Below are 141,231 nucleotides of genomic sequence, written 5' to 3' on the forward strand. Positions count from 1 at the left end.
TGATTAACCTTTCTCTTGGTGACAAAGCTCCTCAGATCAAATGACTGCAGGGATCATATCTAACTTTGTGAACGCTTCATGCTCAGAGTTCACACTGACTTAATCTGTTAGAAAACATGTTTCTGCTTGTATGTTTGCAATCTGCTTTAATGTTTACTCATAGTGTCTGATTGAGCCTTTAAAATGAAACCCACTTCTACCATCTAAAATGAGAACAAAGCACAGATCTTCACATGAGAACTCCTCTGCATGCAATGATCCTGTAGATTTGATCTGCATGTGTTTACAGAGGTGAAGTTAACCCTTGTGCTATATTAGATGCTATCTAATGCCCTGCTTGCGCACTGTCCAGGGTTTAGAAGAGTTGAAAAAGTTGGGCATCACCCACTTCCCTCTTACTTACCCTTACATGTTGTATCCCTTGTGCTATCTTAGATGACCCCACCCTTACATTGACGTGTTCTCCCTACCATGACAAAGGTGGATAAAGGTGGAACGATATCATGTAATCCATGAAAACCAGTGAAGATCACAAATCATTGAAGAAAAAAGGTTCAGCGCACTGTCTAGTGGTGGGTCTGGATGACCCCACTCCCAATGTTAAAGTGCTTAGGATAGCACAAGGGTTACAGTGTGCAGCTGACAAACACTTGGTAGTCAGCTCATCTGTCATAGCTGTCCTCACTTACCCATGCTCATCTCCTGCAGCATAAATGTTTTAGACAGATAGGGAATCAAGCCACGCCTCTTCAGACCTTGCTGCAGGATGTGTGTGAAAGGAAAAACTCCTGATGGGGTATACGTCCTCCCCTGTAGAATGTTTAATGCAACAAACAGTAAAATGCGTAAGTAAGTTACCTCTTTAGAGTCTGAACTGGTGTTTGGAGCTTCCTGTTGGGTTCCCATTCTCAGGTCTGCCTTTTTAACCCAAAGGACACACATTTGTTCCAACATGTGCATGACTCTGAACATCTCATGTTTCTGATGGGGGGGGGGGGGGGGGGGGGGGGGGGGCAACATCTGGTACTTCAGTAAATGAAATTCCTGACTGTGGTTTGGGTGGCGACATGAACAAACGGCAGAAAAGTGAAGCCAGACACACACAGCAGCTGCATTGAGTGTGTGGAGAGGAGTGAGGCGTCAGGGTGAGGAGCATCACTGAAGCTGTGGCTCTGCAGCAGATTCCTGAGCGCCCCCTCCCCGCCAGAGAGCCTGCCATCCCTGAGTCAAGCATCTCCAGCTTTCTGGATCTGAACAAGCTGTTTCTTAGATCTGTAAATCTCATCGCTGACGATGGTGAGGTCACGCTGATAGGAAAACTTGAATGAAAGTTCAGTGAAAGCTGAAGTCTGAGATAAATCCTACCTGTCACCATCTGTGCTGGAGCGGCGGAGGTGAAGGGATTCTCCCTGAAAGTACACTTTATTTAAGGTGAAGTCCATCAGAGACATCACAGCCTTAAACGGGCGACCACAGGGACAGGAGGGGACTATGACAGGGAGGGGGGCTCAGAGTCTCACAAGACCTTCAGGAGGATGAAGCTGGAAGGTCTGCTGTGGAGCTCCAATATCTTACTAGGTCCATGAATACATGGATCATTGCTTACTGGGGGCCTGCACAATAAATTGCCATTTATCAGGCTGAGCTGTGAAGTGTGCAGTGTGCTGTGTGCTGTGTCCAGGCTAAAATAGCTCACAGTCCAGTCCTGACTCCCACCTGACCTCTCACCCCAGACAGTCTGTCATTTGGGTTTGGCTACTTTCTTCTGGTCTGATTCTGTTTACATCAAAGCTCTATTCTAGATCATCTTAGTGCCTGCTGCCGTCTCTGACTTTACTGTCTGCTTGTCTTCAACTTATGATATCAAATCCACCCTTAAATTTCTGGTTCTGTATGAATTAGGAAACTGAGTCTACAACATTACAAAAGGAGCGTAAGCCGACATGCAGGAGGAGAGCAGGGAATGTGTCTGTTCTCCACCTGCAAGTCATTCAGACACTTTTCACAGATGCATGAAATAACAAAGGTGGCAAAATGAGGGGAGCCACAGAAAGGAATTCAGTTCAGAAGGCAGCAGCGAAGGAGAAGCTGTTCTCCTCACGCGTCCATCCATCTCCCAGAAGCAGTCAAGTAATTCTGACGGATTGATCTGAACTTTTATTGGAATATTTTATTTACTAATCACTCATTTAATTTTTTTCCCAAAGGTTGAAACTTTCACATGGAATTGTCAGCACACATTACACGGGAGAGTTTTTCAGTGAATTAAAGTCATGCTCCTGCTCCAGATCAATTAATCACCCAAACAATAGGATGACATACATATCATTGGTCAATAAAGCAGAAACAATCTAATTCTATTTTCTTTTTTTGACTGTGCAGCTTAGGAACTCAGAGTTCTACAGAAACCCCTAAAATACTTAAAGGGACCCCACAAGGATCAGTTCTTTGATCACTGACTTTTTACTTATTTATTCATTTTTGCATTAACAAATTTCTAAAAATTAGTAATGCCGTGTCATGTGAAATACACAGCAATCTGCCGCTTTTCAGATCTGTTGTCAAAGGTCTGTAACCAGTTAAAGTCATCGCTTTTCACTGTTCAAAATAGCCTTTTTGATTTGAATCTATCGAAATCTAAAACTGTCCTGTTTGCTGTTCAAAGTTTTAGACAAGGTTAGTTCTTGCAAATCTCAGAATATTTAGACCGTCAATCAACTGTTTTTTTCACAGTCCATATTTAAACCTGACATGAGACTTGAGTTTTAGTTTGAATTCCTTTAAGGCAGAGACTGTCTATCTTGAAGCTGTGATGTTTACATCAGAGCTCTGATGCACTGTGAGTTGCAGGTTGGTCCTCTCTGGCATCTAACTGGCTCAATCTGTCTAATACAAATGAACGTTCGCATATTCTTCAAAAAAGTGCAGACTCCCAAAGAGCTAAAGGCATTAGTCACTGTTGACTCTTTAACTAATGGGCAGACTAGCAAACAAGATGTAAAGCTTTCTCTAGCTTTATTTCCTTTGAATTGGATCGCAGCACGCATGTAATTGTTTTATGTGATTGGCATTGCTATATTTGTGCTGCTAGGAATCTTCAGCAGGACACGTTTGTCAACGACAGTTCAAAAGTTTTTTCCCTTTTCTGGTTAAATAAAGTTTTAAAAATGAATTAATAAACTCTGTTTGTCTGCTAATCTGCAGATTTTTTGCAGTGTGCAGACCCAGCCGGTGAATCGGCTTTGCATAATGATGGCTGCGTGTGATGGAGTGTAAGGAAACTGTAATAGGATAAGAAAAAATCCACCTCAGCACTGGACTCTGAACACCCCCCCCCCACCCACCCCCCCAGCTCTAAATCTGTAAGGATCCAGAAGTGACAGAATCCAGCTGAAGAAAAACACTTCAGCTGTCTTTTGATGTGGGGGTGTCAGTTTTATCTCTCTGCCACAGACAGATGGGCTCTCGTTTAAAAGGTGCGATCGCATGAATACCTGCACCACTTCTTTAAAGAATCAAGCTTAGGAGATCAGAAACTCCTTTTTAAGTCAGAAGTTTCACTTCATGATTTCATTTCTGCCTGGACTTAACCCTTTCAAATGCAGCCTTCTCCTCTGGGGGGCTTAAATGAGCTAAAGTGAGGAGCTGACACTTTGCCTGCGGACCGTTTCTCCAGGTTTTGGTCTTCAATCTTTTTGAAAGAGCTCATGGTGAAGTAACCTAAAACTTGTTAGAAGTTCCTGAAGGTTCAAAGAAATACTGGAGGAGCAGGACGGGGGCGCCATCCTGCTCCTCAGTTAGTTAATAAAGTTCTATCAGTGCATCCAAGTCTCTGCAGTATCTGCAACTGAGGCAAATGCTTCACACGTGATACATAAGTGTCTCTAGATGATCCCTAGGATTCCCACATAAGCTACACTCTGATTGTCCAATTTCCTCATTTCCAACAATCAGACTGGAGCCAAGGAGCACACACTTATCGCATGAATAGCACTAATGCGCTGCTTGCACACTGTCCAGGGTTTAGAAGAGTTTAAAAAGTTGGGCATCACCCACTTCCCTCTTACTTACCTTTACATGTTGTATACGTGTTCGTTACAACCTGTTTCCTGCAGCATGTCTGTATAAAAAATGCTAATGAACTTTTTCTTACTACAGGTGTAGAGAGTGGTGTACAGACACCCGTAAAGATAGTTGTGACAAAGGCAGAAGTTTGTGACACAACTTATATTTTTAAAAACTGAGTATATGAAATGAAATATTTGAAACGTGAAAGGGAAGACCCGTGTGACACTTAAAGGTAAATGTTCACGTTTGGAATTGCAAAGAATTAAATAGTGTCTTAAGCTGAAAATAAAATGACAACCTGAGCATTTAAACAACATTCAGCTTAGTGTTTTTCCATAAGTTTGCTGGACACTCCTAGAGGCTCAAGGCAGGAGATGGTTCTAGATCACATGTGTCAAACTCAAGGCCCACGGGCCAAATGTGGCCCTCCATGTCATTTTATGTGGCCCACGATGGCATAAAAATTTTAATTTCTTAGAATAAAAAATAAAAATTGGTGTGTATTTATTTATATCTACGGGGAATCTGATTTGAAATATGGGATTGGGCAACTAAACATTAGGACTTAAACACGGTCCATATAACCTTACCTGACAGAATCAAATGTAAAAGGATTTATGCTAGAATAACAAGCAAATATATGTTTTCTATGCAACTGGAATTGTCACTTTAAAAAGTTATAGTAAGAAATAATGAGTTATTTAACAATAAGGAGTAGGTATATTTATTTTTCATTACATTTAGTTACATGTATAAGTCATATCTGGCCCTTTGAGGACAGCAGCTATGCTGATGTGGCCCTCAGTGAAAATGAGTTTGACACCCCTGTTCCAGATTGAAGACAAGAAGAAGAGTGTTGAGCTGCAAAGCTACACTGGCTATAAACTCAAAAAAGTGTATCGTTTCACACAGCAACTACGCATTTTCATGCATTTTCCATGTATGAAATTCAACCTTTTGTGATCCATGCGTGACATAAGTCATTCACAAGTGTTTCTTGCATTCGTCATTCCTTGATGGGATCAGATGTCCATCGAGGGTTTCGGCTGAAGGGTCATTACGTGAATTCGGTTTGAGCTGTTTAAAATTCTGGTCGGTTGAGAACCACACAGTCTACGCATATTTTACGTCGTTTTTACACATTTTTTAGGTAACTCTGACCCAATTCTGTGTGGATTTTCAGGAGATTCACAGGAGTTCCACATATATCTAACTGACTTTTCACCCATGTACCACCGATGCATAACATTTATATGAATCACTAGTGAATCACTAATGAATTGGATGTAAACAGCGCTATGGTCACGCACGGTTCATGTTTTACATTCATATACGTGTACTTTGGTTTATTCATACTTTTTCCATGATTTTAATGTGTTCATTTGCGACACATTTGTGAAAATTTCACGTAAAGAAACACAACTTTTCTGAATTTTTCCACATATATTCATGTTATCACCAATTTTTATCTGTGCAAGATACAGAAAATGTATGTAGTGGCTGTGTGACACTGTCTTGACCCTTGTGCTATCTTGTGACTCCCCCTCATTGACGTGTTCTTCCTACCATGACAAAGGTGGAAAGATTTCATGTAATCCATGGACACCAGTGAAGATCACAAATCATTGAAAAAAAAAGGTTCAGAGCACTGTCTAGTGGGTCTAGATGACCCAACTCCCAATATTAAAGTGCCTAGGATAGCACAAGGGTTAAAGATATAATGACGAAGGATACATTTTTTTAGCCTCATGACATATTTATAAGGAACAAAACTAAATGTTTGACTGTGATGACATCCCAGCCAGCTTCTCATAGTGGCGATAAGCTAAAATTACATTTTAGTCAGACTCATGCAGTAAAGAAGATTTATTTCCATGTTTCTTTTAGTTTGGAATAAGGCTCCTTTCAGATACATAAAACAAAGATCTCCATAGAAAACCTAGGGTATTAAACTACCGCTGACGTAGCTCACGGGTGGAAGCTGGGTAGGAGGGTTGGGTGATGAACCCAGAGCTCGCGGAAATGGAAGAAGAGGATTGGACCGCACCTGGACTTAAGTAGGATGATGAACAGGTGAGTTAATTAGACTGAACCGGAGTAACCAGGTAAACACACTGCTCGAATTGCCTGCCTGAAATTACTCCCAGGGTCGTTCATTTCATTTGCATTTGCCAACGATGTACAAACACAAATACAACTTGAGCAAAAAAAAAAATATCAACAAGTAAGACAAAGAAAAAAAAACATAAGTGATGAAGCTTATGAATTATTCACAAGCAAGGTTAAAGACGCAGATGATGGAGTCCACTGGTCTTGCTCCAGGTCCGAATGGGCCATAGGGTAGACTCACATATCATTCCATATTAATACACAGCCACTCACAGCAACAGGTATTAAATAATGTGTGAAGTTGGTGGCTGTTTTCTGTATTTCTGTGGATCATGATGTTTGCAGACGACTTTGTAATCTGTAGTAAGAGCAGGAAGCAGGTGGAGGAACATCTAAAGAGATGGAGGTTTGCTCTTTACAAGAGAGAAATGAAAGTCAGCTACAAAAAGACAGATTATCTGTGTGGAAGTGAGAGGAACTGAAGTAGAACAGTGAGGTTGCAGGGAGCAGAGGTGAAGAAGGAGGATGACTTTAACCCTTGTGCTATCCTAGGCACTTTAACATTGGGAGTTGGGTCATCTAGACCCACTAGACAGTGCGCTGAACCTTTTTTCTTCAATGATTTGTGATCTTCACTGGTGTCCATGGATTACATGAAATCTTTCCACCTTTGTCATGGTAGGGAGAACACGTCAATGTAAGGGTGGAGTCATCTAAGATAGCACAAGGGTTAAGTTCTTAGGGTCAACAGGCCAGAACAATACAGAGTATAGGAAAGAAGAGGAGATCTGTCTGCTAGCAGGTTGGAACAGGTGGAGGACGATTTCAGGCGAGATGTGTGACTAAAAACTGTCATCAAGAATGAAAGAAAATCTGTAGAAGAGTGTGGTGAGAGCGGCCATGTTATTAGTTTAGAACTTTAGACTAAGACTCAGAAACAGACAGGAGGCAGAGCTGGAGGAAGAAAATAAGAAGATGTTGAGGTTCTCAATTCTCTGACAAGAACCTCAACATCTTCTGGCAAGGAGATTCTGTCCTCAGACCATGAGCTAAAACATGAAGCCAGAACATCTGCAGAAGATGCTGTAATGTTCAGGTCAGAGTCTAAACAGCATCACCCTGCTGCAGGCTCTCATCCATGAACCCTGTCATCTGCTTTTGCGCAGTGAGGGAAAGAACAACTTTCAGATTGAGCTCCAGATGTTGAGTTTACGGATGCTGCTTCCCGGGTTTAACTCTTTAGGGAAAAAAAGAGTTAAACGATCAAAAAAGATTTGGTTAAAAAAACGTGTGAAATTTAAGCTCAGAAGATTTTGCATGAAAAGAAATCACAGAAAACCCATTAACTCCACCTTCACCTATTCACACAGCATCATCTAAAACACTGAAAGCATCCTCCATCATCCTCTGTCATGTTCACATTTGTCATGTTTTACATTTGTGCAGATCTCTAAGTGTTTACAGAAAGCTCTAGAAGCATGATTCTTTTTGCATGTCAGAGCTGCAGTTCAGCTGAAGATGAGGAGGCTCAAATGTCCTCTGCATTTATCCACAAAAGAAGACCGAAGGACGATCAAAACGTTATCTGAATCAATTCATTCACACTCCAACATCTCCACAGATCAACTGCAGCAGATTCTTCACTTTTTGAATTCCTCACTCGTTACTCTTGTGAATAGCAGAGCGTGAACCTGAAGATGAATGTTTGTCTTGGATCACCTTCACAGCAAAGAGAGCAAAAAGCAGACATGAAAATATTATCAAAAGACTCCAGTATATCCGTGTTTGATGATATAATAAGGTATTAATGGAATTTCAGAGCAGAGAAGAGTCGTTACCATTCCTGAGAAGAGCTTCTTCCTCATTAATGTAGTTGTTTATTTTAGTCAGATGTATTTTCTCAAAAAGATGCTGTCAAAACAAACATGGAGATGGATTCTCATTTCATGTTGCTGTTTTTCAATTTCAATTCAATTCAATTTGATTTGTATAGCCCAAATTCACAGCAACAGTCATCTCAATGGGCTTCGTACTGGTATTTGTAAGGTAAACATACAATCATAAAGGATCATAAATGCATAGAATTCAATAGGATAATACTAAAACTAAACAGACTAAACTAAACTGGACATCTCTGCCCTTCGGGGTAAGGAAAAACTCCTAAAAAACAGATTCAGGAAAAAACGAAGAAACCTCAGGGGTGTCCACATTAAGGAGGGATCCTCCCCCAGGACGGACAGGCGATGTACCAGAACTCATAGAGAAGAATTAACTTATCTAACCCTACAACTACATATTTAAAGTCTAGCAGACGAGCTTCATCCAGATGTAGTTGGGGGACGGCTGGGGGCGCGAGACGAGCCGAAGACAGGATCCACAGCCAGGTGTAGGAGCAGTGGTATATACAAGCCAGAGACGAAAAAAACGTCGTAACAAATGCATGGATGAGTTTTTCAGCATCACTCTTAGAAAGTATATTTCTGATCTTAGCAATATTCCGCAGCTGAAAAAAGGCAGTTTTACATGCCTGAAATATTTGAGCCTTAAATGATAAATCTTGGTCAAATACAATGTTTCCTAGGGGTAGCATAAAGCATAAACAGGAAGGGTCCTAAAACTGAGCCCTGTGGGACTCCGTAGTTAACTCGAGGGCAATGAGAGGAATGTCCATTTACATTAACGAACTGATACCTATCGGATAAATAGAATTCAAACCACTGGAGGGCAGATCCTCTGATCCCTATGTCATGCTCCAATCTATGGAGTAGAATACTGTGGTCAATGGTGTCAAAGGCTGCACTGAGGTCTGACAAGACCAGACTAGAGAGTAGTCCCTTTTCTGAGGCCAATAATAAGTCATTAGAGACTCTAACAAGTACAGTTTCCGTACTGTGGTGAGGTCTAAACCCCGACTGAAAGTCTTCGAAGTGGCTATTGTCCTGTAGGTGGCAGTAAAGCTGCTTAACTACAACTCTTTCTAGGATTTTAGAAATAAAGGGCAGGTTTGATATTGGTCTATAGTTGGCCAAGATGCTAGGATCCAAACTGTGCTTTTTCAGAAGAGGTTTAACAACTGCATATTTAAAAAACTGTGGCACGTAACCCGTTTCCAGAGAAGCATTTATCATTGTTAATATGGGATCATTAATTAGGGGAAAAGTTTCTTTAAAAAGTCTAGTGGGAATTGGGTCTAACAGACACGTTGAGGATTTGGAGGACGTAATAATTGATGTTATTTCCGCTTGATCCACAGCAGTGAAGCAGTCTAATGTTACAGAGGTTTCTATGGATGCCTCCACTTCTACCGCTTCAGCCTGCTCTGGGCTGATAGTAGGAATAACTTGATTTAACTTATGTCTAATATTTGAGATTTTACTATCGAAAAATGTAAGAAAATCATCAGAGCTGAGAGAAACAGGAACATGTGGTTCTAAGGAGCTCTGACTGCGAGTTAATTTAGCAATAGTGCTAAAAAGAAATCTTTTTTTTCTTTTTTTTTCTTTTTTCTTTTAACTTGTCCTGTCCAACAGCTAGGCAGGCAGATGAGAGCTGAGGGCCTCTTGTGTTGGACATATTTTACTTTAACAAGAGGGGTTATTAATCTTCAGACAAACCAAAGGCATGCCTGAATAAACCCCTTTTGTAATAGAGGCCAAACTTTATTAATTTCAACCATGTTTGAAAATCTTTGGTGTTGGACCGGACGGAAAAGGAAAGAAGGGAAGAAGAGAGAAAGATGTTAGAGAGGGGGGGGGGTGATAGTGAGAGGGGGGGTAAGACCATGAAGCAGCAAAGAGCAGACAGATTTACTGGTTGTTTATCATTACGGTACGGTTCAAATGTAGTACAAAAAGGGCGGGGCCTGTCCGCACACACTCAAATGTTATCAACACACCTGCTAGCTGCAAAAAATGTCCACATGTCAACATGTACACAAAACAGATAGTGTTCACGAACGCATACCTATGCCTTTAAACCAACTAGTGTGAAATCTTTCGTTCATTCAATCATGCAAACTATTAGTGCAAAGGTGAGCTAACACCTGTGCTCAGGTGAGTGTTTATGTTCTTCTAAAATGGATGGTGGAATGTGAAAAGAAGGAGGAGGAGCGCCCAGCCACCCCCACACCCAGACCCCCGCCGCAGCAGCAGCGGCAGCCGGAATCCCCCCAACGCCACACGGGAACAGGCAGGGAACAACCGCCCCCCGAGCGACCAAGACCGCCACCCAGGCCAGGGCCAGCAGGACCGCCGCGAGGCCCCCAGAGCCAGAGAGCAAGGAGGCGCGGAGGGAAAGAGAGCGCCGCCCCAGCCCAACCAGGAAAGCAGCCCCCCCGCCGCGCTGGAAGAGCCCAACGCAGGGCCCCACCGGAGAAGGACGCCCACAGCCCCAGACGAGCACCCTACCACCACCCAGGAGTTCCGGGCATCCCCCCGCCCCAACCCCAGGTACAAGCCAGGACCCCCCAAGGGAGACCCGCTCCGCACTCCAGGCAGCCACCCACCCGGCCCACGGTTGGTCCAGGGAGGAGCAAGGCAGGAGCCCGCCGCCCCCGCCCAGGAGGGGGGAACCCCGGGGAAAAAAGGGCGGCCCACAAGGGGTGTTGTAAATATGGCCAGACTAGGCTCGGCCAATGTTGGAAGTTTGGCGGGGCCCAGCGCTCAGGGGCAAGGACCAGGACCCATCCCCCAGGGACACGAACACCCCCGGCTCAGGTGTAATGTGAACCCCCCCACCGGGCGGAGAGAGCACCGCCGGGCCCAGGGGACACGGCCGCCGTCGCCAAGGGGCCTGCACCCCCCACCAGGGAAGGTGTAGGGGACAGATGGACCTAGGTCCCACCTTCCTTGCAAAATGTGTGTGCGTGTATGTGTGTCTAAAAAGAAATCTTTGATTATTTCCATTCTCTGATATTAAGGTAGAATAGTACTGGCTTCTAGCTCTATGCAGAGCTTTTTTGTAATTTAATAGGCTATGTTTCCAGGTATCCAGAGACTGCTCTGAACCGGAGCGGCGCCATTCTCTTTCCAACTTATGGGTTTCTTGTTTAAGAAAACGTGTTTCAGCGTTAAACCATGGTGCTACTCGGTTTTGTCTGACAAGCTTAGGTTTCAGGGGGGCAACAACATGGATTGTACTCCTGAGGGCTTGTAAGGCATCATTAACAAAGTGGTCATTTATATACAAGGACTGATACTATGGGAGCTGGTCTCAGAGTATTTTCTCAGAATATCACTAAGTACTGGCTGAACTGTGAGTTTAAACTCAGACACAGAACGATAAGTTAAGGTTCTTCTAAGCTGTTTCTTATTCGCTGGGGCAGCAGCATGTTCTAATGAAAACTGGAATGTAATCAGAAAGTGATCAGAAATTATGGGGTTAAGAGGAATGACACTCAGCTGGCTGATCTCTATACCATGGGTTAGAACAAGGTCCAGGGTGTGCTTATGACAGTGAGTGGGTTCATTTACACTCTGTGTGAACCCAACATGATCTAATAAAGCTACAAATGCATTTCCTAAACAGTCATTAGGGTCATCAACATAAATATCAAAATCCCCTATTATTATAATTTGATCAGAACCTAAAATAGTAGTTGATAGGAAGTCTGAAAACTCAGTTGAAAATTCTGAATATGGGCCGGGGAGGCGATAAATAATTATGAATAAAGCAGGTTTTTGAGTCTTCTTGTTTGGGGGATTTATAGACAACATGATGCTTTCAAAGGAATTATAAACATGTTTAACTTTAGGGCTGAGAAGTAAGCTAGACTGTGATATTACTGCCAAACCACCTCCTTTCCCTGAGATCCTGGATTTCTGAAAGTTAGCATAATTGGGGGGGTTGCTTCATTCAATCTAACATAGTCATCCTGTTGGAGCCAAGTTTCTGTTAAGGCTAGAAGACTGAGGTTGTTAGCAGTGATTAACTCATTGACTAAGAGGGACTTGGAGGAAATGGATCGAATGTTTAATAAACCACATTTTATTACATCATAATTCTGCTTGTTGTTATTGAGAGGACTGATGTCTGTCACTGTAAGATGTCTGTGTCTCACTCCTTTCACTTGCCTTTCAGCTCATAAGCTAAAGCTAGCTAAAGCTAAAGCTGTTTTAAAGTACTGTTGTAATCTACAAAAGGAAAAAGACCCCCTTGTTGGTCCCTCTTCACCTGCAGCTGCTGTTACAGGTGATTCAGAAGAGCTCCAATTGGATCCAAAGAAAACAGCCTTATTGGTAACGCTTTATATGGTCTCCAACAGCAGGGTGGACAGAATAGTCACACACACTCTGGGAACTCCTACCAGACACAAACAGAGGGTCATTTACCTCGCCAGGCACCAGGAGAGGAAGCCTGAAGGACGTTTTAAGGCCACAAAGGGGAAGACCTCTTTCTGTCCTGGAGGGAAGGAGAGTATCCAACGGTATGATTAGTTTCTAGAAGTCTTTTCCTTACTTTGAAATCTAATTCATTTTTTCACGCTTTTCTTTCTTTCACATAACATCAACATCCCTGGTCTTGGGGGACCATGTTTCGCTACTTCACGGATTTGCATCGTGCATTGTGTTCTGCATTCTGATTGGCTAAAAAGTCCCTCCGCTTCTTCCATACCTGTGCGTCAATAATGTTGCAGTTTAAGGTGTACATGTACGTAAAACAGCTTTCCAAATTTACATTACGTACGTGCAAATTCTCTTGCAATTTCGAGTTTCTCTAAAACCCATAGAAAAAAGAGCGACAACAACTGCTTATCACTATGTTCTTCTCCAGAACAAACACAGCTGCACCGCGGGCTTCAGAAGAAGAAAACACTGCAGAGTGGAGTCAGGATGCAGCGGCTCAGTCTGAAGAGCAATGAAGAACACCTGAATCACTATTTGTCCAACTGTACTTTTTATTTTTTTCATAATCATTTTAAATTTTATCCCGTTTAATACAATTACTCGGGTCGCGGTGGGCGGGGCTAATCTCAGTAATTTGAAGTTTTTTGTTCACATTGATAATTAAAATATTATTTTACAGTACAGAAGTTATTTGTTGAAAAAAACGTTTCTAAAGTACTTTGATTTGGGAAACAAATGCTTGAGCCTGTAAAATAGTTTGTTCTTTCTTTTCAATGTATAATAGAGTTTTTAATTGTATAATAATTGTAAAAAAAAACAAGAGGTTTCTACTTCACGGATTTTGCCTATCACGGGTTCTTTTTGGAACGTAACCCCCGCGAAAAACAAGGGTTTACTGTAATAGGAGTAAAATCAATTTTCTTTTTTTTTAGAAACAGTTTTTATAAGTTTTTGTCACATGAAAATAAAACACAAACAAAATTAAAACAGAGGTCAATTCTGGGTGTTTCTTGTGTCTATTTGTTGTAAAGTGAGTTTTTTTCCACTTTCGGTGTAATTGTGCCTCTTGCAATCTCAGTCTGTATGTTATCGTTTCAGTCGAATAGACGTGATTAACCCTTGTGCTATCCTAGGCACTTTGAGAGTTGGGTCATCTAGACCCACTAGACAGTGCTCTGAACCTTTTTTCTTCAATGATTTGTGATCTTCAGTGGTGTCCATGGATTACATGAAATCTTTCCACCTTTATCCACCTTTGTTATGGTAGGGAGAACACGTCAATGGAAGGGTGGGGTCATCTAGGACAGCACAAAGGGTTAAGGTAGTTGAAATGAATCCTTCCCTTCTCACAGAATCATCATGTGTTTGAATGTACGCAGCTCTCTGTAAAGAGGGACTTTCTCCTCCCCGTTGTCCCACTGAGGCTCGCTGAGGACAAAAGCTGTGAAGGAACATTTTTGTACAACTTTAATTCAGTGAAAATGACAATCATAATGTTATGAATGGTTGCAGCCTTGTTTGTCCTCAGTTCCTGTCTGCTGAAGCTCTCTCAGCTGTTTGGCAGTGTTGCACTCGCATGTTTTCATGTGAAACAGCCCCTGTGTTGACAGGCCTGCAGCTCCAGCTGATGATGGGACACATTTTCATCACAGAGTTTGCAGCTGCTGCGTCTCTCCTCTGTTCACTGGTTCAGGAAGCTTTCGGGTAACTGAACTTTCTTGAAGTTGGTTATTGTTGCTACTGTCTTGTTATCTGCTGATCTGGTAAAAACCCCACTTCATAGAGTTTCCTTTTTTACTCAGATTTTAGGATTAGTTTGTGCTGTTTTACCTCGGCCCGTCCACTGGATGAATTATCTCACAAAAAAGGAAATGCAAATGTTTGATCATGAAAAGAAATTCCAGTGAAATCTCCAACACATTCAAGAAGAAGATTCAGGTGTTATAGCCAGATCTACCACAATGAAAGACACATCCTCCCCACTCAGAACCAAACCACTCACTTAGTCGCTCTGATCACTTGGAGCAATAGACAAACATGTCCTCCATCCATCCTCAGCTCCCCCTTTGACCTGTGCAGAAGAAGTGTCCTTGGGCCACATTGCTCCTGGAGGCCCCAGTGTTCTGCAATGGAGCTGTGAATGGGTGCATCCATGGGCGAATGGGACTGTGACTGTAAAAGCACTTTGGGCCGTCAAAGAAGGCAGTAAACTGCTAAGTATACATCCTTTACCATTCTCCTATAAAGAACTGATTTAAAAAAAATAGAGTTTTTAGAGACACGTGTATTCTGTTTATTTTCTTAACAAACTGGACTTTATTGTTTAAGATTAGAAGCATATCTGTGAAGACTAACGTCTTCAACCTAAAAATTAAGTCCAGATGATTATTTGTAAAAAATGATGATGTCATAAAAGCATAAAAAGTATGAAGCATAAAAATAAGTAGTATTTATGAATTACTTTACTGTGAAAATAGTAAAAGAGAAAAGAGAATAAAATAAGTGATTTATTAAGATGAATAAAGTGATGGGAAGAAGCCTGTTTGCAGCATGAACTGGTTTCATTTATTGCTTTATCCACAGAAGCCCCTCCCCCTTTTCCTAAAGGCTGACAATTCGTCCTTGTTGGTGGATTTTGTTTTTAGGTTGTTTAAGGGGGTTTTGTGAACCTGTTTGGTACTTTTTCTGTTCACTTCTTGGAGTTTTTTTTAATGAAGTAGAATTCTAGACTTCTTACCTGGAGTTTTTTTTTCATTGTCGTTTTCATCAGGGGGTGAACGGTTCCTCCCATCACGAGCTTTTACTGCATTCACCTTTAACTCTGAGGGCTCATTATAATGAATGTGCGTCTGTCTGAGGCTGTGACAGAGCGTCTGCTGGCTTTTGCTGTTTTTCTGCTTCCTTTCTGTTTAAGACGCCCCCCCACACACACATGCCGTCGTACTCACTCCGGAAGCGGTCATGGAAAACTGCCCCCCTGCTTCTCCTGAGCAGACATAACTCAGGTACTGACTTCGGGGGGGGGGGGTCAGAGGAATGTGAGAAACTGTAAACGTAATGGGTCTGAAATAGCCTCTAATTGTGTAGGTGGGGCCCCTCACCTCGCTGTTGCACCCCCTCCCTGACTGTGGACGGGAGGCTGCTCCCGTCTGTTCGTCTCTCTGCTGGGAGCAAACCCCAGCTCAGCGTCTGCCAGGACCAAACACCAGGAACTGTGGACCCCTTCACACCTCAAAACCATGAAGTCAGCTCGGAAAAACAAAGAAGTCTGAGATTTAGGGGCAAGACGCGACATTGCTGGAGGCTGAAAGGAAATATGATTCCTGCAGGCCCTCAGCCTGGTTCCAATATAGGGAGGAGATCTGAGAACGTCACAGCATCCCCTCATCTCCTCAGGATTAAAGGTTCAGTTTGCTTGAGTCCAAGAAGAATCAGATAGAAGACAAGCTGGTCTGTAGATGAATGACTGCGCAGACCACGTGATGGTGTTCTGTCTGACAGATCCTGTCACAAGAAGCTCCCAGCATGAGTTCTCTATCATCCTTCTGTTCTTGAAGCTGCTTTCACCGACCCTCACTGGCATCTGTCAGCTGATGGTGAAACAGTTCTGCCTTTCCTGTTCCGGTGTTTCCACGAAATGATTCTGATCTCCGAGAAAAGTGTTTTTCATATAGATATGACTGTCCTGAAGAAATGGCTCAAACCTGACGAACAACCGCTTTCATGCTTGCGCTTACTACTAGATATAGGGTGAAAATGGGCAAACCTGTACGGGGCAATCAGGTGGCCCATTAGAAATATCAAGGCCTTAGACGCAAGGCAACCTGTAGAGTGACGGCCATTCTCAGTGTCTACCATGCATTGACGAACACATCGCTCCATGCAGCGATCAGACCAGAACTTCAGCTGGTGGCTCCTCCCAACGCGACCGCGGTATCATCCTTTAAAGAACACAATGTGCATTTGCAGCGACGTATGCTTCAGACGATGTCCGATTGGCCAATCTACATGTCAATCAAGTCCCGTACTTCTCAGTGAGGATTTTGATTGGCTGGTGGATTTTTACGAAGTACTTTCTTTTTTTTTAATCTTTTCTGGCCCGGGACCTACACTCAGGTCCTTGAAGATCGACGTAATGAGCACCCTTGATATAATATATACATGCATAATATATATAATGATGTCAAAACGGGTTGTGGCTCCGGGTGCTTTCTTTTCATTAGGGGCGGTCCCAAATGGCTCTTTGAGTAAAAAAGGTTGCCGACCCCTGTTCTAGTTTGTGTGGAAAACTTACTGGTGTCCTACACATCACCTGCACATCACGTGCACGTGCAAGCATTTATGTGTGGCCAATAAGGGGCCGGTACTTGTGCCTTACTATCAACTACATTGCTGGGTAAAGGACACTCCATGACGTCTGTATATGTAGTTCCATAATCATTTTTATGATGTCCCTCAACATGGCAGTACAAGCTTTAACTCTTGTGCTACCAAAGACCCAACTCCCAACGTTAAGTTTGGAGTTGGTCACCCACTAGACAGTCTGCGGAACCTTTTTTCTTCAATGACTTATGATCTTCACTGGTTTCCATGGATTACATGAAATCCTCTCCACCTTTATCCACCTTTGTAATGGTAGGAATAAGACGTCAATGTAAGGGTGGGGTCATCTGGACCCCATAAGATAGCACAAGGGTTAAAGGAGCTGAAAGACAGTCCTGTACTCCCTTTGAGATGCAGCCGCTCCTCTCTACGATTCTCAACAGGCTCTGACAAACCAAAAACCTTCAGAACCCCTTCGGGTCAACCCCTTTATGGGTGCACATGACTAAGACTTTAACCTGTAAGCCAAATGCCTCAGATGTTTGAGACAACCTTTTTTTTAGCCTGAATTCAGATGTGTTTTCAAGTTTACCAACATGACTGTCTGTTTAAGAGAATGAAAGGAACCTCAACCCATTTTTAGATCTAGATTTTGGTCAGAACCCTCTTGAACATCCACTTAGTCACATTCAAAGATGGACCCTCTGAAGTGACCAGATCTTCCCTCTGCTGTAGTACATAATAGAACTGATGAAGAACAATTTTCTACAGGAGATTTCCTGTTTTCATCAGTGAAGGTGCCAGGAGCCCCACACCATAATACTCCCACCACCATGTCTGACTGTTTCTCTAAAGTTTTTTCTAAAAAAAAAGAACCTTAACTCCAAATGTAAAAGACCTTTCAGATAGCTCCTTTTTGGTCTCACCAGTCCACAGATTGTTTACCTGGAGAAACTCCAGATCTTGTCTTTGTGTTCTTCCTGTCGTTCTGATGCTAATGATGTTCAGGTTAGACCAGGGGTGTCAAACTCATTTTGGTTCGGGGGCCACATTCAGCCCGTCTGATCTCAAGTAAGCCGGACCATAACATAAAAGCAAAATAACAGCTTTGTTTTAGTTTTTTTACTCAATTTGAAAAAATGCCTCAACCAACATAGTAGCCTAATCACTTAGGGCCAATGGATCTTGAATAAAATTAATTTAAATTTAAAAAAAGTTGGTCTATTTAATTTTATACAGACTGAATATTTTACATCTGACACTGAAGCAATCCTGAAACCTTTCTTTATGGTGAGTCTCTTAGTGGTGCTGAATGTCATATTCTTTGAACACTGCAACCTGCTGATGACATACCAAGCATGGGGGTTTTGCATTCAGCTTCGTGAAAGAAAAAAAAACTGTCCATTTTTCTTGGAAAGCTTTTCACTCCACTTCACTTTTTTACAACATTTTGGTCATTAGGGTCTTGCTACTGATCATCCTCATAGCAAGATAACAGCGGTGAGGCTCATGGGGAACCAAAGTGCGTCCTACCCAGACGCAGAGCTGTTAGGTTTCACTTTTGGCACATGCAGAGATATGCTGTTTCACCTGTTTTGCTTTTCCTTTGCTCTCCCTAGTGGCGGAATTGCACATTTTGGTTATTTCTTTAAAAAATTATAGCTCGCCACAGGAATGGACTAGAAACTTGCTTTCTTTTTTAGCCATCCTTGTGATTTTTACTCTTCATGTGTGGGCCGGACTTAACCACCTGGCGGGCCGGACACGGCCCGCGGGCCGTATGTTTGACACCCCTGGGTTAGACACAAGGAGCTAAGCTTTGTTGTATTGCTTCAAGGCTTCAAACTTAAGATGCTGTTTGTGAAATGGGCCCCCCACCGCCAAAGTTGTCTTCAACACTAAACCAGACCAATCAGATTTCAAACGGAGGAGACCTTAAGGAACAACATTTAGATTGTTGTGATGATGGTGGATAGAGAAATGGAGAAGAAAGAGCTGTGGATGGACCAGCTGACCTTCTGCACCCACAACTTATTTTATCCTTTACCCTTTTACACCACCTACATTCATTAGCACCACCAGCACCACCCCAGGTAGCATCTCACGTTATTGAGATAAAGTCCACTCCAGGCCAAACCACAACTTGAGTCTGGAGATGAAGGTTTTGCTGAGTCTGACCAACTCTTTTTGCCTTTATACCTCATAAAAAGCGAGTCCAGACTCCAGAGCCACCTCCCTAACACATGTCTGCTGTTCCAACTGCGCAGGCTTGGTTTCTACAGTGATCTCTTATCTGTGTTAGACTTTTATGAAGATCTTTGATTAACTATTAAGGATTTGGAGCGTAAAATAAATGTGTCATCCTCCAAGGATGACTCTGAGAGTCATACAGGTGAAGTTTGTTGTCACATATTTTGTATGGATGTAGAGAAAGTTCAAATGCAGAGATCCATTTCCTAAGTCAAGAAGATGGTCCAATGAAACCAGGACAGAGCACACAAAAGCTTCTTCCTTGGGGAGGTCGCCCCCATTACAGCCTCCTCTCATACATGCAGACATCTACAGGTCAGAGAAAAACCAAGGATAATTTTTGTATGTGTATGTAGCTTCTGTACTTTGTTGTTCCAGAGATCTGATTTGTTCACTTGACTTTTTTTAAGCGTCTTTTCTTCTGGTGCTGCATGCAGATGGAGAAACACAACTCCTATGTTTATATCTCCACAAATCAAGTTTCTTAACCTAAAACGTGCTTGTGCTAATCAATGGTTTCTTCCATAGCTGGTGGGCTGAACCATTGAGCTCAAGCTGAGGGGAGCGGGGGTGATCTGGAGGGTGGGAGTATGCATGGTCATGGAAAGACCTGAAGACAAGGGCAAGAAGTTCAAGGAGAGCTGGATCCAACCATTAGTCCTCCTGCAGAAACAGCTGACCTGAAACAATCAGGCTTTGACCAACCTTCACCAAAGCAGAAACACCCACCCCCAGCACCCCCACCCCCAACACAGCCAGTACCCAGAAAACTGTTAAGAATATCCAAGCACGTTCCACGTTCCCCTCTAACCCTTGTCTGAAAGCTGTTTTGGAGAAAAGTCTGCCAAATGAACACAACCCCAGAAGGTGCTGGTGTGTGAGGACTTATTCTCTGAGACCTGGGATGGACCGACTCCTGAAGGACCCACATACTAGACTTGACAGTTATGCTGTCAAAACCAACATCTCTGATGGTCCCCAGATGTTCTGATGGTGTTCTCACCATGATGATGGAGGAAAAATGCAGCTATAATAACCACAGATATGTTACAGTAATGGAGGCAGAAATTATAACACTTCCTGTCCGGGACTACCCTCAGAGATGTTATTGTTGGCGCTACTTCGCTGCCGCTTCGCCAACATCATTGCTGTGTGTTCTGCCGATCCACACCTCATCCTTCGTGATTGTGTAGGTCTGATTTTAATCATTCTATTGAACTGATTGTTCTTACATTTTAAATGAAAAAGATTTGTGTTTGGCTGGAAAGAGTCAGGTTGCTGTGTCTGAAGATGACGTGTTTTACTCTTTGGAACAGAGTTTCTTCACCTGTGGCGGGACACCAGCCATTTGTCTGGAAGAGAACAGCCGCTCCTGCACAGCCCACACTGCCATGTCATAGTAGACGTTCAGTCATTTCTTCTGAAAACACATGAGTGTAAATTATTTACACTTTCATTAATTTACAGTGGAGGACAAAATTGTTGGTACCCCTCAGTTAAAGAAAGAAAGTCCATAATGCTCACTGAAATGACTTGAAACATTCAAAAGTAACAATCGATTAAAATGTATTGAAAATTAAATATCAAAATCAGCCATTACTTTTGAGTTGTTGATTAACAGAATTATTTAAAAAACAAACTAATGAAATAGGGCTGGACAAAGATGATGGTACCTCCATGAAAGACTGAAAACTCATTGCCCAGGGGGTCATGATGAACTCAGGTATTTCCTTTAATTGACATCACAGCTGTTTTCAAACCCATTATCAGTCAGTCTGCCTATTTAACCCTTGTGCTATCTTAGATGACCCACCCTTCCATTGACGTGTTCTCCCTACCATGACAAAGGTGGATAAAGGTGGAAAGATTTCTTGTAATCCATGGACACCAGTGAAGATCACAAATCATTGAAGAAAAAAGGTTCAGAGCACTGTCTAGTGCACGAGTCGGCAACCTTTTTTACTCAAAGAGCCATTTGGGACCGCCCCTAATAAAGAAGAAAGCACCCGGAGCCACAACCCGTTTTGACATCATCATACATATTATGCATGTATATATTATTCAAAGGTGCTATGGAATGGAAGAAGGCGGCCCGCTGAAGAAAGTGTACACATTTTATTATTAGTCTGAACTATCTTTTATTTAGAAAAATCTTTTATTTTATCAGTCCAGTGCGAAAAAAAAACATCAACAAAAGCTGTGTTGGGCAGTTTTTGGCTGGGTCTGGCGGGTTTCAGATGACTTTTGGGCTGGAAAACTGTGACTCTATCTGGCAACACTGGCGCAAACTCTCTGTCATCAGCGAGTTGGTCTCTGCCCCGCGGCATGTCAAGTTCCCGGCAGAAGATCGGAGTGTTTATTGAATCCGCCCCGCCTATCAGCTCTGCAGGTCACGCCCGATAAATACAAGCTCATTAAGGAAGCTGTTTTTTACGTGGCTCGCGCTACGTACGGAGCCACCAGCGCCTTTGAAATGCCATGAAAAATGAACAAACTAAAATAAAATTTAATTATTATAAAATACTCATTATTTTCCAAAGTCACAGGGAGCCACAACAGATGGATGAAAGAGCCACATGTGGCTCCGGAGCCATTGGTTGCCGACCCCTGGTCTAGTGGGTCTAGATGACCCAACTCCCAATGGTAAAGTGCCTAGGATAGCACAAGGGTTACAGGGAGACAAATAGTCATGCATGCAATACAGTGGTGGAAAGCACACCGCCACTGGACTCTAGAGCAGTGGAGATGCCTTCTCTGCAGTGGGGAATCATACTTTTTCTATTTGACAATATTTGGTTGCAGGAGAACAAGACGGATTCAGACTGCATTGTGCCGAGTGTGAAATTTAGTGGAGGACGAATTATGGTGAGAGGTGCTTTTCAGGACTTGGGCTTGTCCCCTTAGTTCCAGTGAAAGGAACTCTTAATGATTCAAAAGACCAAAAAAATTTTGAGAATTCCATGTTCCCAACTTTTTGGGAACAGTTTGGAGTGGGCCCATTACTCTTCCAATATGACTGTGCACAAAGCAAGGTCCATAAAGACATGGATGACAGAGTCTGGTGTGGATGAACTTGACTGGCCTGCACACAGTCCTGACCTTTACCTGATAGAACATCTTTATGATGAATTAGAGTGGAGACTGAGATCCAGGCCTTCTCCACCAATGTCAGTGTGTGACCTCACCAATGCAGTTTTGGAAGAATGGTCAAAAATTCCTATAAACACTCCTCAACCTTGTGGACAGCCTTCCCAGAAGAGTTCAAGCTGTAATAGCTGCAAAAGGTGGACCCATATCATATTAAACTCAAGGGGTTAGGAATGGGATGACACTCCAGGTCATATGTGATTCAAGGTAGGTGAGCAAATACTTTTGGTAATGTAATGTACTTCAAATGTAGGTAGCCACCTGCTAATTAAACCTAAAGGGACAAAAAAATAAAAGCTTCCGGACCTGGGCAATTGCTAGAAGGGAGCAGGGAGGATTCTGAGAGAATGCTGAGAATATGCTGGGAGAATGTTGGAAGATTGCTGCAAGGATACTGGAAGAAAGATGAGTGGTTTCTAGGAGGAACCTAAGAAGATGCTAGGAGGATGCTGGGAGGATGCTGGGAGGATGCTAGGAGGATGCTGGGAGGAATCTGGTTCTGCTGAAGTTCTGGAGCTGTGAGGTCAAAAGAGGTCATCCAGGAAGGTAAGCCTTTATATTCACCAGTCAGGTAGTTGGACAGAAACCATCAACACAAGTTTTCAAAAGAAGAAACAACAGAGTAATTTAAGTTTTATTTGCTTTGGTTCTGTTGGGTTGTCACACATTTGTGTAAAATACATTTGTGTACTCTTTTCTTTCCATAGAAAAATGAAGACTGGCCCTTCGTGTTGTCTGTAGTCTTTATTAAATGTTTTAAGTTTCCCAATGTTAGTGAACTGGTCTGATCAGCAACGACAAATGTTCCACATTGTGCTGATGGATCAGATTGTTCAGCTGGTTTGATTGAATTCCGGTTAATAAACTGAGTTGATTCTGTTTGTGTAGACTTCTTTGAAGGGCACAGTTTTTATGTTTCTTTTTTTTATAAATCAATTTGGTTATTTTCTGTTGTCCACATTTTGCTGCTTGGTTCTTACAAAAATAAAATAAACATCTTGTGTCCTGAGCATTTGATGGATGACAGAGGAGGAGAAACCCAGAGCAGAACCAGAAGTTATACCGTCATACAAGAGAGAAAAAGAAAAAAACAGCAATTTACAAACAAAACAGCCAGTAAAGCAGCAGAGGTGCATTGTGGGACGTCCCACAGCAGTCCAGGTTTATAGCAGCACAATGAACCACAATCTTCTGACCAAAAGCAGGCAGTTGTTTCCACCAGAGAGGAACGCTGAAAGCTCCGCCTCCATTCTAGTTTTGGAAATTGTTAGAATAACCAGGAATCCTGCAGACACAGAGACAAGAACTACTTGTGAAAATAAGATCTCTTTGAAAAAAGACATTCTGCTTTTTCCAGGCCACCAAAGTTAAAGCTTCGGAAATATGATCTTCTCTCCATTATTCATCAGAATTTGAAGCATCAAAGAAGCCAAGAAGATTATCTCCAACTTGGTTCTCCTCCCAACTGACAGAATTGGAGGTAGGGTCTGTCTGACCCGCTGCCCTGGAGTCCCACTGACCTCTAGTGGTGTATTGTGGAACTACACTGATAGTTCTGAACAGGCTGTGTGGTTGGTGTCCAGCACAGCTGGTCCTGATGGGCCTTTTCTCCAGGTGTGTTTTCCAGCAGCTAAAAACATGCGTGGAGATTCTCAGCCGTCCCTTCAGAAGACACACAGGCTTCTCTTGTGCAGCTCCAACATCAGAGCTGCTGACCTACACATTCACCAACCGTCCCTGACCTCTGTCTTCTCCAACCTCTTGGCCTTTAGGTAGCAAAATGATGGACCATGAAAAAAGAAAAGAATATATGAATAAACATAAAAGGCCTGAACTCCAGGACTAAACGGTTTTCCTCACACTTTACTTCAATGTATTTTAAGATTGCTGAAAATTGTCCCAGAAGAATGGGACGCATAGGTTAGGAATTAAATAAAATGTGTGTTCTTGCAAATCAAACACAAGTTGGATCAGGAAGACTTGTTGTTAGGTGTCTGCAGGATCAAACTTTGAACCAAAACCAAAATTCTGTTTTTTGGTAGAAGCCGACTCAGATTTTCTGAAGCTGTTGGCTTTACAAGTTAAATCTGGCCATCGCAAATAAAACAAATACTGAAAGTGTCCAATCACATCCCTCATGTAGCACAGAATAAATACAAAAACTGAGAAAAAGAAGGAAAGTGTTTGATGCTGTCTGGTCTGGTCCTGCCTCATCATCTGATCCTCCTGATATGTCATAGTCTTCTCTTGCAAAGAGGTTTTATTTAGATTGATGCACAATTGACAAAACTAAATTAAAGTCTTAAAAATCATGACTTTTTGCCAGGAGAAACCAGTTCAAACACTGGTAAATTCAGGAGAGATTTCAACTACCGTAATTTATTGATGATTTCTTTCCTGGCTTTCATCTTTATTAGAAGAAACATATTTTTTTAAGGTTCCATAATTTTAGTCACAAGGATTTTGAAGCTTCTTTTTTTTTTAAATGTTGTTTTATTCAAATTCACATGGGGAAAGATATCATCAGTCAACCTGAACTCTTCGTTCAGAGAGAAGAACTTCAACTGTCTTAGAAACTATCTCCACTTCCATAAACAACACAAAGGCTCCAAAGAATATTAACATCGGTAAATCTTTACAGCTGTTTAAATGAATCGTACTCTCACACATTTATTTGTGCATTTTCCTTTTCTTCTGTGTGGATTTTTTTTCTATATCCAAGTTTGTAATAATGGCTTGCTGTGCATTTTTCTAAAAATGCAATAAAGTTCTTTTGAGAAATCTGCTAGATCAGGAAGTGATGGAGGCTGGAGAGAAGAGAAGAACTCTAAAAACATTCATGCTTAAAACACAGTTCCGTATATAGAATAATGATATGAGCTCTTTTCAGGTTTTATCATTAAGCAAAGAGAGCTTCGAACAAGCAGCGTTGTTAATGACATTCATAAAAATGCATTTAATTTAGATTTTTCTTTACCAAAGAATACTAAACAACTAAAATCCCAAAACAGCAAAAAGATTATTTTTAAAACAAGTGGAGCTGAAAGGAGGACAATATGAGACTAAACAGATGAGTTCATTCTCTGAGTCTGAACAAAGACAGACGCCACTTCAGATCACACAGAGATGCTCTGATGTTTAGTTAAACTTTCACAATTAAAAACCAATCTAAGGAAATCATCGCTTGAACCTTCACCAGAACTGAAACACATCCTTAGTTTATAGATTAGATCTCAAATGTAGAAAATCGCTTTTGACCAAAACCTCCTGACAGAACAGAGCCTGGAGTTTGAGCTGCTCTGATGAAGACCTTCATGGTGATATCTCTGATGAAGACCTTCATGATGCTCTCTCTGATGAAGACCTTCATGATGCTCTCTCTGATGAAGACCTTCATGGTGATGTCTCTGATGAAGACCTTCATGATGCTCTCTCTGATGAAGACCTTCATAATGCTCTCTCTGATGAAGACCTTCATGATGCTCTCTCTGATGAAGACCTTCATGGTGATGTCTCTGATGAAGACCTTCATGATGCTCTCTCTGATGAAAACCTTCATGATGCTCTCTCTGATGAAGACCTTCATGGTGATGTCTCTGAGGAAGACCTTCATGATGCTGTCTCTGATGAAGACCTTCATGATGCTCTCTCTGATGAAGACCTTCATGATGCTCTCTCTGATGAAGACCTTCATGATGCTCTCTCTGATGAAGACCTTCATGATGCTCTCTCTGATGAAAACCTTCATGATGCTCTCTCTGATGAAGACCTTCATGGTGATGTCTCTGATGAAGACCTTCATGGTGATGTCTCTGATGAAGACCTTCATGATGCTGTCTCTGATGAAGACCTTCATGATGCTGTCTCTGATGAAGACCTTCATGATGCTCTCTCTGATGAAGACCTTCATGATGCTCTCTCTGATGAAGACCTTCATGATGCTCTCTCTGATGAAAACCTTCATGATGCTCTCTCTGATGAAGACCTTCATGGTGATGTCTCTGATGAAGACCTTCATGATGCTCTCTCTGATGAAGACCTTCATAATGCTCTCTCTGATGAAGACCTTCATGGTGATGTCTCTGATGAAGACCTTCATGATGCTCTCTCTGATGAAGACCTTCATGGTGATGTCTCTGATGAAGACCTTCATGATGCTCTCTCTGATGAAAACCTTCATGATGCTGTCTCTGATGAAGACCTTCATGATGCTCTCTCTGATGAAGACCTTCATGGTGATGTCTCTGATGAAGACCTTCATGATGCTCTCTCTGATGAAAACCTTCATGATGCTGTCTCTGATGAAAACCTTCATGATGCTCTCTCTGATGAAGACCTTCATGGTGATGTCTCTGATGAAGACCTTCATGGTGATGTCTCTGATGAAAACCTTCATGATGCTCTCTCTGATGAAGACCTTCATGGTGATGTCTCTGATGAAGACCTTCATGGTGATGTCTCTGATGAAGACCTTCATGATGCTGTCTCTGATGAAGACCTTCATGATGCTGTCTCTGATGAAGACCTTCATGATGCTGTCTCTGATGAAGACCTTCATGATGCTCTCTCTGATGAAGACCTTCATGATGCTCTCTCTGATGAAGACCTTCATGATGCTCTCTCTGATGAAGACCTTCATGATGCTGTCTCTGATGAAGACCTTCATGATGCTGTCTCTGATGAAGACCTTCATGATGCTCTCTCTGATGAAGACCTTCATGATGCTGTCTCTGATGAAGACCTTCATGATGCTCTCTCTGATGAAGACCTTCATGATGCTGTCTCTGATGAAAACCTTCATGATGCTCTCTCTGATGAAGACCTTCATGGTGATGTCTCTGATGAAGACCTTCATGGTGATGTCTCTGATGAAGACCTTCATGATGCTGTCTCTGATGAAAACCTTCATGATGCTCTCTCTGATGAAGACCTTCATGGTGATGTCTCTGATGAAGACCTTCATGGTGATGTCTCTGATGAAGACCTTCATGATGCTGTCTCTGATGAAGACCTTCATGATGCTGTCTCTGATGAAGACCTTCATGATGCTGTCTCTGATGAAGACCTTCATGATGCTCTCTCTGATGAAGACCTTCATGATGCTCTCTCTGATGAAGACCTTCATGATGCTCTCTCTGATGAAGACCTTCATGATGCTGTCTCTGATGAAGACCTTCATGATGCTGTCTCTGATGAAGACCTTCATGATGCTCTCTCTGATGAAGACCTTCATGATGCTGTCTCTGATGAAGACCTTCATGATGCTCTCTCTGATGAAGACCTTCATGATGCTGTCTCTGATGAAGACCTTCATGATGCTCTCTCTGATGAAGACCTTCATGATGCTCTCTCTGATGAAAACCTTCATGATGCTCTCTCTGATGAAGACCTTCATGATGCTCTCTCTGATGAAGACCTTCATGATGCTCTCTCTGATGAAGACCTTCATGGTGATGTCTCTGATGAAGACCTTCATGATGCTCTCTCTGATGAAGACCTTCATGATGCTGTCTCTGATGAAGACCTTCATGATGCTCTCTCTGATGAAGACCTTCATGATGCTCTCTCTGATGAAGACCTTCATGGTGATGTCTCTAATGAAGACCTTCATGGTGATGTCTCTGATGAAGACCTTCATGATGCTGTCTCTGATGAAGACCTTCATGATGCTCTCTCTGATGAAGACCTTCATGGTGATGTCTCTGATGAAGACCTTCATGGTGATGTCTCTGATGAAGACCTTCATGATGCTGTCTCTGATGAAGACCTTCATGATGCTGTCTCTGATGAAGACCTTCATGGTGATGTCTCTGATGAAGACCTTCATGATGCTGTCTCTGATGAAGACCTTCATGATGCTGTCTCTGATGAAGACCTTCATGGTGATGTCTCTGATGAAGACCTTCTTGATGCTCTCTCTGATGAAGACCTTCATGGTGATGTCTCTGATGAAGACCTTCATGATGCTCTCTCTGATGAAGACCTTCATGATGCTCTCTCTGATGAAGACCTTCATGGTGATGTCTCTGATGAAGACCTTCATGATGCTCTCTCTGATGAAGACCTTCATGATGCTCTCTCTGATGAAGACCTTCATGGTGATGTCTCTGATGAAGACCTTCATGGTGATGTCTCTGATGAAGACCTTCATGATGCTGTCTCTGATGAAGACCTTCATGATGCTGTCTCTGATGAAGACCTTCATGGTGATGTCTCTGATGAAGACCTTCATGATGCTGTCTCTGATGAAGACCTTCATGATGCTCTCTCTGATGAAGACCTTCATGATGCTCTCTCTGATGAAGACCTTCATGGTGATGTCTCTGATGAAGACCTTCATGGTGATGTCTCTGATGAAGACCTTCATGATGCTGTCTCTGATGAAGACCTTCATGATGCTGTCTCTGATGAAGACCTTCATGATGCTGTCTCTGATGAAGACCTTCATGATGCTGTCTCTGATGAAGACCTTCATGATGCTCTCTCTGATGAAGACCTTCATGATGCTCTCTCTGATGAAGACCTTCATGGTGATGTCTCTGATGAAGACCTTCATGGTGATGTCTCTGATGAAGACCTTCATGATGCTGTCTCTGATGAAGACCTTCATGATGCTGTCTCTGATGAAGACCTTCATGGTGATGTCTCTGATGAAGACCTTCATGGTGATGTCTCTGATGAAGACCTTCATGATGCTCTCTCTGATGAAGACCTTCATGATGCTGTCTCTGATGAAGACCTTCATGATGCTCTCTCTGATGAAGACCTTCATGGTGATGTCTCTGATGAAGACCTTCATGGTGATGTCTCTGATGAAGACCTTCATGATGCTGTCTCTGATGAAGACCTTCATGATGCTCTCTCTGATGAAGACCTTCATGATGCTGTCTCTGATGAAGACCTTCATGATGCTCTCTCTGATGAAGACCTTCATGATGCTGTCTCTGATGAAGACCTTCATGATGCTCTCTCTGATGAAGACCTTCATGGTGATGTCTCTGATGAAGACCTTCATGGTGATGTCTCTGATGAAGACCTTCATGATGCTGTCTCTGATGAAGACCTTCATGATGCTCTCTCTGATGAAGACCTTCATGATGCTCTCTCTGATGAAGACCTTCATGGTGATGTCTCTGATGAAGACCTGGCTTCTCCGTCTTTAGGCCACTTTCTGCGTTCAGATCCAAGTTCAGGTTGGTTGAATCTGTAGTGAAAATACGAACAGCTGTCATCTATTCCCTACAGAATCACACATAAAAAGATTTAATTTTTTAGAGACAGAGATTGAAATGTTTGGATTGTGTTCGACATTGACTGAAAGAGATGTTTACTAGTCCATCTACTGAAGATAAACCAGGGGGGCGTAAATGGATAGAAGACAGAGAAAAGGTTCTGTTCTGGTCAGGTTCTGATGGAGAACCTAAGTGACCCCTCACTCAGAACTTTTTTGTCCTACCTCAACAGCTGTCTTTGAACTCAACACTGTTAACAAAGACATTTCACAGACATTTACAGCTGAAGGATACAAAAATAAGATGATTGCACCTGCTCTGACCAGAACCAACTCAGTCAGTCTGCCTCCTCAAGCAGCTTCTCATGCATCATGTCAGCCTCTGCACCTGAGACCCATGACCAGCTGTTGGAAGACAAAACAGGTGAACATGTTAGCTAAGGTAAACCAGGTTAACATGTTAGCTAAGACAAACCAGGTGAACATGCAGAGGCAGGATTGCATCAAAGAGGAGACAGAGGATGCTCAGTCTGCTGCAGAGACAGACAGAACTGCCTTTCTTCTGTAAATTACTTTGAGTGTCGTTCTGCATGAATGTGCTTTAAACAGACCTGCCTTGGTTTACATGTTTGTTTTATGTAAAACGGAGGGCATGCACCTGTTACAGCTGTCCTGCACAGGCCAGGAGAGGCTCTGTGTTGCATCATGGGAACTCTTCCTGGAAGTCTCCGCCTCCTCCTCCAGCTTGCAGATGTGACGCAGTAGAGTTTGTCTGTCCTCCACTAGAGATTCCTTCCACCTGTGGAGTAAACACTTGCTTTAGCACACTCACATTTTTTCTTATTTTATGTTAAAACTCACCACAGAGACTAAAAAGAAGCCTCCTGAAACAGCTTTGGATTCAATCATAAGTCACAGTTATCAAGGAAAGCGTTCACTTACATGTTCATGATTCAAGCATGCTTTGGGATAAAAACAGCTCATGCTGGCCCCCACCTCTTCACATAGCTCATCCAGCATCTCTGCTGCTGGCAGAGCCACTCGAACTGTTCTGCAGTCTCCTGCAGCTGCAGCTCTGTCACCTGCAGGAACAAGCACACAGGTCAGCTCAGGTCCAGTCACAAACGCAGGTCACAGAACAACAGAGGCTTCCAGAGTCCAGCTCCTGAGCTGCTGGCTTCGTTACTTTAGTTTAGTAAAATAAACGACACTCTGATTGTCCAATTTCCCCTATTTCAAACAGGCTGCAAACGAGGAGAGCACACTTATCACTTTAAAAGCACTAACAGGCACTAACAGCATGGCGCAGGGTTTGAGTGTTTGAAAAAAATGGGGGGGAAACACACAATGTGCCTGCATCTCACTTACTTTCCCTTATGTGTTCTTTAAGTGTTTTCTACAACCTTTCACTCGCAGATTGCCCATAGAAAAAATGTGCATGAACATTTTCTAAATCCTCCTGCTAACCTGTAAGGCCTTACGTGGTCTGATCCCATCCTATTTTAACCCTTGTGCTATCTTAGATGACCCCACCCTTACATTGACGTGTTCTCCCTACCATGACAAAGGTGGATAAAGGTGGAAAGATTTCATGTAATCCATGGACACCAGTGAAGATCACAAATCATTGAAGAAAAAAGGTTCAGAGCACTGCCTAGTGGGTCTAGATGACCCAACTCCCAACGTTAAAGTGCCTAAGACAGCATAAGGGTTAAAGATCTCATAGTGCCTTACCATCCAAATAGAACACTTCACTCCCAAAATGGAGGACTGCTTGTGGTTCCCAGAATTTCTAAAAGTACAGTTGGAGGTAGAGCGTTTAGCCACCAAGCCCTTGTTTTATGGAATAAACTCCCAGCTCATGGAAGAGAGGCAGACAGTTTCTACATTCAAAGTTAGACTGAAAACATTCCTCTTTGGACAGGCTTATTGTCAGACTAGCTACAAATCAGAGATTATACCATGGTCCAGATGAATTCTCGATTCTGATTGGCGACTGGGTGTGCATTCAAAAGCGATATACTGTTTTGATAACCGTCCGCCTAAAAAAGTAGTTCCGGTCACATTGCTTAAGTGTTCGATTTCATTGTGCTGGCTTTTTTAAAACAAACTTTAGCTTCATCATCTGGACAAAAACAAGCAATAAGAGGTGAACTTTCTCTGTGAACTGATGCTTTATTTAACCAATCGATCAGCATGTCGCTTTCCTTTGCCGCTGCAGTCGAGGTCGGTGCCCGCTCAGTGGTGCATTTTCATTTTACCGTGACATTGCACCACGTAACAAGTAGTTTGTGTCTTTTGAAAAAAGCTATCTAAACTGAAAAATAACAAGAGTAAATTACTAAAAACTGATGAAATATTTCTCTCTTTTGTAAGTGACCATGGTATAAGCGTGTTAATGGCCTTCATAGTGTGCATTATCAGAAAGTAATGCGGACTGTGGAAGTCTGAACCATCCAATGCAAAGTGGAGGGCGGTTGCTTCCACTAAGTACAGTACTTTCTGATAATGCACACTTCTTGCTGCTAGAATTGAGAAGCTGGGTAAACTATGGTGCACTGGGGTTCTGTCCTCCATTCTCATCTACTTCTCTTCTCCTCTATTCTTGATCATTTATTTATTATTTAGTTCTCCATGCCTCTGTTTAGTACAGTGCGATTCATGCATTGTCCCTCTTTCCCACTCCAGACTCCAGTTAGCTTGTCTGTGCTCCTGTACCTGGTCTCTGGCTCGTCTCTACTACTGCTCCTACACTTGGTTGTGGCCCCTACCTATGGCTTGTTTTGCGCCCCCAGCCGTCCCCCAACTCCATCTGGATGAAGTTCATCTGCTGGACTATTTAAACATGTATGGCAGTTTTAGTGATAATTCTTCTGTAAAGAATTTAGAAAGGTGTATCGCCTGTCCGTCCTGGGAGAGGATTCCTCTTTCATGTGGACACCCCTGAGGTTTCTCCTTTTTTTTCTTTACTGAGAAGGAAGGTCTAAGAACAGGGATGCCCAGTTTATTTGATCCTTTATTTATCTCTGGGGGAGCAGTGAGCTGCAGGCTGGCTGCGCTCGGGGGGGCGACAGCTGGCTGGAGGGAGCGGGCATTGACCCACCAACCCATCGGTTGTTGGACGACCTGCTCTACCGCCTGAGCTGAACTGCCGCCCAATGCTTAGTTTAGTCTGTTTAGCTTAGTTTAGCCATTACCAATTGTATTTTATGACTGATTTCATGTTCCTATACAATTGAGATGACTATTGTTGTAATATTGGGCTATCCAAATAAAATTGATTGAATTTTCTATGTACTGACTTAGAGTGGTCTACAATCTTAAAACTTTGTGTGGTCCACCTGCGTGCACCACACAGATTTGCCTCTTTTTCACTTGTAGACAGTCCTATCCCACCAGTAAGGGCAGTTGTGACTAATGCCTAGTAGTGTGTGTGTTTTCACAGGTTACATTGTGTGTCTGTTGGCTGTGCAGAAAGACACTGAACATTTACTTGTGTCCTTTGATCTCTGGTTTCCTCCTGATGCGTTCTGTGAAGCTCCTTCAGCTCCTCTGTCAGACCTTTGTTTGTGTCATGCAGCTCCTCCAGCTCCTCCTTCCTCCTATGTATGACAATAGAGAAATGTCGAGCAAACAACAAAAACACACAATGTTGGAACTGGAAAGTGTTTAGTGGAGTTTCATTTAGAAATGTAGTCATTTTCAGGTTCAGTCTCAGATAAACCTTTTTGTTAGGGCCTTGTTTTAGAAAGCAGGATTAATTAAAGCTGAACTCTGAGTTGATCAACTCCGGGAGGCAGTACTTTGGGAACTGTAAAAATCTTCTGGCAGGAAGGTTTGTTGAGTCCAAAAAGACAAAGTTTCTCTTCAACCTTTGAGGTTTCATGAAAACTTCCTTTTCCCTTTAGCCAATTTCGTGGTATTTAGCATGCGAGCTCAGCCATACAAAACCATGCAGGGTTTTTTGAGCTAAGACAATGGGTAATCTCCTCATTAACCACGCCCACCACCACAACAAGGCTGAAAATGGACAAAGGGGCGAGACTAGGTTTTGGGAGTTTCTTTCAGCAAAAAGTCAGAACAGCTAAAAAGTTGTCTACACTCCAGGTGTCATGAATACAAAGTAACACAATAAACTTTTTGACCCCAGACTGGACACACGTTTATTCTTGCGTTGTTTTGTGCGTTGTTTCCAGATGGAGTGTGGGGCTTTAAACTGAGGACAGCATGGATGTCACCCAACAGACTTCAGATTTGAGGGATTGACATTTGTCTCTGTTCTCAGAACTTGAATAAATAATCAATCTCACCAACACAGGGATGGGAGCTTCTCTGGATGAATGCAGACCCCATACAGAGATGAAGTGAAGAGGACGACAGGACAGAAGCCCGCTTCCTCCTCAACAACCAAAAAAGCAAAGAAGCCCCTTAACTATAGCACTATGTGGAGGGGGGGGGGGGGGGGTCTGATTCCAGGGAGTCCACATTGAGGAGGACCCACAGTGTCATAACCTCTGAGCTCCTCAAAAAGACCAAGCAGACTACACTTCCTAAGGATGCTCCAGACAAAAAAGCTCCCTAGAAACTGCAGGTCTGCTGAGAGGTGCTCCATAAAGGTCATTCTGGTGTGGTCCATGTGTGCCTGCCCCCCCAGCTGCACAGAGGTCAGGGGAAATCCCTCCACAGAGTCATAAACTGTGCACGGCTGCACTCTCCAAACACTGGGGAAGCTACACCGGGCACACACTCCCAGTCTGTCTGAACTCCCTCTGTCAGGCAGATGGTTCGGGGGCATCAGGTCGAGGACAAATCGACTGAAAAACGCCTTCCACCCGACTGCATTATCCACAATAAAAACATCCCATCGGTGAACGTTTGCACAGTTCCAGTCTACCTCAAAGTGCGATGTGGACATGTCTCTTTGTTTTAGAACTGTTTTCATTGTTTTGCTTCTTATTGTGAGCCTATGTCTTTTTTATGAGGAAGTATTGAATGATGCCCTCACTAGGCGGCTGAGAGCTTCATTGTACGTTTTTTGTCATTTCAGTTCTTCACTGTGAGTGTCTGCAGTCGGCAGATGCAGAGAATGTAGGAGCCAAACTGTATATGTATTGTTTGTCCTTTGGGTGTCACTATCTTGGGCAGTAAACTGTAATTAACAGCGTACGTTGGTCAGAAGGGCAAATCGTTTTTGACCATTACTACAAAGTTAAATAAAATGTCCATGTACGTTTTTGATTGCATTTACAGCAGAACGCGTCAACTATCCAAGACCAACACCACCACAACAATCGTTCAAACACTGAGCAGAGCTACTACAGAGGAGCATCAGGGAACGTACTGGAGCAGCTCTGCCTGCAGCTTCTCTGACTGAGACGCTTGCTGTTGCAGCTCCACAAACAGCTCCTCCACCAGGGCCTGCAGCTCCACCTCAGAGCTCTGCAGATGGTGCAGCTCTGCACCGACCTCCTGTAGCAGCGCCACGTCTCGGCGGCTCTCCTCCTCAAGCTGGAGCACATGCTGCTGCAGCAGGTTCAGCAGTTCCTGTAAGAGGGGGTCAGAGCATAAAAAACATGCAAAAACGACTAAATGTTCACTATGCCAAATATTCCGCTCAAGGCCCTGAGGATGTCTGCATGTCTCTGTGAAGATGCCCTGATCACAGAACAGAAAGCCGGGGCAGACAAAATCCTGTGAGAGTCAAGCTGTTCTGTGCGAGCCCAAACCCGTCTGAGTCCTACCTGTGAGTCAAACCTACAGATTGAATAACTGAGATTTAAAAAGTTTTATGTTTGGGAACAGGGAGCTACACTAAAAAAAAAGACAAACACATTATAGTATTTTAAACAGTTTTAAGATCAAGTTTTGTGTTAAATACCAAAATGAATCTAAAACATCAGCCTAAAATATACAAATGTAAACAATCCTAAAACAAAAAACAGATTAGAATTTTCAATGCCACAGCTTTTCATTTTTTGAATTTCTAAATTGTAAATCTGGACATTAAAGTGGTTTGAATGATAAAATCCAAATTAACTTCAGTTCCACATAGAACTGCAGCAGTTTCTCTCCCTCTATTCATCTTTTTTTCCCTTGCATCTGTTTGGCATGTTTCTTCTGGGAGGACGTTCAGTACTTCTGATCTCATTATTCTTGGCTTGTGTAAGTCATGGAGGCCTAAGGGGTGGTGCAGTAGTCAACCTTTTTTCCCTGACCTGGCTCTTCTCAATGTGGAAGTGTGATGGCCCTACTCTGGATTTCTCTCAGACAGCTAAGTTTCTCTTTTCTCTAAAGGAGACACCAGCAACCCTGTATCCCTGATCTCACTCACGACCCACTGCCATGAAGTAGAAGCAAACTTTGATCAGGAAGTTGTCTTCTAAATCAGCTCTTTTTTCATCACTCTGATGCTAATTCTGCAATACTGCAGGCCTGATGGCCTTCATTTTACTCTTTATTCTGAATACATAAACTTTCAACAGTAGAAAAGTCCTGGCAAAGAAAGCCAAAAGAACCAGTTCATCTGCAAGTAGCAGTCCTTTAAAGTCCTACTCCGATCATCTTTAAATGTGTTATTAAATTGTTCGGAGTGTTTTTTTTTTTAAATTGTGATTATACCGTTTTTGGCCTAAATAAAAAAATAAGTGTTGTTTTCTAGGACATAATTTCTGCAGAGCAGTAGCAGTTTGTTCCTCAGGCGAGGAAAACAAAGACTTTTATGGATCTATTTGTCCGCAAGTGGATGAATCAGAATGGACCAGAGTACGGAGCCTCTGGCCCACCCAGCATATTTTCTACTAGCGTGTAACGATGCGCTAAAATCTCAATTCGGTTCGATTCAAAATTTCATAGGGCTCGGTACATTTCGGTTCGGTACTGCTATTTAACAAATCTGCCTGATATGAACTGCTATTTTATAAACTATAATTTTATTGTTATATATTGTGTTGTGTGTGTTTTCCTGAATTTTTCCTTTGAGAGATTAATAAAGTTTTTATCTATCAAGAAAAAAAGCAGCTAAGCACAGAAAAACAAGTGGCCATCATTACTTTAAGAAATGGAGGTCAGTCAGTCCGAAAAATTGGGAAAACTCTGAAAGTGTCCCCAAGTGCAGTCACAAAAACAATCAAGCACTACAAAGAAACTGGCTCACATGCAGACCGCCCCAGGATAGGAAGACCAAGAGTCACCTCTGCTCCGGAGGACAAGTTCATCCGAGTCACCAGCCTCAGAAATGGCAGGTTACCAGCAGCTCAGATTAGAGAGCAGGTCAATGGCACACAGAGTTCTAGCAGCAGACAAATCTCTACAACAATTGTTAAAAGGAGACTGTGTGAATCAGGCCTTCATGGTAGAATATCTGCTAGGAAACCACTGCTAAAGAAAGGCAACAAGCAGAAGAGACTTGTTTGGGCTAAAGAACACAAGGAATGGACATTGGACCAGTGAAAATCTGTGCTTTGGTCTTATGAGTCCAAATAGGAGATTTTTGGTTCCAACCACCGAGTCTTTGTGCGACGCAGAAAAGGTGAACGGATGGACTCTACATGCCTGGTTCCCACCGTGAAGCATAGAGGAGGAGGTGTGATGGTGTGGGGGTGCTTTGCTGGTGACACCGTTGGGGATTTATTCCAAATTGAAGACGTACTGAACCAGCATGGCTACCACAGCATCTTGCAGCAGCATGCTAGTCCATCCGGTTTGCGTTTAGTTGGACCATCATTTATTTTTCAACAGGACAATGAACCGAAACACACCTCCAGGCTGTGTAAGGGCTATTTGACCAAGAAGGAGAGTGATGGGGGGGTGCGCCAGATAACCTGGCCTCCACAGTCACTGGACCTGAACCAAATCAAGATAGTTTGGGGTGAGCTGGACCGCAGAGTGAAGGCAAAAGGGCCAACAAGAGCTAAGCATTCTGGGAACTCCTTCAAGACTGTTGGAAGACCATTTCAGGTGACTACCTCTGGAAGCTCATCAAGAGAATGCCAAGAGTGTGCAAAGCAGTAATTAAAGCAAAACGTAGCTACTTTGAAGAACCTACAATATGGCATATTTTGTTTTACACTTTTTTGTCATGTATATAATTCCACATGTGTTAATTAATAGTTTTGATGCCTTCAGTGTGAACCTACAATTTTCATAGTCATGAAAATAAAGAAAACTCTTTGAATGAGAAGTTGTGTCCAAACTTTTGGTCTGTACTGTATGTCCTCTATTATCAGAAAATGCTACAAGAACATGTTAAAAACATGTTTTACCCACTCTGATGAAATGGTGTTTGGTGCACCAAAGCGCCATTTCATCAGAGTGGGTCTTTAAAGCTTCCAAAGCCAATTTCTTCTTTCATGTAGCTGCACCAAAAAGGGCTGTCCATAAAAGAAAGAAAGAACGTCTTAAAAGCAAACAGCGTCAAATTCTGAATGAAAACAAGTCCAACTTACTGCATTAAAGAATCAGACTTCACCAAGAAAAAAGGCCCCCTTTTCCCAGAGCACCCCCATAAAAGATCCAGCGGGAGTCAGTCAGATGTCTTTTCCATAACCACGAAACACATGTCAATGTGGTTTATAGCAAAAACAGCCACAACATTCAAATCCTGTTGGATCTAACCAACATCTGAGGCTTTGCTGCTATGGAGGTTTTCACCACATGCATCGACCTCAACTTTGACAGTCGGTGGTCCTGCCCTTCAGTCTTCAACCTGTCTCTCAGATGGAGAGCCATGGCTTTGCCCTGAAGTCATGAAGTTGGGATCCGTGCATTAGTCCAAGGTGGAAACTAAAAAAAATTAAAAAGTAAAGATCTTTTTTATTATTTCCTTGATGCAAAATATTAAGTTCAAGCGAAGAAGGATCAGCTTCTCCTTCATGTTGTTTTTGAACTCCCCCCACTGATCTCATCATTGAACACGTCACTGACCAGAGCTATGTTTCTGATTGGTTGACACGACACATTTTCTTAGCCAACGTTCTGATATTTTGACTCTGGATGCGCCGCCCAAATCGTGCTACGACCCTCAAATCGTGCTGCTGGCAGACTGACACTCAAATCACACTGTAGAACCTCAGATCACGTCTGTACTAGAGGGCTGCATTGGGATTGGGACCCGCCGGGTTCCACGGGACCCAACACAAATCTCGCGGGAGCGGGCGGTTTGAATTTTGCTGCAGGCGGGAATGGGCGGCTAAAAACAAACACCGCGGGATAGGGAGGTTGCCTTGCGACATGATGGAGAAGATTTCAATAGATGATGTAGAAAAGAACCTCAAACGAGGTATTTACAGCAGCAGTCACCAAACCCCCTGGGCCCGGACTGGTACCGGTCCGTGGGTCATTTGGTACCGGGCCTCACAGTAAGAATAAATAACTTGCATTACTGCCGTTTTATTTATTTTGGAATCTGAAAGATGTTTTATTTGGAAAGTTGCCCGATTCTCTGTTACATCCATCTATGTTACTCTTGACGCAGGCCAATTCGCTCGTCTCGGTCACGTGATAGGATACTGCTAAAATAAAAGCCAGGAGCTAGCAAAATGACTAAAAAACAAACGTCTTTGGAACGTTTCTTTGGCAAGTGGAAAGAGCCTAGCCAGAAGACAAAGAGGAGCCTTCCACTCCCAAAAAAAGAAAGCTACATTTAATAGACAGTATCAGGAGTCCTGCTTAAAATACGCATTTATCCCAATGGGAGATTCCCTCCAACCATTCAGCATTGTGGTAAGTTGGATTTTCCATACACTTATTTTTGTTGGAATAATAGCGACCAGGGAGTGTTGCGGACAGAGAGGACGTTGCTCATGTCATAATTCGTGTTTATTGTTATGTTTAGAAAATACCACAGTTTTCATGCAGGTCATATCATATTACTTTGTTGTACTGTAGTGTCGGTCACGTGCACGTTTGGTCTGCTGTCGGAGTTCCTCAGGGTGCAGCCAGGGGTTACTCTCGGAGCTGGTAGCACAGGGAATTATAGAAATCAATCCACTTTGCCTGCTTTGGTCAAGATAGGGTTAAGCACGGGTGTTTCTTTTTGGTTGAATGCTGTAAAGCATTCAACCCTTTGTTTTCCTCTTATGCTATCTTCCGCTGTTTTTCGGCACTTAACTCCTTCTACAATTTTCAACCTATTTTAACCATTCAACTATTAAACTGTTCAGCTCTTTCAGATTATTACTGCTATGACTTTTGGTTTTTCAAATCCTTGAACTTTTTAAGATATTCCAGGATTTTCCAGGATTTTTTCTCCATTGAAATACATGGAGAATTTTTCGTGCAGAAGTTCACAGTTAAATTACTTCTACAATTTTTCACCTATTTTAACCATTCAACTATTAAAATGTTCAGCTCTTTCATCTTATTCCAGCTATTACATTTTGTCCTTCAAATCCTTGAACTTTTCCAGATATTCCCGGATATTCCCAGATTTTCCAAAATTTTTGCTCCATTGGCCACACCTTTGCTTCTTTAAACAATTGTAACTTTAACATTCTTTTGGCTACAGACACTATTCAAACATTGAAATGTTCACAAGGCTTTGGACTTTAATATAAGGCTCAAAATTATTATGGGATGGCAACACCACCTACAGTTTGGCGGCCATTTTGTGCCAAAATGTGAGGCAATTTTAAACTTCTTCAAACTTTCACCTATTTTAACCATTCTACTATTACAATGTTCAACCCTTTCAGCTTATTCCTTTCAACTACGACTTTTGGTCTTTCAAATCTTTGAACTTTTCAAGATATTCCAAGATTTTCCAGGATTTTCCAAGATTTTTGCTTCATTTAAATACAAGGATAATCCTTGAAAACCTTTGTTTCTTTTAACCATTGTAACTTCAACATGCTTTTGGCTAGAGACACCGTTCAAACATTTAAATGTTCACAAGGCTTTGGACTTCAACATAGGTTTTGAAATTATTATGGGATGGCAACACTACCTACGGTTTGAAGGCCATTTTGTGCCAAAATGTGAGGCAATTTTGAACTCCTTCAAACCTATTTCAACCATTCTACTATTTCAATGTTCAACTCCTTCAGCTTATTCCTTTCAGCTATTACTTTTGGTCCTTTAAATCCTTGAACCTTTTAAGATATTCCAGGATTTTCCAAGATTTTCGCTCCATTTAAATACATTGAGAATCCTTGAAAACCTTTGGTTCTTTCAACCATTGTAACTTCAACATGTCTTTAGCTAGAGACACCGTTCAAACGTTAAATTGATCACAAGGCTTTGGACTATAAAATAGGTTTAGAAATCGTTATGGGATGTCGACACAACCTACTGTTTGGTGGCCATTTTTTGACCAAATCTGAAGCAAATATTGCTTATTGATTAAACTTCATCCATGGCTGGAACTGAACATATTGAAATTCACTGGATCTGTACTTATAAGGAATGTGGGAGTGGTTAGCAAACAAACTTCGTTGCTAAGGACGTCCAAAGGTTTAATTTTTCCGATTTGTCTGAAACTGACGTCGATTGGTTCGTCATCCCCAGGCGACCCAAACATAAAATAGTTGCTATGGAGATAAAATCAATAGAAAAGCCGCCATTTTGAAAAAAGTGGATTTTCTATCAACTCAGAACATGTAGCTTTTACCAATATGATACTCTCAAACAATGTGTTTCTTTGAGTCAGTTGATGATGCTGATTCAAATGCTAGCACTTTATCCATTTTAGCAACATCTTCAAATTTTCAACAGTTCAACCATTTTTTCAACAATTTCAGCTTTAATGCTTAACTCCTTCTACAAATTTTGACCTATTTTAGCCATTCTACTGTTACAATGTTCAACTTTTTCAGCTTATTCCTGCTATTATTTTTTTCCCAAATCTTTGAACTTTTAAAGACATTCCAGGACTTTTGCTTCATTAAAATACATAGGACATCCTATCGCTTAAGTTCTTTTACAGTTTTTTGCCCACTTTGACCTTTCTACTTTTAAAATTTTGAGCTCTTTCAGCTCTGTTCAGCCATTTCTTTAGGAAATTCAGCTTTCATTCAGCAATACAGCATTCAACCCTGCATTTTCTTCTGGAAATGCAGCTCCTTCTAGTTTCCTGTTGTGTTTACTTCTTTTTAGCACCATGAGTGTGGGAAGGGGAGGATGACACGGAATTTTACTCCAAAGAGCATGACATAGGGATCAGAGGATCTGCCCTCCAGTGGTTTAAATCCTATTTATCTGATAGGTATCAGCTCGTTAATGTAAATTGACATTCTTCTCAGTGCACTCGAGTTAACTATGGGGTCCCACAGGGCTCAGTTTTAGGACGAATCCTGTTTATGCTTGATATACTACCCTTAGGAAACATAATCAGGAAACACAGCATTAATTTTCATTGTTATGCCGATGATACGCAGTTTTATTTATCCATGAAACCTGACCAGAATGAGGATATAGAGAAACTGAATGCCTGCATCATAGACGTCAAGACCTGGATGACAGTTAATTACCTCCTCTTGAACCCAGGAAAAACTGAGGTCATTATACTAGGTCCTAAAAACCTCAGAGATACTCTGTCTGCTCAGATAGTCTCCCTGGATGGCATAAGTATAGCCTCCAATTCCACAGTTAGAAACCTTGGGGTTTTATTTAACCAGGATTTATCATTTAAGGCTCACATATCTCAGGAGTGTAGAACTGCCTTTTTTCACCTGCGGAATATTGCTAAGATCAGAAATATACTTTCTAAAAGTGATGCTGAAAAACTCATCCATGCATTTGTTACGTCGAGGCTTGATTACTGTAACTCTTTGTTAGCAGCGTGTCCTAAGAGTTCCTTAAGAAGTCTCCAGCTGGTTCAGAACGCAGCAGCTAGATTGTTAGCTGGAACTAGCAGAAGAGATCACATCACTCCTGTGTTAGTTTCACTTCACTGGCTCCCAGTTGATTCTAGAATCAAGTTCAAGATCCTCCTGTTAACCTATAAGGCCTTACATGGAATGGCCCCGTCCTATATTAAGGACCTCATAGTCCCTTACCACCCAAACAGAACACTTCACTCGCAAAATGCAGCAACTGCTCCAACTGCTCCAACACCTGGCTGTGGATCCTGTCTTTGGCTTAACTCGCGCCCCCGACTGTCTCCCCCCAACTCCATCTGGATGAAGCTCGTCTGCTGGACTTTAAATATGTAGTTGTAGCGTTTGATAAGTTAATTCTTCTCTAAGAGTTCTGGTACATCGCCTGCCCGTCCTGGGGGAGGATCCCTCCTTCATGTGGACACCCCTGAGGTTTCTTCGTTTTTTCCGGAATCCGTTTTTTTAGGAGTTTTTCCTTACCGCGAAGGGGGGGTCTAAGGGCAGGGATGCCAGATTAGGTTTGTCATTTTGTTAGTTCAATTTAGTATATTCCTATTGAATTCTATGTATTCATGATCCTTTTGATTTTATTTTTAACTTTTTCAATTACCGACACGGAGCCCATTTGGGGTGTACAAATAAAATTGAATTGAATTGAAATTGAATTGAATTGATCCTGTGTGATGTACAATGTGGGATTACAGCAATGTTGTTGTTATAAGACATCAAACCGGTCCGTGGCGCAATAAAGGTTGGGGACTGCTGATTTACAGCACAAAAGCTAAGCAAGGAAAGTCTGACGTTTAGAGAAGTTTCTTAATTTTTTTTTTTTTTTACATGCAGGCCAGGGAAACAAAACAAACAACTCAATAAATCTCTTTAATAATATCAATACAAATACGTTTTTTTTTTCCTGCAGGACGGGAGAAGACACAAAATCAATGCATCTCTATCATTGTGCTGGAAAAAATTCTCTGAGTTTTGCGGGAGCGGGCGGGGGTGTAACACATACGTTGCTGGAGCGGGCGGTAATGGTCAGAAATTCGGCGGGTAGGAGCGGGATGAAGAAAACAGTCCCGCGCAGGGCTCTAGTCTGTACATTGACGTGACATTGAAACTGGACAAATCGCGTTCAGTGTGAATGCAGAGTTAGTATTAGCTGGCCCCTTACTGGCCGCATGCAAATACTGCAAGCATTTGCCTATGATATGTGAGGGCTCATAGGACACCCGTAGAATCTCCACACAAACTACACTTCGATTTGGTGGGGGGGTGGAAAAAAAAGAAAAATCTGTACCACACACGTGCGTCCAGACCAGTGTTTTTCAACCTTTTTTGAGCCACGGCACACTTTAACCTTGACAAAAATCCCGCGGCACACCAGCATCCAAAAATTCAAAAAAGGAGAAACTCATAGTCTCTATTGATCTACAGCCCCTCCACAATCTCAAATGCATTTTTGTGATAATTGTGGTAGAAAAAGCTGGAAGTTGCAGCTGTTTTTTCTAAAAGATGAAATAAAAGTTAAGTTAAAAGATTTAAAAACTGTTTGATGTGTGTTTGTTGTGGTTGCAAGACGTTTAACAACAAAGATTCATTGTGCGCTGAGCTGTGTCACGTTAACCCAATGCATCATGGGAGATGTAGTGCAAAAAGCCACCGAACGCAGAGAGACTAGCGTCTTTGAGCTTCATTATTTTGTTCACTAGTTCCACCGTCTGATACTCGATTCTGTGGAAAGCTACACCGCTAAAGACGAGCTTTAGCTGGAGTTTTTGTTGGAACTGAGAGACTTTATGAGCAGAATAAGAACAAGGAAGTGAAGACTTTAACCACTTCTGATTGGTCAGACTGATGACGTGTGATTAAGCCTCCAAGAATTATTGGTGGAGACAGTTAAAGGGGCGGGACTTTTCTGAAAACAGAGCTGAAGCTGCGGCTAAATCGTGGTACCGTCATTCTTATTAAAGTGTCTAGAATAGAATCAAATAAACACATAGTGCTTTCTGACTCTCGTCGAGGACAGACGTGTTTTCCTCTCGCTCCTCCTGTGTCAGCCCTTCCCCAAGGCTTTTTTGTCCTGTCTGCCCGAGAGGTGCATTCTTCACCCTTCTGAAGCCGCTGCTTTTCTGCACTCTGAAAATGGATCTGATCAGCTGGTCTCTAAATTCGATCGAGAAAATATTTTCCACACTAAGGAACGGGAAAGCGGACCCTTCCTGCCCGGACGGCACCCACGCGGCTGGATACACCATCGATCCATGGGGCAAGTGGAGGCTGGTCTGCCTGGCCCAGCTGTCTGTGGAGGATGTCGAGGACGTGTACCTATTTGGATTTCTGATAATTGGATTCCTCGTAATTGGGATCGGAGGATTTCTAATTTATCAGGCGGTCTGGGAGCAGAAGATGGAGAGAGGCAATCAATCAAAGCTCCTGGGAAAGATTTTTCGGGGAGGAGAGACTCAGAATGAGAAACTTTCACAAGCGGATCAAAAGCTCTGTGCTTGTCTTGCCCACTTAAGCAGATTGCTTGAGACCCCTGAACTTGTGCGGAAGATGGATGCCACCTTGGAGCAAGTTTCTGCCCGGATTTGAGGGAAGACTGGGCCAAATTCACCCACTTCTCATTCGGATCAATCTCTGCCTCACACAAAGCGAAGAGCCAGTCAAGGACTTTGCCGGCAGTACAAACAACCTGCTGGCGCCCAAAAGTATTTTATCTAATCAGACTCCCCGAAGGAGCTATGGACAACTGTCCTTGGCTCCACCAAAACAAAGCCGCTTCTACAGAGTGGACTACAGCAGCTGTTCTTGAGGGTTGATAACTGCAACTCACCCCCTCCCTGCTTGTCCTCGGCTTCCCAACCCCCTCCCTACCTCCTCTGTGTGCTGCCCGGAAGATGTGCCTGGCTCACGGAGCTGCACCTGATGGACAGACTCATGGGGGCCCCCCCACTCCCGTCCACCACCGTTTCCCCCCTGAGCCTCATGTACTGTGTCTTTGTCGGAATATGTGCTATTTGTGTTTAAAAGGTGTAGTTTTTTTCTTGTATCAACACATTGTACGCAGTGTAGGGATACGACTTTTTTTTGTCACCAAACCCAACCCCCGGCCCTCTTCGTGGTCCATCTGCATGCTATACAAAGGTGCGCCGGCGTAGGTCATCTAAGGCGCTCGGCTGCATTGACCTCAGTAACCTCTCGAGATGTGTGTGTGTATCCTGTGCTGTTTGTCTGACCTTCTTCATCGAAATGTACTGGAACCGAGTTTCTCCTTGTGGGATTAATAAAGTTTTCATTCATTCATTTTCATTCATTCATAGAAAAAAGTATTTTATGATCTTTCATTTTTCTAACTACTCAGTGTTTTATCAGGGCCTGTTTGGATGAACAGAGAGCTGATATCCTGGAGATGGTAAATGGTTTTAGATCAGTTAATGAGGGCAATATCCCATGGCACACCTGACCATCTCCCACGGCACTCTGGTTAAAAAACACTGGTCTAGCCTACTTAACTCCTACTTACCATCACGTGTTGCTCAGGTGTTCGGTAAAACCTGTTGTTCGCAGCAAACCCGAAGAAAAAATGTGGATGAAAATTTTCACTATAATGCCTCACGAGTGGTTTACAACTTTTAAAGGCCTATATTATTAAAAAATTAACATTTTGAGGTTTTAGGTGTATTATAATGTTATTTCTTTAAAAACAACCCCAAAGCGGTATTTGATCCATTCACGCATTTCTGATTATTCCTATAAAAATCTCTCTAAGCACCAGCCCCTCACATATCCACAAAAACGTGCAGGTTCTCATGTGACATCTCACTTTGTGAGATGTCACAAAGTGAGGAACAGCCCCTTCCAGGAAGAGTCTGAGCTGCCAGCACCGCCCCCAGGCTGACAAACTTTCCCCACGGAGCTAGCAGTGATCGGCAAAAACACTTTTCTTTTAAATGCACAGCATGCACATCCATCCAGATGTGGTTTGCAGAGACGCTGCCAAGGCAAACTCTAGCTTGACGTCAAGAAATGAGTGGTACCCCAAAAGGGTTGAAAGGCTGTAGAAAAAAGGGCTACAAAAATAACTAATATTTCATCAGAAAATCCTTCTTCAGTGTGCCTAAGGCAATATATCATCATATACGTGGATGTAGTTTACTCCAAAATGTTAAAGAAAAGCAGGAAACAGGCAAGGCTGAGTGGGCGCCTGTGGCTTATGCATCCAGAGCGATGACAGTGACTGAGCAGCGATATGCTCAGGTGGAGAAAGAGGCGCTGGCTGCAACATGGGCGTGTGAAAGGTTCAGCTGCTTCGTTCTGGGCCGATCATTTGAGTTGGAAACTGACCATAAGCCTTTGGTGAGTCTGCTGGGTGGCAAAGCGCTAGACGACCTTCCACCTAGGATCCAAAGATTTAGAATGAGGCTCATGCGCTACAACTACAAAATCACACATGTTGCTGGCAAAAATTTATGGACTTCAGACACCCTGTCACGCGCCCCCTTCAGAGCATCAGGAGCACACGCAGGTGCAAGCCTGCTAGAGGACACTAACATCTATGTGGACTCTGTCATCAGCAACCTTCCTGTCAGTGGAGACTATCTGAGCAACCTTCGTGATCATCTGAAAGCAGACAGTGCATGTGCTGCGCTGATGGAGTTCTGCAGAGATGGGTGGCCGGATAAAAACAGACTGCAGGGGGTGTTGAGACAGTACTGGCCTGAAAGAGCGGTACTTACAGTGCACGATGGACTGCTGCTGCGGGGCACAAGGCTGGTCATCCCATCGGCTTTGCGTAATGATGTGTTAGAAAAATTGCACGAAGGACACATGGGCGTGACAAAGTGCAGGGAAAGGGCCAAACAAACAGTGTGGTGGCCGGGGCTCAGTAATCAGTTAAGTGACATGGTGTTAAGATGCAGAACTTGCATCCAAGAGAGAACCAATGTTAAAGAGCCACTGATGCCAAGTCAGATGCCAGACAGGCCTTGGCAAAGACTCGGAGCTGACCTGTTCACACTGGACAGCAAAGAATATCTGCTCGTTGTGGATTATTTTTCCCGTTTTGTGGAAATTGCACAGCTCTCATATACACGGTCCATGGACGTAGTGGTGCACCTGAAGTCGATTTTTGCACGTCATGGCATTCCTCAGGTTCTTGTGACAGATAACGGGCCGCAGTTCTCAGGTAGCCATTTTCAGGCTTTTGCAGCGTGTTACGGCTTTGAACATGTAACAAGCAGCCCCAAGTTTCCACAAAGTAATGGAGAGGCCGAACGCGCTGTACAGACTGTTAAGAGACTGCTGAAAAAGTCATCTGATCCGTACCGTGCTTTGCTTGCGTACAGGGCAACACCTCTACAAAACGGCTACAGTCCAGCTGAGCTGTTAATGGGGCGTCGACTTTGCACTACTGTTCCTGCTCTTCCGTCCCTGTTAGATCCTGCTCTGCCTGACTACAACGCGTTGGGAGCCAAAGAAAGGGAGAAGAGGTGGACAGATGCAAGAACCTTTGACAAGCGACACAAAGCAAGAAACCTTGAACCACTGGTTCCTGGGCAAGAGGTCTGGATCACAGATGCAAGAACTCAAGGTACAGTGATTTCTGCACATGAGGCTCCTCGCTCGTATCGCATCAAAGTGCCCCAGGGCACACTGAGAAGAAACCGACACCACCTGGTGTCAATGCAGACCGACGGTGAGGGAGTCGAACCTGTTGATGAACCTGTGGGAGAAGATACACCTACTCCAGTTCCAACAGACCAGACACCACACAGCGGAGAAAACATCACAGAGACTGTCCGTACAAGGTCGGGAAGAGTGGTCAGAAAACCAGATAGACTTGACTTGTAAATTTAAAAAAACAAAGAGAGTAAATAAGGATGTTTGAGTTTATTAGAATGGGATGGTTTGGAAAGAAAAGAATGTCATTGATTTTGTCATATAAGTAAAGATGTATAAATGCCCTTTGTTTTGTTTTAAGAAAGGGAGATGTGGTATTATACATGTTGGGGGTAACACCCTAGTGGGGGAAGACGTCATGAGAGGCGGGCCCACTAGGTGGAGCAGTAGCGAGAGTTGAGGACTGTATGTTTTGTTTCCGGTGGTTGAATAAACAGTCTACAGCACGTCCCGTCCCGGAGCCTTCTTGAAGAAGCAACATCACGACAGTTACTTTTTACAGTTTATTTTAACATGACTGTAAGTGTTCTACTTGTGTTGTTTTATCAGGAACAGATTTGTGTACAAATCTTGGGATGACCTTGGATCCAGCTGCTTCCTAATTTAGGAGATGGTTTTAGTGGCCAGGAGTCTGCTGAAAAGAAATTTGAGTCTACCCTTGAAAAAGAGAGTGTCCCTTTGTGCTTAGTAGCATCACCAACTATTGCTATTGCTGTTAAAAACAAAAAACAAAAACTAACCATAAAGTCTAATACAGAACAGCTAAACATCGATGAAGACGTGACATTTTCTTGCCCCCTTCTGCAGTCTGTGCTCCAACCTTAAACCCTCTTATATCTCTGTCGAATAGAACAGAAGACAGTCTTCGTCACAGTTCATCTTTCCCAGTTTAGCTCGTTCTTTTAGAGCGATTATGCTGGGTTTTTTTAAACAGCGCATCCTGTTCTGTGTTCTGATTGGCCGGAGACCCAATCAATCAATCTCCTCCGAGCCGTGTCTCCTGTACAGAAACGCAGAGCTCTTCAGATCTACAGAAATATTTGATCTCGATCAGATCTTTGTTTTCATTCTAAGATCCTGGACCTAATTTCTATGAAGGGTTGAGAATTTAAACAAGAGAAAAGTGGGAAAATGTTCATGTCTGTCTGAGAAAAGTGTATTTAGGCAGTGAGGAGTTTTACAGCCATAAACGTCTGTAATCATTCTCCATGGATTTCACTGATCACGGTTATTTTTAAAACGTAACTCCTGCAATAAACGAGGGAACTCTGTTCTGGTGAAAAGGTAACGCAGATGTATGCGTAGCTGCAGCAGAAGACAGAGAAGTTTGCTTCTACTGGATGAGAAACAGACGTGCAGGACACAGCTGTTCAGTTTTAGCACAAACTGTGAGACGTGTGATGAGCTGCAGCCCTCAAAGTCTTTGTCAGGATTATGACTGGAGACGATCCACTATTTTTTTGGTTGTTTTTTTTCAAATGAATCAGTATATTTTTCCTGAATTTTTGTCTTTGAAAATCATAGGGTGTTTTTTGGTCATTGTTTTATTTCATTAATAATGTTTTTTTTTTTTTTTTAAAGGATCATGAATGAATTAAACTTTATTCATACTGCACTATACAACTCCTTGAAGGTACTAAAGGGCTTCACAATAAAAGAGAGATCTAAAATGGGAACAAAAGCTTTAAACTAAAAACTCTGGAATATTCTGTTTTAGAATATAATTCTTCAATATAAATTTTTTCATCTACATTCCATGTTATATCATTCTCACTCCAAGCATCTGCTCCTGGTCCGGCCCTTCTATCAAATTTGCCCACCCCTGATGTAGACAGCTGAGAATGACAGAACCTGCTGCTCCCGGATCCTGCTCAGCAGTTTGTCCTGGTTCATCACCAGCTCCACATTTAGATGCTCCTGCTGCAGGAGTCGAGACGTTACAGCTTCCAGGTCATTCTGCAGCTTCCTCTCCTTCTCTCTGGACAGCAGGAACTCGCAATCCAGAACTGCTGCAGCACAGAAGAGAGCAGACCAAAGTCAAACAGCAAAGAAAGTTCAAGGATGTAAAGGATAACAGATACACACTTTATCCAGCATGGGTCCTTGGCCCAATCCCCTTCGCACTCCTGCCTAACCACAAGGGGACCCATGTCTGGGTCTACACCACATGTGTGAATCAGTCAAAGCTGATTCGCTGTGGCAACCCCTGAGAGGTGAACAACAACCTTTTTTCACAGCACTGCAAAAAATGTCTTGAAAAATGTCCTCCTCTTCAGTTGGTTCAGATTACAGGTGACTGACTGTGTGGAGTTTGCATGTTCCCCCCCCGTGCATGCGTGGGTTCTCTCTGGGGTCTCCGGCTTCCTCCCACCATCCAAAAACATGCTTCATAGGTGAATTAGCAATCTATAAATTGTCCATAGAATATTCCGTATATTCTTGGGAATATACGGAGGGAGATGAATGACTGAATGTTTGTAAATACTACAAACAGACAAGATCCAGCAAGATCATCTTGCTGGATCTACAGGCAGCTCTCTACAGGCAGGACACAGCGCTCCTAGTGGTGGGGTAAAGGTAAACATTCTATCTTTGATTCCTTTTTTGATGCAATTGTTCAGTATCATATCAGAAATGTTGATTTGGTAACAATGTTTTGTTTAGAGAAGGTAAAACATGAAACCAGATGACGGAAAGCTGTCTCCTCCCTCATGAGGCCGTTGACCTTTCAGGTGAAGCTTGAACATTAACGACCTGCTGGACTTTGCTTTCGATCTGTTCTTTTCTGCTGTTTCCGAGGACTATCTGATCCCATCTGGATCATTTTGTGGCTGGAGGTCCGTCATGCAGTTCCCCACCCCGATGATGATCATGAACCTATGAAGCTCTAAGTGGGAAAGACTCACCTTTGTCGTGCGCCAGGCGCGTGCACTTTGCGGTCAGGTACTGGATCTGACTGTAGTCCTCATCCCTGTGCGCTCTGAAAAACCTCCTCATGCTTCCCTGAGTGTGCACGCAGTGTCACGCAGTTCTGCAGGGATCTCTTGCCAGAGCGTCATGAGTCTGAACATGAAGGTCCTTCTGAACGGAGGGGGCGTGTCTGCTGACGCAACCAGGTGCATTCAACTGTCCTAGGCAGGTGAGGGGAGGGAGGGGCTGCTGCAGCCTCAGGCCAAACACAATTCTAGGAACACATCTGATCCAGAACCAGGTTCTGTTCTTGCTGTGACAGAAAACAAATCATTTTGCTGGATCTCTCTGTAAAACTGTGAGGTTAAAGTTGAATATTTCTGTCACAGAAAAATGTAAAAAGATGGAGAAATAAAAGCAGATGTTTTCATCTGCATATGTTGACCTTGTTTTCTCACAATACTCTGAGTTTGTTAGTAAATTAGTTGATGGTGAGTTTGTGCTCTTTCAGTAATTTTGTAAGAAATCCTGAATGTTATGTTCTGATCAGCTGTCTGGATGTGAGACAGAGCACCACTAGACTTCCATCACATGTTAGCGTTTGTGCAGGAAAGTGCACAGGAAAGTGCACAGAACAATGTAAGCACCGTTGTAGACTCCCCGAAGACTCCCCAGGGGCTGTCTCCTCTCCAGGCAGCAACATGAGTGACATCCTGGATTCAATTGATAAAAGGCTCTCCAGCCTTGATTGCCGTTTAAATCTGCTGGAGATCCTCCATAAGGAATTCCAAGGTCTGCGAGAGTCTCTGGAGTTCAGCCAACAGCAGGTGCAGGAGCTCGCAGCGGAGAACCAGGCCCTCAGAGAGACCGTCAAGACCTTGGGCCACGACACCGCCCGTCTCTCTGAGGAAAACCGATCCATCAAGGAAACCCTCCTGGATCTTCAGGCGAGGAGCATGAGGGACAATCTAGTGTTCACAGGGATTCCAGAAGAGGCAGGAGAAGTCCCGGAGAACATTGTTAAGTCCTTCATAGAGGTCCACCTGAAGCTCCCCAAGGAAGAAGTCCAGAAGATCTCCTTCCACAGGGTTCACCGGCTCGGAGGAAAAAGGCCGGACAATCAGCGTCCCCGTCCTATTGTTGCTAAATTTGAACATTATAAACAAAAGATGCAGGTAAAAAGCAGAGGGCGAGAGCTGAAAGACACACATTACAGCGTGAATGATCAGTTTCCAGGCGAGATCCTCCGCCGGCGGAAAATCCTCTTCCCGCTGAGGAGGAAACACCTGTCTGCTGGAGCCCGTGCGGTGGTTGCCGTTGATAAACTTTTTGTGAATGGCAAGCTGTTCCGGGACCCAGAGGTAACACCCTGGCTGTGCTGAAGGCTTTCAGAGGCGCACTGACATCTGCGCTGCCCAGAAGAAACCCGCAAACTTATTTAATTAAATAGGAAATAATCGGATCATCAATAATCCACACCTCTCAGGAAAAGTGTTTTTTCTTTCTCTCACATTCATGTTTCTGTTGTTGTTTCATTGTTTGTTTTTTGTTCTCTTTCCCTCTCTCTTTTCTCTTGTCCCCCCCCCCCTTCCCATGTTCTCATATGTGAATCAGGTAAAGTCAACGCAACCACGGTGAGTATTTATTTATGCACGGAACGGGCGCGCGCTCATACTAGCGCGCATAAGAGCATGCACACGCAATCCCGCACACACACACGTTGATAAACTGCAAAAACCTCACTTAGGCTCACACAGGACGCACGCAACATGCAGCTCATAGCCAAGACACGTTCACCCACAACGCACAGCGCTTGTCAGTGTAGCAGGAACGCACAGCGTGCACGCGCACACGGACGGGCACACGCACTATTTAGCCTTGCACTCTCCCGGTTAGAACAGCTATGAACAGTCTTAACATCATTAGCTGGAATGTGCGTGGACTTGGTTCTGGGCCAAAGAGATTGAAAGTGTTAAATCACCTGAATGATCTTAAAGCAGATATAGCTTTGCTGCAGGAGGTCCATTTATCTTTATCAGCTGGTCAACTCCTGTGCTGTTCCCAGTATCCAGTTATGTATTCTGCCAGTTTCAACTCCAAACAAAGAGGGGTTGCAGTTTTGATTAATAAAAATGTTACATTTCAGTTACAGTTCATCAATTGGATCAAAATATTATATCACAACCCCAATGCATCAGTTAGAACTAATAAACAGCCTTCCAACAGGTTTTTTCTTGGAAGAGGAACTAGACAGGGTTGCCCACTCTCCCCCTCTCTTTTTGCAATATTTATCGAGCCTCTAGCTGCAGCAATAAGACACAATGAGAGTATTAAAGGATGTTGGGAGAGGGGAGTGGATAACTGAATCCAAGTGCAGACACAAACTGATAGAAGTTAGGTTATTCAATTTGGGCAGGCAGGCAGGCAGGCAGGCAGGCAGGCAGGCAGGCAGGCAGGCAGGCAAGAGATGCAAAAGTTATTTTAGTTGCTCTTGAGTGTGAAGGATTGTTCAAAGCCAAGGACTTGTTACCACAGGGTGAACAATAATCTGGCGCTGGCTGGAGATCCTCCTCAGGAATAAATAGAGTCTGTGATGGCCTGCAGGTGGGGAGGTGCTGATTGTAGAGATGAGCAGCAGGTGTTGGGCTCCAAGGAGGAGGCATGCTCAACAGAACCACAACAGTACCCCCCCCTCAACGGGAGCCACCAGGCGATGGAAAACGGTCTGGACGACGCCTGCGAAGATCCCGGATCAGGGAGTCATCCAGGATAAAGGACCGAGGAACCCAGGCACGCTCTTCCGGGCCATACCCCACCCAGTCAACGAGGTACTGGAACCCTCGACCACGTCGACGAACATCCAGAAGACGTCGGACAGAGTAGGCGGGCCGGCCACCAACCAACCGGGCGGGAGGAGGGGGCTTGGAAGGAGGGACCAAGGCACTGGAACAGACCGGCTTGAGGTGTGAGACATGGAAAACGGGATGAACCTTCATGGAGGCAGGGAGCCGGAGCTTGACCGCAGACGGGTTGATGACAGCCAAAACCTCAAAGGGGCCCAAGTAACGGGGAGATAGCTTCCTTGAGTCAGTACGGAGTTGGATATTCTTGGAAGACAGCCACACCTTCTGACCAGGGCTATAGCAGGGAGCAGAAGACCTCCGGGCATCAGCCACGCGGCAGCTACGTTCCCGAGCACGCAGGAGTGCCCGATGAGCCAATCTCCACACTCGACGGCACCTGCGGATGTGCAGCTGGACAGATGGCACAGAAACCTCCTCCTCCTGGGCTGGAAACAGGGGTGGCTGAAACCCCAGAGAGCATTCAAATGGTGACAGACCTGTAGCAGAGCAGGTGAGGGAATTATGGGCATACTCAACCCAGTCCAAGTAATCGCTCCAGGAGGAGGGGTTTGCCTCAGTCACACACCGCAGGGCTGTCTCCAGATCCTGGTTGGCGCGTTCGGCCTGTCCGTTGGTCTGAGGGTGAAAACCTGAGGACAAACTGACGGTAGCACCGATGGACCGACAAAAAGTCTTCCAAACTTGGGACGTGAATTGAGGGCCTCTATCCGACACAATGTCAGCAGGAAGCCCGTGAAGACGGAAAACGTGATGGACAAGGAGGTTGGCAGTGTCAGTAGCAGAGGGTAGTTTGGGAAGGGCCACATAATGGACAGCTTTGGAGAAACGATCCACAATGGTAAGTATGGTGGTGTTACCTCGAGACAAGGGCAAACCGGTGACAAAATCCAAAGCTATATGAGACCAAGGGCGGCCAGGAACGGGTAGAGGACGGAGGAGACCAGCAGGGGGTTGATGCGAGGCCTTATTACGAGCACACGTTGGGCAGGCAGCAACATACTGCCGTACGTCCTTCTCCAAGGTCGGCCACCAGAATCTGCGTCTCAGCAGCGAGCAGGTGCGGGCCCCACCAGGATGACAGGTACGGCGAGAGGTGTGACCCCACTGGATGACCTGTGAGCGAACAGAGTCTGGCACAAAAAGGCGATTAGCAGGGCCTGTACCTGGATCTGGTTGTTGTTGCTGGGCCTCTAAAACTTTGTCCTCGATCTCCCAAGAGACAGCAGCAAGTGTACATGATGAAGGAAGGATGGGTTGCGGCAGTGTTGGTGCATCTAAAGTAAACTGGCGAGACAAGGCATCAGGTTTCTGGTTCTTGGAACCTGGCCTGTAGGACAAAAGAAAGTTAAAACGAGTGAAAAACAAAGACCACCGCGCCTGACGGGGATTGAGTTGTTTTGCTGATTGTAGGTAGGAGAGGTTTTTATGGTCAGTCCAAATGATAAAGGGATTCTTGGTTCCTTCCAACCAGTGTCTCCAATGTTCCAAAGCTAGCTTAACAGCCAACAACTCTCGATCTCCCACATGGTAATTTCTCTCAGCTGGGGTCAGGCGTCGGGAGAAAAACGCGCAAGGGTGCAATTTTTGTGTGTCCATGGATCGTTGTGACAGAACGGCTCCTACCCCAGTGTCAGATGCGTCTACCTCCACGATAAATTGCAGGGTTGGATCAGGATGACGAAGAACAGGAGCTGATGTGAACCTCTCTTTCAGCGTGGAGAAGGCCTTGGCTGCCTCCTCTGACCAGTGGAAAGAGACAGATGGAGAAGTTAATCTTGTCAGGGGAGCAGCTATCTGACTGTAATTTCGGATGAACCTGCGGTAGAAATTGGCGAACCCCAGGAAACGTTGTAGTTGTTTTACAGTGGTGGGGGTAGGCCAGTCTGCTACAGCTCGTATCTTTTCAGGGTCAGCTTTGACCTGCTTGTTCTCAAAGATGTAGCCGAGGAAGGATATGGAGGTGGTGTGGAACTGACACTTCTCAGCTTTCACGAATAACCGGTTTTCCAATAGTCTCTGTAGCACTTGTTGCACATGTTGGATGTGCTCTGTGACTGAGGGGGAGAAAATAAGGATGTCATCTAGATAGACAAACACAAACCGGTTCAAGAAATCTCTTAGAACGTCATTTACAAGTGCTTGGAAAACTGCAGGGGCATTACAAAGACCAAAAGGCATAACCAGGTATTCAAATTGCCCTAGTGGAGTGTTGAAAGCTGTCTTCCATTCATCTCCCTCCTTCATCCTTACCAGATGGTAGGCATTTCGAAGGTCTAGTTTGGAGAAGATTGTGGCATCCTGGAGAGAGTTAAAAGCTGAATCAATGAGTGGCAGGGGATATTTGTTCTTCACAGTGATGTTGTTCAACCCCCGGAAATCGATGCAGGGACGGAGAGTACCCTCTTTCTTCGTGACAAAGAAAAACCCAGCTGCTACTGGAGAAGAAGAGGGTCTGATGATTCCTGCAGCTAGAGAAGTTGTAATGTAGTTTTCCATGGTTTCCATTTGTGGCCTAGACAGGTTATACAGACGGCTGGTTGGTAGAGGGGCCCCTGGGAGCAGGTCGATAGCACAATCATAAGGACGGTGTGGTGGAAGGACAAGGGCACGATCCTTGCAGAAAACTTCCTTAAGGTCATGATAGACTTCTGGAATGGTGGACAGGTCAGGTGGGTCAGGTGGGGATGTAGTGGAGGGACCTGAAGGCACAGCAGAGAGAAGACAGGATGTGTGACATGTGTCACTCCAGTTCAGGATGGTCCCCGTCCTCCAGTCCACATGAGGATTGTGTGAGACCAACCAAGGATGTCCAAGGACCACTGGGTTTTCTGGAGAGGCAACAATGAGAAATTGGAGCTGTTCGTGGTGATTACCAGAGGTAATAAGCTTAATTGGGGCTGAGCGTTGAGTGATCCGGTAAAGCTCCCGGCCATCTAAAGCTCGTGCAACAGTGGGTGAAGGGAGGTTCTCTAGAGGAAGACTGATCTGGGACGCCAAGGTCTGGTCAAGGAAGTTAGCCTCTGCTCCTGAGTCCACCAATGCCAGAACTGGATGGGACGACTGATTAATGCACAGCGTAGCCGAGAGCAGGGTCTTTGTGTGGGTGATGTTAGTGGAGGTAGTCGTGGTCGTCAATACCCCCACTGCTACTGACGACCACTGTCTTTTGGCCGGATCGGACAGGAAATGACAACATGTCCAGGAGTTCCACAGTACAGACAGGCCCCACTAGATATTCGTCGCTGGCGTTCCTCAGTGGAGAGGCGGGCTCGACCCAGTTGCATAGGTTCCTCAGGTGGAGGGCTTGCAGCATGGAGCGGGTGAGAAGGTGGACATGAGGAGATTAATGAACGTGGACTAGGTCCCTGTTCCCTTGCTCGATCCCGCCGCCTGTTGTCCAGCCTGATTGTCAGGGAGATGAGGTCACCTAGGGTTGAGGGTGGATCTCTTGAGGCCAACTCATCTTTCAGCTGCCCGTTGAGACCATTTGTGAACAATGCCTGCAGTGCCTCGTCATTAAAGCCCACATCTGCAGCCACAGTCTGGAAATCCACAGAATACTCTGCAGCGCTCCGGGCTCCTTGTCTCATGGAGATCAACTGCCTTGTGGAATCCCCTCCTCTCACTGGGTGGTCAAAAACACGTTTTAAGTTCTCTACAAAGTCAGAGTAGGACAGCTGCCCAAAGCCATGCCGGTCGAAAGAGGCTTCTGCCCACTGCAATGCCTTGCCATCCAGGAGACCAACAACATATGACACCTTTGCTTGGTCACTGGCGTAAGAGAGAGGCTTCTGTTCAAAAATTAAAGAACACTGTAACAGAAAACCCCTGCACTTACCCAGGTCTCCGGAATATGGTTTGGGATCCGGGATGTGGGTCTCTCTCACAGCTGCGGGCGGGTTTCCTGGAAAAACAGATTGAAGCGGAGCTGGTGTAGGTTGTGCTGCAGGGGCGGTGTGAGTGGACAAAGACTGAGTGAGTCGATCCAACTGAGCCAGAACTGCATTGAACTTGTGATCCAGGTTAAGGATCATCTGTTCATGGCGTAGAAAGTTCACATCAGAGTGAGGAAGGGGATGCTGAGCAGGGTCCTGGGAAGCAGACATGTCCGCTGGATCCATATTAAATGGCCAGATTATTCTGTTGGGAGAGGGGAGTGGATAACTGAATCCAAGTGCAGACACAAACTGATAGAAGTTAGGTTATTTAATTTGACTTGGCAGGCAGACTGATAGGCTGGCAGGCAGACTGGAAGGCAGGCAGGCAGGCAGACTGGAAGGCAGGCAGGCAGGCAGACTGGAAGGCAGGCAGGCAGGCAGACTGGAAGGCAGGCAGGCAGGCAGACTGGAAGGCAGGCAGGCAGGCAGACTGGAAGGCAGGCTGGAAGGCAGGCAGGCAGGCAGACTGGAAGGCAGGCAGGCAGGCAGGCAGGCAGGCAGGCAGGCAGGCAGACTGGAAAGAGATGCAAAAGTTATTTTAGTTGCTCTTGAGTGTGAAGGATTGTTCAAAGCCAAGGACTTGTTACCACAGGGTGAACAATAATCTGGCGCTGGCTGGAGATCCTCCTCAGGAATAAATAGAGTCTGTGATGGCCTGCAGGTGGGGAGGTGCTGATTGTAGAGATGAGCAGCAGGTGTTGGGCTCCAAGGAGGAGGCATGCTCAACAGAACCACAACAAAGGAATTAAAACCAAACACAGCCATCATAAAATTAGTCTCTATGCAGATGACATATTACTGTTTTTAAGTAATATACATTCTGTAAATGAAACGGCAACAATTATTAATGAATTCTCTTCTATATCAGACTATTCCATTAATTGGAATAAATCTGTTTTATTACCACTGAACAGTAATGCGGAGCAAGGACTCACAATACCAGTCAAATCAGGCAATATAAAATATCTAGGTATTTATTTTTCCCCCAAAATTTCAGAACTGGTGCAGCTAAACTACACCCCATTACTGAAAAACATACAGGACGATCTAACACACTGGACCAAACTGCCTTTGTCCCTTATGGGCAAGGTAGCCACGGTAAAAATGAAAATCTTACCCAAAGTTAATTATCTCTTCTCAATGATTCCCACACAACCGCCATTAAAATGGTTCAAAACATTAGACTCATCCATATCAAGCTTTCTATGGAACAATAAACCTGCAAGAATTAGTCTAAAAACTTTAAAATCTGCAAAAAGCTGTGGAGGATTAGAATTACCTAACTTCCACAATTACTTTCTTGCAAATAGATTACAATATATCTTAAAATGGTTAAAAAATAATCCAGAAACTAACTCATGGTTAGACTTGGAACAGGCGTTATGTGGAAAGATCAACCTGTCAGATCTTCCATTTATTAGCCAAATAGTTAAAAAACAGGATTGTTTCAAAAGTATTAATATAAATGCCACTTTAACAGCCTGGTGGGAATTTCTCAAAATATCAAAATCATCAATTCAACCGTGCAAAATGACACCCATCTGGAACAACCCAGACATCCTCATAAACAAAAAAATTATCCACTTCCCAGCTTGGCAAGCAGGGGGCATAAAACAACTAGAGCACATAATTATTGATAGAAGATTCATAACTCCCCAGGAACTTCAAGACAAACATGGAATATATAACTTCTTGGAATATCAGCAACTTAAATCAATTATTACTAAAAAGTTTAAATACAGATTCAACGATTTAAAGCTACCAGATGTAGTTACCACTCTGATCAATTTCTCAATGAATAAAACTCTCTCCAAAATATACAAACTTTTATGTAATTTAGATAACAATATTTCACTTCCGACAACAAAATGGGATGCGGATTTGAGCATCAGCACAGATGAAAGTTTTTGGTCAGAACTTTGTCTAAACACCTTTAAAATGACAAAAAGTCCAAATCTGCAGCTAATCCATTTCAAAACTCTTCACAGAATTTACTACACTGGACAGAGGATGTTCAAGATGGGTCTCAGTAACTCAGACATTTGTCAGCACTGTGACAGTAATCTACCCGACAATTACATGCATGCACTATGGTTCTGCACGCCTGTCCAGGCTCTCTGGCGGCAGGTATGTGCCGATCTATCAGTCTGGCTTAAGGTTTCAATCACAGCTTCACCGTCACTTTGTGTGCTTGGTGACATGAGTGCCATCGATGTAGAAGGAGGATTAGGCTCTATCATTTCCATAACTCTTTGCATTGCTAAAAAAACTATTTTAATAAATTGGAAAAGCAAAAAAAATATAAATATAAGTCAACACAGAAATCTGCTGCTTGATCATATCAGCTTGGAAAAAATGTCAGCCCAAAGTTCAAGTAACTTCGAAAGAATTCGGTCTCTCTGGTCTCCCATAGCTAACTCCGTGACTTAGGGGGTGGGGGGGCCTGGTCGTCGCTGCTCTTTGCCCTTCTGCCGTGGGCCGGGGTGGGGGTCGGGGCCTCCGGTGCCTGGTGGGGGTTGTAGGGGGCTCCGTTGGTCGGGGGATCGGGTCCGGCGCCTGGGTGGGGCGGGCTGGGGCGCTGCGTGGTCCTTTGGGCTTGGGTGTGGGGGTGCGTGGTGGGGGGGTGGGGTGGTGGTCTGGCCTGGCTTGGGGGGGTGGTCCCTTTGCCTGTGCTGGGGGGGGTTGGCGGGGGGCGCTGCTCGGGGGGGGGGGGCCCAGCGGCGCTGGATGGGCTTCCCATCTACGCCTGGGGCTGGGATCGGCCCTTCCCTGGCTCTGGGGCGGGACGGGACAACCCTCTTGGGGCCCCCGGTCGCTCTGGGTGTCCTCCGCTTCGGCTGCGGGGTCTGGGGGGGGTGGGGGGGGGGGTCTTGTCGGCCCTGACCTGTGGGGGGGCATTTTGGGGGAGGGGGGGGGTCCACTATTGGTACGGGGCAGGGGGGGTTGACGGGTCGGGGTCTCCGCTGAGGCCATCGGCGGTTTCCCCGGCCGGTGGGCTGCCTCGGTCCCGTCGAGGCCTGACCAGAGCTCTTCTAGGGCCGGCGTTTGGGGGTGGGGGCCTGGGCTTGCTCCGGGGGGGGCCGGCGCTTTCTGGCTCCTCTCTCTCTGTGTGGGGGGGGTGGTGTTGGGCCTGGGGTGTCGGCGCCTCCGGGGGTGGGGCCCCTGGGCTGGGTGGGCCTGGCCCCCTTGCTGGGGGGGGGGGGGGGGGGGCGGGGGACAGCTGTTTGACCACCGGGGGACAGTCTATCAGCTGTCCCCAACTTACCCCCTTCCTCATATAACCTCATAATAGGGTGAGGGGGTGGGGGGCTTAGCCTGCGATGAGCCTTGGGGGTGTTTACTAGGCAGTGGCCCCCCTCCTATGGTTGGCGTATGGAGTGGCCCCCCCCTCTTTCGGTTTTATTTGCACCTTAGACATGTAGGGCCCTTGGTAGGGGGGGTGCTTGGACATCACTGCCAGCAAGCAGCGGATGTCCTCCTAGCTCCCTACCCGCCAATTTTAACCACACCTTAGACATTTAGGGCCCCTTGGTGGGGAGGGTGAGGGGACGTCACTGTGAGTAATCAGGAGATGTCCCCTTAGTGCCCTACCCGCCAATTTTAACTGCACCCCCCTTAGTACACACACCCCTCCCCCCTCAATATATACATCCCAACATAAACACACACCCATGCACACACACACCATCTCAAACACACATACACGCACACATATTTTGCAAGGAAAGTGGGACCTGGGTCCATCTGTCCCCTGCCTCTTCCCTGGTGGGGGGTGCGGGCCCCTTTGCAACGGCGGCTGTGTCCCCGGGGTGCCGGCTTCCTGGGCCCGGCGGTGCTCTCTCCGCGTGGTGGGGGAGTTCACATTACATCTGAGCCGGGGGTGTCTGGTCCCTGGGGGGTGGGTTCTGGTCCTTGCTCCTGAGTGCTGGGCCCCGCCAAATTTCCAACTGTGGCCGAGCCTGGTCGGGCCATATTTATAACACCCCTTGTGGGCCCTTTTTTTTTTCCCCGGGGTTCCCCCCTCCTGGGCGGGGGCGGCGGGCCCCCTGCCTCGCTCCTCCCTGGACCAACCGTGGGCCGGGCGGATGGCTGCCTGGAGTGCGGAGCGGGTCTCCCTTGGGGGGTCCTGGCTCGTACCTGGGGTTGGGGCGGGGGGATGCCCGGAACTCCTGGGTGGTGGTGGGGTGCTCGTTTGGGGCTGTGGGCGTCCTTCTCCGGTGGGGCTCTGCGTTGGGTTCTCCCGGCGCGGCGGGGGGGCTGCTCTCCTGGTTGGGCTGGGGCGGCGCTCTCTTTCCCTCCGTGCTTCCCTGGCCTCTGGCTCTGGGGGCCTTGCGGCGGCCCTGCTGGCCCTGGCCTGGGTGGCGGGCTTGGTCGCCCGGGCGGCGGTTGTTCCCTGCCGGTTCCCGTGTGGCGTTGGGGGGATTCCGGCTGCCGCTGCTGCTGCGGTGGGGGTCTTGGGGTGGGGATGGCTGGGCACTCTCCCTCCTTCTTTTCACGTTCCACCATCCATTTTAGAAGAACATAAAACCTCACCTGAGCACTGGTGTTAGCTCACCTTTGCACTAATAGCTTGCATGACTGAATGACTGAAATATTTTACACTAGTTGGTTTTAAGGCATAAGTATGCGTGTGTGAACACTATCTGTTTTGTGTACATGTCGACAGGTGGACATTTTTGCAGATAGCAGGTGTGTTTATAACATTTGAGTGTGTGTGTGGACGGGCCCCGCCCTTTTTGTACTGCATTTGAACCTTACCATAATGATTAACAACCAGTAAACTTGTTGCTGTATGCTGCTTCATGGTCTTATCCCCCTTCCCCTCCTATTATCACCCCCTACCCCCCCCTCTCTCTAGCTTCCCTCTCTCTTCTTCCCCTCTTTCCTTTTCCGTCCGGTCCAACACCAAAGATTTTCAGACATGATTGAAATTAATAAAGTTTGGCAGAAAAAAAAAAAAAAAAAAAAAAAAAAAAAAAAAAAGCACCGTTGTATGGAGTCCTATACTGTTCATAACTAAATAGCCAGTGACATCAGAGTTCATGTGTTTTTTCTACTCTACCAACACTCTAATGCAACATCAGGCAGATCCTTTGAATTTCAGATAATTAAGCAATTCTGTGATAAGTTTAAAGTTCTTTTGGAAGCAGCTGTCTCTGCTTCCTTCCACACCATGTTGAGCGATGGAGCAAAAAGGATCTCTGATGCAGATTTTTTTTAAATAAAAGTTTTCAATTGAACAGACTCAATTGTTACATTTTCAACCCCTGGATCAACATCATTTTGTGAATTTAGTCTGAAAAAGCATATCAGGGTTGATGTTTTCAGACTTGGTTGAAGAGGCACAGCAGACTCACAGCTGATCTGTGCACACCCTCAGGACTCTGGGTGTGACACCATCTTGATCTGCAGCCTGGTTTTGGTTCAGACCCTCCTGCGAGGACGGCTGAAAGAAGACCAACAGAACCAGAGATTCTTCATTCAGTTGGAAAGTCAAGCTGTGTGAAAAATGTGAGGTGAAGGAGCAGGTGACCTATGCTTAGTGTGATGCAGCATCCAATGCAACACAATAAAGGCTGAGTTCTGCACATTATTTACAAATGTTACTCTCAGATGCAGTCACAGTGCCTCAGCAACAGGTACAGACATGTTTGGGTCAGTTTATTATTGAGCACAGAGAGTAGCATATATATTTATTTATTTTTCTGTTTTCTTTCTATTTCCTTTAAGTTGCCTGTGGATTTCAGTGTCCAGGTTCTTCACATGTACAGTTCTTCCAGGTCCAAAGAATGTCTGAGGCTGGTCCTGGTTTCTATACTAAAGCTCACTCAAGGACCCAGACACCAGAGACAGAGGAAGAGGGGACTGTTTGTTTGTTTGTCTGTTGTACGTATCTTATTTTTTTGTTAAAATCTTTTGGATAAACATAACCCTTGTTAAAAAATAATTTAACTGAATGTTTATTTAAGTTTGTGTCGGCTTTACTTGGCAAAAACTCAAACATGTAATAAACAATAACCTAAACATGGCAAAACCCAGATTAAAACATAAAGGTGGCAAATCAGATGCCCTGAAAACCAAACACTTACACACAATACATAGAGATGAAAACAGCTGAGATGATTACAAACACGAACCTGGTCTTGGAGGCTTAGAATTGCCTAACTTCTACAAGTACTTTCTTGCAAGTAGATTACAATACATCTTAAAATGGCTAAAATATAATCCAGAAACCAACTCATGGTTAGACTTGGAACAGGCATTATGTGAAAAGATCAACCTGTCAGATCTACCATTTATTAGCCAAACAGTTAAAAAACTGGATTGTTTCCAAAGTACTAATATAAACGCTACTTTAACAGCCTGGTGGGAATTTCTCAAAATAGCAAACTCGTCAATTCAACGGTGTAAAATGACACCCATCTGGAACAACCCGGACGTCCTCATCAACAAAAAAATGATCCACTTCCCAGCTTGGCAAGCAGGGGGCGTGACACTACTAGAGCAATTAACTATTGATAAAAGAGTCATAACTCCCCAGGAACTACAAGACAAACATGGAATAAATAACTTCTTGGAATATCAGCAACTAAAATCTATTATCACTAAAAAGTTTAAATACAAAGACAACGATTTAAAGCTACCAGAAGTAGCTACCTCTCTGATTAATTTTTCAATGAAAACAACTTTCTCCAAAATATACAAACTTATACTAGATAACTAGATACTTCCGATAACAAAATGGGATGCAAATTTGAGCATCAGCACGGATGAAAGCTTCTGGTCAGAAATTTGTCTAAATACCTTTAAACTGAATCTCTTTCAGGGTCCTGGGGTGGGTTGATGGAGCCAACCAACTACTGTGGGATGAAGGTGGAGTACACCGTGAACAGGTCACCAGTCTGTTGCAGGGTCACCCAGTCTCACACTTACATACAATTGACAAACACCAATTAACCCATGAAGCCTTTTTTGTGACTGTGGGAGGAGCCAGAGAAAACCCACACATGCACAAGGAGAACATGCTAACTTCACATGGAAAGAAACAACCAGGATTCAAACCAGGGCCTTTTCACTGTGAGGCAGGAGTGCCAACCACTACACCACACTGCAGCCTTAAAACCTCAGTCTGTCACTCAAAAATATATAATGAGGTATTAAAACATGCAAACATCCAACCCTCAAATAAAAAAGATGGTAAAATTATAGTTTTTTAAGTTTCTGTCTGCTCCTTTCCAAAGACATTTAGCATTAGAATTATTATTATATTATTGCTGCTGTTTTTATTTCCATTATAACGGTTTTAAGTTAGCATCATATACAGTAGATTGTATACTAATAACAAATATAATTTAAAAAATCCATATTTTTTGTTATATAAATGTTAATTTCTGTGCAGATAACGGTTTGGCTGAAGGCTTTCATAGTACTTCATCATACAAACCGAGGATGTGTCCGTTTGTTCTGCTCTCTAAATTCTGCTGGTCTCCATCAAATCCCCTCAAAATGAACAAAAGATGAGTCAAAGCAGCTTCTGTTCAAAATGGAGTTTATTAAAAAAAAAAGAAACTGATGCTGACCTCCACTCTTCTGACAAAACTTGTAGAAAAAAACACAAAACATCAACACAAAACCTCCAACTGCATAAAGGAATATAACACAACACTGCTGTCACTGGACCTAACAGAAACAAACATGGAAGCGGGAACAACAGCCAAGCCTGAAGTGGATGGAGTCAGACAGACTCCTGTTACCCTGTGACACGGGGGCTCGCCATCATCAGCCCCCACCTCAGTGTTCATGCAGAACGCCATGGGAGTGAGACGTCTCCATCCCAGCATCTCTGTCATGTCAGAAAGCCCTGATGGTTTCATTCCAGATTAGGGGGAGTCTTTAATGCCCCTCCTCTGCTGCCCCCCCACTTTGACACAGACACCTGCAGCACAGACGTTTCATAAAAAGAGCGCGTTTTTGCCCCCCCAATAAAATCAAAATCGATTCCATCTTTATTTAGAAAATGAAATATTGATGACTTTCTTCTCAGGTAGTTTCCAATGTGAGAACCTCGTTGATTAACTCTCCTCCTCTGTTCAGTTTACAGCACTAATGTTTTGCACAAGCAAAGAAACTGGATTTACTGCATTTTCCACACTATAAGGCGCACTTCAAATCTCTCTTTTTCCTTCTAAAATGACGGTGGGTCTTAGAATCCGGTGCACCCCAGAGTTCAGAAAATATGGTAAACTGACATTTGAAGGGTAAATGGAGACCCAATGGAGTCACGCTGAATCATAAACACGTGTACCCAGTTCCAGATTAAAATGAGTCCCCTGAAGACAGAGGAAGGAAACAGAACGTGGACTCGTCTCTCAGCACACAAAGAGGCTCGGCCCCAGCAGCTCTGGGCCCGCCCACTTCACACCTGAAGACCTGAAGCGTCCTCAGGGCGGTTCCGGAGCTGCAGCTTCATGTCCTCCTGTTCAGCGTTTCAAACAGGAAGCAGGTTCACATGCTTCAGGACGAAAACGTCTCAGACCCCTTTCACAGCGAATAATCAGATTATAATCTGAGGATCTCATGTGGCTGAACTGAAAAACAGAAGCTGTTAAAAAACAATAACAGCATTCAGCTGTTTGGATCTTTGTAACACCAGCAAACCTGCATTCATCTGGAAAATCGTCTGACCTTTCATGAAGGCATTTTAGATCAGTAGTACTTTAAGAGACAGAATCAGTTAGAATGTGCAGGAGGTCAGAGGTCACACTAAACCTCCTGCATTCCAGCCTCTCAGGATTATGTGGATGAAGGGCTCAGACTCAGGACGGTCTGATCCGGACAGGATGCGCACGTGTAACAGTCATGAAGGGAGCAGCTGAGGGAGGGGGCGCTTTGATTAAACAGTATTAATAACTTAGTATTGCACTGGTTGGTTGCAGGTCTATGAATGAGAGGCCATCAAATAAATAAGAACAGCAGCAGCAGTACCAAAATAATACTGGGGGGTTTCAGACAGACAGTTCAGACGCCGCGGCGCCGGCCTTCACCACTGCTGCCAGCTGAAGTCGTCGTTGGAGCCGAACACCAAGAAGAAGCCCAGGATGGTCCCGAAGATGACCACGTTCCCCGTCAGCACCAGCGCGCACGCCCCCCAGGCGATCTGCAACCACAACCAAGCTCAACTGATGGCTTTGAAGCAGCGGCAGTAACTGAGGACGAAGGCGGGTCAGTGTGTGGACTCAAACACAGATCGACTTCAGTCTGATCATCACAGCCTGCACACATTTCACACGTCGATCAAAACAAACGATTAAACAAAGAAACAATTCAAACAATACTTAACACTTAAAGAATCTGTTAACTAAAGGAATCTGGATTAAGATTTTGATTTTGGGGAGTTTGTAATCCATTGACGGTACAGCGTGGTTCACCTTTCACAGTTTCGCTGGTTCCGCATTCTGATTGGCTGTTTAATCTGTCAATCAATCTCCCCTGTGCTGTGTCTCCTGTATAGAATGACTTCATCTCCCCTAATCTGCACACATTTCTACATAAAGTGTATGACAGGTCTGCGCTGACACCAAGCAGAGACACTGCAGTTGAACCCGAGAGCTGCATTCTTCTGCTGCAGAGCTGCGCAGACGGCTGCAGACGCCATGACGGTCCTACAGCAGCACCTTCAAGCAGAGAGGCTCCGGAAGAATCCAGAAACTTACGACTTCAGCCCGCGCAAAGACAACGGGCAGGCCGAATGCTGAGATGACGATGCCTGTTGTGAGGAAGATGGCCAGCTCTTTGCAGGCGTTACTGGCCGAGTCCGTGTCATCCACTATCCTCCGGGCGATGCAGTAAGGGATGGGGGACAGGATGTAGAAGAAGAGCAGGAACAAGGGCCAGTATTTGCTGCAAAGACAGGAGAACAGCAGCATCAACTACGGCTGTGGCTCAATAGTTGGGTGGCAAACTAATCTAATTCATGAATCAAGATCAACGATTCACAAATCAAACCATAATCCTTACTATTTCCTCTAAATATGTCTGTGTTTCAATATGCATACTAGATACACGAACATTAAAATAGGGCTGGGATTATATAGATATGCCTCCTTCCACTCCCTCTCAAGCAATCTTTACTTTAATGTTTAATTATCCTAAGTCTGATACGTATTTGTATGAATGTATAACTGGTGATTGTTGTTTTGTAAATTATTCTTGCTTTATACCATGGTCTGGTTGAAAACTTGATTCTGATTGGCTGCTGGGTATGCATTAAAACCTGATAACCGCACGGTGAAAAAAAGAAGTTCCGGTCAGCTAGCTTAAATCTTTTGTATCACTGCTTCTTTAAAACAACCTTTAGCTTCATCATCTGGACAAAAACAAGCGGTAAGAGATGAACTTTCTGTCTGAACTGATGCTTTATTCAACCCATCGGGACGATCAGCATATATATATCGCTGAATATTGACTGCAGTGGTGGTGTGGCGCGACGTGGACTATATGTTACGTGATGCAGCGCATCACGTAACATATAGTCCGCTGTTTGATAGAAAAGCGATCCAAATCGGAAAAAAAACAAGAATTAAGGACTAAAACCTGGTTAATATGACCATGGTATAAGCGGGTTAATGGCCTTCGAAGTGTGCGGTTACTACTTTTTAACACACTTTGCGTCGGACGGTTCAGGCTTCCACGCCGTGCGTTAAAAAGTAATAACGCACACTTCGAAGGCCATTAACCCTTACATGATTGCTTGAAATAAAGCATTCCAAACGAAAAAAAATCTAAATCAAATCAAATAATTTGTACAATAGTTATACCTTTATTTAGAACAGAAGATAAGAATCAACATAATAACAGAAAGAATTTATGTATATTTACTACTTTAAACAATGTCCCACTCAACAGTTTTCTGTTAACTTCAGCAGGAAACAAAACAAACATCCTGGTTGCTTTGGATCATTTAACAACAAATCCTGAAAATGTTCTGCAGTTTTTCTATTTCAAGCAGATTTTTGAAATATTGCTAAATTCATTCTCATCTTTTTTTACTTTATTTTTTATTCTAATCTATTGATTCTTCAATGTATTTAAAACATTTTTTAAACTTATTTTAGGAAACTGAACTTCACTCTTTTTATCTGCAAAAAACACTAAAGTTTTACTTTAAAAATGAGAAACTTCACCGACACTTTACTTTGTGCTTTGTTTAGTTTACGTACTTTAAATCCAACAATATTCCCTATTTTAGAGCGATGGTCCACGTAGAGCCATACATTGTCTGAGGTGTATTTTTATTGCACTCTACTAGATTTATATACTAAATTCTGCGAATCACTGATCTCAGACGTCACAAACATTCATACTCGTATTTTTGGGAACAGATTGTGAGTATCCGAGTACTCGGATACTCTTTACAGCCCTGCCAGCCGATGATGGAAAGAGGAAAGGAGAAGCGGTTGGTTCCTAACGATCCTCACTAACAGCAGCTTCATGAAGAAACGTGGCCGCCTCACCACATTCTCCAGCTTCAACGGCAGCTTTGTGACTGACAGACCCAGTCCAGATCTGGGAGTTCTCATGGATTCTGACCCGTTTCTGCATCTTTCTGAGCAGATTTTCAGGGAAGTCAAACACCGCTGGAGGGAGCGGATGGCAAACCACTTTAAGCTCCACCTTCCTGAGTCTCTCCCATGACCTAAGGAACTTTACAAACACCAGCGCCAGACCAATGTCCGGTTCTGAAAGGTCTGGAGTTTCAGAAGTTTTTCAACTCTGTGCAAATATGTCTTTGATGTTTTTGATTCCAAACTTTGAATGATTTGATGATTCTGATGATGAAACTCTAAAGGTTTTGTTTAAAAAGAACCAGTTTGAGCTGGGACTCAAACCTGTGACACGCTGATAGAAAAACGTGTTCACTGTCCCACAGCCTGAGCGTCCTGCAGCCCCCCACCCCCACCCCCTTCCCTCCTGCTACGTGTTTTTGAGCTCAGCTTTGTCCTTCAGGTCGAGTCTAAACCCCAAGTCTGACTTTCTGGGTTCATCGGGGTCACGTGGTAAAAGGGCGGCATGGGGGGGGGGGGGGGTACTCACTTGTAAACCGGGAGGGCGCATCCGAGCATGAGGAACATGAGGCCCACGGCCCCCCCGAACGACAGGCTGATGAGAGCTGCAAGACAAGAGGGGGTGGGGTGAAGCAAGGATCAGCATCAGCACCAGCTGGTCACGTGACAGTCAGCGGGTCTCACGTGCATCAGCTAGTCTTGTCATTAGTGCTTTAATCTGCGCGGCGCGGCGGCGCGGTAGCGTCAGCGCTGCTCTCTGTCCGAACAAACGGAGCTGAGCGTCTTAGAACGGACGCTCTCCGCGATAGCCGCTCATTCCGCCCGCAGAGGAGCTGCGGCGGGACGGAGCGGCACGGCAGCCGCCCGGCCCCTGGCTGGCGGCTCCGGTGTCCGCGGCGGCCTCCACGCGCACATCCCCGCCCTGCTGCCTCCCCCGAACCGGACCCACCGGGCTCCCTGACCGGAGACCCAGACGGACGCCACTTACCTTTAATGCCAGCCATTTCTCCCGGACAAAGCCTGGTCACGCACGCTCACGCAGCCCCGACGCAGGGCTGTAGCTCCTCCTACTCCGCAAAGGACGACGTTGACTTCACGGACCAATGAAAATGTCGGAATTCATATACATTCTTTAAGTACAAACATATATAACTGAATTTTAAAAAGAGAGGTGAACCGATATTTTTTAAACAAACATCAGATAGAATTGTTACTGAATTATAAATGGAAAATAGCAAATTGCACTATTACAATATTATAACTGTTATTATAATAATTACGAGTAACATGAAAAAAAGAAACAGAAATAGTGACAATAAAAACAAACTAATAATGTCCAAGGCTAAAGCATCAACAGTCTTAGCTATTAAAACATATTTTTGAGTCTCAATGCATAAATATTTTTCACAATTGTAATTACATACATGAAATGGTATATCAATCTTTAAAAATGAATTAAAATGTGTTTTTAATTTCCTACATTTGCTAAAAATTATTATTTTTGGTTAAAAGCAGGTTATGGACTTTAGCATAGATGTCCTAGTATAAATTATGACATCTATTTTAGACCATTTAAAAGCCAGCAGTGCACATCCTCCCTTAAAGTTCATTATAAATATAGGTAAAAGGGGGATGATCTGTAGACTCCATTTCTATATCACCAAAGAAACTGTTGACCTCAAAGTTAAATCTAGAACGTCTGTCAGAGAGAATTTGATAAATAACTTGTTGGGTTTTTGTGGAAGTTCACCTTAAAAAGTTTTTCTTTTCTTGCAGTGTTTTTTGGAGAAAGATTTAGTAAGTGTAAGTCCCATTCACACACGTGCATCAATATACTGATGGCGGCTCTACAGCCCTTCACTGGGGCCAACCTATAAACACCAGAAGCAATTCTATGTCAGGTACACGTGACGTTGCAAACCTCTGATCAGAGGTCGACCGCTCCACCTCAGCACACATAAATGTATGTCATCTATTTTAAAAAGAATACTAACAATAACTTGTAAACACCAAACCAAAAGTCGTGCAGACTTTTAGAAGATCATTTGAACCATGTTACAGTTTTTAAAAAGGTTCCTTAGAACAGTCAACATCTGCTGCTTAAGGACCAACATTTTTAAAAGGTTTAACAATAGGAACTTTTCTGACTTTTTTATCCCAAAAATAGTGAAATATCCCCTGATTAATACATTTTATAACCAAAGTTTGGATTTTTAATGACTTGGCAGAGCAAACACTCTAGGTCATTTCCAAGTTAGTGTACAATAATTCTACCCAACATTTACAGGTCCCTGTAACATTTTAATTGTGATTTGCATTTTTGTAATTTTTTGCATGTCTAAAATAAGTTTTATCTTTTGTGGTATAGAAAAACAAATCCTAACAGTAGCTTTCCTGAGGACATGATTCCTTTGGAGCTGACGTTTCAGTTGGGACCTCTCCTTCTGGGTCGGCTGCTGTTCAGCCACTGCAGCTCTAGATGGGAACCTGCATCACTGCTTAGCTGTGGTGGAGCGGCCCCCACCTGTGAGGCTGCATTTGGCTGGTCATGCGGCTGTTCACAGAGAGGGAGGTTCCAATTTATTAGCGTTTCCAACATCTTGTTTTGGTGCTAAGCCTATTTCTTATTTCTCATTGTCTTTCCCCATCAGTGAGGGGGTGGGAGATGTGAAAGAACTGGGGGGGTTGTGTAGGTACGGGGAGGGGGTCCCCATTTTTATCTTTATTTACTTATTTTTGGGCTTGTTTAGTGTAATTTTCATGCTTGTTTTTATATTATTTGTTTTGTTTAAATGTAAAGCACTTTGTGTTATACTTTTATATGAAGAGTGCTTTATAAATAAAGTTTGATTGATTGATTTATTAATTTCATATGTATGCCCCAGAAACAGTATCAACTGTATATACAACCATGGAAATTTCATCTACAGTCTCAGTAAATGTAGCAGTGTCTGCTAGCTGGCTGATAACATTTTGACCTCTTGCTTAATGAGATGTGATCCCTCTATATCCAGAAGAACTGAGTCACAAGTCAACTTGAAACAACACATTCTCCACAGTGTTCTTTATGTTGTCTGTAATGTATAGTAGGTCTCATAGTGAACATCAGTAAGCAAACAGCGTAAAAACAGTCATGTAGCATGAGTACTTTTTGTCGTTGAGCATTTGATGAACATGAGGATTGAAGTTTAAACCCAGACTGAAGCCTAGCAAGAACCAGCTGTGCCAAACAGAAATGAAGTCCTGCCTGCAGCTGTCTGTTTTTCTGAAACTCTTCCCGTCATTACAAAACATGAAACAGCTCATCTTTTTAACAACTATAAAAGTGCAAATAAAGAAAAGCAAAAAACATGCAGTGTTTATCAGACAGTCAGAATATCTTTAAAAAGTGATGTAAGAAAACTGCATAAGAATCAAAAGATGGTGTAACTGTGCGACTACTGTGGTTGCAATCTGATTAGAAAATTCCCATTTCACGTGAAATTGCAGGAGTTACCCTTGAGGCTTTGAACAGACATAACTGAAAAGAAAAAAGTTACTTGACCAAAGAAAATTTTTTTCTTTCAGTCGTTCGTTCATTCATTCATTCCTTCAATTTTTTGTTCATTCATGGACTCATGGTCAAATCAATTAAAAAAAACACAAACGCAATACAAAAAGTGCAGGTTTAAAAGCTTGAAAGCGCTTTTTATTTTTTAGGGAGCTTAATTTTTGTTATGCATAAACTTCTAACAAACACAAAGTTCAAAGTATGATTATTTGTCAGGATTTACACAATAAAAGCTTCAAAAAGGAACTTTATTTTGACCATAGGCTTTAACCCGGAAGTGAACGCTCAGTCTTCCGGTAGTCGTCCATTCATCATCATGGCGAGCGGGGGCCCCTCTGTGGCCTCTCTGTGGACCGAAGTGAACCGCTGCGGGCAGAACGGAGACTACACCCGCGCCCTAAAGGCTCTCAGTAAAAGTGCGTGTTTGTGTGTCGGTCTGGACGCCGCGCGCCGGGTTAGCTGTTAGCATGTGGCTAAGTGAACTGCTTCGCTTTCGGTCAAATGAAGCAACGACCTAAGTCCTGAACAGGTTCCGCGTTTAGCAGGAACCGTCCTCCTGCTCCTCATTGTTTCTGTTTAACACCCATCACTAAGTTCGCTCCGAACTGTAGCCGGTTCTGATCTAGTCTGACGTGTCCCTAAGCTGGCGCTAGCCCGGGTCAGCCGGCTGGTGGCGCCGTCACCTCACTGACTCACTCACTGACTCAGGTGTGATACTGTTTGCAGTTCTGCAGGAGACCAGAGATGACGTCACGGCCCTGCACTGCAAGGTGGTCTGCCTGGTCCAGAGCGGGAGCTTCAAGGAGGCGCTGAACGTGATGAACACGCACTCCAAAGTGCTGGGCAGGTACATGTCCTCACCTGGACGCTGTTCAGCCACACGCATGCGCATTCAGCTGGAAATAGTCTGTACTGCAACCCGTCAGCAGAGCAGTCAGACGTGATCCGGCATCACTGATCCAGACAAGAGTTTGGACTGCTTTCATCTTTTGTTGTTGGAAAAGGGACATGCTTATGTTGGAGGCTGTTTTATTTCAGCACAGGATGGAGCTCCTTATGGGAACGTCCACACACAGAGAAGGCTGAGGGTCAAGAGAAACACCGTTACCTGGCTGATCGTATAGCATATAGATAGAAAGTATTTTTTTCCTTCCACTCCTGCATCTTCTAAGTTCTGTCTGCATCTTTAATCAACAGATTCATTGAAGACATTGACGTTCACAATCATCTGTCCTGTTGATCTGTGATCATATGCAAATGTTTGCATGGTTACGTCTGCAGAACGGGGTTTGACGAGCTCAGAAAACAGATGGTTTACGCTCAGAGTGGGGGGGTGGGTGTCACAGTGTTTAGTGGCCCTGCAGGTTGGCGTTTTCCTCATCTGACACGCTTCCTCCTCCGCTCCCCTCATGTTTGTGAGTCACCTGATCACAGTCTGCAGTAGGAGAATTGGAGTGAATGATATTAGGATTAGATGTAATTAACCAATCGGCTCCAACGACCTTAGCTATGGCCAAATTCCTGAGTAGTGAGTCACTACATGCATTCGCCATTTCGTAGTGCTGTCCGAATCTACAATTCAAATATCGAGTGGCCTAGAAATTTCCCAGAAGTCTCTGTGAAAAACCAGTGGGCATCAGTGCTCACTAGATTGGTGAATATAGACCATAATGCACTCCGTGTGAACAATCTTTGCTGAGAAAAATGTGTTTAAATGTATTGAATGTATGTATTAATTGACTGTATGTGAGAAATGGACTGAGTGACTCCTCCTCCCTGGCGTTCCAAACAGGAAGTAGCGGCTGGTTCCAAAAAACCAAAATTCCATAGACTTCTATAGAGATATCAACAGCTGTTACTCATTTATTTGTCCGAATAACTATTTTCACTCTGATACTTTTTTTTAAAAACATTTTCTTGATCATCGGCAGACTTTTTTTTGGTTTTTTCTCCATATTTTTTCTGTTGTTTACGTTATAAACTGAACAACCAGGGGCCTGTTTCAGAAAGGAGGTTAAGTGTAAACTCTGAGTGCGTTAACCCTGAAAACAGGGAAACCCTGGGTTTTCCGTTTCAGAATGGGAGGTTTTTAAACCAGAGTAAACAGAGAAAGTCAAACCTGTTTCTGAAAGAGAGGTAACTTATACTCTGAGTCAGTGTCCATGGTTACTTATGCTGTGAACCTAACCTGGTCGGGAGCAGGTTTTATTCTCTAAACTCAAGGTTTCTGCCGGTCCCCTCCCCTTTTTAAAGACGAAGCGGTATTTTTCGCTTTAACCTTCATTGCCCAATTTTCCGTCACACAGAGACGGTCTAAGTGACAAGAATGGCTTGTCCTTTTTTAGGAGGACGAGGAGGCTGCATTAATTCGTAGAGAATTACATTTACGTCGTGCGAGGATTTTGAGACCTAGACTTGATTTTTTGTCATTTCCCCATACGTTTTTGTTTGAGCGTTACCGTTTTTCGTTGCAATCAATTACATATATACAATGAAAACAACATTAGATATCTATTGCTATGTAGATGTTTCATATGTCAAATATTGTCAACAAAGCCTACATCCATGACATGCTCACATTTTACCTGCTTGAATTATGTTTTTATACTTCATTTTTAGCTGCTGCCATGATCTTTTAATTCCTGCAGGATTGCATCTACGTGAAAATTAAATCAGGGATATTGAATTAGATTAATGTAACAATTACTTTTTGGAAACACAATTTGCTAGCACTGCTTACTTTCTTAATCCCGTATAAACCTATACCACTTGATCAATACAAGGGTAGACAAAAGTTCACTTTTAAAAACACAATTGCATGTATTAATATTAAACTGACCAACGTTTGCAAGAGGGGAAGGTTAACAAAAAAAGCCCTCTAAACATTACCGACGTTAAATGCATTCCCCCCCCCATTGGTTCTTGGTTCTGTACACTATGCAGCATTTCATGCAATTACACCAGGAATAACACTTCAAAAGTACACCTTAATATCGCCATTTTTTATTTCACACCTTACGCTATTTAAAAAGTTATTACAGCCAATATTTTATAACAATGATTTAAATGCAAACTTGCGCATTAACTTGAGCAGCTATGTTTTCCACGCTAACTGTCTCTGTTTTGCAGATGCAGCGGTGTTGCTTTTCTTCTGGAATATGTGCTCATATTCACTGTAACTCTGCAGCAGCACGTCAAGTTCAGCTGGAGAAAAATACGCAGACCTCTTTTTTTCCACGGTTGCCATGGTGACTCGTAATATCTGCGCTCCATTGATAATGGCTTCTTCCGAATCAGTCCACTCAGAGTTGATTGACCTAACTCCGATCAGCTTCTCTGAAACAGAAAACTCAGAGATGTTAATCTCTCGATTGACCAACTCAGAGTTCAAGTTTAACCTCAGAGTTGGTTGAACCTCCTTTCTGAAACAGGCCCCAGGTGCCTGAATAAAAGTAGGGGATCGAAACATTTGACTGACTCCCCTGAGCCCGTTTTCAAGTGAAAGGGGCGTGACCTTTCATCAAGCTCACTTCTGATTGGTGAGTGTGGTTGACGCAGAAGCGCTGACTCAAACCAACACGGATCAATCCCCTGTCACTGATGTCTGGCGCCAACATGGCGGCGTCCGTACCATGAAAAAAATGGAGACTGAATCGACTTCATACAGTTGGAACCAGCAGTTAGTCATTTTTTATGGATGGGATCACACTCAGTCGGTCCAGTTCTCTTGTACAGTCAATGATCTGCAGGCCCCTTCCCCCAGTGCCCACCTCTGTTTCTGGACAATAGACTCTTCCAGTGATCAAAAAGAACATGTTTTTCTTCAGAATGTATTTCTGTCGCTGCAGCTCTTAGTTCAGGTGATGGAATCCAGACTGATGAGACTTTCAGGCTGATCTTTAGCAGCGCAGACTCAAACAAATAATGGTTCTTCTGTCAGACGCAGAAGACTGAGGTTTCCGTTCTCAGGAGATGTCTGTTCTTCTCCTCAGTGATGTGGTGTTTGAGAAGGCGTACTGCGAGTACCGCCTCAACCGGGTGGAGAGCTCCCTGAAGACCATAGAGAGCGCTCCTGAGCAGACCGACAAGCTGAAGGAACTTTATGGTCAAGTGGTGAGGCTGGCGTTTGTCACGATTTGTGTTTTTGTGTAGCTGGTTTGATTCGGCTGCTGTGATTCCTGGTGATCGGTCCTTTCAGCTCAGATGCGTTTCTTCTGCCGTGCTGCACCTGATGTTGCTGCTCTGTGTGCAGTTGTACCGGATGGAGCGTTACTCGGAGTGCAGGTCTGTGTACACGGATCTGATCCGGAACTCTCAGGACGAGTATGAGGAGGAGAGGAAGACCAACCTGTCTGCTGTGGTGGCAGCCATGAGTCAGTGGGAGCAGACGCCCATGGTAACCTGTCGTCTGTGTGTTTTGGCTTTGGGGAGATGTAGTGATGCTAACCCCCTTGTGCTGCTCACAGGAAGATCTGGGTCTGTCTGAGGTGACCTACGAGCTCTGCTACAATGCTGCCTGTGCTCTGATTGGTCAGGGACAGCTGACCGAAGCCCTCAGCAAACTGCAGCAAGCAGAAGGTCAGTTTGAGTTCATCTGCTCTGACAGAAACGGAGACTTTGGTGATTGACGTAGCTTTTCTTTGCAGAGCTGTGCAGGGCCTCGCTGGCAGAGGATTCTGTGAGTACCTCTGTTTTTATGCTTAAGTGTGGTCGTCTTTTCTCTGAGCCTTTTGCTGTTCTTCATCTTGAAGCTGTAGTCTTCCATGGGTCATGGTCCTCATGCTGGGAGGAAAAATGTTCTTCTCGTGAATCGTTTCAGGACATGACGGAGGAGGACGTCGAGTCCGAACTGGCGGTCATTCACTCTCAGATGGCTTACGTCATGCAGTTACAGGGCCGGACAGAGGAGGCGCTGCAGCTTTACAACCAGGTCATCAAACTCAAGTAAGTCTGGCTTCCGGAGGCTCGTTCTTCGTTTGTCTTGATGTTGACGGACTGACGGGGATCTCCTGTGATTTCAGGCCGTCGGATGTTGGGCTGCTGGCTGTGACGGCCAACAACATCATCACCATCAACAAGGTAAGCGCAGTCTCATCATCATCGTGATGGATGCTCCTGCATCAGAGCTGTCTGTGCACACGCGTGTTCACGGCTTCCGTCTGTGGAAGCTGCCATGTTGAATTTAGGAAAGTAGAAACTGCTGCAGGTTGGGAAAACAGAAGTCTCACCTGGTGGAACACCTGTGTCCTCAGGACCAGAACGTGTTTGACTCCAAAAGGAAGGTGAAGCTCACCAGTGCTGAAGGTGTGGAGTACAAGCTGGCCAAAAAGCAGCTGCAGGCCATCGACTTCAACAAGGCGCTGCTGGCAATGTACACCAACCAGGTACGGATGTCTCAGTTGGTATTTTCTTCAATTCTGCTGCTGTTGTGGCTCCCCTGAACACATCTGTAAACGCCTGTGTCCTCAGGCCGACCAGTGCAGGAAGCTGTCCTCAAGCCTGCAGTCCCAGAACCCGAGTCACCCACTGCCGGTCCTCATCCAGGCCGCCCAGCTGTGCAGAGAGAAGCAGCACGGCAGGGCCATTGAGCTGCTGCAGGTGAACATACAGCACCCCCCCACCCTCTCCACGTCAGAGGAACGTCAGTCAGACCCGTCCTGCTCCAAGAAGCCCTTCTGAGATGGGCATAATCCTGTCTCTGCAGAGATCCACTGCAGTCGTTTTATTTCCACAGCAGTTACTGATGAATAGAATAAAAACTGACAGAACTGCAAACTAATGGTTGGAAACTACAGAAGCCTCTGCTAACAAGAACAATTCAGATGTAAAGACAAAGTTCACATTAATGAAGGAAAAAACCCAAATGGACACGAGTCCTGATGAGTTCAGTCATTCAATCTGGATTTACTTGTTTTCCAGCATTTTCTCGACCAGAACCCAGAAAGCGCCTCAGCGATCAAACTCACCATGGCCCAGCTGTATTTGGTTCAAGGTTTGAGACCCCCCCCCCATTAAAGCCAACAGTTCGACTGAGTCGTGTGGACCAAGCTCCTTCCTCTCTCTGCTTTTCAGGACATGTGACCAAAGCCTGTGACGTCCTGCGCTCCATTGAGGAGTATCAGCACAAAGCCGGGATGGTGAGTGTGTGAGCAACCGTGAGTCTGCCGCAGACCTCCGGCCAGCTTCTGAACCCTCTGATGTCTGCAGGTTTCTGCTCTGGTGACCATGTACTCCCATGAGGAGGACATTGACGGCGCCATCGATGTCTTCAAGCAGGCCATAGAGTACTACCAGGCAGAACAGGTGTGTCCTGGTTTACGCCTTTCCATCTCCTCCAGCTGTTTACTGTTGCTTTAGTAGATAATTAGGAGAACCACTGCAGGCATTACAACCATCCCTGTTCTCCGCTTGACCTGTTCCTCCACAGCCTGGATCTGCAGCACACCTGGCGCTTGTGCGAGAAGCAGCCAACTTCAAACTGAAATATGGCCGAAAGAAAGAGGCCGTCAGTGACCTGGAGCAGCTGTGGAAGTAAGACTGTGTCAAAGCGGACTCAGACATGAACACACGCAAGCTCATGCACAGACATAAACCCACGCATGGATGTATGCGCAGACGCAAGCTCATGCACAGACATAAACCCACACATGGATGTATGCGCAGACGCAAGCTCATGCACAGACATAAACCCACGCATGGATGTATGCGCAGACGCAAGCTCATGCACAGACATAAACCCACGCATGGATGTATGCGCAGACGCAAGCTCATGCACAGACATAAACCCACGCATGGATGTATGCGCAGACGCAAGCTCATGCACAGACATAAACCCACGCATGGATGTATGCGCAGACGCAAGCTCATGCACAGACATAAACCCACGCATGGATGTATGCGCAGACGCAAGCTCATGCACAGACATAAACCCACGCATGGATGTATGCGCAGACGCAAGCTCATGCACAGACATAAACCCACGCATGGATGTATGCGCAGACGCAAGCTCATGCACAGACATAAACCCACGCATGAATGTATGCGCAGACGCAAGCTCATGCACAGACATAAACCCACGCATGAATGTATGCGCAGACGCAAGCTCATGCACAGACATAAACCCACGCATGGATGTATGCGCAGACGCAAGCTCATGCACAGACATAAACCCACGCATGAATGTATGCGCAGACGCAAGCTCATGCACAGACATAAACCCACGCATTGATGTATGCGCAGATGCAAGCTCATGCACAGACATAAACCCACGCATGGATGTATGCGCAGACGCAAGCTCATGCACAGACATATACCCACGGATGAATGTATGCGCAGACGCAAGCTCATGCACAGACATAAACCCACGCATGGATGTATGCGCCGACTTAAGCTCATGCACAGACATAAACCCACGCATGGATGTATGCGCCGACGCAAGCTCATGCACAGACATACACAGATGTATGCATATGAGCGCAAGTTCTCAAGAAAACGCATGTGCATACATCTAAAAGTGTACACAGACGTATGCACATGTCTGTGTCTGCAACATGCACAGTACATGTCATACGTGTGTGCGCACATGTGTGCATGCACAGATGTATTTGCATGCAGACATATGAGCACGCAGACACGTGTGCATGAACAAACACACACATGTGCTTGCTCAGACACATGTATGACACACATCTCAAATTAAAAGGACTGCAGCCAGCATGTTGTATCAGAACCACAAAGGCAGCAAACTAAAGGCCCTCTTTGTGCAGTGAGACTGACCCAGAGCTTTGCTCCTACAGACAGAACACCAAGGACGTGTACACACTGGCACAGCTCATCTCTGCATATTCTCTGGTGGACACAGACAAGGCCAAGGCGTATCCTCCTACCTGTACTCCTGATTTTAGGGAACCTTTTCTCCCTCTTAATTGACAGCCCTGAAGCAAGCTGGTTCATGTAGGAACATCAGTTTGTTTCCTTAGCGCTGCCCTGCAGCTTCAGCAAACACCTGCCATCCGCAGACGCAATGTCCTTTAATGTGGACGTGGACGAGCTGGAGAACTCGCACGGTGCCACCTACGTGAGGAAGAAGGCCGCCAAAGTGGTTGGGGAAAACCTCCCCACAGAGCCGGGGTGAGCTTTGCGCCGTCCGCTGCCGTCTTCTGTCAGAGCCAGCCCCCCGGCAGAAGGAGCTCATGCTGCTGTTGTCCATGTTTACAGGCAAGCAGAGGTCAAGAAGAAGAAGAAGAAAAAGAGAGGTGAGAGCTGCTGTTTCTGTAGCTCAGGAAGAAAAGTTCATCATCTTCATCAGTTTCTTGCAGGGCCTTAAAATCTGCACATATTCAAATCTACAAAGAAAAATCCAGTGTAAGGTTTTTTTCAAGCGACCACCTTCAATGAATGGTCTGCGTAAACATGCATAACTGCGCAGTTTGGGCTTCTGGGTTCAAAACTGTCACGTTCACTTGTCGCTATGCAAGTTTTGAAGCCTGTTTTTGGGGTCTCTGTACAAAACTCCAACCAGGTTGGGGACTCTGCTTCCGTTGGGAGGTAAAGGTAGCTTCCTTTCCAAAACATGGAAGTTCAAACCGTTCTAAAAAGAACGAATAACTGCAGGTTGTGCCAAATCTTCTGTATATCGGAACAGAGCTGTGAAACCTGGAGCATGATTTACCAGATTACGCTCGGCTGGCCCGGGGAGGGCGGGGATCGATCCACCAACCCTTCGGTTCTTAGACGACCCTCTCTACCGCCTGAGCTAAACTGCCGCCTAGTATCAGTGCTAGCATCAGATAGCGACAGGCCCCTGCGCTAAAAGCGCATGCAAAAACCCAGGTTCAGCGTGTTCTTGAACGCTCCACGTCAGTCTCAGTTGCTCCAAATTCACAACTGGTGTTGAAAGACGTTTAGAAGGAGGAGCTTTGAAGAACACGGTAAGACGTGACCACAGGAGGCCTCAGAGGAACGTGCAGTCACAGCTCAGCTGCAGACGTGGTTGATGCTTGTAGATTACAATGACATGAAAGGATTCTCCTGTATGGGAGGAGCTGCAGCCGTTCACTGTGTGGGATCTTCAAATATTGGTTCACAGCGGTTGATAAACCAGACAAATCGCGCATTTTGTGCCACAAGCACCAAATTTGCCCTGGATGTACCTCCCTTTTTTATTTTAATAACCTTTTCTGCTAATATGGAAAGCATTCAAACATGGGTCTGAACATTTTTGACCTCTTTTAGCACCAAAGTATCCAGGAGTGAGTTTACTGCTGGGTAAAATATACTAATGCGGTCGAGTCAACCACTTTATTTTTTTTAATACTATTTAACGTCTTGTTCTTAGCATTCTTTCCAGCTTTGGTGAAATGGACCCTAAATTTTGTCCAGAGTCCTTTAAAACTTCAAAAAAACTTTAAATCCACTGACTTTACCAATACTGCCTCCAGAAGGCTGAAGATGTCAAATCAGACGCGATGAACCTGTTGGTTGTTAACTGTAAGTCTGCTCTGCTCAGTGCTGAAAGCACAAAGCAGTTTTCATGAACTGGAAAGCTTCACAGAGATCTGACTGTAGAGCAGGAACTACCATGCTAACAGAATTTAACATGACCTGTCTGGAGAAGAGGAACATGGAGCCAACATTCCTGATCAAATGAAACATGAAGCTCTTCTGGAGTCACGTAGCTTTTAAATCCGACTCGCCCTCTTCTTTCCAGGAAAACTTCCCAAGAATTATGACCCCAAAGCGACGCCCGACCCCGAGCGCTGGCTCCCCATGAGGGAGCGCTCGTACTACAGGGGCAGGAAGAAGGGCAAGAAGAAGGAGCAGGTGGGGAAAGGCACGCAGGGAGCAACCGGAGGAGCTTTAGCAGACCTGTGAGCAAACTACACTCACACACTGCAGCTGAATACAACTGGATGTAAATCCAGGAACTTCATCACTCACGTCTCCTTCTCTCTGCTCAGGGATGCCAGTAAAACTGCCAGCAGCCCCCCCACGTCCCCTAGACCCAGCTCTGGGTCAACCGCCGCCCCCTCTGCTGGCGTGGTCCCCCCTCGACAACAGAAACCTTCGTCCTCTGGGGGCACGCGCAAGAAGCAGGCTTCAAAAAAGAAGAAGGGCGGCAAAGGAGGCTGGTCGTGATGACCTCCAGCTTTACACACACACACACACACACACACGTGTGTGACAGGAGCACATGGAGGACTTTTCTGCAGAGCAGCTCTTCATGTTGGAGCTTCAGTATTCTCATCTCTACGACACAAGTGGTTGTTCTTTACTTTAAACATGTATCAGATCATTTTAAAGAAATATCATTTGTAAAGTTATGTCAGATCATTTTCTGTGACCGCACAAATAAACTGTCATCATTTCAGTCCCATTTGGTTTTTAAATGCAGAAAGCTCAAATGGTTTTTTTTTTTTTACTCCATCTTCTGCTCACGTTCATCAAGTTCAGCTGCTTCTGAAGGTTTTTGATTTTCAGTCACTCTTTATAAAATGTCTCTCTTGAGGTCAAATGTGTTTCAGGTGGAAGTTTGCTTTAGCTGCAATAAAACACTAAAACATGGAGGCTCTTTGTTTCCATCCATGCAACAACCAGAAAAGTGAGGCAGCACCTTCATGGAGGACGAGCCTCACTTGTGCAGGGTTTGCTCCAGCAGGGAGCAGAAAATAGGAGGTCCTTCCAACTTCCTTGCTGAGATGTTCCTGAGATCGGCAGCAGATTCTGTGGTTAGGTGGCTGAAGCAGGTGGAAAAGGATCTGTCAGATCCAACTGGACTTTGAAACGAGTCCAAACTGGGATAATGGAAGACGGGAGGTCCGTGTGGAGGAGGAGGTTCCTGTAGTGAAGATCATTTCTCCATGATCACATCTGCAGCTGCACAGCACTTTAACCCTTGTGCTATCTTAGATGACCCCCCCCCTTCCATTGACGTGTTCTCCCTACCATGACAAAGGTGGATAAAGGTGGAAAGATTTCATGTAATCCATAGACACCAGTGAAGATCACAAATCATTGAAGAAAAAAGGTTCAGAGCACTGTCTAGTGGGTCTAGATCAGGGGTCGGCAACGTTTACCACTCAAAGAGCCATTTGGATCCGTTTCCGAAAGAAATGAAACCACAGGGAGCCGCAACACTGGTTTTGGCTATATATCGCCATAGTTCATGAGTAGGATGATGAAAACAAATTTGCTTTGATGCAGACTCCTTTCTTTTTTTTTTTCTTCAAATCCAGTAACCCAATAAAGTAAATTAATTTTATGGATGACAACTAATTTTTATTAAGAAGCAGCTATTAGTTTGTTGCGGGTCTGGAAACACAAGCAGTGAGTCTAAGCCCCGCCCCCGCCTCGCTTCCTGTTCACATCCTTTGCAGCTCCAAGTTGTTTCCCCATCGTGCAACCCCCCTACAACGGGTTCTACACAGAAAGCGCAACATACGGTCATCATAGCAGACAGTTGACAGGATAGTAGGGGCGCCCTAAGGCAAATTTAATTAATTTTACTTTTTTTGGGGGCGCTCATGTGATCACGAGATCGCCACTGGCTGTCTTTTTAGAAGAGCTTTCCATCCCACAACAGACCCTGGTCGTCTTCACAGCGGAGACACGCGTGCTCTCGCTGCTCTCTGCCCCCTTCCTCCTGCCCGCTCCCACAAAAATCTTAGAACATGACAGTTATTTTACAAAATCACCTAGAGCCGCAGCACAAGGGTGAAAGAGCCGCATCCGGCTCCGGAGCCGCAGGTTGCTGACCCCTGGTCTAGATGACCCAACTCCCAATGTTAAAGTGCCTGGGATAGCACAAGGGTTACACTCACTGTCTGGCACATCAGGATCATTACCAGAGCTTCATGATGACATGTGAAGCGGAAGAAGAAAGGCAAAACCATGACCTGAAATATCAGGATTTTATTTGGATTCTTCTGACCACAGAGAACATTTCAGACTCTAGTACGAACGTTTTCTGTAGATCTCATAACAACATTGGAAAGAAAATGTGAATGAAAAGAGCAGCTGAAACCTGACAGAAGTCTAGGATAGAAAAGCAGTCAGGGTTCAAAAAGGTCAAACGTTGATTTTAAACCAGTACTATGAGTTTCTGGCTGCAGAACCAACCAGAACCAGAACACCTGCTTCATTTGTCTTCATGAAACAAACCCAAAAGGGGAGACTTTCAGAATAAAAGCCTTTCATGATGAGTGCATTAAACAGACCTTCGAAATGTCATCTCCACACAAGATCTGATGACTGACACGTGCACACTCACAGTCACGTGCACATCTGGACCATCTTGGCAGTTCTGGTTTATGATGGAGGGGTTCTGTAAAAAACGAACTTTGCTGTGGTTCTGGTCCTGGTGTTGCTGATCGACCCATCAGCAGCTGCTCTGCCCGGATACAGGAACCACCCCGAAGATGCTACATAGTGAACGGGTAATCTGAGAGATGGAAGTTCAGATCACCACAGCTGGATCAGCACGTTATCTACAAAAACACAATATCCCAGAAGAGCAAAGGACTGACGGAGACTGGATCCAGAGCTGAGGTCCTCGAGGAGCTAGAAGTCGATCTGGTTTTCCTTCAGGATCGCCTTCAGTCTGTGGTTCTCCTGAGTCTGACAGAAAAGAACCGCAGAATCAGAACCACAATGGAAACACAGATGCCACATGCTCTTCATCAAGAATGCAGTTACGATGAAGATGATTACTGTCCATGCAGGGATAGTGGCTTCAGAAAACACCAGCAGTTCAGTGTAACCCTTGGGCTATCCTAGGCACTTTAACATTGGGAGTTGGGTCATCTAGACCCACTAGACAGTGCTCTGAACCTTTTTTCTTCAATGATTTGTGATCTTCACTGGTGTCCATGGATTACATGAAATCTTTCCACCTTTATCCACCTTTGTCATGGTAGGGAGAACACGTCAAAGTAAGGGTGGGGTCATCTAAGATAGCACAAGGGTTAAATGAACAGCTCAGGAGAGATCCAGAAAGTTCAGAGTTTCAGATGGAAGCATCATGTGATTTTCCAGAACTGCGACTTCTCTGCACCAATGAGAACGATCAGACATGTGAAGAACATCCTCAGCAGAACCAAAGTTCTTTATGTGTCTTCAAAACCACTTTGGAGAGGACGGGTTTATCAAAGCCGACATTCTTCCCTCTAATCTTCATGCAAATCTGAAACGTTTCACAAAATCCCAATTTACCTGTGTCTGTTTTAAGAGTAAAGAGAGCTGCAGTCACATCACACGATAAAGAAAGGTTCTTTCCAAAGATGGAAATTTGGTACAAAACGATGAAAGGAAGGACATTAAAGAAATCACCAGATCATCGCAGCTCTTCTGCAGCTCCGTCACTCTCTGAACCACGTGGTCGTAGCTCTCTTTCAGCTTATGGATCCTCTGGTCCGCCCGATTCTTCACCGACACCACGATCCCTACAACAGCAACACAACCCGGCTGAAGGCTCCATTTAGAAGAAGAGGGTGGACCTCTTCCTCTGGAACCATGTTTTCTGCGTGGAGGTCTGCGGAGAGTCCCACTGACCGTTGATGATTCGGGCCACTCTCCAGAGTCGAAGCAAGATGAGGAGACCCATCCCATCGAAGGCATCCTCGTGAAAGATGAAGACGATGTCCAAGATGAAGGACACCACCACCACCAGACCATCAAACATCTCAAACTTGTGGTGGAAGAACTCCAGGCGGAAAGCAAACAGCTTTCCAGCCAGCTCCATCATGAAGAAGGTGAGGACGGCCAGGCTCAGATAGTGGAATACCTGACCACCATAAACCCGAGTTAGTGGAGGTTTTCAATCACCTGCACTGTGAGAAGGAAGTTCACCTCAGGAGCAATGTGGCCATGATCCAGCTTGATGACGGACAGGTCAATGAGCAATTCAGCCAAAACGAAGCAGGCGTCCAGGATCACCAAACACACCACAGCCACCTGCAGACACACAGACAGCCTGACAACCTCATTCCATCTGTACTTGCAGTTGCGCTTTGTGGCCAGCAGGTGGCCACAAATGTTCATTCCTCACTATGAACAACCCCAAAGTGATATTTTGAACCGTTCAAACATTTATGAGCATTCCTCTAAAAAGCACCAGCCCCTCCCAATCCACAATTAGGAGTAGGTTCTCACATTGTGACGTAGATCAATGAGAACAGCCGCTTCCAGGAAGAGTCTGAGCTGCCAGCACCCCCCCAGGCTAACACATACACGCACTTTTTAAAATTGTCCTTATATTTCATTAAAAAAGTAAGTAAAGTCTTTAGTGTGCCGACGGTAATATGATCATATTACACACACACGGTACATATAGTTTTCTCAGAAAGGTTTAAGAATAGCATGATATAGACCTTCTAAATAAAATGTCACCAGGCTGCTGTTTCTGTGGTGTCTATAAAGTTTTTATTGACTTGAGTCTGGATGGGAACAGATGTTTTGTGTTTTTTTAAAGCATAACCTTTGGTTCCCACATGACCCTTGATAAAGAAAACAACAGAAGGAACAGAAGCAGTGACGGACAGGAATGACCCGAGTCAGCAGTTTTTTCAGGCAGTTCTCTTAATGTTTGGCGGCAGCCTGTAGTCCACTGTGTTCATGTGCAATAGAATAGATTTTTAGAAAAATCACATCAAATACCATAAAAGAACTAGGTTTAAGATCAGCTTTCCCCATCAGATTGTTTGAAATCTGATGTTGGTAATTTACTACCGTTAATCTAATGTAAATAATCTACCAACGGTAATCTGGTCAAAGTGATGTAATCCAAGTATCTGGTGCAGACAATCTACTACACGTAATCTAGAAAGAGTATTGTACCTTCGCTAATGTATTGCAGTAATCAATTCAAGGTAATGTTCTGCAGGTAATCTGATGTGTGTAGTCTACTGCAGGTGATCTACTAAAGGTAATCTGCATCAATTATCTAATGCTTGTTTTTGCTGCAGGTGATCTTCAGCAGTTGACCTACTATATCCAATCAGGTGCAGGTAATCTATTCATGTAATCTGTTGCAGGTGATCTGATTCAAATAGTCTAAAACAGTTAATCTACTGATTGAAGATAATCTGTTACATGTAATCTACTGCAGTAATCATTTTCAGGAAATATATTGAGTGGTTATATGCAAGTAATCTGGTGCAGATAAACTACAGAAAGTAATCTGCATAATAATCCACTGCTGGGAATCAACAAATAACCAGATGTGGATAATCTAATTGACTTCAATTAATCTGCTGAAAAAAGTAATCCAATGCAAGTAATTTGGAACAATAGATTTCTGCAAGTCATCTATGATGCAAACAATGTCCTGCAGGAAGTCTGATGCAGGTTGTACTGAAGGTTGTTGTTGTTCCCCTTTCAGCATATCCCTGCAGGGGTCGCCACAGCGATTCCGCCTTCTCTGATTCGCACAGGTGGGTTTGCAGAGAGTTTTTACAGCGGACGCCGTTCTGGACCCAACCCTGTACTTTATCCTGACTGGAAGGGTCTCCACATGGAGACCCAGACTTGGGGCCCCCATTGTGGCTACATAGTTAGGGGCAGTAGCATGAAGTGGGATTTTTGATCACCGCGGTGATGAAGCAGCAGGAGTCGCGGTGTTGAGGTTAACAGTTTTGCAGTCACCACTTACCCGATGGGCGAGGCCAAGCAAGGTCACCTGCTGATCTCTGATTCTGGACCTGAGTCTGCAGCTCACTTCCTGCTCAGCCAGAGCAGCTTTTTTCTGCATCTGAGCGTTTCTCCTAACTAAAGACAGAGGTTTTCTTTTGCCTTACAGATTCTGTGTAGCTCAGGAGTGCCAGACCAGAGCAGACAGATCTCTGAAGCTTTCCTGCAGACAGACGCTCTTACCTGGAAGCGCTCAGAGACGTAGAGTCTCTTCAGAGCCTCCCTGAAGGTCAGAGATGTTGGGAAGAGTCCTGAAGCTGGACTCAGATCTTCGCTGACTGCATGCAGCTCCTCATCCTCCCACACCGTATGATGCTTGTCCCCCACCGTGCTGAAATGCTTCAGGTATCTGGACATGGCAGCAGGCTGGAGATGGCTGGCTCAGGAGTTGACAGACCCTGCAGGGCGAGAGCAGAGATGGTCTGAGCAGATCAGGTCCTCCACGCCGCAATCTGACACCAGCCTCGTTTCTTCACGTGTTGGACAATCACAGACACTTCTGCTTCTGGAAGTTTCAACATCTTCTGAGGAAAAAAAAGAGGAACACCCCCACAACCACCAGCACCCCTGAGGAGCGCGCCTTTCCCTCATAAACAAGGCGCAGACTCAGACCAGGGCTGCGGCCCGGACCTGAAACTTTTCCGCCCAATCGAGTTTAAAGTTCTGAAAACCCCGTCAAAAAGTTTAACAAACAATCTAACAGAGAGCAGACACCGAGGGAAACCAAGCAGAGCTTGTTCCAGCTGCAGCCCCAGGAGATCGAGAGACCGAGAGAAGTGGAAGGAAAACCGCAAAAAGTCTGGAGAACGGGACAAAACCCACCAGCGTGGAGTGGACCCACGAGAACCGTCGAGCTTCAGATTCCACCCGGAGTCCAGAGGAATGGAGGACAGAGTGCGGCGTCCGCGGGAACTCGTGATGAAAACATCCGTTTCTGCAGCGACGCGTTTCCCTGACCCTGCGCGTCTGCGCCGTTCCGCTGCGCCACGCCGCTCTGCCGCTCTGCCGCTGCGGACTGGAAGATAACAGAACCCAGAGGAATCAGTCCAGAGGTGGAAAACGGCAGAACTCGTGACAGAGCTTCATCTTTTGCGGGATCATTGTGCTTTGCAGAGATTTACTCATCGGAATCAGACTGGATCCATTTGGTCTCCAGTTACTGTGAGAAATGATGGTTCTTTTCAACAATGATTCGATTTGATATGTATGGTTGCAGATTCGATTCACTTTCAATACTGGTTCATTTGAACGATCCGATTCACTGACCTCAAATGGATCCAGAACATCTTTATCTAAAACTTCCACCAGTGTGACTCACAGAGAAATTCCTGCTACTGAACAGTGAAGTTTTCCAGATTCTTGGATTTCTTCCAGATCATCAAGTGGAAATGAAATCTGTGTCCAAACAAACAAACAGGTAAACTAGAATGAATGTCAAATCCATTCACGTTAGTTTCCTAAAGTTCAGTCCACTGATGTTTTTCCACATTCAAAGAATCCAAAGGGAACAATCTTAGAACATTCTAGACATTGGATGGTCACATGACTTTATTCAAAGTGTTTCCACACATTGAACTGTGATGATGGACTGATCATTTCTTGATGACATCACGTGTGTGTGTCTGCTGTGACGCTTTTGGTCATTTTTACATTAGAGTAAAATAAACCTACTGTCCCTCAATCCAAATGTTATTTTCCAAGATCGATTCATTTATCGAATGATCTAATCCTACAAATTTTTTGGTCGATTCAATTCTGCCTCAGACAGATCAATGTGGTTGAATCCTAGGCATAGAAAACGATTAACTGAAGGTAATTTCAGATACTTATGGAAAGACGTTAAAGCACTCCCACCACCTCTCAAAGGCTTGGAGAGAGAAGCCCCTTTGCTGCAGTCTGTAGACCGAGGCGTGCCGTAATGTGGGCGGAGTTAAAGGCTTTGAGGCACGCCCACAGCATGTGATTTTTCATCACAGTTTCTTCAGTCAGTAATGATCTGCTCTGTTAAGAAGATTCTCTACGTTCTCAGGTGCAGGTTGATTGTGGAACCGGTTCTAGATCATGGAATTGTTTTCTGGTGTGTTCGTTCTCTCAGCAGAAGCAGACAAAACAGAGGTGAAAAAAAGAGAAGTGCATTCTCTAGTCTAGTGCAAAATATGAGATACATTAATATGAGATAAGAGCCGTTTATTTTGTGATCCACACATCACAGTTTCATTCAGTCTGCCTTTCTTGTTCTTGTAGCAATAAATAAAAATGGCTGTGGGTTTAAAAAAAACCTCTTAAAGCAGGAGTGTAGGCTGCTTATCCTAAAATCAAAATAATGAATCTTTTAATGAATTAAAAAAAATGTAAACGATGAGCCTTTACTTTTTTAATCTCAGAATACACTCCTGAATCCGGAAGGAGGCAATATTGCATTTGGAAACTTGTAACATGCAAAGAAAAATATGGCAATTGCGGTGACAAAGAAGAATTGCATTCAGTGGGCGGAGCGGAACATGTTTAACTCCGCCCACGCTTAACCACGCCTCAGTCTGCACAGTGCAGCCAGGGGCAGTTGGAGAAACTTGTGACTTTTCCAGCTTCTTCTTTTCTCAATGCTGGAATGATCAGCCTGCATGTTTGTCGTACAACAGACATTCCTCTCATTTTATATTGCCTCTTCGGTGATTCAACCGGTCACAGCTTACGGTTGTTCTCACTGAATGATTCTGCTGTAGGTTTTTCTCTATTTCCATATAAAGAGTTTTTCTCTCCATCCATCCATCTTCAGAACTCGCTAACTCCCTTTTGGGGTCGAGGGGTAACTGGAGCCAACCCAGCTACTGTTAGCTGAAGGCGGGGTACACCCTGGAGAGATGGCCAGTCTGTTGCAGGGGCATAAAATCACCGCACAATCACATCCACACTTAAGGCCAATGTAGTCACCAATTAAAACATGACTGTGTGGGCAGCAGTCTAAGCAAAGACCCAGATTTCTTCTTAATTCCTAGTTTAATGAAAATGTTAGCGGCTCTCAGATAAACTATAATAAACACAAGAAACTGAATACATTTTATTTAATGTTTGTCTTAATGCTGAAAATGGGAACTGATGTTTTTAAAAGAGCTGCAGATTCAGAAATAAGCAAACCACATAATCCGAGTAGCCTAAATTAGAATAGAATGTACAAGGACAGCATAATCTGTGACTAGAAGTTCTGTGCATAAAAGTCATGAACAGAACCAGTACCAGTGACATTTCTAGAAACGGGTTTCAATATGAACCAAACTGCTGCTGTGGTTGCAGAGACCTGATGAGCCTTAGAAGGGGCCCCGGACCCCATTTCCCTGGAACACCTCCCACAGAGGATCAGGAGACACAAGTTCAAACACTTCCTTCATGCTTCTGTTGAGGTTCTCTTTGGGAGTGATGAGGATGGGTAGGATCAGGAATGAACCCATCAGAGATCATGGTAGATTTTTTAAAGATAAATACAGACTGAGATAGTTTGCACATGTTGAGAGAAGGACTAGTGATGATGTTGGTTATAGAGGAAGACCAAAGAGGAGGTTCATGGATGTAGAGGAGGAGGACATGAGAGAAGTTGGAGTAAGTGAGGAGAATTCACTGAATCAACCTGTTTGTGCAAGTTCCTCCTTACAGCTGATGTAGAAACATCTGACTTTCTTTAAAAGGGAACTTGAATTTCAGGCACAGACAAACTTTGTAGAAATTCCTTTACCATTAGACAATAACCTGGTTGCTATGACACCAGCAGCTCTATTCTTCAGCCAAACACCAACAGAACCAGAACTCAGCATTTGATCACACCTTTAAAGTTTATTTACTTTATAACGGCCTGCTATTGTCACAGACGTGTTGGCAAGCCGTCATTTCCCTCTTTCTGCCCTTTAAAGCCTTTTGAAAGTTGACCAGAGTTCCTGGATGCAGCCAAGTCTTTTTAAAAGGACAGCATGTGGTCTCCTCCTCCTGGTGCAACATGCTCTCTCTGGTTTGGATGGCTTTATTGATACAGGAAGGATGAATCAGACATGTAAGTGTCTTTAACACATTTGAAATACCTTTGTGACTCCAGGAAATACCTAGGCAGGGTTGTTGTGTCCTGGATAATAGGTCATCTGCCTGAGACCCCAGTTTGTGAGACAGAAGACATCTCAGTCTGCTGTGATCAGAAGACACTGGAGCAGATCGGGGGACTGTCCTTTCTCCATTACTGCAGCAGGAAAGGACAGAGATAGAGTAGGGGACGCCCAGACAACTTTGTAGAGCAGTGCTCCAGAAACCATCAGCTCAACATCACAAAAAAAACAAATGGAACAGGTTTCAGGAAAAAATAAAACTGAACTTTTTACCAAAGATTAGGACATTGAGGTTCATGGAAGATTGCAAGTATGTGGCTTTTGACTTCAGACTGACCCACATCTCAACATTAATGCTGTGTGAGGAAGGGACTGAGCAGAGTGAGCTCAGATCCAAAAATGTTTACAGCAAGAAGCTCCAAATATACCACTCACACTAAGTTGAGGATATTGTGAAACTCTGAGTGGATTTCACAAACAGTGTTTGTTTCACTTCATAGATTTTCAGGATAGGGGTGATGGAGAAACTTTATCCAGTGTTTTCCTCATGATGGTCTCACTGCTTTCAGTGTGTTTCACTTATTGGAGCCAGAACCAAACTATTCTAAAAGAAGAACTTTTTTAATGCTGCATCAATGTCAACATTCTGTGGGGATAAAAAGCTGATTTAGCCAGTCAGTCATTCCAAGTTCATCATTCAAACAGCCATGAACACATGACATCCCTTAACGAACAAGCAGCACCACCTGGTCATAGCACCTTCAGGTTGGTAGCAGGCAGTCAGATGTTGCAGATGAACTTGGTGACTCCACTGCTTTAACTGGAATGACAGGCGACTGTTGCAGGTGACTCCACTGACACCAAGACACTGCCGTGAACGTTTGCAGTAGAAACAAGACCATGTGACTTGGACAATGCAGGTCTACCTCCCTGTTCACCTATAAATGTTTGTTCACCTTGCACAGAAATGATGGTCGTCAGCGATGCTGGAAAAGGCGAGGTGAGCGATACGCCGAGGTCAATGTGGTCCCCGGGTTTGCTTTGGTGGAGCAACAGTCTGGACAGACATCAGCAGTCAGAGCATTTGATTATTGTAGATGTTCCATCACTGCAGGTTCTTACCTCAGAGACATCATAGAACCATCACCATCCCCCAATTCCACCAGAACATCCCAACTTTCTGTTCATGGATGACAACGCTCCACCACACAATTGTCACAGCTGGACTTCAGGAAGTGGGAGTGGCTATCATGGTTTGGTCATCAATGACCCTTGACCTGAACCCCATAGAGCAGGTCTGGGACAGCAGAAACAGAGACTGGATGGGACTGCACCCCCACCTGACCTAACAGAACCGCATGTAGGACTCTTCTACAGGTGGGACATGCAGTTCTGCTAGGTCTTATTAGCCAATTAGCCGGTGGTGGCAGGTGGGTAAAGTACAATCCTGCATGTAGAACCTGTAGAAGAGTGGAACACCTGAGAACAGCATCAATAGTTAGTGAGGAGCATCCGTTGCAGACAGAATCAGTTATTGTCATATGGGGTGATCTTTGTCTTAATTTGGGGGTAATAAATGTGAAACTAATAAAAAAAATTGTTCTTGTTTATAATTCATAACAAAGGAACCTTTTACATATTTCAGTGAAATTCATCCCAAACAAGGGATGTTCTCATGGAAATATCTCAAACTTGTCTAATAACCTGCTGTGGCCTGCAGGGGGAGCAGCTGAGCCAAGAAAACAAAATCAAGTACTCAAGCAGAACAAATGAGACGGACAAGAATTTTGATCAATTGTGGAAATTTCATTCCACAACTGCAGAGAAAGAGCTCATTCTTGAAGCAAAGAATCCTTTCATTGCATTCTTTAACAGATATACAACAACCTGGATCCATGAGAAGCTCTGCTCTGGTTCTCCTGCTGGTGTAGTTTTATTCTTACAGCCGAAACATACGAGGTTTCTTAAGAATTATAGACATTTAGGTTTGTTCTGAAATTGTCAGGATCACAGATTCAAACTTTCAGCTCCTCCCCTGAAGACCTTCAACTAAAACCGGCGTTCAAGCTTCGCTCACAGACAAGTACCGCTGTACGATGGGGAGGTAGAGGTCAAGATTAGGTGGCGCTGCCCGATTTCAGAAAATTGTTGGCATAGTCATGAATGCAGACGGCAGCAGTGAGGCAGCCGGATCGGGCAGCAGCTCTGACTGGATGGTGTGAATTTCACCAGACAGGCCGCCCGAGGCAATGTTGCACACACCCTTGCGCAATCGCACAGTGTGCACGGTCTCCGTACACAATGAAATTACATGCTACTTTAACACAATCCTATATACTTCAAACTCAGAGAAGCGATAAAACCAAATGGCTCATTAACATGAATGGGAATGGACTCTCCAAGGGAACCATTTATTTCCTTTTTTCTCTCCCCAGTTTCTCACGTTTTGCTCTGCGTGGCGTGCAAAAACGTGACCTGCCGAATACGCTGATGAACTGGCATTTAAAATCGCCATGCGGTGGCATTCTGGCATGCGACTGTTGCTCAAGTATGATGAAAATCATAAACAGGATTTCAGAAACGTGTCAGAAAAATGATAAGAACCAAAAAGTATTAATTTAAAACAGTTTATTTTCACCAAAAAACAAACATTTACAGGAAAACTGAAGAAAACAAAAATGGGACTAATTGAAATTCTTGTTTTGATTGAAGAGCAGCTCCACCGGTTGAAGGTCCAAAGCTTCCACTGCAAACACACAGCTGTTAGAGCTCGCCCCCCCACACTTCAGGCTGACGTGTTTCAGGTCTTCAGTCAGGTTTGGTAAACGAGCGTCACTCAAACCTGTGCCAAAGTCCTGACTTTATCTGCCAATCCTTTGATTCCACAGCAGAGGGGGGGTCTCTGCCATGGCAGTACTTGATTGGGTTCAGAGTACTACACCACTTCTGCAAACGCTCACCTGTGCAGATACTGCCCCCTGCAGGTCAGAAGCTCCTGGTGAACAGATGCCCCCGAGAGGCTCCTCCCTCTGAAACAGACAAGTTTTACACCTTTATCCTCAAGCATTCATACTCTTTAAATTCAAAATCAATAATCAAAATTGTCAGCATTTTGGTAGCAATTTTTTTGTAAACGATATTTGATTGCTCTGCTTACAGTCAGACCTGGAGTTGAGTTTCCATCAATGATCTCAATCATACCAGTGACTCACTGAGCAGCATCGCACACCACAAAGAGGCCCAGCAGGTGATTGAACCAGCAGCCACAGGTGATGTGGAGCGTCAGGTACCATGAGAGCAGAGTGACGTGTGCAGCTCTGCTGCATCTGAACTGCAGTGGATCAGGACAGACCTGACAGACCTGCGTTCTGCAGCACCTCGCAGACATGCTCTAGAACCGAGCATGCATCGAGGCGCCCGCAGAACTTCCTCTACCAGCCCTGTAACACTGACGGACACCAGTCTGCCAGCTGACTGAGGACTGGGTTACCGCATCACCTCCTGTCCATAGCTGGACGAGTATATATTGAACTGAAGGATACCAACTACAAGACTTACAGTGTGTTGGTGTACGTGCATGACCCAGATAAACCTCTAAATGTTTCTGCCAAACGGCAATCTCCCTTTCTAGGACTGGACTAATATTTAAAGTATTTAGAACACCCTGGTCTTTGTCTCACACTGTATTTTTGACTTAATACTGTACATGAAACCAAGTAGTGCCAAACACGTGATAAACTGCATGCTGCTGCATGGTTAGTAGCGACACTGCGCATGCAGAAGACATTCAGGATAAAACAAGTAAAGATAATAAAGAAAAGAAAAAACAAGTACAGATAATAATGACACGGTGGATCTGATTAAAATGTTAAAACACCGGTGTGTGTTTGAACCAGAGCTGCGGTTTGTAAAGATGCAGAAATCAATAACTTTCTTCAGGCTGCAGCGTCCTGAACCCTTACACAACTCTGTATATGATAAACTCATTTAAGCCATTTGAACTAACCTTAGGAGTGTCAGCGAGATTCCCACGTGCCAAGAGGCCGCGCTGGTGAGCCGCGCCTCTATATAAACAGCGGCTTCTTCTTCGTGTGTCTTGTAGAAAGAGGCTGCAGGGAAAGAGACACTGTAGCGCCCCCTGCTGCCACGGAGGAAACGAGCTGGGACTTCAACCAGGGCTTCTCAACTCGCTGTAAAGCAAATGTGCGATCCTTCTGTGGGTGACTTGACAATCGACCCCTTTGCAGCAGTAGGATTCTAGTCAGAGTAAACTGACTTTGACTTTAAGCACCCTACAGCTTGGAACCCCTTGATTCACAACATCTCTCAAAGTTATGGTAACCACTGCTCCACCCTGCAGTTCTGCTGTTGAGACAATGAAACGTAAACACATTACTGTTACCACTAGTACTAATCATAATAGTAAAGGAGCATTCATGCCAAATATGTGTTTTGGTCATTATTAATATGTCTAATTATCCTAAGTTTGATTAGTTACTGTATGAATGTATAACTGATGATTATATTGCTCTTGTGTATTATTTCTACTTAATTGCTTGAAATAAACCATTTCAAATCAAACAAAAAAAATCATAACTATCTCAATAAATCACTCACACTATATTTATTTATTTATTTATTTATTTATTTATGTATTTATTTTTTTATATTTCTAACACAAAAAATGAAAACAAGCACAAAAGTTACAAATAGGCAGATTTTTTTCTTAAACCGTGTGCTACAAAAGGAGTGGGTAGAAGGAAACACCTTGTATGATCCCACACCTTTTTACTACCCCTTATGCTGTGCATATTTCTATTTACAGTTTTTTCCCCTAATATGTTCAAAGCACCATCTGTATAGCACCTATGCAGAAGTGACATTTGCCTATGTGTTTTTATTCATCATCCCTTGTACACTTCCATCAGTGACATCTTGTAGGTTTTTTTTGAATGCATGTAAACTTTTGGTTTGTTTAAATCTTTGTGCAACCCGTTCCAGAAATCCACACCACAAACTGATGCTTTTTGAAGTTCAGCTGATTTCTTAAATTGTTACTCCCATCTCTGTCTTTGAACATTTGCTGTGTGTTTACTGGACGTAAGTTATTTCTTGCTTTATACATGATGAGTGCTGTTTTAAGTCTCGCTAGTTCCCATAATTTCAATGAACAAAACTTACAAAGTAGTGCGTTTGTATGCGTCCCATAATCCACACCATGAAAGATTAAAATAGCTTTTCTTTGTAAGACGTACAAACACTGTAGATTTGTTTATACGTAATTTCCCCAAACTTCTACAATGTACTGTAAATATGGTAGTATTATGAATGAATACATTAGTAATCGTGCTTTGTGAGTGAGTGTATGACGCGTTTTTCCCAAAAATGCGATGCTTTTAGCAAGTTTAGCTCTGACCTGCTTTATTTGTGGTTTCCAGCTTATCTTGTCGTCCATAATTACTCCAAGGAACTCAAATTCAGTCACTCTTTCCTGAACATGATTATCAATCACAACTTTTATTTCTAAATTGCAGGAATGTGGCAATTTCCAAAAATCATGAATTTAGTTTTTTTAATATTGAGTGAGAGTTTATTTTTTTGATCAAACCCTTTTTTTAGTTTTTCTAATTCTGTATTTACGCTACTATTTTTACTTCACTGAGATTCTCCCCTGTACAGACTATACTTGTGTCGTCTGCATTTAAAAAGTATTTGGGTGTATTTAACACCATGTGTATGTCATTAATGTAAAGGTTGAACAGTGTTGGACCTAATATTGACCCTTGTGGTACTCCACAGTTTAAATCTAGCAGGGATTATTTACAATCTTCCAGTTGGACAAACTGCTGCCTGTTTTGAATGTGGCTGTTTAAGATGTAGATTAAGATTAAGATCAACTTTATTAATCCGTTTAGGGAAGATTCCAGTTGTAGTAGCAGCACCATAAAATAAAATAAATACAAAACATACAGGGAAGAAAAACATGCAGGCAAATATCTAAAAACTCTTATGGCAGCCAGATGAACTGTAGAGTCTGATGGCTGATTGCAGGAAGGACTTTCAGTATCGTTCCTTTGCATAGCGGGGGTGTATTAGTCTGCTGCTAAAGCTGCTTCTCAGTTTGTCCACCACTTTGTAGAGAGGATGGGACGGATTGTCCATGATGGTCCCCAGTTTAGCCAGCAGTCTGTCCCCCACCACCTCTTCCAGATTGGCAAGCTTGAAGGCAATAACATTTTCCTTACCACAAAGGAAGGTCTGAGGGCAGGGATGTCTAGTTTAGTTTAGTCTGTTTAGGTAAAGTTTAGTATTATCCCATTGAATTCTATGCATTTATGATCCTTTTAATTGTATGTTTACCTCACAATTACCGGTACGAAGCCCATTGAGACGACTGTTGTTGTGAATTTGGACTATAAAAATAAAATTGAATTGAATTGAAAAACAAACCATCCTTTTTTGATGTGTTTATTCGGTCTGTTGGCGTCCTTTGCTTTGATGCCAGCACACCTCAGTAAAGAAGATGGTGCTCGCCATGACAGACTCGTAAAACATGTGGAGCATCCTGCTGCAAACATTGACGGACCCGAGTCTTCTCAGGAAGTAAAGTCTACCCATGCCCTTCAGTGTTTGTGGACCATTCCAGTTTATTGTCCAGATGGACTCCCAGGAACTTGTAGGAAGAGACCATTTCTACATCCTTCCCACTGATGCAGCCTGGGGAGCGGAGGGATGTAGAAATGGTCTCGTCCTACAAGTTCATGGGTGTCTGTTTAACCAATTTAATACCAGTCATCGTATTCCATATCTTTCCAGTTTGTTTACTAAAATGTTATGAACAACAGTGTCAAAAGCCTTTTTCAGATCGATGAACACTCCTGTGACCTCTAAATTATCTGTACCGTTTATAATTTTTTCAGTTAGTTGCGTGATCGCCCTGGATGTTGAAAGGATATATTGCAAATGTAGGTTAGCGGGTCAACAATGGAATCAATGACCTTTTTTTACCACCGTCATATCATTCCGTTAAGGTCTGTTGATGTTTTGTTTATGAATGTTTTAGAATTTCTTTTGCTCCCACGGGTTTCAAATACTGAAGACAGCTGAAGACAGCTGTGGATCATGAACCTGAAGGTGGAGTGACTGACAAAGAAAACCAAAAACATGACCAAGAACAAAACCACTGAATCCTTAAAAACAGTTCATTTTGTCGGCTAACTTTGGTCCTATTTTTACAAAATATTCATTAAACTCCCTTGTCATATTCTGAATATCATTGCATATCTAATTTTTACCAACTAAAGGGTCTGGGTAATTTGTGTTTTCTAATGACACTGTTCAAAACTTTCCAACTTCCTTTAGTATTTAATTTATTTTTCTTCTAATATTTTTGTGATAGTCTTTTTTGGATGTTCTCATGATCCTGGTAAATTTCTTTTTATAGAATTTGTATCCCTGCTCCGCTTCAACAGTTCTATTTTTTTATTGTTTGTATAAACTGTTCTTTTGTCATCCAAAAGTTATATTGTTTGAGTTGTAAAAATGCAGCACATTCCGATCACCCACCCACACCTTAATGCTTATTTGCTAGAAGTTCAGCAGTCTGATTACATCATTAAGATGTGTCCTGATTATTTGCATCAGATTATCTCTAAAACAGTATTTGTAGCAGATTATTGCAGTACATTTTTGACAAGATCCACCACATCAGATTACATTCTGAAGATCAACAGCAAGTAACAAGGATTGGATACTGATGCAGCCTTCCAATAGTAGATTACCTGCATCAGAGTTCATGCATCAACTTTATTGATTCATTTTATCAGGATTTTTCTTATTTACATCAAAGCACCTTCAGTAGATTACTTGCATTAGAATACTTTTTTGAATAAATTAATTGAAGTCATTTACTTATGGCAGATTATCCACATTTGATCATTTGTTGATTCCCAGAAGTGGATAATAATCCAGATTACTTCCGCCAGATCATCTGCACCAGAGTAATTGCATAAAATTACCCACAGTCGATTTCCTGAAGATAACATGTATCAGATTATTGTATATGGATTTTATGCACTAGATTACGGGCAAATAGAGTCAGTTGATCGTCTGGAATAGATAATATGAATTATATTACTTACAATAGGTTACATGAAGCAGATTACCTGCAATCTGATTACACATATAAAATTACCTGCTTAAGATCACCTGCAGTGAAAACATTGCATACTTTAGGCAGATTACTTCCAGTAGTTTACACATTAGTTTGCCTGCAGTAGATTATTTGAGAAAGAACATACATGGGATGTATTAAAGACGCTTGGCAGGCCACAAGCTCCCTGCTCTGCTCCATTCCGATGCATCCACTATCACACAAATAGATCCATGAGCATCTTTGTTGTCCTCGTCTGAGCTGGAATCTGGATCAAAACTGTACGACTGGATAGCTCTGGTATTGCTTGTCCTTTTTGTCGCACTGCTAATGTTAAGTTGGAGGTGTGAGGGGCAAGCAAGTGGAAGAGCGTGCAAACAGAAAGTTCTCAGAAACGGGAAGGGGAAGAAGGCAGGGTTGCTCTGCACCAACTGTCCTGCCCACAATTCAGAAGGGAATGTCTCATTAACTCTTGCTGCTGTGGAGAAACTGTCCTAAGAAACGATAAAAGTTTTTAGATTTGGGCTAAAACAGCATCATCATAATTAAAAGACCACTGGGAATGCTTTGAAACAGTTTTTTATTGATTTTTAACACAAAAAACGACTCAGCATAAAACTACAATAGAAACAGGTCTGAAAGCGACATTGTTCTCTACAAGACACACCATATTTGAAAGTAGACAAAATTCACTCATTATTAGTTTTACAATGAGCCCACATGCCCCTCTTCAACCATTCATTGGCAGATGACAAACCAGTGGAGTGCAGACTGCCACCTACTATATGGCGGGTCAAACAGTTGTATCTCAGTCAGGCCTGGAATGTTATGAACAGTGTGAGGGATGGACAGTAGCAGTCAGACCGAGATCAATGGTGCTTTAGTAGGAACAGTACAGACTGACATGTGCAGGTTGGTTTAGTTGCTTGACAGAAAAAAACATCTCCACTTGTGTTGGTTCTTCACTTCAGTCATAAATGACAGGGGGAAAAAACTTTGAGTGTCTGCTGGGAAAAAAATATGAGGGTTTGACATCCTGAACTGAACATATTAAGATTGAAGATCAAATGTTGTTGTCTAAAATGTTTTCAAACATACTGACAAGAATTTCATCTAACACACAATGTGTGATCTTTATATTCTCTTTGAGATGACTTGTCTGTGAATGTTTGCATGTTTTAACAGCTTTAGATTTCAATCCATCACCACAAAGCACCGCAGCAGGCCGGCTCATTCCCGGTGCTCAAGATCTACCACCCTGCTCGTTTTCCAGCTCTCCCTGCACTGCTTGCTGTTGATTACCTGGACCAGGTCATCAGAATGAGGAGACGTCTGACTGAGCTGATCAGCAGCTAGCAGGTCTTGGTGATCTGGAAAACATAAGGCGGGTAGATCTTGAGGACCAGAATTGAGCAGTCCTGCAGTACAGCATTACCAAACGTGGTTCATCTGAAGCAGTGGTCCCCATCCCTGGCCCTGAAGGCCGTCCTACACTCTTGGGGTGTGTTTGACCTGGGTAGCAGTGGAAATGTAAGATGCTCTCAGATTAATGGAGCTTTTTAACATCTTCACAGACTCTTGGGTTAGAGGCTGTTGTCCCATATGAGGATACAGACCATCTAAGTAACAGTTTGTCGCCTGGTCATGGACACAAGAGTGACATTAGTCCTTTGACTCGTTGATGAGGAAATGTTGTTCCCCTTAGAGGAGGGCTGGCCTTGATGGTCACCGGAGCAGCACAGAGAACGTTTGAGCTTCTGCCTGAACTCCGTGGACACAAAGTAGAAAATGAAGGGGTCAAGGGAGCTGTTGAAAGTGCTAACAGCTAAGCTAATCATGTAGGGAATGTAGAAGTCCTCGCCGTCCCCATCCACCCAGATGTCGGCGTAAGTTAGCAGGAGCAGGACATTACTGGGCAAAAGACACACGATGAAAACGAGCAACACTAAAACAGTCACTCTGATGGCGTGGGCGTAGCGCTTCCCTTCAGCCAGCAGGGTGCGCAGGACTGCACTGTGGCAGAAGAGGATGATGGCAAAAGGCAGAAGGAAGCAGCAGGCAAAGAGGGTGCTGAAGTATGGCAGGAAGTAATTCTCATGTTCCTCCTCAGGGAGAGCGTCGTGGCACGTCGTGATCTGCAGCTTGTCCAACACGTAGGTTTGTCGTGACATTAGAAGCGGCAGCATGGCAGCCAGAACCACCGTCCACACTGCCACCGTCATGTACACTGACATCCGCTGTGTGCGCAGAGTCAGTGCCTTAAATGGATGAACCAGAGCCACATATCTGTCTATGGCCACAAGTGCCAAGAACCAAGCAGAGCCGTACATGTTGCCGTAAAACACTGCCATCACCACGCGACAGAAGGGCTCCCCCAGCTCCCAGTGGTTACCTCGGAAATGGTAAACGATCCGAAATGGCAAAACCAGAAGAAGAAGGCAGTCTGCAATGGTCAGGTTGATGAGAAAAAACATGGACGGGAGGCGGTTGGTTCTGAACACCAGAACCCACAGAACCATGATGTTGGAGGGGAGACCGACACTGAAGGCCAGCAAGTACAAGATAGGCAGGTAGAGGTTTGTTACTGGAGCCTGGATGTCCTTTAGCTGCTTCTCCTTCAGAGTCGTGATGTTACAGGTCACCGTGAGCCGGAAGGTCCGAAGGACTGCAGACAGCAAGACACATAGCATCAGGCTCCTGCTCAGAATCAATATGGGATGGTGCGGAAAAAACTGAGGTTGTTGATAAGCAGAGTGGATTAAGGGACCAATACTTTTCCATTTTATCTCAATTTTCACAGTTACAAACATAAATTCTCTTGCACTTTTGAGTTCTTATTTAGATTAGGGTCATCACAGCACAGATGTTAGGCAGAAGCTTTACATCAGAGCTGCAATTGGACCTAGAATCAAACCAACAACTTTCCAGTTTGTTGAACAACTGGTTGATGGATGGTTGTTGCCCAGGAGATGGAGGTGCTTTTTTCCTGGGTACCCCAGTCACGTGGTGAAGAGACCTTTAGCAAGTTTCTAAAAAACAGTCAGTTCACACCAGACAGTCTGTACCGTCTCTGAGTACGTTTGAGCCCAAAGTTTGGTTGCTTTGTCTTCTGTTTTATGATTGAAAGTGTTTAGTGAACCGTGCTGATACTGGTCTACAAAGGTCGTCCAGAGCACGTTTCAGAAGACTCTGGTGTCATACAGATTCGCTGTGGTTGCTACACATGCCAGGGCACAATTCTTCAAGGCTATGACATGAGTGTTCTAGCAAATTCTGTTTCTTCTTAAAGGCTTAAAATGACGTTGCATAAAACCACAAAAGAAAACAAACTTCAGACAACTTTGACCTCTAAAACAGATCATAGTGTAAAATTTAAAAAAGACTTTAAGGTCTAATAAAGTTTGTTCTTCAACTTTATTAACTTCTTGGTGAAAGGAAAGGCAACTGAAAAGAAGGCATAGGGCCACTACCTGTATGAAACAGCTTCATCTGCACTCAAATAGAAAATCTTTGACCAACATCCTTTACAGCGGTGGGTGACGTGGGGTTTGGCTTCTTAGCCAGGGACACGAGCTCTAGTCTGGTATTTCAAATGTTGGCCAACTGGTGAAAAATTTACTCAAGTGTTATCATCTTGATTCTCCAAATCAATTATCATCATTGGTAGAATAAAGTATTACATTTAATGAAGGGGGAAGTAAAGGTAAGAAACTAAAAGTGATTGGGAAAACCCTCTGTAATCAAACTAAAAAGCCTTAGAATCATACCAGATGTGGGGGAAGCGGATCATGGCTTTAAGCTAACTTGGTTAATGTCTGTTTCTTGCATAAAGATGCTGTAAACAAACCACACCCACTGTCAGGGGTTCAGAGCGTTCAAATATTTTTACTGTCTGTGCTTCTGGCAAATGTTTGAGTATGTCAATGTTTAGTTTTGATGAAAATAATCATCTTCAGTGACGCAACTATATTTCAGATGAAACAATTCTGGCATGAGACAGATGTGAGACCCTGATATCTTCAAAACAAAAAGAAAGACTTACTGAGAGATGTGTTGGGACATTGGTCTGCAGAGTGAGAAGGTGGTAAGGTGCCGAGGACAGACGACAGTCCCATCGCAAAGAACAGGGCCCCAGCCAGCAGTTTCATACTTCCTCTGAACGTCTTTCTCTAGCTGCACAGCTCTTTGGTAGACTCTTATCAACATCAGCGGCTTCCTGTTCTCTCAGAAACTCGAGTCTATTTGGGGGTATGGGGCTGGTTCTGCTGTAAGTGAAGTGAGAGGCTGATGTTAGAATTTAATGCGGACACACCTCCACCATAACGACCTCAGGGTGTGTGTGTGTGTGCTCCTGTGAGGACCCCTGTTTGAACTCACTGCGGACCTGCTGTTTGCGTCTCTGACCTTTTTTATTTTTTTTAGACCTAAACTGGTGTTTGGATGAGAACTAATCAGCTGGATCAGTGTTTTTTGTTCTGCTCGTTCTTGATTGAAACTGCAACCGTGTCCACACATGTTTGTGAGAACTGCTCAGTCCCCCCCCCCCCCCCCGCTCCCCTCATCACACAGGAAACGTGTCCGAACTTCAGACCCCTCCTATGTTCTGTCATCCAACCACAGCTCACTGCTGCAGACAGTCAGGAACGCAGGCTTGTTTGTATTTGCAGATGTTTGGATGAGAGTGGTTGCAGGAACGAGAGCAGCACAGAAGGTTTATAGGAGCAGGACCAAGTAAGGCCAAAGAGCAGTTTTACCTTTAAAGGTTTTACGGTGGAAGAAACTGGTGGATGCACACTCAGTAAAACAGAACCCGACAACTCCTCTGGGGTGCGCTGTAAACAAAGGCTAAATTGATTTTAAAATTAAGAGTACTATGTATTTTTTTTAGTCGTGAAACACCTTCACTACATTTGCTTTGTCCTTTTTTATAATGCCTTTGACCAAATTTCCTGATGCGATGCAGATGATTGTGTTTCTAAGTGGCCACTCTGGAAGAAGTCAATACAGAGAAATCAGATGGGTCTGTTAAAGGTTTTAGGGTACATCAAGTGGTAAGCCAGGTTCAGTTTAGTGTGTGATGCATGAACTCTCATTCAAATGTCCAAGAAATTTACTACAGGTTTGTCAAAAACACTTCTTATATCACTTTCAACACACCTTGTTTTTATTTACACGGTTTCAACATTGTTGCAGATTAAATCCACTTGGAGAAAATGATCTACAATCCATCTTCTTCCACTCATCCAGAACCAGGTCGCAGGAGCAGCAGTCTAAACAAAGATGCCCAGACTTCCTTCTCCCCGGACACTTCCTCCAGCTCCTCTGAGGTGAATGTGCGACATTCCCAGGCCAACCGACAGACGTAGTCTCTCCAACGTGTTCTGGGTCTTCCTCGCGGCCTCCACCCAGTGGGACATGCTCGGAACACCTCCCCAGGCGCCAGAACGCAACCGGACTAGAGACCCGAGCCGCCTCAACTGGCTCCCCTCAATGTGGAGGAGAAGCAGTTCAACTCTGCTCTCTGCGGGTGACCGAGCTTCTCCCCCTGCCTCTAGGGAGCGCCCAGCCACCCTGCGGAGGAAGCTCATTAAGCCGCTTGTATTCAGGACCTCGTTCTTTCGGTCATGACCCAGAGCTCATGACCAAAGGTGAATATCGGGATCAAGATCGACTGATAAATTGAGATCTTTGGTTTCTGGCTCCGCTCTCTTCACCACAACGGACCGGTACAGCGACCGGAGGATTCTTTTGCATATTGATTCTTTTGTCGCTTTTGGACAAAGTGAACGCATATTTGTGGCTTCTGCCACAACTGTGAAGGCTGGAATTAAGGCTCTTGGTATGAAGAGTATTTCACTGAGATTTTTCTTTCAAAAGTCTTCTTTGATGTGTTGATGCCTGCAGATTTTGGGCAGTGCTCTATTGCAATAGATACATCTGAATACAAAAATGGTTTAAAACGAATAAGAGTCCTATGGAGGCGACAAAACTGCTTGAGTCTGATGTGTTCCCTCTATAGAGTTATACTGGGCTTGGTTTCAGGTCCTATTTACTGATGCAAATCAGCCTGTCAGGTCAACTTATTACTTTTTTTAAATTACATATTGCATAATTTATGAACAGATGACATTCAGAGTTTTGATCTTTTGTGTTTAATTAAAAATGATTCCCAGCTTTTTCCTGCTGGATTGCAACACTGAGGGCATCAAAAGGCAAGGGTTGGCCTTCATGATACTCAAAGATTACAATAACATTGGAATTTAGGTGGAGAAACGATTAATTTTACCAACAATTCTGTTCACATCATAATTTCTAGTTGGCAATTTAATTCATAGTCGATAAATTTTTCAAACATTGTTCTGTCCAACAGCTGAGCAAATTGAAACAGATGAGAGCTGAAGGCCTCTTGTGTTGGACATATTTTACTGTTTTAACAGAATCTACAGACACACGAGGTGTATATATTTGAGTAGACCCCTAAACCTTAGGGGGTTAAACTTTATTTATTTTATTTATGTTTCATCACAGTTTTTTTTTGTTGTTGTACCGGATGGAAAAGAAGAAGAGAGAAGGAGAATGTGGGATGTTAAAGGTGGGACATAAGGGAACAAACGAAAGGAAAGTGAAAAAAAAGGGGTTAAAGAAGTTGGAGAATAAATAAGAAGTAGGAAATGGTAGAATCACAAAGCAAGAAATTGCTGGAGGATCATTATCATTACTGTCAGGTATAGATGTTAGTCAAAAAGGGCGGGCCTGCCGACAGACACACTATGATATTCCAAACGTACCTGTTGGCTCCAAAAACCTTCAATCACAAACATGTCAATGTGTACACAATAGAGCTAGAGTTCACATGCACATAGTTATGCATACAAACAAACACAAATCAAGCATGTATCATTCCATTATGCATACCATTGGTGAAAAGGTGAGCTGACGCCTGTGCTCAGTTGAGCGTCTGTGTTTTACTATGGTCTATGATGCAATATAAAAAGAAGGGGAGTGCACGGTCACCCCCACACCAAAACCCCCGCTGAAGGTTAGGCCGCAATGGTACGTGGGGTCCTCCACCTACCCAAACAAACCAGGTCCTGTGGGACCACCACAGGGGGCCCCAATGCCAAGGAGCATGAAGAATTCAAGCTCCAGCCCAGCCAGACGAATGGCCTGGGTGCCCAGCACAGGTCCCCACCCCTGGAGTTCCCCCTCAGCCCCAGACGGGCAGCGCCCACTACCAGCTGGGAGTTCTGAGCGTCCCCCCACCCCAAACCTTAGGCACTAACCAGGGCCCCCCAAGGGAGTCAAGCCCCCAAGCCCCCCCCCCTGTGGGAAGTTCAGTGAAGAGCAGAAGCCATTCCTCCCCACCCAAGAGGAGGACGAACAATTTAAGTTGTATCGGTTCATTTTGAACGATTTGATCTGATTCACTGAACTAAAAGGGATCCAGAACAACTTTATCCAAAACTTCAACCAGTGAGACTCACAGAGAAATTCCTGCTACTGAACAGTGAAGAATTCCAGATTCATGGATTTCTTCCAGATCATCAAGTGTAAATGAAATATGTGTCTGACACCCCTAAAACACCCCCCACACGACCACAGACTCCACCCCTCCTCAACATTCTGAATTATTTATTTATTCACAACAAGCAAAACAGTAACTTGTTATTACTTGCACTACTGTCTGCTCATCCAGGAACACTGTATAATCCATCTGCACATTGTAATATTTTCTATGCACTTTACTGTCCATTGCAATACTGTAAACTATGTTCATAGTTCTGCCTATAGTGTTCATACACTTTTACATAGCTCATCTGAATAGGATGTTCATAGTACAACTATCGGTATATCGTGCTAATGGTATTTAATATCTGTAAATTATGTCCATATACTTACCTGTATAGTTATTGTACATATTATAGACCTCTATTTTGTACTTACTGCTTATTGCACTTCTGGTTAGATGCTAACTGCATTTCGTTGCCTTGTACCTACATGTGCAGTGACAATAAAGTTGAATCTAATCTAATCTAATCTAATCTAAATCTAATGTGTCCAGACAAACAAGTAAACTACAATGAATATCAAATCCATTCACATTTTAGTTTCCTAAAGTTCAGCCCACTGTTGTTTTTCCACACGAATCATGTGTGTTGTCCACAGTGATGGTAGTAAAATAAAACCTACTGTGCCGCAATCCAAATGGTATTTTCCAATATTGACATAATAGATTTATTTTAATTTTGAAATCATTTTAAATTCAGATTAATCAGGTTAGATGAATCGATTAATCAATTCCAAGTATTAACACATGTCCAGTCGAAATCAGACTTACATTCACATTAAAAAAAGCAATTGATATATTTTTAAATGCTAAATTGACAACTTAAAATAAATGTTCTTCTGAAAAATTGTAACAAAAACCTGTTGATCCATAATATAAAGCTCTACTTTTATTGAAAAGAAAAGAACTTTTTCTAAATTGCAAATACAAGTTTCAAAACGTAAAGTCTGGCTGAAAATTGAACATCTGCGCCCCCCTCCCCCCATGACACGCACGCCCGCCCGCTTCCCATTTTTGTTGTTCCGCGCCTGCGCGGTGCACCTCGAACTGAGAGGAGACGTGCACGAGCCGCGGTACCGCGCCGTTATCACAACAGAACCGAGCCGCAGTATGCGGGCTTCTCTCCCCAGCAGTCCGCCGAGCCCGCCCGCAGCCTGACGGAGCAGCAGTTCGGAGCAGGCCGGAGCCTGGCTGTCCGTCCGCAGGCACACGCAGAGACAAAGCGGGGCGACGGGATGAGGCTGCCGCCGCCCGCCGACGGTGCTGCGGCGGAAACTGAGCCCAATTAAACTGAATCTAAACAGAGCGCGCGTGACCGCCGACAGCCCCCGAGTCTGAGGTGTTGCTTTGCCGCCGGGGGAGGGGGTGGAGGCATGGTTATGTCCTCCGCGTCCCTTCTGCACCTGAAAGACTGAACCCAGGGAGTAAAGAGGCCACGAGCGGAGACAGCAGCCTGGAGCCTCAGAGGTGAGACTGAATGTCTGCGGGGAGAGCCGAAGGGTCCCGATGTTAGTCTGCATGTGAGGACAGAACGTTTGATCATCATGTTGTGGGAGTGGAGGTCCTCCAGCCACGCATCTGTTCCACGCCGCTTCTCTGTCAAACACTAGGTTAGCTGGAGCGGCTTCGCTAATTGAAGAAGACCAGACGATTCCCAGATGCTGGACTCGTCCCTCTGTGATCCAAAGAATTCCAGGAACTGACTGGAAAAGGTCACAGCATTTCTGCAGCTTTGGCTCTCCAGAGAACCTTGATCCTTCTCAGGAGGGACAAATCTATTAAATGACCTCAAGAGCATCAGCCTCTTTAGGATAAAAAGGTCCTAAAAGACCCACACCCAGAGAGCTGCAGGCCTCACCCTCAGCCTCTGTTAGGATTAGAATCCATGACTCCAACATCCGAAGATGTTAAAGAATTAAAAAACGAAAAACTCCACAAAGAACAGGAAGGTTTATTACAGATTAAAGTACAATTTTCCAGAAGAAGTCTGCTCATTTCAGGGCCCACGAGATACAGCCATTCAGAAAAAGAGTAACAGTCAGATATGGTGGCGGTGGTGTGATGGTTTGGGGCTGTTTTGCTACTTCAATACTGAGGTAACTAAACCATGAATTCTGCAGTCTACCAAAAATCCTGAAGGATTGGCATCTCAGACTGAAGGTTTGATGGGTTTTGCAGCAGGACGAGGATCAGAAACACAGCTGCAGGTTCTCCTCTGAAGCTACGTTCACACCACCCAACACACATTCAATCATCCACTTCTAATGAAAAGTCTAGAAACGCGCATAAACGCGTAGCTACACAATGTCTACAACTGTTTTCGGACTACGTACAAAACATGTGGCCATTGAGTGCACTTTGACAGTTAAACCAGGTCAAATTTGACCAATCGGGGACTCAGATTTGGTAGTGACGTATGGATGGCATCCTTTTTTATTAACAGAAGGCTGGAAAATTGGTCACGAAGGAGAAATTCATAATTGCAGTTTGTTTCCGTCGGCAATTCGATGACACCAAGTCTTTCCTTGCCTGGGGCAAGATTCATGCGATATGCACCTCTTTAGCATTTCGCACCCATGACTGTAGAAACAACGGACGAATTGAGGTGTGACCTCACCCATAGGAGCTGCCTCACTTCCGGCTCTTGCCAATGAGACAGAATCCCTCACCATTGCTTCCTGATACGGACGCCGCCATGTTGGAACCAGTCGACAGTGATTGGTCGGAGTCGCTCTGAGTCATTGCATCTATGGCAATTGTGACAGTAGTTGCCATAGATACGATGACTCAGAGCGACTCAGACCAATCACTGTCGTCTGGTTTCAACATGGCGGCGCCCGTATCAGGATTTAGTGGACCTTCCTATTTGGGAACACGAGAAAGGAGGGGTTGAGCTTTCCATTGTTGTCACAGTCAATGTTCACACCAAGCCTCTGCCAACAGTAGATGGTGGACATTTGCTAGAAAACAGTAGAAGAAGAAGAAGGAGCCCCTTCCTGCTTGTCCAGTGTGAACACCATGAACGTCACATGCTCGGTGTGATCATAGCGTGAGAGCTGAGAGTGGGCGAGGAAGAGTCCTCAATCCAGGTTCCTGCCACATGAATTTAACAAACTTCCAGCCATCCTGCATTCAGCAGTGGCTCATTTGGGGGTTGAGCAACTGTCGTGTCCTTGGGCAAGACACTTCACCATCCGTGCCTGCAGTGTGGCTCCATGTGTGAATGCATATGAATGTCCCTGTGAGGGTCAGAGGGGCAGTAGGCGTCCACGTCTTCGTCCGTCTGCCCCAGGGCAGCTGTGGCTACATCAACAACTTAGCATCACTGAGTATGAATAATGGAAACTCATGGTAAGTGCTTTGAGCGTCTGGAAAAGCACAGAAAAATCCAATCCATTTAAGTGAAACATGTAAGAATGAATCAAATTGAGAGTGTTGGTAGCCTGATACAGCTTTATTCTATATGTTAAGGGGGTTCATAATCACCTGCAGCACAGGAAGTGATGTCATCCATGCACAGACTAAAGAGAACGACAAAGTTACTTTTGTGTTTTTATGTTTTCATAGTTTAGATGTAAGTGCAAGCTCAGCATGACAGCTCAAAGCTGGACCTGCCTCTCCATGCCCGCCACCCTGGTCCTGGTCCACATCCTGGTCCTGGCTCACTCAATGTCAGCCGCACGCTCCGACAGGAACCTGGTGCTGGAGGAGAATGTGGATGCCACTGTCAACGCCACCGTGCTGGACGCACGAGGAAACACCGTGCACGTGATGAGCAGAGACGACGGCACATACGGACAGAACTCCCCCAAAGTGGATGCCAGGGGTGTCGTCATCGCACCCTCCCCACATCATGGAGGTAAGGACATCTGATAAGCTCACATCTGCAGCCCAAAACACAGACGTACAAGTGGAAACCTGGAGACACCTGCATGCACACCTGCACGCACACCTGCACGCACACCTGCATCCACACCTGCATCCACACCTGCATGGCTGGGTGACGCTGCAGATTCCTGAGTCTATTCCTTTTAGATCATCAGTCCTGATTTATGGATGAATGCTTGAAGCTTTTCCACTTCTCTATGTCTATGACACATTGAAACTCCTTCATATTTGTATCTATTGCTGCTATTTTGGTTGAACTCGTTCAGGAAATTACTGCCTGTACGTTTAATTTTTGATATGTTTTGAAGTAATTAAAATATCTGAAATTTCAGTCCATAGGAATGAATGGAGAAATATTTTAAGTCCTAGAGAAACCATTCAACTTTAAAATGTTCTGCAGGGTTTTTTCCCTTGTATTCAGATTGTAAAACATCCTTTTGGTTTTTACACAATTACAGTTCAAATTTCATTCAGATCATTTCTGGATTTATAATGGAAGTCAATGGAGCGGAATGATCCAGAGATACACCGTGATCACATGATTGCTTAGAGTTGGGAGAGGAGATTTTTGAGGACACTTCTTTTTCTCAATAAACTGCTAGAACTCCAATACCGTTTGTCTCAGAGTCACGATTTTTACTAACAAAATGTAAGAAAATGCCTCTAGTCTCATCAAATCATACTCTCCAAGTTGTGAAACAAACACTTCTTTCTCCAAGACAAACTTCTGCTACTTTCCTATTTGTGACTATCTTACAATTGTGAGACCATAGTTAAACTCAGACACAAGAGCAGAACACGGGGTGGCGTAAGGCGTTGGGATTCTGACAAGACTTCATTTGTCTCAGTTAGTAATTCAGTTTTAAAAATATTAATATTTGTTTACTGAGAGTGAAAATTGAGACGGAGCCATTGGTTTGTATGGGATTCCCAGCTACCCTTATGCCTTAGTCACATGCACCAGTGTGGGGGTCGACTCATACAGGTGCTGTGGGGTTTTGGGTTGTCCGGTCCCATGGAGGGTTCTAGAACAGACGGGCTGCATCTTGAAAGGAACGTAGGCGTGTCTTGCAGTTTCCTTGAGGCTCGTATGGCCACCTCAAAGGAAGTCATGATAATGAAACATATCATTGGCGTGTGTGTGGTCATAATCCTGACGCACTCACAGCTTGTGGGAGGAGCTACTGTCCAAAGTAGCCTGATCGCTTAATAGAAGCATCGACTGTATATCTGTGTATCTCATATACAGTTGATGCATGGAAGACACGGTGATGTTTAGAGATCAGGTTTATTTATTTGAATAGCTCTGCAAAAGCATCAGTGATCACGTCTCCATAGCCGCGGTTACATGAGCAGAATATCTTGATCGGGTTAAAATTCACCCGTTCACATGGGATCAGAAAATCTTTTTCCGATTAGAACAAACGTTCCCATGGCTCACACTTTCAGTCGGAATGAATCATTTGGGCATGCGCAGTAGTGTTGAAAAGGACTGAGCGACATTTATTTCTGCTTCCCCAAACTGGCTGCGTGAGCTGGCGGCTCTCCTGAGTCCTTCAGCCGCTAACCCAGAGCGGCGGAACGCCTCGCAGTCTGAATTCTCCCACACATAACAAAACAAAACAAAAAAAACGCACACCGAACAAGCATCCTCCTCCCCTCAGACACGGAGTTATTAACCCAGCTCCTCTGCTCACTCGGGTGCCAGTGGACCGAGTGAGCGTCGGGGGGCACGAAGAGCTCCTTCCCCGTACCTCCCTCGTGAGGGGTGAAAGAGACGGGAGAGCCAGCGGGGCGAGAGCGGTCCCCTATGCGCTCCAATGCTTTTCTCTCAGCGAAACACCGTCTATGCGTGACTTAAACCAGAGCAGTAGTGACACACGATCGGAATGACCGTTTACATGCTCCACGATAGGATAAACGATCGGTATAACCCACCTATCTCGATCGGAAAGAAATTCTGATCCGAACGAGTCTGATCGGGGCAGAGTATTCTGAATGGCGCGTTTACATGACGCATTTTCTTTCCGATCAGGCGTTCATTCCGATTACTTTTGCCCATGTAAACGCGGCTATGAGCCGCGTTTACATGGGCAAAAGTAATCGGTCTGGATTCATCAGATCATTCAGAGACTCTAACAGTACGGAGAGCTTCACCATCTACTGCAGGAGCTACGTCTGAATGACGGACGCTTTCACTTCTGTCTCTCTGTGACCCAGTTTGATGACTTGCTGTCCCATATTAGTCAGAGGAGGCAAAAAATAAATACAAGAATTAGAGGAACTTTTTACTATTCTCTCAATACAAATAAGAAGAATATGATGAAGTTCAGTGAGAGAAAAAACAGATTCTCCTCCATGTTGGTGTTAGACTCCGCCCACTGATCACATCATCAGCACGTCACGGGCCAAAGCGAGACATGAATTCCTCCCCAAAGTTCAGATATTTGAGGACGCACGTCAGAATTTTTGCTTCATCGCCTGAACGACTCAGCCACCAGTCCGCCATGCTGTGCCTGTCGCTCAAATCATGCTGCAGGACCTCTGATGGCATCTGTATTCTGAGTTAACATTGAAACTGGATGCGTTGGGTGTGAATGCATCTTGAGTCTTGTTAGAGAATTTTGACCGAGAACATCAAAGGCTGGTGTGGCGCTCCAGGCCTGGGTGGCTGGCATCCTGCTGGTCTTCCAGAAACCCAGCCCACCTGCTGCCGGTCATCTGGGTCAGTCATCATGTTTTTGGAAATTATCCTCTATTTACCGTTGTTTCATGCAGTGAAGTTCAACACTTTAACTGGCATCAGCAGTTGTGAACAGAAGTACCTTCTGTGTACTTTCTGTAGGCCATACTTAGCTCAGTCATACATGTAGGTACTTGTAACAGAAACCTCCTAGGACAGTAGATCAGGTCAGGTCAGACAGCATTTTGCTGTTACTGAGAGTTTGACTTTAAAGTCTATTAGATGTTTGACAAATGCTTCTCATTTTTAATCAACAGAATAGCCAACAATAAATTACTTTTTAACATTTAAAAATAACATGCAAAATTATAAGAACTGTTTATTTGAACTCCTTTTACATTTACTAATTATAATAATTTACTGTATTCGTTTTTCATGCAGATTTTTCTTGCATTTTGTTAACATCTGTTTAAAATACTGGGACATGATTCTTGGCTTTCAGAGCTGATAAAAAACTTGAAACTTTCACCATTTTTCAAAGCAGTGATTGTGGCGTTTGGCCTTCCAGCAAGTATTTTTATGTTGCTGTTTTTTCAAACAGTTTTGAACTTTCTTTAGCTTGGAAACAGCAACAAAATACTTTGCAACTTTTTCATTCTTTTGCATGTTTTTTCGTGTTTGAGCAAGCTTCAGCTTGGTTAGCTCATTTAGCCGTTTGCTTCAGCGTTTGCAGCGTCAGCATTCACACCAGCACTACTGCAGAAACTCAATTTTCTATTTTGGTATTTGATTTGATGTGTAGAATATTTAAACATTTTTTTCTGTTTTTGATTTAGTTACAGTGGTCCCTCATTAATGTTGGCAGTTATCTAAAAATAGTTCGCAATAGGCAAATTCTGCAAAGTAGTCAATTATTTAATTGAATTATTTTTACAAGTATTACAGATATTTGAAGGCTGTAAAACTCCTGACTACACACTTTATCCACTTTTCTCAGACAGACATGAACATCTTCAGATTTTTGAAGACTTGCGTACATTTCACAAACTGAACACATTCTGTACAGGAAACTCAGCACGGAGGAGATTGACAGTTCAAAACAATACACTGTAAAAAAAAAGCACGCACATTTGCAGAAAAAAATGGTGAACTGCTATATAACGAGAGAACACTGTAATACAATTTTTCTTGTCGAGATAAAGTTTTTAAACTAGTTGGTGTTCATGAGGTCAGGCTCAAAAGCACTTGGGTTATGCAGCAGAACAAAGATCTACAAACAGCAGCAGTTCCTTTTCTAGATGGAAAGTCCTTAGACTTTCCATCTCTCTTAAGCTTGCACCTCCAGAGAGCAACATAGTACAGTGGTCCCTTGTTATATCGCGGTTCAGCTTTTGCAGTCTTGCAGTTTTGTGAATTTTGTTTGGGACCGTTTTTTGTCTTTTTTTACAGCGCTCTCTGTTCTGCTTTCTGATTGGCTGTTGACCTTGTCAATCAATCTCCGCCGTGCTGTGTCTCTAGACAGTACAGGATGTGTTTGGTTTGCCAAATCTGCATAAATCTTCACTGTGATCACATCTCTGTTTTCATTCTGTAATACTTTTCTATGAAGATTTTAACTTTGAGAGTTTAAACAAGAGAGAAAAGTGTGGACATGTTCATGTCTGTCTGAAGAAAGCCTATAAAGTGTTGAGGGGGGAGTTTTACAGCCTTAAAACATCTGTAATCCTACTTTGCGGATTTCATCGATCACCGGTAATTTTGAGAACGTAACCCCCGCGATAAACAAAGGAAGACTGTTTTCCTCTAAGTCAGTGAGTCGAGTTTGTCCTAAAGGATTCTTTCGACACAATAAGATCACAAAGATCCCTCTTCTTAAAATCTCAGTGTTTTCTATAAAATACTTGTTGGAGTCCCACAGAGACTAGAAATCAAGCACAATTCAGTTTCTTGTTAAACTGAAGAAGGATTATGTAAACTAAGCCAGCAGTGGTCAAAATACCTCATATTCATCTGATCAACAACTTTTTTAAAGATCAATAGCCAATCAGAAGTGGCTTTGTTCTACCTCAATGTCCATTCACCAGTCACAAGTTTACCTGTGTTCCCACATTATGTTTTATTTTGAAAATTCAGGGGGATTCAGCATGTCCTAATCCCTTTCTCTTCATCAGTAATGTTGATCTAAATGGACTGGACTTAAGCAAAGTCCACGTCCATCTTCAGTTCCGCCTCCTGTGTCTCTGACAAAAACATGTCTGGTTTGACCACATCTCTTACTGAGAGAGTCCTCTTCACGTCTGCTTATGCTATGAGCCACAAGTCTTCCAGAAAGAAGCTGTAGGTCTTATGGAAAAGCTTTGGTCAAAGAAACAGGATGTACGGTAGTTGTAACACAGAAATAAGCAAGTTAGCAAAATGAAGCGTCACCTCACAGACTGGGACCATGGAGCTCGATCTATCCACAGCGTATAAGTGTGCTCATTATCTAAAATGAACTGGACATTAACATCCCCACATGGAAGCACAGATTTGGAGAGGTTAGATGAACTGGATCTTTGATCTGACCGGAGACAGGACTGTCACATTGACGTAACAACTCAGGTACAAAGAAACAGATCAGCAGACAGCCGTCTGTAAAGAGAACAGGTTTCCTCCAGATCCGTCAGAGGAGCAGCTGAAGTCTTGAATCTTCCTGCCAAGCCCTCAGCTGCAGACCTTTGTGGATGTTTCTCTGTGTGACCAGGACCACCGATGCTGTGAGTCTGTCAGCTCACTCCAGACAAGACCAGATCAGTGGTCCAGTTCAGTACAAGTAGATGAAATTCCCCCACATACTCTGAGCATGCTCAGGTTTGTGTGTGCAAGTAAACATGTGTGTGCGTGGAAGGGATTTTTATGTTTGTTTGTTTTTTGGATGTTAGCTGCAGGTGTGTTTTGGTGGATTGTGGCTGTGCTGCAGCTATGTGTGTTGTTTTTGTGGACACGGCTACCGTCTGTTTTTGCGTTTGTGTGTGCGCCTCTGGTGAGCTGCTGCAGAGGCTGCTGGAGGATGAGGGATTGTGTGTCTCTGCCCTGAAGTGTCCGGTTACAGTCAGCCTTTACAAGGACACTGCAGCTGCTGCGCGGGTCTGCAGCTCCAAACTGCAGCGTCACATGAAGCCGCTCAGATCCTTTTTTCTTTAACGCAGTCATTATTTAAACCAATCCGCGTCTTTCAAATGTCTGTAACAAACACCTAATAGTTTAATACCTCTTTGTTGCAGTTACAGTTAAAGACCCACTCCAATAGAAATGGTGATTTTGGTGTTTTTAGCATCTTCTTGTGGCATTTTTCTCCTGATGGGAGACGTACGCTCATCGGCCACTTCATTAGGTCCATCTAGCTAGTATCGGGTTGGACCCCCTTTTGCCTTCAGAACTGCCTTAATCCTTGGTGGCACAGATTCAACAAGGTACTGGAAACATTCCTCAGAGTTTGGTCCATATGTACATGACAGCATCACACAGTTGCTGCAGATTTGTTGGCTGCACATCCATGATGTCGATCTTCTGTTCTATCACAACCCAAAGGTTCTCTATTGGGTTGAGATCTGGTGACTGTGGAGGTCATTTGAGTTCAGTGAACTCATTGTCATGTTGAAGGAACCAGTCTGAGATGATTCCAGCTTTAGGACACGGTGCCTTATCCTGCTGGAAGTAGCCATCAGAAGACGGTACACTGTGGTCAGAAAGGGATGGACATGGTCAGCAACAATACTCAGGTAGGCTGTGGTGTTGAAACCATGCTCAATTATTGTTGATGTCCAAATTCTGACTCTACCATCCAAATGAAGCAGCAGAAATGGAGACTCATCAGACCAGACAACATTTTTTTCAATCTTCTATTGTCCAGTTTTGGTGATTCTGTGTGAATTGTAGCCTCAGTTTCCTGTTCTTAGCTGACAAGAGTGATGCCTGGTGTGGCCTCTGACATCAAGAAAACATTTCTGACCACAGAACTGCCGCTCACTGAATATTTTCTCTTTTTCGGACCATTCTCTGTAAACCCTAGAGATGGTGTTGAAATCCCAGTAGATCAGCAGTTTCAATAATGCTTGTCAGTTTTATTGCACCACTAATGTTAGATTGGGGGTGTGAGAAGCTGTAAGCAAGCGGGAAACAGTGTAAACAAAGGGATGATGGGAAGTAGACGCTGCCTTACTCCGCGCATGACCGGTTAGTGAGTATGGGTACCTTAACTGACATCTAAACGGACGATTTCAAACTGCTTTGTCCGAAAACTCATCTGGGATCAAAAGTGCTTCAGTAAAACTCCAGATAGAGTTACTTTCTTTCTGCTTATATGTTGTGTAATAGTTTTTTTCCCACGATGCAGCTAGAGTTATAGATATAGGGAGGTAAAAAAGGTGGCACTTTAATTTTCTAGACACCTATAATTGTATAATTTCCAGCTGGTTTAGTTCAGAGAGGCTGAATGTTTTCCAGTATCTGGAGGAGCTCTTCAGTATTCATATCATCCAGGTTATAATTACCGAAAACTGTCAAGAAATACTTCCTATCCACTTCCTGGAAGGTCCTCATAGATGCTCAGGTACCTGCAGGTGTGAACAGGTGAGGTTTCTCTGACAGTGTATTTGCAGCAGAGAACATAACAGTGTTTTGTGTTGTACATTTTTTTGAGTGAAATAACAACACATGCAAATAGTCATTGATTTTATGTTATAATTAGAAAAAATAGCAGAAGAGTTACAGTTCAGTTTAAAAACAATTTTTTTTTATGAAGAAGGATTTTTACATTTTGATCATCTCGGCTGCCTGACAATCACTAATAAAATCTACCATATAGTTTTAATGTGGAATTTTTGTTTTGACTGATCAACAATGAAGATATATTTGTGTTACACTTAGGAAATTGAATTATAAGCTTATTTTTTGTGTAGATTTCATTTTAGCTAGCAAGGCAGATCAAGAACTCATCCTTTATTCAACTCTGGCTTTGTGTTTATAGTTGTGGACCGCCAGGGCTGTGATCCAAACACCCACTTCCTGGTTCCTCCTCGGACTGTGCACTGGGTGGCGCTGTTACAGAGAGGCAACTGTACCTTTAAAGAGAAGATCCTGAAGGCAGCTGCCTACAATGCCACAGCAGTCCTCATCTACAACAACTCCACGGAGAAAACCGTCAAGATGGGTCATGAAGGTCCAAACCATCCACCAACACAAGCAACCCTTCTCATTCAAAAGCCAGATCACAGACAGATCACTGCAGAAAACAGATCACAAGCATGTTCCCAGACTAATCACACGCAAGATCACTAACTTATCCCAGACAGGATCACAGAATAGATCAAATAGGTGATCATATTAGTCACAAACTTGATCAAACACCATAATTGTTCAGGTGGAGGTCTGAGGATCCCTGCGTCCCCTATGATAAGATAAGATAAGATAAGATAAGATAAGATAAGATAAGATAAGATAAGATAGGACTTTATTGATCCCCGGAGGGAAATTAAGTAGACCCATGACCTTGACCCTCACCAAAGTGGACAATAGAAATCCAAGAACATCTTACTTTGAAGTCCTCTAAAGATTGAATGTTTGTCTTGCTGTCTTTATGTTGATAAAACTTTTTGAACTTTTGCATTAAGGAGAACAGCTAGATTATGAACGTTTTCAAAACAGAGGTTATCTTTATGTGAATCATGTGACGTGCAGTCACTGTGAGAACTTTTTTCAAAACTAGAACATCACTTCATACTGATGTAGCATCTCAAAGGTTTAAGAGCTGATCTCAGCTTTTTAAATTGTGTTTTTCATAAAATCCAACCTCCAGTTTGTTTTTTAAGAACCAGATGATGAGGGCAGAGGAGGCATAGGGATGCAGAGGATGGAGGGCGTGAGCTACGGCTTCCTGCCGATCAATGAGGCTAAATATAGGCGACTGTCATTGATGAGGTCATTGTGACCCCACTGTGTGCGTGCGGGCAGGCGTGTGTATGTGTGCGGGCAGGCGTGTGTATGTGTGCGGGCTTGCTTGTATGTGTGAGGTAGAGATGACTTTGTTGGCTGAATTGCAAACAGGAGGAAGTTATAATCACAACTAGAGTTTATTCTACATCCACAAAGAACAGGAGGCAGTTACCATGGAAACACAATAAAGAACAGTCAGACATGGTCTGAGGACACGATGAGGAAAGAAGGTATAGATGAAATGGCACTAAGATACGTCACCTGCTTGTATCTGTACAGACATGACCTTCAGCTCCCCTGTTTCAGACAGCAGGGGGGGGGGGGGGGGGGGTTCAGCAGAGTTTGTTGGAAAGTGTGAGGTTGATAACCTCCTTCAAGCGAGCGCATATATGACATGCAGGTGGAAGATTCCAACTTCTATATTTCGTATTCTTTTGTCTGCCGTTTAGGTCAGCCTGGGATCTCAGTAGGGTTGGAGCAAAAGTCTGGAGCAGGGCAACTGTGTCAACAGACTTCCAGACTGAAGCTGCCTTTTTTCGCACAGGGATGTGGGAAGGAACAGTTTTGAGTTTTGAGAATTCATTTGCATCTCTGGTTTTTAGGTCCGGACAACTTAAAACCAAGTTCTGTTTGTGGGTTTGTTTCTTTTTAGAGACTCAAAAGTGATGGATGCTTGTTTACCACATCATTAAGTCTAACCTTCAGCAATAGCAGAGGACAGGTTTGGTTAAAAACCTGAGACCCTCAGTAAAGGGCAGAGTCAGGACAGTTTGATTTGCAGGTCTTTGTGGTCTCATAGCTCCATGAATCATAGGCTCAAACACCATTCCAACCCTTTGAAGTGAAAGGCTCTTGGATTTCTTTTGTCCACTTTGTTGAGGGTCAAGGTCGTAGGGGGAGCAGGGATCTCCAGACCTCCACCTGACCAATTCCTGCAGCTCTCTTTGAAGACTAAAGTGTTCCAATGCAGCTAAAAAGACTGCTGTCCAGCATTTCCTGGGCTTCCTAGTTGTAGATCCTCTTAACACCTCAATAGGAAGGTGTCTAGGTTACATTCTTACTAGATGTCAAAACCCGTCTCACCTAGTTCTTCTTGACATTTATGGATAGCAGATCTACCTTTGTTTGGATGGCTTAGCTTTGTCTCTAAAGTGACCCTGTAAGGAAGCTCATTTCCACTAATTATGTCTTGGTGATTTTGTTGGTTTGTTAACAGTTCATAGTTCATGGCCTTAGGTGAAGTTATCATCTTATACTGACTCTAAGTTGAGTTCTTCCTTCTTACTCAGCTCTTGTCCTCAATGGGTGCAACCCCTAGCATCCCATCCAGCTACTCCAAAAACTGCTTAACTGATCTAAACTGACATTAGGAGAAGCAAATGACAGGAAATGACAGTGTAACAATCAATCAATGAATCAATGAATTAATTTCTATTCATAAGATTGAACCACATCGATCTGTCTAAAGCAGAATCAAATCGAATCAACCAATACCAAAAAAAAAAAATCCTTTTTAAAAAGGAGAGACACAGCCCATGCTTGATGACAAAAGAACTAAGAAGGTAGTCCAACTTTAGTTGGTACCCCTCAAATTAGTTAAGGTTCCTTTGCTGCTTTCAGTCACTGACCATTGTTATGTCAAGGGCAGGCCTTTACTTTCGATTGCCTTCCATCTGCATTGCACCCAAACCAAAAGGCCTCTCTTGCATGTGGTGAATGCACAATAGGACAAACTAACGTAGGTTTTTAGGCCAAGCTGAGTTAGACACCATTGGTAAAAGTTTGAAAACTATGAGCTTCCTGAAAACCCCCCTCTTCCAGTTCTGACTACAATGTGGAACTCCAGCAAACATAGTTTGGGCAAGATGCGCTGAGTTATTGGTTTAATGCAGGGTTCTCAAACTTACAGCCCACGCGACAGTTACAGCCCCCAGAAGTTTATTTTGTGACCCCAAACTTGATATGAAAGTATATTATCAGTATGGCCCACAAAGGGAATGGGCCTCTGACAGGGCCATTTAGAAAGCTCCCTCTCGTCACTCCTCAATAGGGCTGACGTGTCATGGCTAGGCTAACCTCTAATTCACACCAAAGCACCACTGCTGCAGAACTGCAGCGTTGTCACATAACTCCAGACTCTGCCTCCACTGGCCTCTGGGTAAATTGAGATTGAGACTCCTGATTTATTGAATTCAGTGTAGACGGAGATTTGTTAGTCAGCCAGTAATGTTGGGATGACATCAGCAGAAAGCAAATGTTGTGTGCTAATGTTTGCAGGTACTGGAGAGATAGTGGCGGTGATGATCACTGATGCGTATGGAAAAGAGATCCTGGCGCACTTAGAGCGGAACTTCACGGTCTTGGTCTCTGTAGTTGTGGGTCAGCGCAGTTCCACCAAAAACATCAACCGCGGCTCGTTGGTCTTTGTCTCTATCTCCTTTATCGTCCTCATGATCATCTCCTCAGCCTGGCTCATCTTCTATTTCATCCAGAAGATACGTTTCAGCAGCGCCCGTGACCGCAGCCAGGTAATTAGACCCACAGCCCATCTACATTCACACTGAAGCAAACCGCACCAGAGTTCATTTGCAAGTAAACTCAGATCCTTGTTCTCTAGAGCAGTGTTTTTCAACCTTTTTTGAGCCACGGCACACTTTAACCTTGACAAAAATCCCGCGGCACACCAGCATCCAAAAAAATAGATAAATAAAAAAAAAGAAAAAGCTCAGTCTGTATTGATTTCCAGCCGCTCTGCAATCTCACATGCATTTTTGTGATAATTGTTGCAGAAAACGCTGGAAGCTGCAGCTGTTTTTTTCTAAAAGATGTATTAAAAATTAAGTCAAAAGATTCAAAAACTGTTTGATGTGTGTTCGTTGTTTTAAGATGTTGAGAGGAGAGACTCATTGTGCGCTAAGACAGTCACTTTACTGCATCATGGGAGATGTAGTGCCCGTAATCTGCCGACCGCAAAAAGACCAGCGTCTTTGAGCTTCATGATTCTGTTCACTTGTTCCAGTCTGATACCAGATTCTGTGCAAAGCTACACCGCTAAAGACGAGCTTTAGCTGGTATTTTTGTTAGAACAGAGAGACTTTTTTGCGCTAAATCGAAACAAGGAAGTGAATACTTTAACCACTTCTGATTGGTCAGACTGATGACATGTGATTAAGCCTTCAAGAATGATTGGTGGAGACAGTTAAAGGGGCGGGACTTTTCCTTACACAGTTATAGCTGCAGCTAAATTGCGGTATCCCGTTATTCTTATCAAAATGTCTTTAATAGAATTAAATAAACACAAAGAAAAAATAATTTTATAATATTTCATATCTTAACTTCTCAGTGTTTTATCAGGGCCTGTTTGGATGAACAAAGAGCTGATTTCCTGGAGATGGTAATTGCTTTTAGATCAGTTAATGAGGGCAATTTCTCACGGCACACCTGACCATCTCCCAGTGTGCCGCGGCACACACTGCTCTAGAGGACCAGAGTTCTCTTTTTTTGGTTCAAATCAGAGTTCAGGTGAACTTTAACAAAATTTAAGGACCAACAGATGAAAACAGCTTTAGTGTGGACAAAACAAAGACCAAACCTGCAAAGAAGAAAGCACTTACAGAGTACCGGTCCATGGAATAGTGAGGCATAAACAATTCTGACAAAAAAGTCAAAACTGAAAATCGTCAAATGCACTTTTCCCACTAATTTTTTTGTCTCAAGTTAGGGTAATAGGTTGAATTAATTATGATTAGTTTAGGCTTTGTTTAGCTGTTTATTTCATCATTAGGGATATTTCATGTTTATGGGTTCTGGTGGTAATGAGTTCTGAGACGAGGAGCTCAGAGCAGGGCTGCTGATGGATCGAAACTCCTTCCATCATGTTCACACAGACATCTTTAATCACCTGACAGATGTGCTACGACAGATGGGGTTGTGTATGTGCTGTACAAATAATCAATACCAACGCAGAGCAAAAGTAAATGTTTAAAAGCTGATCGAACACTCTGATGTGATGATGTGGAGTGTGCTAGCTGCCTCTGCTCTGCTGAGCAAATAATAAAACCACAACGTGCTCAGCAACATCAGAGCTGAACCAGGTGAAAGCAGCCGCTGCATTTCTTACTCCTGTCAGGAATCTTTCATGCTTCATTCTTTACCTCAATAACATTTAACATGGAAAGTACCAAAGGGTGCAGTTCTTGAAAAGACCACTAGAGGCCGGTTTTAAAAGGGAACAATTTCCTGTTAATGTCCATGTGAAAAAGTCAGAATTTAGACAAAAAAATCAATCTATTTAAAGTCTAGTTTTATTGATCTTTTCAGTGTTTGTTTATTGTTTTATTTATGTCACCTGTGGAAAGCTAAAGTGTTTTTAATCATTCATTTTGATTTTGTTAGAGCTTTATTTTCCACAGATTTACAGAGATGCATTTTAGATGGACAGTGGAGCCAACAGAGCTTCAAACTTTACTTTGTCCCATGCGATCGGCATGTCCAGAATATTGTTGGGATGGGGGTAGAGCAACCACAGTAAATACGCCGGTCTCCATGCAGAATCCGCAGGGTGACATCAGAGTCAGTGTATAAATGCACTCACAGGTAAAAAAACTAAACTAAACCCACAGAATGTAAAACACCAATAAGAGGTACAGCAAAGAATTCACCATCTAGATTTAGGTTTTCTGAAGTCAGCAGACACTGTAGACGTCGATAGAAAACTATCTAATAAAAAATACTCTAAAACATCAAAACACACTTCAGTAAAATTGATGTGCAATAAAATATCCTTAAGCAGTGAAGTAAACCTTTTACATTTATATTAGGAGAGAGTGAGAACAGCATGAACAGCTTTGCTATGTTGGCCTCATTGACTGTATGTGAGAACTGGGAGAACTGGACTGAGCCTCCCCCCCCCCCGGTACTCCAAATAGATACAAGGAAAGAATGTAAACTTTTATAAATACATGTGCTAATCCTCTTCTTTTGTTCATGTGGTCTGACATCCAACGTTCAGACTGTTTGATTGACAGATTCCCATGAGCATGCTTTCCATTGGTAGGGGTGTGGACTATCATCAAACTCACTCCTTATTGGGGTGAGTGGTTGCCATAGAAATAATGATTCAGACTGACTCGGATCAATCACTGCGTCCGTATAATAATAATAATGGATTAGATTTATCTGCTTTTTGAGCAGAATGTAGTTACTCTAATAGGAAGTCTATTTGTGTAATATAGAACATAAAAACAGTAGAAAAAGACCAAACCCCATCATGAAGTCTATTTAAAAGACTGGAGGGTCAGCAGTGTCTCTGCATTGAACCTGAGGTCATTCTGAGCTGTGCAGTCTAGCTGACATGAAACCAAATAGAACGTTTTTAAAAATGACGATCCTTAAAAAAATCTGTTCCAGGTCATAGACAAGATCTCAGAAATAGTATTGAAATCAGATATATGAACGTTTTCAGTCTGAATGTATTAAAAACATTTATCTGACCGTATTGTGGAGTTTTTGTGAACCTCACTGGAGATCAGATGTTGTGTTCAGCAGAGCACAAGGGCACATCACCTGATGCTAGATGTGGGCGGAGCTTTTTGATGTGTCTTGGAGCTTTGTGTTAATGTTTAACATTTCCTCACTTCTGTGTCAGCGCCGCCTCGGCGATGCAGCCAAGAAAGCCATCGGGAAGCTGACCACGAGGACGGTTAAGAAAGGAGACAAGGTAACCCGCCCCACACACACACACACACACACAACCTCACGCAGAAGCTGTTTGAGGGACTCGAACAGCAGAGGGCAGCTCTGACCACATAACCAGAACCAGTAATCCAGAATTACCTTCTGACCACCAACAAATCAAAGAAGATGTGCACGACTTTGTCTGGAAAGTTGTCAGTTTACCTGTCCTCTTTGTGTGTGCTTGCACGCACCTGCATGTGTGTGTTCAAGGAGACGGATCCGGACTTCAACCACTGTGCGGTGTGCATCGAAGCGTACCAGCTGAATGATGTGGTCCGGATCCTGCCGTGCAAGTAAGTCCGTCGCAGTTTGAACCAAAGTACCAGACGTTGCTTCAAACATTTGAGTATTTCTCCTCTCAATGTGAACTCCATGTTTATGTTCATTTGTGCAGTTAGACTTCTCTGTGGCATTTCATGGTGAAGTATTCTGTCACCGTCACTCTCTTCTGTCTCACTCAGACACGTTTTCCACAAAGTGTGTGTGGACCCCTGGTTGAACGAACACTGCACCTGCCCCATGTGCAAACTCAACATCCTGAAAGCTCTGGGCATCATGGTGAGTCTCTTCTGACATCACAGCGTCATGTCTGGCCTCAGCAATCACACACGTGTAAGCGCCTGCTGATTCTGCCTCCGCCCGCAGACGACCCTCCCCTGCATGGACAGTGTTGTCTTGGATGTGGAGCGTCTGGGTGTCAGTCAGCCTTCTGGCAGCCAGAGGGCGCCATTGAGTGACAGCATGCAGCCTTCCATCAGCCTGGAGCCACTCAGCCCGCCATACTATGTGGCCACGCCCAGAACTCCTGCAGACATCACAGTCGCGGTCACAGGTAAGATTAATGCTTCACCTCAGCAGAAAGTGAAGAAAATCTCAGTCAAGCAGATCAAAGATGAGAATGTTGAACCACATTCTGAGTTTAAATTCCCACTTTAATCAAAGCATTCCCAGCGGTTCTTTAATTATGATTGTGCCATTTTTTTCGTTTCCTTGGACATATTTTCTGCAGAGCAGCAGGAGTTCATTAGAAACTCACCTCTGACTATTGGGCGGGACTGTTGGCATGGAGTAAGCCTTTGCTCATTTCTCATCATCCCTTTTACACGTCCAGTTTAGATCCAGATTCCAGCTCAGACGAGGAAAACAACGGCCTTCATGGATGTACCCACTGCGAGTGGATGCATCAGAATGGAGCAGAGCAGGGAGCTTGTGGCCCAGCCCAGAGTGTGCACAGAGATGGGAAAAAAGGCTTTTAGATTTGCTGCAGCACAGTTTTGGATTGAACTCCAGAAAGATTTTCTCTGGACTCTTTCAATTTACTTTTAAATTAACGTGAGATAAAGCTATCAAACAGCAAATCCTTCATTTAAGTACGCCTTTTTATGTTGATTGAGTGTGAGTGTAAATGAGAAATGTGTGTTATTGTTGTGCTGCTGCCTCTTTTCCAGGAAGCTCTTGCAAAAGAGATTTTTAATCTCAATGAGTTTATTTTATCCTGGTTAAAAAAATGTTAAATAAATAAAAAGTAAAAAAAGTGTGTGGCTTTAAACAGAAAATAAAGTTCTTTTTTAAAAAAAGCGGTGGAAAAATGACAACAAAAGCAGCTGCAGAGCCAGACCAAACTTTGTCATGCACAGTCTCAGATTCAGTTCGTTGGTGCTCATAATTCTTACAGCACCACCTACTGGAAACAGGAAGCATGTTGATAATAATCATCTAAGCTTTACAGGACTTGAATGCTGCTGTGAGCATTGATGCACAGATAATGGAAGTTCTGCGGTTTGTCACCGTGTTGAGCTCTGCTTTCTAAGGCTTCATTACTCAGCAGACGTCAGAGACGCTCCAGCTGTTTCTGTCTGCCATAAAGACCTGGTTGTTTAGTGAAACTAAGCCCGTCTTGCTTCTGTTGCTTCAGGTGGCGGTCACTTCTTCAACCGGAACTCGGGGTCTGGCCGCAGCGCCGTGTCAGAAATGGAGCTGCCGGACATCCAGGCCTCACTGGACCTTTATGAGGACAACAAGTCCTGAGACCCGCCACAGGGGCACCCGGCACCAGACTGGAGCACCTGTGTGGACACAGGAACAGCCTGTTTGTTGGTCACGTGGTGTACCGGAAAGTTCTAAAAACAACAACCTGGTTTTGGACTCGGTGTTTCCACCAGAATTCCTTCTTGCCGCAGACGCAGTGTGCTGGATCTTGGTGACAGTTTGGTCTGGATTTGTTTTGTTCAAAAACTGCTCCCTGAAAACATTAAGATGAGAGGCACCGAGTCCAGACCCACCAGAACCAAACCAACCAAATCTGACCCTCAGTCCAGCTCTAGAATGTTGTGAGAAAACATCGAATAAGGAAACCTGCTGTTTCCTGGACATCCAAGGTACCTCAAAAACTCTAAATATCATGAAATGTTGACATTGCCTTTGAGTTCTCACAGCCCTTCTTCTGTTTTTCATCGTTCCCCTAAATGTCAGGACTTTCAACAGAGATCTTTGGAAGGTTTTCACTGCATTTTTCAGGGGAAAGAAGCTCCATTGAGATGTTAGGCTCTCCCACAGAAGGTTCTGCTCTCATGTTTAGACTCAGTGGAACAGTACTTTTTGTTGCCCAAAGTAATTGCAGTCCAGAAAAAGAGTTTTTGGATGTTTGTCATGCTGAGGGAGAATTGATCACCTTTCTGAAATTCTTCTTTGATCCCAAAAGACCATGTTTCTGTTCGAGAGGCTTGTCATAAAAACAGGAAAAATTCTATTTTTCTCTTTCAAATCGTATTTAAATTGTTTAGGAGAACCATGGCTTCTTAAAGCTGTTGTTGTGGAAGATGCTACCAAAATGACTTCTGGAGTCTTGTTGCTCCTGGAGATTTTTTTCTTTTTTGAGTTTATTTAGATGTTTTATTACTTTCTGGAGAGCTTTAGGATCCATTTTTGTGGAACTTTTCAAGCCCACAGAAGTGCCCCCGGCCGTTACACGGGTCCTGTTGTGCTTTAAGTCCCGTTCTCTTGCTGGAAAACAAGTTCAAAGTTGTGTGTCTGAAACTGGAGCAGCTCGAGCAGAACCTCAGCAGAAATCTGAACCCAGAAAAAAAATCCATCCCTCCTTTCCGGTGTTCTGTGTTGAGCTGGAATCAGCCTGAACCCCTGACTGTCTGATGAGGGATGGGTGGTTCTTTGATTAACATCCTCATCTGTACATACATAGTGAGCTTATTCCCCCTAATCACGTGGAAACCAGAACCAGAGTGGTCTTGGACAAAGATCTGGATGTATTAACATTATCTTTATCAGTGTTAATTCCCTTCAGGGAGAACAGGTTGTAGACATGGAGGTATTTAGATTTAAAGGGACAGTCCAGCATTTCAGTAAGCCTGCTGTAACACGTCGTTTGCAGCATGTGGAGTTCCTCAGGGTGCTTTTCTGGGTTTTCAGGCCTCATATGGATACAAGGAAAGAATGAAAAGCCTGCCATATCCTCCTCCTTCTCCTACATAAGTAATGAAGCTGCCAGAACTTCCCGGATGTTCTTGTTCACTTGTAGTCCTGCGGACATCAGATATCCCTGCAGGGTTCAGCCATCATGAACTCAACAGCTAAACTTAAACAGGCAAGCTTCACATTGCATCTTCAACAGAAGCCGAGGCACGGAAACCGTCAGAGAACGATCCCTGATCCCCAAACCCACACATCCAACGGAGAAAGCCGAAGCTGAGTGAGGTCGGATGAAGGCAGGTTCATGAAAACGCGGTCAGCAGGACTCTCCAGACTGCAGTCCACTCACCATCAGCCTCATGTCTGTGGATCATTGCTGGACTCCTCTTCTTCTAACACAGACCCCCCTCCCTCAATTACTCCAGGTGATGTCTGAGCTGGGATGGAGCCATCAAGAGGAGATCCTGATGATGTTTGGCTCGTCTCCATCACGCTTGGGTTTCTGCAGAAGGTTTCCTGAAATAGCTGACTGCTCCCTCCAAATGTATTAAACTGCTTCTAAATTAACCTGCATATAATAATCCATATAAAATTGCTATTCAATCTATAATCCTTCAACTGAATACTATCTCTGAAGTGACTTGAAGATGTCTGGAGGGACACTGCTGCTGTCCTCGTCTGTCTGTGCTTGTTTGTGTGGAACCATGATGATGATGATGAAGCTATCAGTCACTGGGTCTTTATTCAGCATCGAGTGTCACCAACTGTTATTAAAGTGTCCTCATTGGGTTTAACTCGCCTTGTCTCGGTTTGTTCATTTGATCAGTTCTTCGTCGGGTTGTGTTCTCTGGTGGAGGTCTTCATCATCTGAATGTGGGGAACTGAACAGGGAGAAAGTGAAGACACTTTCTTGAGAACCATGAAGACCAGAGCAGCGCGGCATGAAGGATCCCTGTGGTTCTGGAGCAGATGCTCTGCTGGTCCCTCCATGACCTCAGTTTTAGGATGAAGAGGAAGACCTGGCTTTGTTCGTACTAGAGCTTTACAACGTCTTCATTTCAACCTCAGCATTTCAGATGGGAAACCTCTGTTGTGTTTGGGTCAATACCTGCAGCAGACCCGGAATGGGCTTCAAGGAAACAACCAGAAGAGTGTGTGATTGTGCAACACTGCAGTTTACTGACTACATCAGAGGGCCTACTTCACGATAACACAAACGTGCTGTAGCAAACATTGAGACATGATCCTGAAGCTCAACAGACCCGCCACAGTAAAAGTCAGTCACCCTCACCTTATGGAAAGTTTTATGCCTCATTTTTTGTGTTTTTTTTACTTTAATTTTAAGTATACTTTCCTTACACCAAAATGAAGGTATGTCTTAACACACCAGACAACAATTCTACACATTTTATGTTACTGATGTCATCATCGTAATAACATGTTGCATTTCCCTGAACTGGAACATGTGGGACCAAAACAATCTTTGATTTCATTTTTCCAGCAAAAAAAAAGACTTTTAAGAACAAAACAAAAATGCAGAATTTTAGGACAAAATTCTACATTCACCAAAAAAACCTCCAAATAGGTTGTTTTAAATGTAACTCCGTCTCATCCTGAAATACTTGAATCATCCAATTAATTAAAAGTGACAATCATCAGCTCACCCCTTCCTCTTTCCAGTGTAACATTCTTGTGTTTCAGTTGTAAACAAAAGCAACAAGTACAATTTTTAGACAGTATTTTGTAGTTTTTTGCACGTCTCTTTTTTTTTAATTTTTATTGAACAATTGCAACATACAAAACAAGTCTCTTCGAGTTAATGACCACGGTCTGTTACGTCACGACGCAGAGGGTGAGGAAGGCGTGGTCAGCCGCGTGCACCCGGAAGTCTTTCGTGGCCAGAGTTGGTGAAAACAACAACAGCAGCTGATGTCTGCGTGAAGGCCGGGGAGGTGCAGGTGTTCCCGCCGCTTCCAGCATGTGGATCCCGCCGGAGGAGGTGCTGATGGCCGGGGCCTTGTGGGTGTCCGAGCGGGCCAACCCGTTCTTCGTTCTGCAGAGAAGGAGGGGGCACGGCCGCGGAGGGGGCCTTTCGGGTGAGTTCGGCCCATGCCATGGCCCGGTTCTATGGGTCCAGTCGGAAGGTTTTGGTTTGGTACTGTACGGGTCCGGAACATTCCGGTTCTGATGAAAATGTTGCGTCCTCGATATGAATCATGGGTCATCCGCTTTGGGACCATGGTCCGTGAACGTCTCACGTGGTTGTGGATGGAACTTGATACCGGAATGGAACCCGTTTCCGCACCGAACCAGGTCCGATCCCAGTCCTACGCTGGGTGTGTGTTCCTGTGAAGAGGAACAACAAAATGAGGGGTGGGGTGGGGGGGTGGGGGGTAGTTCAGTAAAAACCGCAGACTCAGCTGTTCCTGAAGGTGACATCATCAGGAGTCAGCTGACTGCAGATGTGGTGCAGATGTTAGTTAATGGGAACTGGACTCAAAGGTCACTGCAGCACAGTTCTAGTGAAGGATGGAGCAACATGCTGACCCCCCCCTCCAACAAGCTCACTCCTGATCGGTGACAGCGGTTGCCATAGAAACGTTAACTCGGATTGACTTGGACCAATCACTGCTTGCTGACAACCTCTGGCTCCAACATGACAGCGTCCACACTGGGGGTAAAATGGCGGCCGAATTGACTTCCTATGGTTGGAGCTGGAAGTAAACGGTTTTCTATGGTTGATGTCACACTGACTCGCTCAGTCCAGTTCTCATGCAGTCACTGGGTTATGAACAAGTCGGGAGCTCATTCCTGCATTGCATGCTGGGAGTCCTGTTTCGTCAGTTCGTCATGAAAATGCGGAAAGCTCTTGGTTTGTGATGCTTTGTGTTTTCAGTGGTTCAGTGTTTGCAGTGCAGCCTCAGCTTGCTGAGTCATGTTGGCGCTGTGCTTTACACAACAGTGATGGAGACCCTACGCTCTCTGGAGAAAAGTGTTTTTGTTCACACAAACCTCTTCAAACATGCTCTCCTGTTCACCTGTGGCCCTGCAGGTCTGCTGGTTGGAACTCTGGACGTGGTTCTGGACTCCAGTGCCAGAGTGGCTCCGTACAGGATCCTGTTGCAGACGGCGGACTCTCAGATCTACTGGAACATCGCCTGCGGTGTGTGGAGTCACTGTTGTGCATTTTGCTGTGTGTCATGTTGTGTTTCTGCGTGTTCTGTTTTGTCTTGTGTTTGTTTTTTCCCTTGAGCCTTTATTGATCCAGAAAAAACTACAGAGATCAAGACTCTTACTCAAAGACAATGTGGCCAACAGGTCACATCTAAGAGTTACAACAATTTTCAAACAATAAATATTTTAATGATCAGAGACAACATGCTGGAAGAACACAATAAAATATGGAAACATCACAGTTAAAGACCCACTCTATGGTGTTTTTAGCCCTTTTCTGATGATGGAGGACAAAGAGAAAAAAAATAAGCTTAAAATTGCATTTCTGAGCATTTTTGGATTGTTGATGTATTGTTGATGTTGTATAATTGCCTCACCTGTGTCTCGCAGGTTCATCAAGGAAGGAGATCACGGAGCACTGGGATTGGCTGGAGTCCAACCTGCTGCAAACCATCTCCATCTTTGACAATGAAGAAGACATTACCACCTTCGTCAAAGGAAAGATCTTGGTGAGTTTTCTGAGGTGGACGTCTTCCTTTTTCTGCCTCTTTAGTTCCTCCGGACTGTCGTTGGTGAGTGATGTCACTTTTCTGCAGGGCATCATTGCAGAGGAGAATCGTCCCAAGCAGGGTGAGGAGCAGGAGGAGGACAGTGGGAAGTTCAGAGAGGCAGAGGTGAAGATGAGGAGGCTCTTCGGGATGCCGGACGAGGAGAAGCTGGTGAACTATTACTCCTGCAGCTATTGGAAGGGCAGAGTGCCGCGACAGGGTTGGCTCTACCTGTCCGTCAACCACCTGTGCTTCTACTCCTTCCTGCTGGGCAAGGAGGGTATGAGAGCTTTGCTTAGGTCCTCCTCACACTTGACAGGCCTCTCTGCTTTAGGACTCCTGCGGTTTCTTGGTTCTGGTGGTCAGCCTCCTGTTCTTGTGTGCTCTGGCCTCAGTGACTCTGGTGGTGCCGTGGACCGAAGTGACTCAGCTAGAGAAGAACGCCACGCTGGTGTTTCCCGAGAGCGTCCGTGTGAGCACCCGGCACACTGAACACTTCTTCTCCATGTTCCTCAACATCACGGACACCTTCAAGCTGATGGAGCAGCTCGCCAACCTGGCCATGCGGCAGCTTCTCGACAACGAGGCGTTTGAGTTTGACCGCTCGCTGCCTAAACCCTGCAAGACCCTGAAGAACGTCTCCGCTCTGAAGAGGTCTTGTTTGTAAATCTACGCCCGGAAGGAGCGGACCCGGACTGCTGCAGATCCTCTCATCAGCCCCTTCTTGTTTGCAGGGATTTTGACGCACGAGCGAAGAACGAGTGGTACCGGGCCATGTTCCGGCTGACTCATGAAGAGCGGCTAGACGGACACACGGACTGCACGCTGTGGGCGCCATTTGCCAAAATGCATGTGGTTGGACAGCTGTTCATCTCCAACAACTACATCTGCTTCAACAGTAAAGAGGAAGACCTGTGTCAGCTCATCATCCCACTTCGAGAGGTGAGGCGTGGTGGATCGAACCGGGTCAGGAGCAGGTTCAGAACTTTGTCTCCGCTGAATGTGGTGCTGGTGTCACGGCTGCTGTGGCTCAGCCTCCATCTGGGCTTTCAGCTGCGACCGAACGGTTTCCTGTGTGTTGTTGTGTCTGTGATGGTGTGCAGCTCAGTGTGTGAAGCTTCTGTACACGCGACAGGAATCGCTGGTAGGAAGGACACACTCTGACTGTGTGATGACAATATAGTTGGTGTGTTTAACCAAGAAATCTGTGAAAGCTTCTGTTGCTCTGCTGCTCAGGTGTCTGTGGTGGAGAAGGCAGACAGCAGCAGCGTCCTGCCGTGTCCGGTCTCCATCAGCACAAAGAACAAGATGAACTTCCTCTTCGCCAACCTTAAGGACAGAGATTTCCTGGTCCAGCGTATCTCTGACTTCCTGCAGCGAACCCCTGACAGTTTGTGGGGAGACACCAACCCGTTGTCACTGATTGGTCCTGCTGTACGTCAACCAGAGCCCAGACTGAGCTCTTACTTCACACGGTCTGTGATACCATCTAAGCTCTTTGTGAACATCCTCAGGCGACCTCCACTGTCTCCTCTTCCTCGCTGGCAAAATCTGACTCCGTCCTGAAGGGGCGTCATTACCATCCCGGTCTGCCCACTGCCACTCAGACTCTGCTGCAGCTTTACCACCGGGACTCTCCGGAGGACCTGGGACCCAAAGCAGTGAGTCCCAGCCCCCCCATGGGCCCAGTTAGACTCCCACCATGATCCAGTTCCTCCTGGGGCTGTTCAAGATGTCTGCCTCATTGCCTTCTTCTGTAGATGAAGGAGAAGATGAAGGAGGAGGCTTGGAACATCCACTTCTCTGAGTTTGGTCGAGGCGTCTGCATGTACCGAACCTCCAGAACCAGAGAACTTGTCCTGAACGGGATCCCTGAACGTCTACGAGGAGAACTGTGGCTGCTCTTCTCTGGTCAGCGTCCGTCCTTCTGTGGAGGCGGAGCTTTAATGGTTCTGTCTGACTCTGATCCTCCTCTTTGTCTATCTAGGAGCACAGAATGAAATAGTGTCCCACCCTGGTTACTATGGCGACCTTGTTGAAGCAGCCATGGGTCAGTGCTCGTTGGCGACAGAGGAGATTGAGCGGGACCTCCATCGCTCAATGCCTGAACACAGAGCCTTCCAGAACGAGACGGGGATCGCCGCTCTGCGCCGCGTCCTCACCGCCTATGCCCATCGCAACCCAGGCATCGGATACTGCCAGGTCAGAGCGGACAGTTCTCGGTCTCTTCCCCTTCTAACCTTTGGCCTGGTTGTCTTAGTGATCTTGAGGATGAATGAACCAGGTAAATCAGGTTGATGGAAAGCTTTGTTCTTTTGCCAAGATTCAAGAAACATCCTAAATTCCTCTGAACCCAATCAGCTACACTAAACTCTGACATCTTTGTGGACTTCCTTTATGAGTCAAGAACTGATTCCAGCTGAACGTCTAACCCAGGGGTGTGCAAACTTTATCCCTCGTGGGCCACAAAGGCTTCCAGAATTTGATAGAAGGGCCGGAGCAGATCTGTGGAGTTTTGTGGGAGTCCACCCCATAAGAGAAGGAAATAACATGGAATCTGGACGAAAACACTTTGAAAATGAACATTTATATTTTAAAACAGAACATTTTTAAGTTTTTATTGGATGTGATTTTCGTTCTCATTTTAAAGCCATTTTCACCAACGACTTGATTTACCTCGAGGAAAACACAACCTTAGAGAAATGCTGCATTCATGTTGTGTTTGAATGATCGGAAAAATGAAAACCAACAAAAATCATACATCCCAATCCAACACCACATGGAGGCTCAATGACTTCCTGTTCCTGAAGGTCCATTTGTTTGTAGAGCACCATCTATGGAGAGACTCTTGAATTACATTCATAAGACAAGGATTTTCAATATAACTTATTCCAGTTTGGCGGGACAGATGAAGTAGTTTAGTGCCGCCCCCCCCCCCACCCCCGCCGTAGTTTGCCGGTTCCAAACTTTTTTTGTGAGGGCCACATAAGTCTTTGTTTTATTGTGTAGCCCTTTGGTTCATTCATTCATTCATTATTATTTTAATGAAATAAACAACACTATTTATGAAATAAAAAATAATCAAATAATCTCTGTGATCTTCAAAGAAAAAAGTTAGGAAAAATATTTCTATTGGGCTCAATTTCCAAAATGAATCCAGCAGATAGGCTGTCCTCTGCCGTCTTTGCCCCTTTGACACTTTGGAGGACTGCAGCTCCTCACACATCTCACGCTTTGTGCTAAACTTCCCCGTAAACCTGAGCAGCTGTGCTGTGTCCTGCACTACTGTGGAGTCCAATTCCTGGACATATATGTGCATTATTTCAGTGGTCCCTGGTTTTTTGCTGGAGTTACCTTCTAGAAATAACAAATGAAGATGAAATCCTCACTACACACTTCCTACACCTTCCTCAGACAGACGTGAACATCTTCAGACTTTTCTCTCTTTTTAAACTCTCAACGTTCAAACCTTCATAGAAAAATAATCCAGGATCTTGGAATGAAAACAAAGATCTGATCGTGACCAGAGCTGCATGCATCTGTGCAGGAGACACGACACAGAGGAGGCTGATTGACAAGTTCTCCAGCCAATCAGGACACAGAACAGGAACTGTTTGAAAAGAAACAGCAGCATAATGGCACTGAAGGAATCAGTGAGACCGCGAAAGGTGAACAGCGCTGTAGAAGGGGAAGACTGTCTTCTGTTCTGTTTGACAGGGATGTTCAGAGGGGTTCAGATAGGAGCGCAGACTGGAATAAAATGTCACCTTCTATGCGAGTCTCGATCACGTGACCAAAAGAAAAAAGGCAAAAAGGACAAAGACAAAAAGAAATTTGAATCTCTGATATTGTTCTGCGGGCCGGGCTGGTTCTGGCCCGTGGGCCGTAGCTTGCCGTAACGCCTTTGTAAAAGGTCAAGCGTGCTTTGGATGGAATTCTCTGATTTATGTGGTCAGACAATCATTTGGACAATGAAAGCTCGCTCTGTGAGCCACAGAGTATTGTGAGTCCATCTCTGCACGAGCTAAAACTCGACTGACAGCATGAGGAGTGGACTAGAAAGAAAGGAATCAAGAAAACAGATCAGTTATAATCCAGTCCATTACAGATCAACCCTATTTAGTTGAATAATCAGGACATTCTGAAGATCCAGCTTTTCTTCTCTGTAGGCATGGAGCTTTTGGCGGGTTGGCGGTTCGATCCCCGCTCCCACCAGCCAAAATGTCGTTGTGTCATTGGGCAAGACACTTCACCCTCCTTGCCTCCAGTGTGGCTCCACTGGTGTGTGAATGTGTATGAATGATCCCGGTGATGGTCAGAGGGGCCGTAGGCGCGAAATGGCAGCCACGCCTCTGTCAGTCTGGCCCAGGGCAGCTGTGGCTACAACCATAGCTACCATCACCAAGTATGAATGAGGAGTGAATGAATAATGGACACAATGTAAGCGCTTTGGGTGTCTTGAAAAGCGCAGATAAATCCAATCCATTATTATTATTATTATTATTTATGGACATTTATTGAGTTTCTTTACGTTTTGTTCCAGTTTTTAAATATAGACTTTTTTTCCTGTGATATAAATGTAGATTTAAAAAAGCTTCTTCCTTCATGAACTTGTTTTTCTCCTTACCAGGCGATGAACATTGTCACGTCTGTGCTCCTGCTTTACTGTACGGAGGAGGAAGCCTTCTGGCTGCTGGTGGCGCTGTGCGAGCGGATGCTGCCAGATTACTACAACACCAGAGTTGTAGGTCAGTAACAGCCGTCTGAAGCAGGTCTGTGGTCTTGAACAGAGGAGCTCTAATCTACTCCAAGAACCAAGTCTTTGACAGAAACACGGTTCTTAACTGTCAGAGAGGGAGAGGAAGAAAAGGATGCAGGAAATCCCATCACATGATTTTTAATCATTTATTTGTGTAATGCAGCTGTATTTAAGTATTTGGTCAAAATGAAAAGTTCACCTCAATACTTTGAAATATAACCATGGCTTTAATTTTTTTTTTTTTTTTAACTTGTTCTGTCCAACAGCTGAGCAAACAGATTAGAGCTGAAGGCTTTTTGTGTTGGACAGGTTTTACTATCACAAAAAGAGGTTAAATAGCTTCGAGAAACTAGAGTGTAGATTTGTATAAACCCCTTTTTGTCGTATTATTTTTTATTTATTTGTTACATTTAGTGTGTGTGGGGAGGGAGAGGGGAAGAATGTGAGGGGAGGGTGGAAGAGAGTAAAAGGAAGAAAGGTGAAAAGGTGGGGGATACAAGCACTGATTTGACTAAGTTATTAATTTAAGCTGTAACAATTATACCAGATCTGCTGGAAAGACAAATGTTACATAAAAGGTGAAAATCTGACACTAAGATGAGCGAAAAAAAATCTGTCCATCAATACACTGTAGGTAAGGAGGAGGGATGAAGCAGACAGGGAACAGTGTGGCAGTGTGCACGTGCACGTGGAGGTGGAGATACATGCATGCTGCCGACGTGAACCGTGTGTTCATAAGGGGAACCAGATCCTACCCAGCCAGACCAGCCAGACCAGGAGAGGGGAGGAGAGCCCCCCAGACCAGAAGCCCCCCCCAGCATCCGGACCCAGGCAGCCCGGGAGGGGGGGAGGGGGGGGGGGGCGCCCACCCCACCCCACCCCACCAGCCAGGCACAGAGAGGGCCCCCCTACAGGGGCCCCCCTAATGCCCAGAGGCACAAGCGAACCCAGTGTCCGGCCCCCAGGCCACAAGACAGGAGCGCTTAGCCGTACCAGGCATGACAGGTCAAGGGTTACCTGCAGGTATCACCAGGTTAGCTCTGCAGCTGTTATTATGGGCCTTTCCTCCATGTAGATCTTCTGGACAGCGGATTTTCTGTTGGATTCAGGTCCAAAGACTGGCTAGAACCCTCCAGAACCTTGAAATGCTTTTTCTGAAGCCACTCCATTGTTGCCCGGGCGATATGTTTAGGATTGTTGTCGTGCTGGACGATCCAGCCATGTCTCATCATCGATGCTCTCTCTGATGGAAGGAGGTTTTAGACCAACATCTCTCCATTCTTGGACCAACCTTTCCTTCATACGCAGGGGTTGACATAGCCCAGAAATTTGCAGTTTTTGAAACGTACTGGCCCTGCCTGAAAGTTACTGGCCCGACACCGCGCATAGCGGGACCCGCCGCTCCGCAGGTGCTTGCAACTTTAGGGGGGTCTGGGGGCATGGCCCCCCGGAAACTTTTAATATGGTACAATTTGGTGCATTCTGGTGACATCACTTATTTCTACACTTTTCAATGACTGAAAATAGACCATATCAAACTTAAATCTGCTCTAGTCTGTTTCAGATGTTTTGAAGAGAGCACTGCAGTGTAGTAGGTAACACTAGTTCAGAAGTTTTCATGGTGCTTTTAACGGCAAATATCGCAATAAATCATAAACCTTAAATGTGTTAAAACAATCTAATGGCAGCTTGAACCATTTAACGAATCAAATAAATCCCTTAATGCATTTGACCAATCGGATGGACGCCTTCACATTGTTGACCAATCAGATGGAGCCCTGTTATGTTAGATGTTTGTAACCTATGTCAACGTGGGTCATTTGGAGTATAATTTTTAAACTGGGAATGGTTATTTGGTTATTTTGCTGTTTGTTTATATACCGCAAATTATATCGTTATCGCAATTTTAATCTCTGATATCGCATATCGCGAGTTTTCCTCATATTGTGCAGGTCTAACTGAGATCATTCAGCTAACTAGAAATACTTACTGCTTACAGTGTTGTAAAGAAAAACAAAATTAAGTAGTTTAACATTCTACTGCATTTGAGTCTGAGATTCAGGTATTTGGAGTTGCCTTTGATTCTTTGACATTCAGCTTAAAGCTTAGTGCATACAGTTTCATCTTCAATGCATTCATTAAATATCTTGCTGTCCATACTACTAATTATACCCATTACTCCATCTAACATATTCCTTTCTATTCCTGCCATGTCTTCCACATCTCTGACATGCTTCAGTCTCTCTTCAGTGACGGTGTCGGATTTATAATCAAATGTAATAATAACCCACTGGCTTGTGCCTTCGTTGTTGCTGTTTAACATTGTTTTGTATTGAATCGTTACATTCAATAAAGTTTGAAAAAAAAGAGTAGTGAGCGCGTGCCGCGTGGTGCTCGGCAGTGAAAGCCGAGCGCGCGCAGGCGGGAGAGAAGGAGAAGTGATCAAAGGTTTCCCATAGAAACCCTTGAAGTCTGAACACAGGACTAGCAGAAAAACTACATTATGAAGACGAGGTAAATCTACACGTTTTCGCAAAATTTACTTTATTGAAAAAGGTGAAGAATATATAAACCGTTAGATATTTTAGTGGCCCGAGCGGACAAGTGAAAAGTAAAGTCTTGTGGTCCGCACTGCTCGAAAAACAGGACCGGGCCAGCGGACAAATGGCTATGTCGAGCCCTGATACGGACCAGTCGTCCCATCCAGCTTTGTAGAAAAGCTGCCTCAAACCATAACTTTTCCACCCCCATGCTTCATGACTAG

General features: G+C 44.2%; 7 protein-coding genes and 3 long non-coding RNA genes across 18 annotated transcripts in view; 4 read left to right on the forward strand and 6 right to left on the reverse strand.

The window, feature by feature from the left end:
* Positions 1 to 29,290: 29,290 nt before the first annotated feature.
* On the reverse strand, positions 29,291 to 51,103 carry LOC105353706 (GRB10-interacting GYF protein 2). 2 transcript variants are annotated; one of them, XM_023959530.1, is made up of 8 exons: positions 50,873 to 51,103; positions 49,818 to 49,972; positions 34,814 to 35,016; positions 32,966 to 33,074; positions 30,469 to 30,554; positions 30,131 to 30,271; positions 29,787 to 29,877; positions 29,291 to 29,445 (listed from the first exon to the last, which is right to left on the reverse strand). In XM_023959530.1, exons 1-7 carry the CDS (start codon positions 50,961 to 50,963, stop codon positions 29,811 to 29,813), a joined length of 852 nt encoding a protein of 283 aa, XP_023815298.1. In that variant the 5' UTR covers positions 50,964 to 51,103; the 3' UTR covers positions 29,291 to 29,445; positions 29,787 to 29,810. The 2 variants fall into 2 exon arrangements, with proteins under 2 accessions (XP_023815298.1, XP_023815297.1); XM_023959529.1 differs by having other exon boundaries at positions 49,818 to 49,975.
* Positions 51,104 to 63,001: 11,898 nt separating this feature from the next.
* LOC105357894 lies at positions 63,002 to 64,864 on the forward strand. The gene is made up of 3 exons (XR_911699.3): positions 63,002 to 63,317; positions 63,409 to 63,564; positions 64,505 to 64,864. It is a non-coding gene; the product is annotated as an uncharacterized LOC105357894 (long non-coding RNA).
* Positions 64,865 to 65,210: 346 nt separating this feature from the next.
* Positions 65,211 to 70,341, reverse strand: leprotl1 (leptin receptor overlapping transcript like 1). Its single transcript, XM_023959532.1, has 4 exons — positions 70,231 to 70,341; positions 69,772 to 69,847; positions 67,392 to 67,578; positions 65,211 to 66,835 (listed from the first exon to the last, which is right to left on the reverse strand). The coding sequence occupies exons 1-4, from the start codon at positions 70,244 to 70,246 to the stop codon at positions 66,719 to 66,721; spliced, it is 396 nt and encodes a 131-aa protein (XP_023815300.1). The 5' UTR covers positions 70,247 to 70,341; the 3' UTR covers positions 65,211 to 66,718.
* Positions 70,342 to 73,059: 2,718 nt separating this feature from the next.
* On the forward strand, positions 73,060 to 83,355 carry srp72 (signal recognition particle 72). The gene is made up of 19 exons (XM_004084978.4): positions 73,060 to 73,208; positions 73,519 to 73,639; positions 76,785 to 76,905; positions 77,045 to 77,188; positions 77,259 to 77,370; positions 77,439 to 77,470; positions 77,612 to 77,736; positions 77,814 to 77,871; positions 78,045 to 78,176; positions 78,262 to 78,390; positions 78,712 to 78,784; positions 78,865 to 78,929; positions 79,000 to 79,095; positions 79,220 to 79,323; positions 80,589 to 80,666; positions 80,785 to 80,922; positions 81,010 to 81,047; positions 82,502 to 82,661; positions 82,752 to 83,355. The coding sequence occupies exons 1-19, from the start codon at positions 73,109 to 73,111 to the stop codon at positions 82,927 to 82,929; spliced, it is 2,004 nt and encodes a 667-aa protein (XP_004085026.1). The 5' UTR covers positions 73,060 to 73,108; the 3' UTR covers positions 82,930 to 83,355.
* A 1,327-nt stretch (positions 83,356 to 84,682) lies between these two features.
* hvcn1 (hydrogen voltage gated channel 1) lies at positions 84,683 to 89,491 on the reverse strand. Of its 3 annotated transcripts, XM_011493345.2 has the most exons (7): positions 89,299 to 89,491; positions 88,660 to 88,874; positions 86,638 to 86,742; positions 86,341 to 86,572; positions 86,119 to 86,231; positions 85,317 to 85,407; positions 84,683 to 85,231 (listed from the first exon to the last, which is right to left on the reverse strand). In XM_011493345.2, exons 2-6 carry the CDS (start codon positions 88,831 to 88,833, stop codon positions 85,351 to 85,353), a joined length of 681 nt encoding a protein of 226 aa, XP_011491647.1. In that variant the 5' UTR covers positions 88,834 to 88,874; positions 89,299 to 89,491; the 3' UTR covers positions 84,683 to 85,231; positions 85,317 to 85,350. The 3 variants fall into 3 exon arrangements, with proteins under 3 accessions (XP_011491647.1, XP_011491645.1, XP_011491646.1); XM_011493343.2 differs by having other exon boundaries at positions 84,683 to 85,407; XM_011493344.3 differs by having other exon boundaries at positions 84,683 to 85,407; positions 89,294 to 89,467.
* Positions 89,492 to 91,520: 2,029 nt separating this feature from the next.
* LOC110013851 lies at positions 91,521 to 93,768 on the reverse strand. 2 transcript variants are annotated; one of them, XR_002874065.1, is made up of 4 exons: positions 93,684 to 93,768; positions 93,518 to 93,618; positions 92,565 to 93,429; positions 91,521 to 92,483 (listed from the first exon to the last, which is right to left on the reverse strand). It is a non-coding gene; the product is annotated as an uncharacterized LOC110013851 (long non-coding RNA). The 2 variants fall into 2 exon arrangements; XR_002874064.1 differs by having other exon boundaries at positions 92,565 to 93,618.
* A 1,406-nt stretch (positions 93,769 to 95,174) lies between these two features.
* On the reverse strand, positions 95,175 to 96,676 carry LOC101160133. The gene is made up of 3 exons (XR_911698.2): positions 96,568 to 96,676; positions 95,522 to 95,590; positions 95,175 to 95,307 (listed from the first exon to the last, which is right to left on the reverse strand). It is a non-coding gene; the product is annotated as an uncharacterized LOC101160133 (long non-coding RNA).
* A 5,289-nt stretch (positions 96,677 to 101,965) lies between these two features.
* Positions 101,966 to 105,122, reverse strand: LOC105353609 (proteinase-activated receptor 4). Its single transcript, XM_011493342.3, has 2 exons — positions 104,756 to 105,122; positions 101,966 to 103,378 (listed from the first exon to the last, which is right to left on the reverse strand). Exons 1-2 carry the CDS (start codon positions 104,859 to 104,861, stop codon positions 102,333 to 102,335), a joined length of 1,152 nt encoding a protein of 383 aa, XP_011491644.1. The 5' UTR covers positions 104,862 to 105,122; the 3' UTR covers positions 101,966 to 102,332.
* Positions 105,123 to 109,307: 4,185 nt separating this feature from the next.
* rnf130 (ring finger protein 130) lies at positions 109,308 to 130,780 on the forward strand. Of its 4 annotated transcripts, none has more exons than XM_023959535.1 (10): positions 109,308 to 109,747; positions 109,891 to 109,992; positions 111,848 to 112,139; positions 119,860 to 120,051; positions 123,102 to 123,352; positions 126,472 to 126,543; positions 126,771 to 126,853; positions 127,022 to 127,118; positions 127,206 to 127,392; positions 128,476 to 130,780. In XM_023959535.1, the coding sequence occupies exons 3-10, from the start codon at positions 111,872 to 111,874 to the stop codon at positions 128,586 to 128,588; spliced, it is 1,263 nt and encodes a 420-aa protein (XP_023815303.1). In that variant the 5' UTR covers positions 109,308 to 109,747; positions 109,891 to 109,992; positions 111,848 to 111,871; the 3' UTR covers positions 128,589 to 130,780. The 4 variants fall into 4 exon arrangements, with proteins under 4 accessions (XP_023815303.1, XP_023815304.1, XP_023815305.1 ...); XM_023959536.1 differs by having other exon boundaries at positions 111,853 to 112,139; XM_023959537.1 differs by lacking the exon at positions 109,891 to 109,992 and having other exon boundaries at positions 111,853 to 112,139.
* Positions 130,781 to 131,828: 1,048 nt separating this feature from the next.
* tbc1d9b (TBC1 domain family member 9B) overlaps positions 131,829 to 141,231 on the forward strand; it is an 18,776-nt gene continuing 9,373 nt past the window's right edge. Inside the window, exons 1-11 of one of the 2 annotated variants that reach the window (XM_004086543.4) lie at positions 131,829 to 132,082; positions 133,039 to 133,149; positions 133,551 to 133,669; positions 133,757 to 133,988; positions 134,104 to 134,362; positions 134,443 to 134,650; positions 134,945 to 135,142; positions 135,223 to 135,369; positions 135,469 to 135,619; positions 135,696 to 135,910; positions 138,339 to 138,456. In XM_004086543.4, coding sequence (XP_004086591.1) covers positions 131,965 to 132,082; positions 133,039 to 133,149; positions 133,551 to 133,669; positions 133,757 to 133,988; positions 134,104 to 134,362; positions 134,443 to 134,650; positions 134,945 to 135,142; positions 135,223 to 135,369; positions 135,469 to 135,619; positions 135,696 to 135,910; positions 138,339 to 138,456 — 1,876 coding nt within the window. In that variant the 5' untranslated portion in view covers positions 131,829 to 131,964. The remainder of the gene's footprint in view (positions 132,083 to 133,038; positions 133,150 to 133,550; positions 133,670 to 133,756; positions 133,989 to 134,103; positions 134,363 to 134,442; positions 134,651 to 134,944; positions 135,143 to 135,222; positions 135,370 to 135,468; positions 135,620 to 135,695; positions 135,911 to 138,338; positions 138,457 to 141,231) is intronic. The other variant, XM_011473159.2, reaches the window with a different exon arrangement.

This window comes from Oryzias latipes, chromosome 10 (assembly GCF_002234675.1).
Source record: "Oryzias latipes chromosome 10, ASM223467v1".
Taxonomy (NCBI): domain Eukaryota; kingdom Metazoa; phylum Chordata; class Actinopteri; order Beloniformes; family Adrianichthyidae; genus Oryzias; species Oryzias latipes.

Bases quoted from the DNA above. Each gene is read 5' to 3' on its own strand.
- LOC105353706 (XM_023959529.1), bottom strand. From the start codon at position 50,963: ATGAGGAGGTTTTTCAGAGCGCACAGGGATGAGGACTACAGTCAGATC. The intron at 35,017-49,817 runs GTTCTGTCATTC...CCCCTCTTACAG, and splicing joins GCAGGATCCGGGAGCAGCAG to GAACTGCTGAACCTGCTGCA. The intron at 29,878-30,130 runs GTGCATGCCCTC...GTCTTCCAACAG, and splicing joins GTGCAGGACAGCTGTAACAG to CTGGTCATGGGTCTCAGGTG.
- leprotl1 (XM_023959532.1), bottom strand. The intron at 67,579-69,771 runs GTGAGTACCCCC...CTGTCTTTGCAG, and splicing joins TGCGCCCTCCCGGTTTACAA to CAAATACTGGCCCTTGTTCC. The intron at 66,836-67,391 runs GTAAGTTTCTGG...TTGTGGTTGCAG, and splicing joins TCTTTGCGCGGGCTGAAGTC to ATCGCCTGGGGGGCGTGCGC.
- srp72 (XM_004084978.4), top strand. From the start codon at position 73,109: ATGGCGAGCGGGGGCCCCTCTGTGGCCTCTCTGTGGACCGAAGTGAAC. The intron at 78,930-78,999 runs GTGAGTGTGTGA...TGATGTCTGCAG, and splicing joins ATCAGCACAAAGCCGGGATG to GTTTCTGCTCTGGTGACCAT. The intron at 81,048-82,501 runs GTGAGAGCTGCT...TCTTCTTTCCAG, and splicing joins GAAGAAGAAGAAAAAGAGAG to GAAAACTTCCCAAGAATTAT.
- hvcn1 (XM_011493345.2), bottom strand. From the start codon at position 88,833: ATGTCCAGATACCTGAAGCATTTCAGCACGGTGGGGGACAAGCATCAT. The intron at 86,573-86,637 runs GTGAACTTCCTT...TATGGTGGTCAG, and splicing joins ATGGCCACATTGCTCCTGAG to GTATTCCACTATCTGAGCCT. The intron at 85,408-86,118 runs GTGATTTCTTTA...CTTTTCTGTCAG, and splicing joins AGAAGAGCTGCGATGATCTG to ACTCAGGAGAACCACAGACT.
- LOC105353609 (XM_011493342.3), bottom strand. From the start codon at position 104,861: ATGAAACTGCTGGCTGGGGCCCTGTTCTTTGCGATGGGACTGTCGTCT. The intron at 103,379-104,755 runs GTAAGTCTTTCT...TGCTGTCTGCAG, and splicing joins ATGTCCCAACACATCTCTCA to TCCTTCGGACCTTCCGGCTC.
- rnf130 (XM_023959535.1), top strand. From the start codon at position 111,872: ATGACAGCTCAAAGCTGGACCTGCCTCTCCATGCCCGCCACCCTGGTC. The intron at 123,353-126,471 runs GTAATTAGACCC...CTTCTGTGTCAG, and splicing joins GCGCCCGTGACCGCAGCCAG to CGCCGCCTCGGCGATGCAGC. The intron at 126,544-126,770 runs GTAACCCGCCCC...TGTGTGTTCAAG, and splicing joins CGGTTAAGAAAGGAGACAAG to GAGACGGATCCGGACTTCAA.